General features: G+C 37.2%; 3 protein-coding genes across 6 annotated transcripts; all 3 read right to left on the bottom strand.

Moving 5' to 3' along the window:
• Positions 1–5,313: 5,313 nt before the first annotated feature.
• On the bottom strand, positions 5,314–75,312 carry LOC103033222 (SLAM family member 5-like). Of its 4 annotated transcripts, none has more exons than XM_049478061.1 (8): positions 75,099–75,312; positions 74,844–74,894; positions 57,580–57,879; positions 55,177–55,431; positions 54,699–54,815; positions 52,446–52,486; positions 52,162–52,266; positions 5,314–5,620 (listed from the first exon to the last, which is right to left on the bottom strand). In XM_049478061.1, exons 1-7 carry the CDS (start codon positions 75,157–75,159, stop codon positions 52,195–52,197), a joined length of 897 nt encoding a protein of 298 aa, XP_049334018.1. In that variant the 5' UTR covers positions 75,160–75,312; the 3' UTR covers positions 5,314–5,620; positions 52,162–52,194. The 4 variants fall into 4 exon arrangements, with proteins under 4 accessions (XP_049334018.1, XP_049334016.1, XP_049334019.1 ...); XM_049478059.1 differs by having other exon boundaries at positions 52,162–52,278; XM_049478060.1 differs by lacking the exon at positions 5,314–5,620 and adding an exon at positions 50,651–51,234 and having other exon boundaries at positions 52,162–52,278; positions 75,099–75,311.
• LOC103047872 (uncharacterized) lies at positions 6,384–31,158 on the bottom strand. Its single transcript, XM_049478418.1, has 5 exons — positions 31,113–31,158; positions 19,891–20,193; positions 14,949–15,200; positions 6,637–6,671; positions 6,384–6,470 (listed from the first exon to the last, which is right to left on the bottom strand). Exons 1-5 carry the CDS (start codon positions 31,156–31,158, stop codon positions 6,384–6,386), a joined length of 723 nt encoding a protein of 240 aa, XP_049334375.1.
• Positions 75,313–123,997: 48,685 nt separating the features above from the next.
• On the bottom strand, positions 123,998–131,118 carry LOC103031221 (SLAM family member 9-like). Its single transcript, XM_022687135.2, has 4 exons — positions 131,038–131,118; positions 127,187–127,486; positions 125,734–125,997; positions 123,998–125,053 (listed from the first exon to the last, which is right to left on the bottom strand). Exons 1-4 carry the CDS (start codon positions 131,090–131,092, stop codon positions 124,836–124,838), a joined length of 837 nt encoding a protein of 278 aa, XP_022542856.2. The 5' UTR covers positions 131,093–131,118; the 3' UTR covers positions 123,998–124,835.
• Between the last annotated feature and the right edge of the window lie 4,827 nt (positions 131,119–135,945).

Genomic DNA, 135,945 nt, shown 5'->3' on the forward strand with positions numbered 1-135,945 from the left:
TGGTTAGCTAAATAAACAAGCTGGTTAGATAACTAAACAAGCTGGTTAGCTAAATAAACAAGCTGGTTAGATAACTAAACAAGCTGGTTAGCTAAATAAACAAGCTGGTTAGCTAAATAAACAAGCTGGTTAGATAACTAAACAAGCTGGTTAGCTAAATAAACAAGCTGGTTAGCTAAATAAACAAGCTGGTTAGATAACTAAACAAGCTGGTTAGCTAAATAAACAAGCTGGTTAGATAACTAAACAAGCTGGTTAGCTACATAAACAAGCTGGTTAGATACATAAACAAGCTGGTTAGCTACATAAACAAGCTGGTTAGATACATAAACAAGCTGGTTAGCTACATAAACAAGCTGGTTAGCTAAATAAATAAGCTGGTTAGCTAACTAAACAAGCTGGTTAGATACATAAACAAGCTGGTTAGCTACATAAACAAGCTGGTTAGATAACTAAACAAGCTGGTTAGCTACATAAACAAGCTGGTTAGATACATAAACAAGCTGGTTAGCTACATAAACAAGCTGGTTAGATACATAAACAAGCTGGTTAGCTACATAAACAAGCTGGTTAGCTAAATAAATAAGCTGGTTAGCTAACTAAACAAGCTGGTTAGATACATAAACAAGCTGGTTAGCTACATAAACAAGCTGGTTAGATAACTAAACAAGCTGGTTAGCTACATAAACAAGCTGGTTAGATACATAAACAAGCTGGTTAGCTAAATAAATAAGCTGGTTAGCTAAATAAATAAGCTGGTTAGCTAAATAAATAAGCTGGTTAGCTAACTAAACAAGCTGGTTAGCTAACTAAACAAGCTGGTTAGCTACATAAACAAGCTGGTTAGATACATAAACAAGCTGGTTAGCTAACTAAACAAGCTGGTTAGCTAAATAAATAAGCTGGTTAGCTAACTAAACAAGCTGGTTAGCTACATAAACAAGCTGGTTAGATACATAAACAAGCTGGTTAGCTAACTAAACAAGCTGGTTAGCTAAATAAATAAGCTGGTTAGCTAAATAAATAAGCTGGTTAGCTAACTAAACAAGCTGGTTAGCTAACTAAACAAGCTGGTTAGCTACATAAATAAGCTGGATTGATAACTAAACAAGCTGGTTAGCTAAATAAACAAGCTGGTTAGTGTTAGTGTAGAAAAGAAAATGAAAGGTGGGCTACCCCCACCTCTCGTCCGGGGTACAACTCCCCTGCGTGTTCGTTTGATAGAGAGAGTCGCAGACAGGTGGAGTGAAGCTGAAAGCAAACCAAGTATTTATTACAAAGTACTGAATATTCAGGAGAACCCACACATGAAAGACCGTCTAACAGCCGTCCCAGCATAAGTTCTGACCCCCCTCTGATCTGACTCCATGTTTATACCCCAAATGACGTGAAACCTGCTGATGAGGCGTTGCTAAAATCATCTCATGTTAGCATGCGTAATTTCACGTGTTAGTAATCCGTTTCACGTGTCTGACCGGACCATCAGTGTTTGGCCTTGACTGTATTCTTCCAGAATGGAACATCGTGGCACTATCTGTGTGTGTGCGTCACCCCCCGCTTTGAAGCAGAGGTTTTTAGGCAGGCACTCACTCACCAAAAGGCCGCTTTGATCTAAGAGCCTTTTCTGTAGCAATTTAGCCCCGTACCAGTCGAGTTGATGACCGTTAGTTAGGGTCATGCAGTCAACAAAATACTTCAAGCCTGAGCTACATCTCATATGTTATATGTTAATGTGTTAGTAACGCGTGGTTAGTCCGCCATATAATAAATCCTATGTGTTAGTAAATGCCTTATGTATCGTGTGGGTTAATTTGTCATATAATAGAGTCTGTGTTAGTCACATGCCTGATCAAACAATGTTTTACTATATATGTAAAGAGTATATTGTGAGTATTGGTTAATCTTCTATATAAATGCGTGTAAAATACACTGTGAGTAAAAATGATCAAATACAATGTGAGTATTGGTTAATGCATATAGAATACAAGGTTTCACACAATGATTATGTAATTATAGATACTAAGATAAGTAATCATAACTGAAAGATATTTGTCAATCAACCCAAAGTATAATAAACAGTTACTCTTCATTAGATAACTAAACAAGCTGGTTAGATAACTAAACAAGCTGGTTAGCCAAAAGTTCGTAACTTACGGCCGAAGTTCTCTGGTGTTACGCCGAAAACAGTTCCCTGCTAATCTCTGCAGCGGTGCCGGGAGTTCAGTTCACCCCGCTGTAGCATTAGCTTAAAGTTAGCATTTTTCTTACGACCCTTAAACGATCTCGAAATTCAGAGGATACGGTGATGTTCAGGAGTAAAATGTACACAGAATAAAGCGTACAGGGGTCTGAACAGATTTATTTACCACAGAATTTGACAGAGGCAGATTTTTAAAAACCCCATCATTTTTCTCATAGGGAAAAAACGCTTAGACACAGAAGCCGTAGGAGCGCTACAGAATGACGAACGACTTCAGTGGTCCAGTACCAGAGGAACATATTTTCGTTTCTTATATTGGGTTTGTTCATCTCACTTCTGAAAATTCACCAAAATCTATAATTGAAAGGGATTTTTAAAATAAATTCTCCTAGGTGATCATACCCCTGGACCCCACTTGACATTAATGATATTGATTATACACAGGCTGTTTACAAGTTAAAAGTTTTTAAAAAAGTGTTGAAGTGCTTTATGTCTGTCTCTGTTTTATCTAAACAAAGTTATGATTTCTCAAATTTGGAATTGGGTTTATTGATTTCTCAAAGTGAACTGTTCTTATTAATATTTGCCTCTATTCAGCCTCTGTGATTGGCTGGGCAGTATTAGGCGTGGGCTGAAAGCGAGAGTTGTGATTCTATCCTTCTATTCATTTACTCCTCTTCTCTCCACTCCTCTTCTTCCAGGGAAGGAAAGAATGAATAACAAAAGTTTCTGGACTTTTTTACAACACGCCCATTTTTCCCTTAAGAAAAAAAAACATTTTAGTATTGTTAAAAAAAAACTGTAGTAGTAAAGCTGTAGTGGTGGAACAGATGGAGTTACTGCTGTTATTCTCTACTGCAGCTGCATTTACACATTTACAGCACATTCACACTTTTATCATCATAATAACTAGAAAAAAAACTAGATAAAACACAGAGAACTCTGTAACTATTAAAAGTAGAAGTTCTTTCTTTTCTTTAGAGAAATTACAGATGAAATCAGAGAGTGGTGAGTACTGTTTCTACACCTTCAAATAAAGACTCTTAGAAACTGGAGTTAAAAACTGCTACAGGAAGACGTCTGGCTGACCCACATGGAAACAGCAGCTTTAGCCTTTAGCTCAGATTAACATGATTAATAAGGACTGAGTCTCAGTTTCAGCAGAGAAGAGAATTAGAATTAGAGTTAATCTGACAGGAGAAGAAGAACTGCAGTAATAAAGTCATTTATAAGATAAAGATAATATTAAATCTGCCATACAGCACTGCAGCTACTGGACTCTGGTTTTACTTTGTAAAAGATGAGAGTAGCAGATTGCAAAATTTGAGAAGTTCAGATCCTTCCCACAGCAACAGTAACAAACAACAGTTGTTAAAACAAACTAAATAAAACACTCTAAAAATCATCAGAATGACGTTCATTTAGTGATCACTCTCACAAAAATACCTAAAAGTACCTAAAAATTGTAACTTTAATTAGTATTACAATTACAAATTATTTTATAAAGTAATTAATTATTTAGTCACAATATCAGGATTTCCATCAAAGATTTATATTCTGATACTGAAGACTGAATCAGATTCTGAGGGCTAAGAGTTCAGGGTCAGTATGATTTATCATTTTATTTAAGTACATTATTTAATAACAAGACAGACAACGAAATTCAATAAAAAAATGTATTTTGCTAGTATTGACCCACGCCCTTGACTGGGCAGAGAAGAATAAAAGAGGGGGAGTGAACTCAGAGTATTGGGGGTGGAGTTCTGGGCAGCTTCGCTGTAAAGTGTGAAGCCGAAGCCCCCCCTCTCATGAAGAGAAACAGGAGAGTAATAAAAGTAAAAAAAAAAAAAAAAAGTAAAGAAGGAGGAAGATGGGGAGGAGGTGGGTGAGAGGTTGTTCAACGAGCAGGTAGAGAGGAAGTGACGGTTTAAATAGGGAAGGAAGTGGGAGGAGTGAGGGCGTGGATCAACTCCCAAAACTTAGTTATGGATACATAACTCCACTAAACACACAGTAAAAAACTGATGAGACAGATCAGGATCAACCAGAGAATTAATACAAGCTTCACTCAGTGTAAACATGGTGTGTGTGTGTGTGTGTGTGTGTGTGTGTATTTGTTAGGTGTGCAAGGAGAGGAAACACATGACAGAAAGTTGTGTGTTCCTGTTTGTGTCTAAAGCTGTATGAATAATCCACATGGAAAAAAGTACCATAGCAATAACGGGATAATACTGACTTAAATGAGGTTATAAAAAATACCTTTTAATTATAATCCGACTACACCACCTGAGGAAATTCACATCAGGAAATTATGACTAGTAAATATTAACTGTAAATTAAAAACAACCCAACCCAAGGCCAAGACAAATAAGCCATGCTCTTTGAAATAAAACAAATTAACAAAAATAAATAACAGAAAAATAAACAACTAAACTAAACCCAAAATAATAACAAAAATACAATCTAACAAATAATAATAATAAAAAAAACGAATTATGAAACTGTAAATAAACTGCGTATAGAACAGGAATCCAAAGAAAGAATTAACCAAAAACAAAAACTATTTTAACAGGCAATAAAGTGCTAATCTCAGAATCTTAACGGCTGGAATATACAGCTTTACAATGTCATACTATACAGTTTCTTTCATGGTACAAAAAGAAGAACCGTGACTTCCAGAGCAAAATCATCTTCATGCAGGACAACGCACCATCTCATGCTGCAGAGAATAACTCTGCTCTCTGATTGGCTGCTTTGAGCATAAAAGAAGAGAATCTCATGGTGAGGCTTCATCTTCTCCTGACCTCCTGAACCCTATGGAGGAAAGCTTTGGAGCTTTGAGCTGCAGATCTGTGAGGGTGGAGGCAGCTCACATCTAAACAGCAGATCTGAGAGGAGATTCTGACATCAAGCAGAAACTCTTTAAAAACTCACAAGTTTAATAAATGCAGGAATTATGAAGGTAATATCAAAGAATAGCTCCTGTGTTAACATGTAACTTGGCCTGTGAGGATGTTTTAGAGTGAAATAACTTTTGATTTCAGTGACTGTGAAATCCTCCTAATGCTGCAAATTTAAAAATGAATATTTGATTTTTTTTTACAACCTTTAATTTGTTTTTTAACTCGGTTGCATAAAAATGTGGATCAGTGCATTTTGAGTTTTTTTTTAATACTGTTATAATTTGAAGGTTTGTCCATAAAATTGAATTTATACTTTAACGGCTCATGACTTGGAAATTATACTGACTGCCATTTGCCCTGACCATATAGAAAAATCTGAGAAAAATATCACTTCATTCATTCAGTCTTCATTCAGATCATTCAGTCTTTGTCCACAGCTTTTACTGGATTTTTTAGCAACGGAATAAATGGATTCTGGTTTTGAAGGTTCCACTGGAACAGAGGCTGGATCAGGTTTCTAGAGGAACATGAGAACACAGAATAAAAACATCATTAACTGAAAAGAGTTATATAGAGTTATATAGCAGAGTTTAGATTTACAGGAAACAAAGTAAACGTTCCTTCATCAGAATTATAAGAACTGTACATTAATATAATAAAGGTTTGTCTCCAAATTGTGGGTTTACTCCAGTAAAAAAGACCAAGCAGATACTGTATATAAAATAGATTTTTTTCTAAATCCTTAATGTTAGAGTATCCTGCTTTACAGCTAGGAGCTACCAATTAACATAAAAATGCAGAAATAAATAAATTAAGAATAAGTAAATAAAAAATACGAAAATATGATAAACACTGCAATATGACTTGCAGTAAATAAATTTGTCAGTGTTCAGCAGAAATATTTTTGGTGTTTTCACTTATTCAGCTGAACACCAGTTTGTATGTAAAATAAACAGAATAAACAGTGCGCCCTCCAAAATGCTGAGCACATATGCAAACTGGACTCTTTACAGTTTTAACACTAAAACTATTTTAACCCAAATCTTTTTCACACATATTCGATCAGAGAGATAACTAATCACATTTTTTAAAAAGCCGGATATTTGGATTGAGCAAACATCACAACATTACATCACAGGCTACTGAGACTCTCCAGATACACAACCTATTTTTAATCTAAAAAAACATCAACCTGTTTAGTATTAATAAATTACTGTTACTGTGACACGTCTATGAAATAATCTCTGAAAGGCTGAACATGTTTACCTTGATTTCAGTGTTCAGTTTCCTGATGCTCCATTACTCGCTGGATGCTGGGGGTTCTCAGTCTCCTCCCTCGTTTCGCGTGATGATGACTGATCATAGATCTGTAGACACGAGAGCTATATTTGATATATGTAATATATGTGTATGTTTAGATATGTTCATTAATTAAATTAAATAAAGGGGATTATATATGATCACTGTAAGCTTTAGATTAAATAATTGTAAACACATTAATTAATAATGTATAAATGTCTTAAGTGATCTTACCTCCTCTCTTGTGTAGACGCGGTTCAGATGCTGTTCTGCATATAGAAAATGAAAAATTAATTATTGAGTTTCCCTTCATTAGTTGCTTTCAGAAGAAATCCTCCAACAAGAATAAAATAATGTGTAGGTGTATCAGACTGTAATGGACTGACTGATTAGTCTCCATGATCTTCAGTCATATTAACAGTATTTTATCATATGTACAGTACAGCACAGACCGAAGTTACAGTAATCAGGTTCTGCATGAACGTTATTAGACCTGTTTTAGGGATCACAGCACCAACTATATGTTCATTAGCCCCCTAAATAAAGATGTTGAGGGGCAATACTCTTTTATTTCATATATTAAAATCCTCAGAAATGGGGCATGAAATGTTGAAATACTTTTGTGTGATGTAACCCAGTAGTTTTCGGTTCTAGTCCTGGAGTAGCACAGGTTATAGAGTTTATACTGATTTACATCACACCTGATTTAACTAATGAATTAAGTGATGTGCTCCTGCTGAAGTGATCTGAGCAGAAAAAACACTAAAACAAACAGGTCAGTGGTGCCACATTACCAGAACCTAGAACCGCTTATTTAACCCCTACCCACTAAAACTGCCTCAGGGCCCACAGCTAAAATGCACTGATATAGTGAACTTTAATTTGATAATATTTCTTTGTGTGAAAACAGGTAAAATTAATTATAGGAAATACGTAAAAAAAACAATATATTATTAACTTATTAACAGGGATGCAACTACACAACAAATGCATTTCAGTGCATCAATGTATATTCTCAAATATACTATTCAGCCATGTCCAGCTGCTGTATCTCCATATATATAATCCCGGATTATAGAAAATGTGTGGGATGTGTTTCTAACACTCCATGAACACCCCTTTACCCCTACCACACAATCTGCAGCTACTGGGTATAGAGAATACTGGAGTTATTAAGGGATGGATTATCACAGGAAGAACATTAGGAACCTCTACAACTCTTCTTCAGAGACTTCTGACATGTTGCAGCGTTACAAATGTGAAGATACATAAATATTACCCATACCAGTCTAAATTGTTTAATCCTGGTTGATGAATGTGTGTGTGTGTGTGTGTGTGTGTTTGTGTGTGTGCAGTGATGTGAAAAGTTGAAAATCTTATTCTTTTTCATGTGGACATTTGGGCTTTATTTTGTAACAATACATATATAAGTACACACAAAACTGTTACTTATAATACAATCTCTTTATCCAGCTACCAGTCTCTGTGATGTGGAGAGATATTTATATTTATATTGAGAATGTGTTTAAAAAAGGTTTTACCTGCTGCTCTTCTCTGATGAATCTTATAACATCCAACAACCAGGAGAACCAGGACACCCAGGAGAACCAGTGAGGATCCAATCAAGATCACTGTCCAGTTTGGTTCTGAGTGATCTCTCGGAGGTTCTGTACATAAAGATAAAAAGGTTTAGCAGTTATCTTCAACAGTAATACAAATGAACCAGGTTTTTGTACAAACATGTAATGTAGTGAATTAACTGTGAATTTAATCCGTCCTGCTCAGTAAACTGTATCTGACTCTATACTTAATAGATTAATAGATGAAAACTATTTCTCCAGTTTATTGTAAACTTGCTTTCATCAGCTTCATTCAGTCAATTGTTTTTAAGCAATAAACTGAAGATCATGTATGAGTCTGCTCTTCACAGAGACTGGTTGACCAACAAAGATTACTTCAAGATCAAGAACCATGGGATTTCTTAAGAAGAAAACTGATATACAATGGTGAACATGGCAGGGATGAAATGAAAAAGCCACTGCTCTTCAAAAAAAAAAAAACATTATTACAAAACATTGCAGCTTTTCTGCAGTTTACTAAAGATCACATGGACAGCTCAGAAGAATACAGGAACAGTGTTCAGGTACAGATTAGAACAAAATAATGAATAATAAACTAATTACTAATAAAATAAAAATTCAATAGGACAGTCTGCCTATTATTATTCCAGCACATTTGGAATGGAAATATTACACCTGTCTGTGAGCTGAACTTCAATAAGACATAGGTCATGCAGCACAGGAACGACCAAGAGTGCAGAGAGCTTCTTCCCAATGACAGTTAAAGCTGAATAAAGTTAAAGTTTTGGAATGGGTTCAAGTCAGAGTCCTGATCTTAATCCAGTATAAATGTTGTGGGCGGGGTTGAAGTAGCAGTTCACCGTGTTCACCATGTCAAGAAGCTCCGCCCACTTCTCTACTACAATACCCAGTTACTATATTCACTAATACCACTTTACTACAACTTTACTACTGTACACAACACAAGCCTTATGTTCACCATGACCAGAAGAAGCTCCGCCCACTTCTCTACTACAATACAGAGTTACTATATTCACTAATACCACTTTACTACAACTTTACTACTGTACACAACACAAGCCTTATGTTCTCCATGACCAGAAGAAGCTCCGCCCACTTCTCTACTACAATACAGAGTTACTGTATTCACTAATACCACTTTACTACAACTTTACTACTGTACACAACACAAGCCTTATGTTCACCATGACCAGAAGAAGCCCCGCCCACTTCTCTACTACAATACAGAGTTACTATATTCACTAATACCACTTTACTACAACTTTACTACTGTACACAACACAAGCCTTATGTTCACCATGACCAGAAGAAGCTCCGCCCACTTCTCTACTACAATACAGAGTTACTATATTCACTAATACCACTTTACTACAACTTTACTACTGTACACAACACAAGCCTTATGTTCTCCATGACCAGAAGAAGCTCCGCCCACTTCTCTACTACAATACAGAGTTACTGTATTCACTAATACCACTTTACTACAACTTTACTACTGTACACAACACAAGCCTTATGTTCACCATGACCAGAAGAAGCCCCGCCCACTTCTCTACTACAATACAGAGTTACTATATTCACTAATACCACTTTACTACAACTTTACTACTGTACACAACACAAGCCTTATGTTCACCATGACCAGAAGAAGCCCCGCCCACTTCTCTACTACAATACAGAGTTACTATATTCACTAATACCACTTTACTACAACTTTACTACTGTACACAACACAAGCCTTATGTTCACCATGACCAGAAGAAGCTCCGCCCACTTCTCTACTACAATACAGAGTTACTATATCCACTAACACCACTTACAACTTTACTACTGTACACAACACAAGCCTTATGTTCACCATGACCAGAAGAAGCTCCGCCCACTTCTCTACTACAATACAGAGTAACTATATTCACTAATACCACTTTACTACAACTTTACTACTGTACACAACACAAGCCTTATGTTCACCATGACCAGAAGAAGCTCCGCCCACTTCTCTACTACAATACAGAGTTACTATATTCACTAATACCACTTTACTACAACTTTACTACTGTACACAACACAAGCCTTATGTTCACCATGACCAGAAGAAGCTCCGCCCACTTCTTTACTACAATACAGAGTTACTATATTCACTAATACAACTTTACTACAACTTTACTACTGTACACAACACAAGCCTTATGATCACCATGACCAGAAGCTCCGCCCACTTCTCTACTACAATACAGAGTTACTATATTCACTAATACCACTTTACTACAACTTTACTACTGTACACAACACAAGCCTTATGTTCACCATGACCAGAAGAAGCTCCGCCCACTTCTCTTCTCTACAATAGAGTTACTATATTCACTAATACCACTTTACTACAACTTTACTACTGTACACAACACAAGCCTTATGTTCACCATGACCAGAAGAAGCTCCGCCCACTTCTCTACTACAATACAGAGTTACTATATTCACTAATACCACTTTACTACAACTTTACTACTGTACACAACACAAGCCTTATGTTCACCATGACCAGAAGAAGCTCCGCCCACTTCTCTACTACAATGCAGAGTTACTATATTCACTAATACCACTTTACTACAACTTTACTACTGTACACAACACAAGCCTTATGTTCACCATGACCAGAAGCTCCGCCCACTTCTCTACTACAATACAGAGTTACTATATTCACTAATACCACTTTACTACAACTTTACTACTGTACACAACACAAGCCTTATGTTCACCATGACCAGAAGAAGCTCCGCCCACTTCTCTGCTACAATGCAGAGTTACTATATTCACTAATACCACTTTACTACAACTTTACTACTGTACACAACACAAGCCTTATGTTCACCATGACCAGAAGAAGCTCCGCCCACTTCTCTACTACAATACAGAGTTACTATATTCACTAATACCACTTTACTACAACTTTACTACTGTACACAACACAAGCCTTATGTTCACCATGACCAGAAGCTCCGCCCACTTCTCTACTACAATACAGAGTTACTATATTCACTAATACCACTTTACTACAACTTTACTACTGTACACAACACAAGCCTTATGTTCACCATGACCAGAAGAAGCTCCGCCCACTTCTCTGCTACAATGCAGAGTTACTATATTCACTAATACCACTTTACTACAACTTTACTACTGTACACAACACAAGCCTTATGTTCACCATGACCAGAAGAAGCTCCGCCCACTTCTCTACTACAATACAGAGTTACTATATTCACTAATACCACTTTACTACAACTTTACTACTGTACACAACACAAGCCTTATGTTCACCATGACCAGAAAAATGGCGCCAGGTAGATGATAACTTTACAGAAATGTGGTGCAAAATATACAGTGAAAATCCCGATTTCGCAGATAAAAGCAGCGCCATCCAGCTTTTGAAAAGCATAAGAAAAGCAAGAGCACATGAACATAGTGCAAACTATTGCTAACAGGCGCAGATCTGGTCAGAAATCCAGTCGCCCCATAGACAGGTGGCAGAACTGAATGACGAACAGCGGCAAGCACTGTGTAATATTTTTCTGTTGGCCTTTCACAAAGCAAAGTGTAATGGGATGGGAGCAGTAGCTCTCCAGCCCAGAAGGTTTTAGAACCCAAGTGCAGAGCAGTGGATCTCAAAGCAGGTAAACCCAAGAAAAAAGGAAAATAATAATAATAATAATAATAATAATAATAATAATAATAATAATAATAATAATAATAAATAAATATATAATTGTTAATATATATATATATATATATATCAATAGGATATATAATAATATTATATAATTATTATATTATATTATATCATATAATTATATTATGTATATATAAAATTATTATTAAGCCCCGCTTCACGCGGGGATCGAACCCAGGCTGTCACAGCCGCAGCCCAATGCTCTAACCGCTGAACCAGCGAGCGGATTGGGACGCGGCCGCTTTATTCGCCCTTAGAGCCTCCGCCGAAAGGGGCGGAGCAACGAAAACGGGCGGAGAGGGAAAACAGGCGGAAAACAAAATTCACGCCGAGCGTGAGTGAGAGAAAGGGGGAGAATTGTAAACAAGACTCGCCGTGGAAGCTACGGCTACCTCTTATGAGATGAGGTGAAGGATTAACTAAACAAAAGGGCTTCCAAAGAAAACAAAACTGAACTGAGGTGTTTGTGGATTATATGCTGTTCCACCAGAGAGGGGAGGAACAGCGGGAGAGAGAAGGTGAGCAAAACCGCGTGCCTCGCGGCTGCTACACACACACACACACACACACACACACACACACACACACACAGGAGAGAGAACACAGCTTAATCTCCAGCAGACTCCAGAGAGCGAGGAAAGGGACAGAGGAAGATACTTTTGCGGGAGGAGTTTTGCCAGCGGTGCTGAACAAAACTCTCTCCAAAGGGACAGCGGGAAGAGAAAGAGAAAAGAGCCGAGGCTCACTCGAAAAAAAAACGGGCATAGATTCGCTCTCACGAGCTTCAAAGATCCAGCGCCGAGTGGCTGGTTGGCTCTGCTTTTAAGCTGTTCATAGCAGGTGTTGGTAATTAGCCAATTAACCCTCAGCGCTGGCCTGGCGCGCCCTCCGATGCCCCGGAGGACGCCTCGATCGGCCACCAGCCCTTACACAAAGCTTGCTGAAGGAAGTTGAGTTTTGGGAGTGCTCTTTGATTCAGAGGACATAAATGAAAGCTGAGCAAGACATTTTGTTCATTATGTCTGCAGGGCTCTAGACTAACTTTTTGCACTGGCTGCACCGGTGCACCTAACATTTTTTTTAGGTGCACCAGCACAAATATTAGGTGCACTCAATTTATCAACTGCATTGCCTTTAACATCTCAGTTTTACAGGTTAACATTTTTTAGCACTGTCGATCTAGGCAATATTGACTTGTAAAACAATCTGGTCAGCATAAAGTTCTTCACTTGAAGCACAATTCTAGAAGAAACGTAATATACAGGAAAATGTGTTGATGTTTAAAGTGCTTTACTGACCTTAAATGTAAGCCTAAACCTCTCACTATAAATGAAATAAAAATAAAATGTAAAAGTGCTTTAGTGTTTTAAGGGCTTCAAACCAAATATCTTATAGCTCAATTTCTTATGGATTATTCTCCATGACCCAAGACTGATTTTATATAGTTTAAAGCACCTTTATTCACTTAAATTAGAAAATATTTTTTAGGAAAAGGTCACATAGGCCAGCGGTTACTCAAATATATCTAAATGAGTAACTACATTATAAGACATTTTTACATTAACAGTTGAAATGTCTTGCACTTTAGTAATAATCTTTACCAGCCCTGCTTAAAACGCTTAAATTAGATGCAACTACCAAGATAATTTAGATATTTGACCATATTTTCAAAATAAAATAAAAATCTTTTTCTTGGTTGTTCTTGGTTTACAAGTGTAAGTCTACAAGCTGATCTGATGACTTTTATTATGACACGTAGCTGATCGTGGATTAGTTGCAATGGCTAATGGCTAACCGGAGATGCTAACTGTATTTCTGAGCTGAATTAATCACTGTTTTGTGTTTTTTAATAACAGATTGATTTCTTAGTGCTGGTTAGAGTGGGTAGGATCTGTGGTTTGATATTAGATGTGTATTATGACTTTAGTTCAATTGAGTTAGTTATTTATTACATTCACAATTCCAGAATGCTGCTGTAGGCTCAATGCTAGCTAGGCTAACAGACTGCTGATGTTAATGAAGATGGCTAACTGCTAACTGGCGATGCTAACTGTATTTCTGAGCTAAGTTAATCACTGTTTTTAACAGCAGATGGGTGTGTCAACATTGTGAAGACATTCTGTTGTCCCTTACACTGCCCTTGAGCAGTGCAGCATGTCAGAGGGGTTTTTCACATCTCAATAGGATAAAAAAAACAAGTACCGATTCCGCCTGTCAGACTTTCGCCTCTCGTCTCTCATGCACATTCACCTGTCTGAGACAACAACAGAGACTTTTGATCCAAAACCAGCTGTTGATCTCTGGATGCAAACAGCAAATCGGAGGCTCAACCAGGGAGATAAAAGTCACCCTGCATTATCATCATCATCATTATCATCATCCACAAAGAAAGGAAAGAAAGAAAGTGAGTAGAGCAGTCAGGAGCATAGTGATGTTAAGCACTTGTATAAGTTGTAAAAGGTGAGCACCTTTTACAGCAATGTCTTAAGGTGCTCCTTTGGGAAAAAGACCAAACATTTTATGTGCGCCCCTGATATTGAACCATCACACAGTGGAAACTCAGTTTACTGTGGTCAGACTAAGGGTCCTTTCTTACATCCCACCAACAGTCTATTTTCACACCTTCCGTCTGCCTGGTTTAAATAGCAATGGTGCTTGTGAATATATCTACACTGATGGGCGTAGTAGTCTCAAAATGAGATGTCTTTAGGTACATTTCTGGTGTATTGCTAGCTTGTCAATACAGGTACACAGCAGTTCACCTCAACAATAAACAGAATAGTAAATAAAATAACATTGCTGTTCCCGTAAATGAGCTGCTGGAGCTCCTTCACAGCGTCAACCAGCAGCTCAGTTTCCTCTGCTAAAGCACTGCCCTGTTAAAATAACAATCTGCCAAAGTCAGAGCACATCTGGCTCTTAAAGGGAATTAGAAGTGACACAAGTTGTACATTTATCACTTTTGAAAAAGTTTTAGGTCAAGTTTATGCAAAAAATAAAGGCAATTTAGAAACTTTTAGACATCACTGTAATTCATATGCGTGTTATTCTAATATTGAGGGAGCAACTGATCGGATTGATGTTTGTTTGTTTGTTAATTTTATTCATAGGCAGCTTAGCTAAATTAGGTTTGAGCTGACTATGCACATAACATCTAACATAATAGCTTTAATATACTGTGTGTGTGTGTGTGTGTGTGTGTGTGTGTGTGTGTGTACCTGTATGAGCACAGAGTTCTGTAAATGTTATATTCTTCTGCTTAGAGCTGACCGGGTTGCTACAGTTACAGATGATGGCACCGTCCCGCACTGACAGGGAAAGGGTGACGCCTCCAGATGTCACTTCCTTCTCCTCACAGGTCTCATTATAACAGCTGGAGTTGATTGAGAGGTCGTGACCTCTGCAGGTGAGGGTGATGTTACAGGGGTCAGCGCTGCGTGTGTAAGTCAGAACTGGAGGATCCACTGGATCTGAGATAAAAACACAGATTATATATATTAGTTCAGTTTCAGTCATCACACACTGAAACCCAGACACAACAATAAAACACACAAACAATAATCAAAATGCACAAAAGGCATGTACTACTTATCTTAATTAATCATAGATGTGCATGAAATACTGAAAACCAGTGCATAAAATAAACCCAATCAGTGTGGCACTGTGACTGGATGTCTGGAGTTAATTTGACTTCATAGAGTTTGACCTCTTTAAAAATATCATATACTATTTAAAATCGCTACACAAGTTTACATCACATGCTGTATTTGTTTGTTGACTACTTAAATAAAAGGCAATAAAAAGGATCAAAAAGAGGTAAAAGGAAGTTAACAATGTTATTTTATTTGCTTTTCTGTTCATTGTTGATGTTAAAGTTTGGTTGGGGTGTATGGGTATTGAGCGCACATGCGTCGCCAAGATAGCAATGAACATCGTACTGTTCACATCTGTCTAGGTTAATTTTCGTCAGTGGTGCTACTGTGTTTTACATTACCAAGATAGACCAACCCAATCTGTGTATATATATTCATAAGATCTGTTGCTATTAAAAAAACACAGGAGGAAGATGTAAAATTCGATCTTCATTGGTAGAAAGATAGCAATGAGCACTGCGACGCGTTTTGTGCAGGTAATAAGATAATCTGTGGGCCCTATTTTAATGATCTATAGCTTCAGTTTCAAATAATTGAAACAGCTCACCAAAACCTCAACCTATCCTTTATATTTAACAATATTTGATTAACTTTACTGGTCCTTACTTATCTTAATTACTTAACTAAACTGAGTTGTTATATTATTTGTAGCCTCACGCTGAATTCAGCTCCGCGCTGCAAGAGAGAGAGGCTCAGCGCATTTGCCTGATTTCTCTTGATTAATTATCAGTAAATATGTGGCTACAATAGTGAATTTAATACCATGCATTTTACTACACTTGATCTTACCTTATTTATTAAAACGCTTTTTAAAAGAAAGAGAAGAAAACGTAATGTTACAAAAGTGAGGGGATGGACGTAAGTGCAGAATAATTATCTTTATTAAATTAACAAACTAAAACAAATTAACAAACAAACAAAATAAACCAAAGTTACACTGAATACAAAACTACAAAACACTAAACTTGAAAACAGGAATCTAAGAAACAGCATGAAACAAACCTGAACACGGACAGCAAACAAACTAACAAAAGACTAGACAAAGAAGGCTTGAAGCAAAGGGGCTTATATACATGAGGAGGGAACAAGAAACTGGAAACACCTGAGGATCAATCAAGAGGGGGCGGGGTTACAAATCACTGATGACAGGGTGGGGCTAGGGTGGAGACAGGACCAAAACACAACAGAAGCACATGGCTGGGAAACATGACAGGTAAACAGAGGGGCAGGAGCACAAGAGACCAAATGAGAGAGAAACACAAGGCAGACATGGGCTAAGCTGTGACATAACTCCCCCTCAAGAGAGGGAACAGAGAACAAGACGACAGAACTAGGACGATGGAACTCAACAAAACAGGAGACTGGACTAGATCAGGGGAGACTTGACTGTGAATGAAAACAAAGACTGGACAGGGGGCTGCGGCTGGACAAACGACTGGACAGGGGGCTGAGACTGGACAGGGGACACAGACTGGACACTGGGCATAGACTGGACAGAGGGCTGAGACTGGACAGAGGGCTGAGACTGGACAGAGGGCTGAGACTGGACAGAGGACAAGGACTGGACAAAAGACTGGACACTGGGCATAGACTGGACAGAGGGTTGGACACTAGACAGGGATGGAGACTGGACAGTGGGTTGAAACACAGACTGGAAAGTGGGCGGGAACTGGGACTGGACATGGGGCTGAACACTAGACAGAAACGCAGATGGGGCAGCAGACTGAACAGAAGACGGGAACGGGGACTGGACAAGACTGGACAGGGGAACTGGGACAAATACATTTACTGGGACGGACACAAATACGGTAATGGGAACAGGAACCGAAACATGACTAGACACAGGTACAGGAACACAGACAGTAATGGGGACCAAGACAGGGAGAGACAAGGGTACAAATACACACATAGACTGGAGCCCAGGACTGGTGAAGTTCAAAGTCTGCGGAACCAGCCTGGGCAGAGCTCGAGGGGCTGAAGCAGGAGATCTTGGAGCAGGTCTGGAAGCACACGACCTGGGGGTGTGCTTAGTTCTGGGAGCAGGCACAGGGGCGGCCGGAGCCACGGGCACAGGGTCAGAGGCGGCCGGAGCCGCGGGCACAGGGTCAGAGGCGGCCGGAGCCGCGGGCACAGGGTCAGAGGCGGCCGGAGCCGCGGGCACAGGCTCAAAGGCAGTGGGTACCACATGAGCGGCAGGCACTGCAGTCACAGGAGCGGCAGGCACCGCTGGCACTGGAGCTGAAGCAGTGGGTACCACGTGGGCAGCAGGCACTGCAGACACAGGAGCAGGAGCGGCGGACACCGCTGGCACTGGAGCTGAAGCAGTGGGTACCACATGAGCAGCAGGCACTGCAGACACAGGAGCAGGAGCGCTGGGTGCAGCTCGAGCAGGCGCGGCGGGTGCAGCTTGAGCAGGCGCGGCGGGTGCCGCTGGCAGCGCTGGAGCAGAGGCGGCAGGTACCAGTACCCAAACCCTGCCCACCTCTGCGAAGATATTCTGCTACGTCCATATTTTAGGTCTAGTCTTATGTTACAAAAGTGAGAGGATGGACGTAAGTGCAGAATAATTATCTTTATTAAATTAACAAACTAAAACAAATTAACAAACAAACAGGAAAACAGGAATCTAAGAAACAGCATGAAACAAACCTGAACACGGACAGCAAACAAGTCAACAAAAGACTAGACAAAGAAGGCTTGAAACAAAGGGGCTTATATACATGAGGAGGGAACAGGAAACTGGAAACACCTGAGGATCAATCAAGAGGGGGCGGGGTTACAAATCACTGATGACAGGGTGGGGCTAGGGCGGAGACAGGACCAAAACACAACAGAAGCACATGGCTGGGAAACATGACAGGAAAACAGAGGGGCAGGAGCACAAGAGACCAAATGAGAGAGAAACACAAGGCAGACATGGGCTAAGCTGTGACAGGTAATCCCGCCGCGCACACTGCCAAACTCCACAATGCGTGCCTGCGACATTTTAGAACACTGAAAAGATTTTAATAAATGAATTAGTATATTTAATATTTTTATAAATTTGCCCTGGGGATAAGAAACGAATGCTAACATATAGCTTTAAGTTTTATATAATTGACGGGCAGCACCAGACACCAGAATGACAACATGCTTTATGTTTCAGATATGAAAAAAAAAGAATTAAAAGTGAATTTCAGTTACATAATATCGAAGTGAAATCAAATAAATTTATGTTCAGTCAAAGTGCTTTTCTATTTAAAATTTTCATTTCTAAAACTCCAGCATTTAAGTGAGAATAAGCATCTGTTGAAATTCTTAAACAGCAGAATGCCTGTGTCTGCTATATTAAGCCACAGTTATTTAGTCTGTGTACTGAACATAAATATAAATCCTTATAACTGACAGAAATAAATATAACTAATAATAATTTATAGTTACTGTGCAGATTTTTAAGTATATTTTCTTTTTATAGTTGATTGCTGAAGGCTGTGGGTGAGGTGTATTTTTTCTGTGGTAAAGAAGTGATGGTATGGGATATTTTGGAGCGCATGGTGATCTGATCTGAAATTTCTGCAATCGCTGTTTCATTTTGTCTTTAAAATACCTTGCAGGCCATTCCAAAAAAGGAAACGGCCACCAATGTCCCGCAAGTCATAGTTTGGACACCACTGATCTAGACTGAGATTTTACTGAAGTTCAGTGAGGTTGGATGGGATTTAAGACTGGATCATTCTAACACATGAATATTCTCTGATCTAAATCATTCCAATGTAGCTCTGGCTGTATGTTTAGGGTGTTTCCTTCTTGCCACTCTTACATAAAGATCAGATTTGTAGAGAGCAGGACTTATAGTTGTCCTGTGAACAGATTCTCCTGATCCACCTGAGCTGTGGATCTCTGCAGCTCCTCCAGAGTGATCATGGGTCTCTTGGCCGCTTCTCTGATCAGTGCTCTCCTATCTGGATCTGTCAGTTTGGGTGAATCATTGTCATTTCTTGGTAGGTTTGTAGAAACAGGTGTAGAATATTTTTTATATTTTTGGATGATGGATTAAACAGAGCTGCTTGGAATGATTAAAGCTTGAGATATGTTTTTATATTCTAACCCTGCTTTAAACTTCTTCTCCACAACATTATCTCTGACCTGTCTGCTGAGTTCCTTGGTGTTCATGATGCTGTTTGTTCTCTAGTGTTTACTAACAAACCACTGAGGTCTTCACAGAACAGCTGTATTTATACTGAGACTTAACTCTTTAAACTCATTTAGAAACTTCTGAAGGCAGTTAATTGCACTGGATTTTATTTAGAGGTTTTAGAGTAAAGGGGCTGAATAGTTTTGCATGTAACACATTTTTGAAAACCATGTAACATTTTCATTCCATGTTACAGTTATAAGCTATTTTATGTTGGTTTATCACTTAAAATCTCAATAAAATACATTTAATTTTGTGGTTCAAGGTGTGTTAATACTTTTGCAATTCACTGTAAATGTTTCCATTTGCTGACTTTCTTTCTGTAACACTTACCCATCACAGTGAGAGAGTACTCAGCAACAGATTTATCCGTGTCAGCAGACGCTATTGCTTCATACAGTCCACTGTCTGTCTTCTTCAGGTTGTTCAGGGTCAGCATGCAAGTTTCCTGACTAAACTCCATCCGGGCTTTAAAGTCACCATACTTCACAACATTCTCTTGGTTAAATATGATAATATTTTTTTTGTTAAACTTCCAGTATAACTCAACAAAGCTAGATGTGCTAAAAGTAGGTTCCTGTATTTGCATTTGGACAGAAGTGCCAGCCTCCTTCACCAAAGGTTCCGCCCCGGAACCTGTAGAGACAAAAACATTTTATCACCACTTATTACTTGTGATTATTTTTCACAATGTGTCTGTTGCTAAATTTAATTGACATTTTTCACACATGCATATAAAAACCTTAATTTAGTTTTTTAACCCATTCAGAGGTGAACTTTGTGAAGTTTGTGTGCTTTGGGTCATTGTCCTGCTGCAGAACTCAAGTACTCCTAAGCTTGAGGTCAGTAATGAACAGATGGACGGATTCTGATTCTCCTTCAGGATTTTCTGATAAACATCAAGTTCTGATCTGTTACATCAAGTTATCGCACCAGACCATCACACTACCACCACCAGTATGATGTTCTTATTTATGTTTGCTTTACGCCAGATATAATGGGACACACACCTTCCAATAATCCAAAGAATATTTAACCAAAGTCTTGGAGATCATTACCATGTTTGTCTTTCTATGTTAATTCATGTATGGCTGAGGGTGTATATATATATATTTTGCTTTTTTCTATGAAGTTTTACTATTATTATTATTATTATTAGTAGTAGTAGTAGTAGTAGTATTAGTATTAGTATTATTAGCACAATCAGTGAATAACAGTCAGATTCTTGGTAATTTACTGTTATTTACAAACTCCACAAAGGTTTAGTTTTTTTTTTCTACTGAATGTTTGAAACTGTTATCCAATAAAAAAATTTTAATGGGTTGGAGTGCTACAGAGAGTTGTTGAATCCAGTTGCTGAACAGTAGATCTCAAAGCAGGTAAACCCAAGAAAAAGGGGAAATAATAATAATAATAATAATAATAATAATAATTGTTATTACTATTGTAACAAAAATAAATATATAATTATTATTATATGTAGTACTATTATAATACTAATTAATAATAAACACAGAGAAAAACAAAACCCCGAAAACGGGTGGAGACTCGAGAAGGGGGAAAACGAAACTCACGCCCAGTGTGAGTGAGGCTATATGTAAACAAAGGCTTGATGGGAAGATGGATATATAAAGTAAAAGAGCAGAATGGAAAAAGAATGAGCCAAAGCTCGCTCAGAAAACCGGCATAGATTCACTCTGAGGAGCATCAAAGGTCCAGCGCCGAGTGGCTGGTTGGCGTTGCTTATAAGGTGTTGGTAGCAGGTGTTGGTGATTAGCCAAAGCAACCCTCGGCGCTGGCCTGGCGCGCCCTCCGATGCCCCGGAGGATGCCTCGGTCGGCCACCAACCCTTACAAAAATACTATTTACTTTTATTCTTCAAATTATTAAAATATTTCAGTTATTGTGACAGCCCTATTGCTGACTGTCTGCCTGTCCTGGGCTGCGTCTGTAACGCAGAGGAGGCAGGATGTAAACGCAAGTCAGATTTATTCTCTATTATTACAAAATAAACTAACAACAAAACACTAAGGAAGAACTATAAAGAAAAAAGGTTACTGAAACAAACACTAAAAAAACAAAGGATAAACTAAAAGACTTAAACAAGCAAAATAAGCAAACAAAGAAACAAATTCAAGAAAACCAACCAGACCACTGTAGACAAAAAACACGGCAGATCCAAACAGAGTAACAAGACGAGTTACAAAAAGTGAGCACATGGGGTATTTATACTCAGGCACACACTAGGGACACCTGTTACAAATGAGACAGGAGGGGTTACAGATAACAAGGCGGGGCTAAGGCGGGGACAGGACCAAAACACAGCAGCACATGGCTGGGAAACATGACAGGTAAACAAAACAAGAGAACAGAGGACAGGAGCAGGAAGGAACCAAAAAAGGAAAAACACTGGACAGACACAGGCTAAGGTGTGACAGCGTCCAGAAACCCCAAAAGTGTCTCCTTTTTCCTACCGATCCTCCTCCTCTCCTCCGTGACCCGGAAACTGATTTTGTGACGCCATCTTGCCGCCTGTCCGAAAACCGTAGGAGACGAAAGAAGGCGCTTAAAATCCTCCTGTGGGAGGCTTCTAACGGAGGGTACATAAAAGTATCCTACTCCGGAAGACTTTTAAGGATTTTTGAATGACATCACTGCATCCACGCCCACAGAGCACGTGGGAATGGAGAAGGGAACGCACAAATATACGTCATAAACGTATTAATTAACTAGGTTCCTTATCTAAATGTATATATATATATATAATTTTAATTTATCTATGTATTTTTATTTTTTTACTTAGGGACTGATGAGTAAACTGAATCCCTCATAAGGCTGAGGTCAGACAGGGCTGCCAGCTTCACTGGCCGGAGATGCGGCCTAAAATGCGTCTGGGAGTAAACAGGATTTTATTGGAATATCTGAATTTTTAGCTGTGTGTGATAGTAATGTTCTGAAACCTGTGCTGAAAGTGAGCGTTGTGATTGGTTCAGTTCATCAGTAGTCAACATCCTATATAAAGGGATCAGCTGTCCCATTTCCCCAAGCTCCTTCCCTCCACTCCTCCTCCTCCTCTCCTCTCCTCCATTCCTCCACCTTCTTCCGGGGTAGGAGAGGAAGAGTAGGAAAGGAAGAGTAGTGAAAGTTTCTTGACGCAGCCCTGATTATAGCTCTCGCTCTAAAGACTGCATTTCCCTGTATGCACCTGCACGCTACCCTCCGAATCACATGACTGGCGCGTGATGGCGTATGCTGACTCCAGAGCGTGTCCCTGCCTTGGAAGGTAATGATTTCCTAGGCAGCCTTTTTTTTTTGTAAAAAGTAGTGAGCACCACATACGAAGTGGTGAGCACCACATACTAACTATGTGGTGCTCACGCTTAGCATATTCACTTGCCTGTACCTGACTTTACAGACTGCTACGTTGTGCTGTGCACATGCTCTGCAATCCTCCATAAAGCAGTTAATATTAGCTAACCTAGCTAACGTCAGCTAAAACATTTCACACCGAAATAAAGTAGTTAAACATAAGTAGCTAATTACAATAGTTAGCTAAATACAGTAGATTTAGATAACTACAATAGAATATCACAGCTAATACCCTGGTGAAAAATATATATATACTTAATTGTTCTTAAACCATATGGAGAAATGTCTGTATGCTGTAAATATACTAACAGATTTATGTACTTAAATATATTACCTAAAATATATTAAAAGTACATTAATATTATGCTTTTATCAAATGTTTGAAAGTAAACTTTGATCATACTTTTCAAAAAGTACAATATAGTGTATTTAAAAAATATACTACTATGAAGTACAATTTTAGTGTAATGTAATTCGAAATACTTTTACAATACTTACTTCCAAATATACTTTTGTCCATTTTTAGCAAAGTGTGTTAAAAACCGCTGTTACAGTAGTTCCCCTTAAAGTACAATATATCATGAAACTTTTTAGTAAGTAAATTAAATTACTACATTGGTAAAATGTTAAATGGTAAAATATATTTAGGTATTACATTAATATAACAGTTAAAATGTATTTCAATGCTCTGTAATGATAAATAGGAAATATAAATATAAGTAAATTATAGGATACAGTGTTAAATAACACATTTAAATGTCAAACTAAAAATATAAGGAACAAGAAGCATATTTATACTCTATTGTAGATAGATCACATATATTTAACATCAATTCAACTTAATCAGTCAACTTAGTACATTTCTAATATACCTGGTGTATAATAATAATAGTGATACAGTTGTAATACTCATTATTAAATCTATTATATTTTACTGTAAGCATATTTAAAATATGGGGTTACATACATGAAGTAGTTTTATAAATGTTTAAATGTTACTTATTCAATATATTTAAAATATTTCCATTTTAGTACAGTTAAGTACACTTAGCACAATTTAAGTAAGACTTTTGTACTATTTTTATACAATTAAAGTTTAATAAGTACAAATAAAAGCTGTTCCATTTTAGCACTCTTTAAATATACTGATTAATAATAATGTGGCTACAAGAACACTTTAGTGCACTATAGCATAATAATAGTGCTTAGTATACTTTAATCTACTTTTTTCACTAGGGTAGATAATAATAATTACTATATATAGTATAACTTTCTGACAGTTAATTAACTCACTCTCAAGGTAACCAAATACTGATCAAATATTGTATGCCGTTATATTTCACTACTGGCATCAAATATTTATTAAGGTAATGTTAGTGTAAAACAGCACTGAGTTGTGAGACTGGAGCTGTGCTGAGCCGTGAAATGGTAAATGTGTGTGGTGTCTGACCCGTGTGTAAAACTGATGTACATATACAAAAGCTTCTTTAAAAGTAATTAAGTTTTGTGATAAAGAAACCCTCAACCATACCTGAATTAACATAGAAAATAAATGCAGGTCATTTTTGAGCCATGTGTGCATTAGTGGGGTAATGATACAGAGAGGGCATTTATTCAAAAAGTAAGAAATTATAAAATTAAATAAGGCTGTATGATGATCAAAAACAAGTTACTTAAGTAATACCTTGAATACTGAATGACTGTATTAATTTATTGCTAAATAATAGAAAATTAAAACTCAGCCGGGTCACATTTGACCCATGTTGCACGTTAAAGGGTTAATGAGTTAATGTTGATTTGTTCATTTTCTTAGATTACACTCGTTAATAAATATAACACCGGAGACTGATACAAAACTCAGCATAAAGTTATGTCACATAAATGATTATAGGTGTTTTCTGATTAGACACTGATTTTTCCACAAGAGGGCGTAAAAGTGCCTTCCTCACTGCTCCATCAAAAGTCTCTCAGGGTACTACTCTATTGGGCAGTGTACCTCTTGGTGAGAGATTGGGCATTGCCTGTCTATGTAAAGATCCAGTTAATTATAGGATTTATTTTAGCAGATTTTCTTATGTATCCTGCATAATATATTAATTGATACTTTTTATTTTAGTTTAATGTAATTTAATATACTTCTAAAATACTTATTTCCAACTAGAAAAGGCAAAGTTCGTGAACGAACTTTAAGTTGGCTTGTCAAATAGTTACTAAGTTGTGTAGTGTGGTGTGGAGTGTGTGGGGTGTGGAGTGGGTTGTGGAGTGTGTTTGGTGTGGTGTGTTTGGAATGTGGGGTGGAGTGTGGTGTATGTGTGGTGGAGTGTGGGGTGAGTTGTGTGTATTAGGTGTGGAGTGTGTGTGTTGTGGAGTGTGTGTGGTGTGGTGTGTAGAGAGTGTGGTGTGGTGTGGAGTGTGTGTGGTGTGGTGTGTAGAGTGTGGTGTGTGTGTGTGAAGTGTGTGTGGAGTGCATGGGGTGTGAAGTGTGTGTGGTATGTGTGTGGTGGAGTGTGTGTGGTGTGGGGTATGTGAGCTGTGGAGTGTGTGTGTGGTTTAAAGTGTGTGTGGTGTGGGGTTTGTTTGGTGTGGAGTGTGTGTGGTGTGGGGTATGTGTGGTTTGAAGTGTGTGTGGTGTGGGGTTTGTGTGGTTTGAAGTGTGTGTGGTGTGGGGTATGTGTGGTTTGAAGTGTGTGTGGTGTGGGGTATGTGTGGTTTGAAGTGTGTGTGGTGTGGGGTGTGTGTGGTGTGGGGTTTGTGTGGTGTGGAGTGTGTGTGGTGTGGGGTATGTGTGGTTTGAAGTGTGTGTGGTGTGGGGTATGTGTGCTGTGGAGTGTGTGTGGTGTGGTGTGTAGAGAGTGTGGTGTGGTGTGGAGTGTGTGTGGTGTGGTGTGTAGAGTGTGGTTTGTGTGTGTGAAGTGTGTGTGGAGTGCATGGGGTGTGAAGTGTGTGTGGTATGTGTGTGGTGGAGTGTGTGTGGTGTGGGGTATGTGAGCTGTGGAGTGTGTGTGTGGTTTAAAGTGTGTGTGGTGTGGGGTTTGTTTGGTGTGGAGTGTGTGTGGTGTGGGGTATGTGTGGTTTGAAGTGTGTGTGGTGTGGGGTTTGTTTGGTGTGGAGTGTGTGTGGTGTGGGGTATGTGTGGTTTGAAGTGTGTGTGGTGTGGGGTATGTGTGGTTTGAATTGTGTGTGGTGTGGGGTTTGTGTGGTTTGAAGTGTGTGTGGTGTGGGGTATGTGTGGTTTGAAGTGTGTGGTGTGGGGTATGTGTGGTTTGAAGTGTGTGTGGTGTGGGGTTTGTGTGGTGTGGAGTGTGTGTGGTGTGGGGTATGTGTGGTTTGAAGTGTGTGTGGTGTGGGGTATGTGTGCTGTGGAGTGTGTGTGGTGTGGGGTGTGAAGTGTGTGTGGTATGTGTGTGGTGTGGGGTATGTGAGCTGTGGAGTGTGTGTGTGGTTTAAAGTGTGTGTGGTGTGGGGTATGAAGTGTGTGTTGGGTGGAGTGTGTGTGGTGTGGGCTATGTGAGCTGTGGAGTTTGTGTGGTTTAAAGTGTGTGTGGTGTGGGGTTTGTGTGGTGTGGAGTGTGTGTGGTGTGGGGTATGTGTGGTTTGAAGTGTGTGTGGTGTGGGGTATGTGTGGTTTGAAGTGTGTGTGGTGTGGGGTTTGTGTGGTGTGGAGTGTGTGTGGTGTGGGGTATGTGTGGTTTGATGTGTGTGGTGTGGGGTATGTGTGGTGTGGAGTGTGTGTGGTATGTGTGGGGTGGAGTTTGTGTGTGGTTTAAAGTGTGTGTGGTGTGGGGTATGAAGTGTGTGTGGGGTGGAGTGTGTGTGGTGTGGGCTATGTGAGCTGTGGAGTGTGTGTGGTTTAAAGTGTGTGTGGTGTGAGGTTTGTGTGGTGTGTTCGTGTGTGTGTGTGGTGTGGGCTGTGGAGTTTGTGTGGTGTGGAGTGTGTGTGGTGTGGGGTATGTGTGGTGTGGAGTGTGTGTTGTGTAGAGTGTGGTGTGGTGTGTGGAGTGTGTGTGGTGGGGTGTATAGTGTGTGTGGGGTTTGGTGTGTGTGGTGTGGGGTATGTGTGGTGTGGGGTATGTGTGGTGTGGAGTGTGGTGTGGTGTGTAGAGTGTGTGTGGTGTGTGGAGTGTGTGTGGTGGGGTGTATAGTGTGGTGGGGTGTGTAGGGTGTGTGGTGTGTGTGTGGTGTGGGGTATGTGTGGTGTGGGGTATGTGTGGTGTGGGGTATGTGTGGGGTGTGTAGAGTGTGTGGTGTGTGGAGTTTGTGTGTGGTGTGGTGTGTGTGTAGTGTGGTATTGGTTCTGGTGTGGGTTGTGTTCAGCAGTCTCTTCTCCATACAGATACAGTACTGAGGAGCAGGGCAGAGAGGGGGGCCGTGCGCAGGATCGGCTGGTGTGTGTGAGATGGCCAACATTCCGCCCATTCATTCCTATGGGGAAAGTTCGTACGATAATTTTACGAAAACCGTAAATCGTATCGGTGAGATCAGCATATCGTCTGAAACGTCTCTGCAAGTTCTGTATGTCTTGTGAATTTCGTGGTTCTAACTTGAAAATTGTGACTTTTAGAGCAGTTTGAAAAAAGTGTGAATGGAAGTCTATGGGGAAAAAAGTGACTTTGACGGAACCGTGCTAGAACCCTGGTTCTCCGATCGCTTAGAAAAGCACAAGCAACTTAAGTGGCTATGGGTTCTACCAAACTGTGAAGTTTGGTGGTTCTAGCTCAAAAACTGTAGGAGGAGTAGCGTTGAGAAATTTTAGCGTAGAAGAATAATAATAATAAGAAGAATAAGAAGAACTATAAGTTGGCTTTGACAAGCCAACTTAATTATACCTCTGTACATTTTTAGCAAAGTGTGTTAAAACTACTGTTACAGTAGTTCACTTAAAGTACAATGTATCATGTAACTTAAAAAAAAAGTAAATTAAATTACTACTTCTAATTTAAAAAAATTTAAGTCAATTTGTAACACGGCAAAAAATTGAAGTACAGTATATTAAAATATATTTTTATAACCAACAAAGTATAGTAGAAGTGTGCTCCTTACAAAATACAGGAACACGAAGCATATTTATACTCTAATGTAAATAAATAAATATTTTTTATCATCAATTCTTAGTAAATATACTCTAATATACCCAGTGTATAATAAATAGTGATACAGTTGTAATACTCAATGTATTCTAATTTTACTGTAAGCATATTTAAAATATGGAGTTACACACATGAAGTAGTTTAAATATTTAAATGTAAGTTAAGTATATTTAAAATATACTGTAGCCTGCTGCTAACCCCGCTAGCACTGTTGAAGCAGCGTTAGCATTACCTGCTAACCGCACTAGCTCTTCCTTCATTCAGAGGTGAGAACATCAGATGGTAGTCTGTGTTTTTACAGTGTTAAAACAAGCAACGTGGGACGAACCGCTGGCTAATATCGCCCTGGATTACTGAGACATTCAGGGTTCCTCAGTGTAGTGCTGTCGGGCGACATTAGCCGTTAGCTGCTAACCCTAGCTTAGTCGCTAATGCTAATAATTTGATAATCTAAGCTTACTGTAAGTAAAGTGAAGTGCTTTACTCACCCAAATAAACAGTTTTCATGAGAGAAATCTGTGTATATTAATATCCAGCGCTCGTTAAACTTTAAAAGAAAGTATTTTTTTATTACAGTTTTGTTTACTTAGCTTAACTTTACTTAACTTTGCTGTGTCTGCTGCAGAGGGAGTTTCTGCATTCCACACCACAAAGCATCACAAAGCAAAAGGTGTTAATCTGAATATTAATATTTATTATTGTTTAGGGACTAATGTTGAAAGGAGCAAGACTGTGAAAAGGAGTAAGATTATGTGATCATAAAAGCCAATTTTGGTTGTTTTGTTAAATAATTATTCATATATTAAAGTTACAGTTACACAATTACATGGTTATGGCTGAATTTGTCAACTGTTTACATCCCTTCTGTATACACATTGACATAGTTCCACCAATTACTTGAAAAGATGCTCATGTGAAATCATTAGCTTAGCAAGTTGCCAACCAGGCTGCTTCTGGCTGTAGTTATAAAGACAATTATGAGCAGTCCAACCTTAGTTCGACGAAAGTGAAAATTGCGTGCTGAGACATAAATAAATGATCCACCTAGCAATATTTCTACTGCATATATCAACGTGTAAATAGCCTACTTTTGACATGCTAATTTATTTTAGAGAAATACTCTTTTTTTTTTTTTGCTCACATTCCTCGTGTACTGGCATTGATAGGGGCAAGGGCGTCACCTGGCCTGTGACAGTCAGTTAGCTTAACTTTAGAGTTAGCTAGCTTATATAGGTAGTCAAGGTTTGAGAAAATAAAACCATTTATGTTTAACTTGCCCTGATGTACCTGATCAACCAATAACTATTTCATTTTAAATAGTTTTTATTAATTTAGTATTGTAGGACTTACTGTAAGCTATAATTAACGAAAATTAATTTAGCTAAGCAGTTAGCTAGAAGCTGGATGTTGTGGATCGCCAGAATTTAGTACAGTACTTAGTTTAAATGATTTTATTAACCCTGGTCTCTGCCCCAAAATTGTATGTTTTCCACCGGATCCAACTGATCAGCTAATAAAGTACACATTATAGTGTTAAACATAATATATATATATAAACATATATATCAGGATACTTATTGTAATATATATATATATATTGCTGCTACGCCCATGCCCTAAACCACCCCTCCACCACCACCTTGTGCTAAGCAAAGGTGTAGGTCTGTCTTGTGCCATCCCCCTACCCCAAGTGTCCTCGTTTTTGAAAAAAAAAACGAAATATGGTCACCCTACTTGTAATCCAGTGTGCCATATAGTGTGAAAAATACGGTAAATGTTATCCTGCTTGGTTGTTGTATTAAACTTTTAATCTAGTTAGCGATGTTTAAATGAGTTGAGTTGAAGCACACAGAGGAAGGGTTTCCAGGAATGACTCCAGATTCCAGAACTTCCCTTCCCTGACTGGTCACAAGATTTATCTCCAATACAGCATTTATTAGAGCAGCAGAACCTCCATACCCAACCGTCTCAAACTCATCTTATATCCAGACTAGAGGATCCAACAGAGTCTAAACTAGAGTCTCTTTTCAGTTACATAAAACTTTTTACACTGTAAACTTATTAATAAACGTTAATACTGTTATCTCTCTAATATACCATCACTATGCACATTCACACAGATACATATTCATTACAGTACAACTATCAACTTCTTACTGCTTATTTTATCAATTAGTGTATTTTAAAGAAAATGCTGGAACATCACAAAAAGTATTATTATTATTATTCATTTCAATTATGTTTTCTATAAAACTGCAATACTGAACATATCACAGTATGTTAAGCAGACATAGTCCTATAGATGTCATAAATGTTTTTCATGCTAAATAATAAGTTTAATAAAGTTTGATGTGACAGACTGAACTTATTTTATCATATCTAAAATGTATTATTAAATCCAGTCCTTTTATCAGAAATCTATTTATTTATTTACATAAGAGAAAAATAGCTTAAGTTTCCTGTTTTTAAAGCATTTCCTTATTTTGTGCGCAGCGTACAACGTAAAAACTACAACTGTAAAATAAAAACAGGGTAACAGCTGGTATAAAATCAGGTCTTTAGCGCCATAATGTAAAATATAAATTAACCCTGTGAGGAATCCTGTTTTAAATACTTTATAATATCGACACATTCCTTAAATAAGCTCATTTAAAAAAAAAAAAAGTTTTTCAGGAAACACAAAACAACTAGCGAAATATTTATGCGGAGATATGGAGAGGAGATGATTTATGCAAAAAAAAAAAGTAAATTATTTTAGGAGGGTGACCATATTTGAAAGTTTCTTACTGCCTAAAGACTGAGCTAGTTCTAGGTGTGGTCAGGAAACGGTCAAAGTTCTTCAGAATAGTTTAAAAAACGTATTTTATTATATATAATCTTATCAAGCCCTCACTAAAATACAAATTTTCAGTCATTTTACGTGTTTAAAAAAACAAAATATAAAACAAAGCACTAAAAAAAAACACATCTTTGTTTCCAGCGTTGAGTAATCCTCTACTGGTCTAATCACGCTAAAAATTACTGAACACTGTTCAATAGAAGAGATTTTGATACAGTAAACATATATAATGATGTTTAATATTTCTTTTTTAACCATACCTGAGATGAAGATGAGGAGAAAAAAGAACAGCGGTGTCACGGCCATCGTGGTGAATGCGAATGTTAACTTCCTTTTTTCTCACGTTGAAACGAGCTCCACTACTTCCGCTGTTGTGTTATTACTCAGTGCAGTTACTGCAGTTACTGATATTAATATACAGACAGACTGTTATGAAAAAAAGATTTTGTCACATAAAGGACACATCTTGCAGTGAAAAGCTTTGATGATTTTACCCCAGTCACACACACAAAAAATAAAATAAAAATAATGAAATGCAGATTTAATATATAATATACATATACTAAAGATAAAGTCTCAGGCGATGTCCTGGTTAAAAGTACAGGCACCCTTAGGGAATAAAATATTTCTTGCAGTACTCCACCCTCTGATTGGCCCATCTGTCCTGACTGGTGGTGTTCCAAAACCAGACTGTGGTGTTTCTCACAGGAAGCCTTATATGATACAGGAGTAGAAGTTCTGCAGCATCCAGGGATTGGTGGATTTCCAGCTCTTCCAGCTTGATGGTGAGTTGGGAGGGAGTAAACAGGTAGATATTTACATAATTATCCCTCCCAGTGTCCTGTCAGTGAGTCTGTTTTGTGTGTAATATTATGTATATAGTGGATGTGAGGGAATATAAACTGCAGTGGGAGTTTATATAAAATCTGATTTCTCCCCAGTTTCCATGGCCAATTACCCAACCCACTCATTAGGACTTCCCCCCCATCACTAGTGATGCCCCAACACACCAGGAGGGGTAAAAAGACAAGAACACGCTTCCTCCGACACATGTAAAGTCAGACTCCGCCTCTTTTTGAACCTCTTTTTGCCGCGTAGCATCATCACAGCGCTAAAGTTCGGAGGAAAGGGCAGTGACTCTGTGGTTCTGATACATCAGCTCACAGATGCAGTCTTGTGCTGATCATCTACTGTACCCACCCAGAGAGAGCAAAGCTAACTGTGCTCCCTCAGGGCTCCGGCTGCTGATGGCAAGCTGCATGAACAGGATTTAAACCGGCGATCTCCTGATCATAGTGGGAGCGCTTTAGACGGCTGGCCCACTCGGAGCCCTGAGGCCGGCTGAGGAATCTTTAGGACAGGAAGGATGACGGGTTGTTTAACGCACATTAGAACAATGCCCAACATCAGGGTGAGGTTGAACATCTGCAAAACTCAGCATGCAGTTCTGTTTCAGGCAGATATGTAAATGATTACAGATGTGGTCTGATTAGACACATGAGGGCTCAAAAATGATTATAATTGTGCCTTTCACAGCTCAAAACGCACAAAAGGACATGTACTGATTCTCTTAATCAATCATGGGTGTGGTTAGATTTGGGCATGACGTGAAATAAACCAATCAGTGTGTCAGTTGTAATGTCCTTTAAGAGTCAGGTGAGCTCTGACTTTGGCACGTTCCTATCTTAACAGCGAGGATACCGTTTCGCTCGTTCACACTGTGAAGATACACCAGCAGCTCATTTAAGGGAACAGTAATGTTATTTAATTCTATATCCTGTTTATTGTTGAGTTAAAAATCTGATTTGCACTCTGCAAGTGTAAGATATGATTGGGTGGATGACTGTTTACTGTTGTCAGGGTTTTAATCAGTCAGTGGAGCTTCTGTTTTTCACGCTGCCAAGATAAAAACACGGCAAAAATTTACCGACACCCCCATCAGTGTAGATTTATTCATTAACTCTGACGCTATTTTAACAGCGCAGGCTCAAGGCATGGAAATAGACTGTTGACGGGGTGTAAGATAGCCATAAAATAAGACAGTCGGTCACCCCTACATTTGAGCAGGAGGGTAAAAATGAAAACTGCTCAAGGTGAGATCATGCACGTAGTGCAGAATCAGCAGTGGAGGTAATTTTGCTTTGCTATATCAGCTGCTCAAGTAAGATGCATAATCTGTGATAAATATCAGAATAATGATTATTATTATTTAGTCCATGCAGACCTGGTTTAAGAGCCAGATTAACCAGATTAAGCTCCTCTGATGTAATGCATTCAGTACCACGCCCTAGAAGCAAAAAAAAAAGCAAAGAGTATAAGTTTCCTTCTGTTGCTCAGTTTCAAATAACTGACATGTATTTCCCCTCCCTCGACTCACTTCCTCTGCTAACCCCACTGGAACTTATGACTGTGGTGAAACTAGCTCAGAAACCTGTTATTCAACATAAAACACAAACCAAAAAAGCTAATTGAACATTTTGTTAGCATTCTTGTTCTCTTTCTACTTTATCAGCTAATAAATGATCTGGGCCTTAAAATGAAAGGTTCTCATTCTCATTCGCCTCTGCATGCTCACCATCACCAGCTAACACTATTATACATTTTATATTATACATCTCCAGAGTAAAGGCAGAAATTAATTCTATATCAGTACTGTCATATTAAATATTTAATTGTTACATATATATACATTTACATATATATATATTTAAACTTCATCTAAAAAAAAAAAACAAATAATTTTATTGATGAACCAAGCAAGGTTACAATAGTTCTGATTTTTTAATGTTTTTCTCCTCCAATTCAGTTAGTTTTAATTAATTTTAAGAGTGGGTTTGCTAGTTTTTATTAGTTTTTTTTTTAGTGTTCAGTTTTAGTTTTTAAAAATGTACAAAAGTATATTTGTAAATAAGTATTTTAGAAGTATATTGAATTACATTAATCTAAAAGTGTACTTCATAGTAGTCTATTCATTTAAAATACACTATATTATACTTTTTAAAAAGCATGAAATGAATGATGAAAGCATACTATTAATGTACTTTTAATACATTTAAAGTAAATACAGAAATCTGTTTCTGTGTATATTTACAGCATACTTACACAATTCTCAACATGTTTTATGTACATAAAAATATATATTTTTTTTTCACCAGGGAGTGTGGGGTCTTTTCTATGCAAACTATGAGGTAACATTTCATTAATAATTTACATACAGCTGTCCCAAGACTTTTGGCATGTCAGTGTGTTAGTGGACCTGCAATTTTATTTTGACCAGACCAAAAACATGTTGCAGATATTTCAAAGGTTGCACTGGATTTGTTTTTTTAGTGGCACAAATTTGGAATTACATTCTAAGTCTATAAAACATTTTCTGATATTTGAATTACAGGGAGTTGGACTCATTAATGAAGTATCTCAGAGTAAAACTACTGATCCAAGATCACCTCTTACCAGCTGTTTAATAGAATTTAGTAAAGTATAACTGATCCTGGATCAGCATCTTTACTCTGAGAGGTTTGAATGGGCAACTTATACCGGTGAGGGCGTTCCTAAGGCAATTAGCCCCTGAGGGAACTCATGATTAATTTACATACTGCTGCAACATGACTTTTAACTTTTTTGAGCATTTTCTATAATGGTTCACAAATGCATTTTTTATTTTTATTTTTTTGCCTAATTAAAGGGACAAAGTTCTATTTAAATCCAGCCTGTTAATAATTATATAATATTGATAAAAGAAAAAATTAGGTCGTTTATCCTGAACTCCCAGCCTTATATATTTTATATCTTAATAATGAGAGACGAACACACTCTTGAGTTCTGAGCACTGCTTCCTCCTGCCAGTTCACTGTCCTCTCATTAAAGCGCTCCCCCTGCTGGTCTAGTGCCGTTAACCTTAATAATAAAGCAAAGCACAAACTATAAAATATCCCAATGTATATTTTATAAAAAAAAAACTATTAAGAATAATCCAAACGTATAGGGGGTGTAAATTCATTTTTCATCAAACATTTAAATATTTAAAAATAATAAATATCCACTATTAAATGTTTAAGTTTCAAAAAGTAGTGTGTTCATTTGGAACTGCTTACAAGAACACGTTAATATAAATAAAGAAATGAATACTTCTGCTTCCATCCCATTCCCTGAAACAAATCCCCAACATTCACATTTATAGAAATCCTACTGTCGCAAAATCTCCTACTTCCCATAATCAACAGCTACTTCCCCTAAATCTAACTTCTCTGTTTCACTTTTTCTTTTTTAGAGACAGAGTAAATAAAAGATTAGATTCAATAAGAAATACACTTAAATACAAAACATACAAATAAAACATAATGTCTAAAAGTGTAACAAACACACAGTGAGGACATTGTCACATTGTGTTTGTAATTATTTTATTTCTATGTGTATTAGAGCTTTATGTACCTAATATTCAAATTGGTAAATATTTATTCAGAAACACATTCAGCAACCTTTCAACATTAAGTCGTCACAGGACTATCAGCCAATCAGGATGAAGCATCCAGAATAAACAAGAAGCTAGAAGGCATGAGCAGAGTAAATCCGGTATAGTTTGAGAGTTTGGAAACAAATCAGACTCTTTCTTCCTCCCTCTCTCACTCTCTCGCTCTTTCTCTCTCTCCCTCCCCCTCTCTCTCTCTTTCACTTTCCCTCTCTCTCTTTCACTCTCTCTCTCTAACGTTTTGTTATTTTAAGTAAATGGAACTTGTCTAAGCCTTAAAATATGCGTGAATAAATGATCACAGTATATCCAAATGAATGTAATAAAGGATATAAATATTTTACTGGTGCAGGATGATGTATGTGTGCTATACAAACCATTATTAAGTTAAAGTTAGCCTCCAAGGAAATGCACCCTTTAATAAAGTATTTGTTTTAATCTGTTTCCTTTCAGAGCTTCTGGTTCCTTTCAGCATCTATCTGAATCCAAATTCCTCTCAAATTGACTCTAAGCTTACTACTCATATTATGTTCTGCAGGTTAAATGTCGCATTTGTTTGAACCGTCATATTTAAACAAATCCACCTCCTCAATGCTTTATAGAGGCATTATAGCGTCAAACATTAGAATGAAGTCCCAGATAGACCCAGAATGAACTCAGGTATACAACCATAAAAATCAGTCCACAAGCATCCTCATTCCAAACACATTTATTTAGATTTTTACCTTATGTTACATGTTCACATTATTTACTGACTGTATCTAAGAATATCAAAGATATTTTAAATGGAACTGAATATATGAAATAATATAATATACAATAAAATACAACAACTTAAAACATTTGGTATAGGCTAGGTCATAAAATCAGTCCGTTGACTAGGTTGCCTGTAGGGGTTTTTAAGGTCCAGTAGGTGTCAGTATTCAGTGACACAGTATCAATACAGTTTCCCTATGGGTCATAACGCTTCATGGCGCCTCATCTACCCATCACTATTAATTATCTTTGGTTTAACACAGAACCAGTAAGTTGCTAGCCAGTCAGGTAGGTAAATTGTATAATAATAATAATAATAATAATAATAATAATAATAATAATACTATTATTATTATTATTATTATATAAAATTATTAATTTATTATTATAATAGTTATTAGTTTTATTATTAGTTATTAGTTTTAGGATTATTATTATTAGTACTAGTAGTAGTTGTATTAATGCTATTATTATTATTATTATTATCATTATTATTATTATTATTATTATTATTATTATGTTGTTGTGTTGATTTGTGTATTGCACTACTAGAGAAAATGCAGGCAAACACTGCTCTGTTTATGCCTAGAGGAATCCCCTCCTATGCTTATATACACAATTAATAATATCTTTATAATTATTTGTGAATAATTATAGTGATATTGAAAGCAGCTAATTTGGGCTTTAGCTTTAAATAATGTGAGAAACACCAGTGTTTTATCATTAAAATAGAGAAAAGTCAGAACTACATATTTAGTCAGAAAAGCAGCACCTCAAATATCAGAAAAAAAATATGTTTCAGAAGGTTCAGTCATTAGTGTGAACTTATTTGGAAGCAGTTAGCTAACTAAACAAGCTAATTAGCTAACAAAACAAGCTAGTTAGCTAAGTAAACAATCTGGTTAGCTAACTAAACAAGCTAATTAGCGAACAAAACAAGCTAGTTAGCTAACAAAACAAGCTAATTAGCTAACTAAACAAGCTGGTTAGCTAACGTTAAGTAACCAGACTAGCTAGCTAGCAGAATGCTAAAGCTACACACTGCAGGGCAGATTTGATTTGAGCTGGTCGTTTCTGCTCTGCATGTTTACAGGAAAAACCTTCACATGATGGAGGGATTGTGCTGTAAAACGAGTGCAGGTAGCCTGCTAGCAGCTAGCCCTTCACCACCACCTGCTCTGTTTCTACTCTGCTGGGTAATGTTAGAGCTAGATGCTAGCGCTAGCAGAGACGGCTCACTTTACAATGTAGTACACAGTAAAGTTTCTCCTGCCACAGGTTTAGAGGATTAGAAAACTCTAATCTGATCAACAGACATCAGGTATCTGCTGTTGGAGAGGCAGCAGGGCTGAATTTACCCAGTTTTGTGAAATATATATTTTAGCTAGAAGCGTGTTAGCTAAGCTAACGGTTTAATGCTGGCACAGCTCCTGTGTGCTGCTGTTAGTTAGCGCATTTGGCTAAGTAGCTATTCAATGGTTAAACCTTTATTAAGTGATTGTCTGAAAAACTAGAAGTTTCTGTTTAGTAATTTTACAAGTTATTTGTATTTAATTTTCTTATTTAATAATTTATATAAAATTATTATTATTATTTAATATTATTATAATTGTTTAACAAGTTTAAATTTGACAACTAATCTGCTTGGAGCAAACAAGGAAGTACCTCAGCTTGAACCTTACGTGTAGGCTAACAGTAGCATTGTAACATTTAAAAAATCCAACCTGTTGTAATTACACATATTTAGCTGCATTATGCTGAGGTAATGCTAACACATTAGCAGTATTAACAGGCAGCTAGTAAAAATTTATTTTCTTGACTTTAACTATGTTTGGTTTAATACAGAACCAGTAAGTAGCTAGCCAGTCAGGTAGGAATAGTAATAATATTAATAATAATATTATTAGTATTTTTAAATTAGTATTATTATTAAAATTATTATGTTTGTTGTGTATTGCACTAGTAAAGAAAATGCAGGAAAACATGCCTAGAGGAATCCCCTCCTTGTATGCTTTATACAGAATAAATAATATCTTTATAATTATTTGTGAATTGTTGTTGCTGCTAACTAAACAAGCTAGTTAGCTAACAAAACAAGCTGGTTAGTGTTGTAGAAATGAAAATTGAAAGGTGGGTTCGCACCCACCTCTCGCCTTGGGCTACAACTCCCATACGTGTTCGTTGAATAGAGGAGTCTAGACAGATGGAGTGAAGTTAGAAGCAAAACAAGTATTTATTACAAAAGACTGGATCCAGGAGAACACAGAAAGGAGCGGTCGTTGACCGTTCCACATATGCTCTGAACCTCTAATGATCTGACTCCATGTTTTAAACCCAAAATGACGTGAAGACCTGGTGATAGGGCGTTGCTAAAAATCATCTTATGTCAGCATGCATGGTGTTATGTGTTAGCGCTGAAGATTTCGCTGATGGCTCAAGATTTGCTGGTGTTTTTGGCCTTGGAGAAACAGCACGGCTTTGTTCAGTAATTAGACAGTGTTGCACTCCCCGTGCGCATGTCCTCCCTCAATTTGACAGGTGGAGGTCTTCACGCGCACAGAGAGAAAGACTGTATTGTTTGTCCAAAAGTCTCTGTATTAAGCGAGGTCATGCAAAATGCACTATCTGCTGATTTTGTAGCTGTTAGTGAGAAAAACATGCAATCACACAATGGGTTTCAGTGAGGTGTCAGTGGCTCGTGATTGTCAGCCATATAATAGGTTCCCATACGTTAGCAAACTCCCTTATGTTATGTATCCTGTCTGTCAGACTCAATGTCACATGCTGGTTAGAAACAATGTTTTACTATATGTGTGGTTAGAGGTTAGTTCTCTATATAAATGTGTAAAAAATATACTGTGAGTGATAAAATGATCAAATATAGCGTTAATATTGGTTAATGCATATAAAATAGTTATGAAATGATCAAATGTAGTGTGAGTATTGGTTAGTGCATATAAAATACAAGGTTTCACACGATGATTATGTAATTTTAGATACTAAGATAAGTAATCATGATTGTGAGATACTTGTCAATATATTCAAGGTAAAACAAGGTTTCTTCGTAAGATTTCCCACAATTCCCCCTTTCGACGTATCAAACAGATACGTCGACAAACCGTAATTCCTCCAAATCATGTATTTACATATGTTCAACACTTGAAAACATGTGTATGAACATTTTACTAAAATGTGAGAGCGAAAACCTGTCGCGGCAGCCTTCCAACCTATTTTGACAGGAAAAATTCTCTCACAGCCCCTCTGCCACCCAGGCGGCTAATGAGATGAACTCTATCAAAGGAGGAAGTGACATCATAACCTTAAAGTCATCCCCAAGACTAGTTGGTTTACAGCAGTTCCTCTTGCTTTTCCTTACATTCCAGTATAGGCCGATCCCAATTGACATGTGTCGACCTAATTACGTATAAGCTGCTTAATCGGTGTTATGGGTGATTCTCATGAAGCTGCATGCAACATGTCCATGACAATTTTTAAAATCAGTACTTAATTCACAAAAACTCTGATATTGTGTGTAAAGCAAATAGGTAGTACTGTATGGATCAATTGTTCATATAAAATTATTTTTATATAAATTAAATAAAAAATATATGGAAATTCTCATTACTGTTATGTGTCCGTACCCCTTCCTTCTAATTTTAAGTTAAACCATATTAAAAGTACTAAGCATATCGAATCAATAAAATAGATTAAAGTCATTTAAAATATCAACATTTATACATAATATAAATATTTTTGAACAAAAAATGTACTTGATTTTAAACAAAATAACTGTGTCCGAAGAATTTTTTCTCATTACCGTTTCATGATTTTACCCCCCTAAAAATTACACTGTGCCTCTAAATTGATCAGCTATCCCATGATGCATCACTTCAGATACAAGCTTCAAAATGGATATAAGGTCAGTTGGTCACTATTCTCTCCCTTTGAGAAATCTGTGTTAATATTGCTAAAACTGTCCTCAGTTACACTGTGTATTATCATTACCGTTATGGTTTAATACTCATTACTTTTAAAAATATAAAAATAAATTATTTCATTAATATTATCACAATATAAGGCTTCGACAGCTGGCAAAGTTATAGGTTGTTATCATATTAGCATTTTAAGTTATTTGTGAAATTAGCTAAGAGCATCTCATTACCGTTATGGATCTAAAATGTTAATTGTTTTAAATGTTTCACATCTTATCATCATTTTACTATAGTATACCCCTCACCTGTTGTCCACATGAGTTTTTTTGATCAAACATATTCTAAAATAATTCCCATTAATTAAAAAATTAAAAGATATTTTACAAATGTTGTATCGGTAATGAGAGTTGCTTAACTATAAATAAATAAATAAAAAAGATCAAAGTAATTGTCAAGGACTGTGCTGTTAAGTTGATGGGATTTTGTTGTGGAAATATGAAATTAGTCATCAAAAAATGTTTTGAACCGTTGATCTAGCTTCGTCATTTACTGTAACGGTAATGAGAATTATTCTGGATCATATAAGATTCAAATGATAATAAAATTCTATTTTTAAAAAAAAATATATGAAAAAATAAACAATATAGTAAAATACACATTCTATTTTAGCATCTCAACTTGAAAAAATGCTGCAATGAGGTGAAAACTTTTTTATGTTAATGTGAAAGTCTTCGTCAGAATCCCCCTTATGGTTACACTTAAGATTATCATCACGGGACCAACACAAGTACACCGCTTCCCCCTTGGACCCCTGCTTACCACAAGTAACCACGTCGCATAAGTTCACTGTCCATATTGTCATCTCACCCCAATAATAGTCTAATTCTATACCTCCCCAGCGCCTGATGCATTTTGAGTTAGACTGGTTGATGGTTGATCGTTTGGTTCTATTAAGCTGTGTTGTCTGGTCTGTAGTTGTTGCGTTTGTCGGGTGTACGGTTGCTGATGTGTTTACAATTGTTCCCTCTACCGTTGTTAGTTGTTCTTGCTTTGATACGATGGCCAATGTTATTATCATGATACCCATGAGGGCAACGGTTATTATTATCTGGAGCCATATTGGAATAGCCAGAGGAAATGCTTGTCCGTTATAGTTTCCGTACTTTGACCTGTCCCACCCCCTTTTTCCGTACCAAGCAAGCCATTATTAAACCATAAATGTGTTTTCCCTCTAAGTTTCCCAGTATTTAGTAAACTTGTTATCTATAGCTCTATATGTGTAAGTGTTAAGGTTACAGAGTGTATATATATATTTTTTTTTTTTTACAATTTCGTTTTTTCAAGAGTCTTTCGGCCACCTGTAAAGGAAAGCAATGTTCAGTACAACCTGTAAAGAAAAAATAATGTGTTCCCCCCCCTACTTTAGCAAATCACAGTTTATAACCCTATATGTGTAAATGTTAAAGTTGCAATTCGTGTTGTTCGTTTCTTCTTTCTTCTTGTTTCAGGGTTCTTGAAGGTATACTACCTTGATGTCTGCAATATCAGTGAATGAAAAGTATGAGTTGGTGTGTGATAAGACTATGTGTGTTTTTAATGAGATGTGTTTTAGAGTTTCTGTATGTAGTGTACTTTGACGCAATCGAAACGTTGCTGAATGAGTCACTCCCTCACTTCTGCTCCTCAGTCACAGCCATGCTGTGTGCTGTCTGCTGCTGTGCTCTGAGAAATCTTTTCTCTGCTGTGGCCAGGCCAGGCCCGTGCTGCGGGGGCTCTGCTGCCCCTCCTTCCTGCTGCTGCTGCTGCGGGGTGAGTGTGCTACCCCTCCTTCCTGCTGCGGGCCTCCATCTGGGTCAGACGATTCAGCTGCTGTGCTCACCTCTCCCTCTGGCTCTCTAAGCGATCTCTGTTGTTGCACAGCTGTAGAACCCTCGCCTGTCAGTTGATCTGCATACGTTGTTCTCTCAGTCACCTGGAAAGGCTCAATCCAGCCAGGCTCGTTCCCCTTTCGTGCGTAGTGGCGGAGGAGCCCTCACTCCGTGTCTGTATTGGTCCACCTTTGCACCACGTTCTCCTTCTCCCCCTGTGTAAACAGATCTGAAACGAAACTTTTGTATTCGTTATAATCATGTTTAAGGTTCTCTATTCATTTTGGAAGTTTTTAAGGCGTCCTCCGTGTCTCCTTTCTGCAAGTTAAAATACATGGTTAAAATACATTTATCACACTTGACTTGAGCTCTAATTTCCCATTGGAAGTTAATTATTTCATATTTAAATTTTGTCTGTGCACAGATTTAAGCCCAATTTTTGTTTTCTTACCTTCCTCAGTTGTCCTGATTTTCAGTTATACTCAATCATGATCTTTAATGTCAAAAGTGCTTTAAATCCCTAACTTTTAGGAATTTTCAATTTTAAATTGCAACCTTTAATTATCATCACCATTAATTACTTGCTTTTACCTTCCTTTTGTTCACATCCCTTTCCCTTTTAGTGTAACTGCTTCCCTGTGGCTCTGTTATATCCAAATTAGATCTTACAAACACTACTAATGTTCACCACCCAGTTTACCACTAGACACACACTATTTCTCGTGCATGCACACACTCACAAACTCAAACACGTCCACTCTCACAAACACTAACCAAGCTAAAGATCACACACCTCAACTCTGCAGCATCATTGTACAGACCATATTTTACTACTTCACAGCACAAAACTGCTGCTTTAAACGCACCTGCTGTTAAGCCTCCCACTTAGAGCTTCCTTTAGATCTTCTCATATTGTATTGGTAATACCTTATAGATAATAAATAAGAAACAAACATTTGGAAATACATCTGAATCATGTTTTTTATATAGATCGTAATGATCAGCTGCTCTATTTTCCCCTCCATATCCACACTGATTAATAGAATATCAGGGCCCAAAGTTTTAAACTCAAACAAACTACACATAATGTGGCTTCTGTCTCAGGAATGGTTCCATATTGATGTACTGGGCTTTCTTGGGTTACTTTTGCTTGGACTTCAGAATTACTGTTTGTGGCTATATTATTTTACCTGCCACTTTAATGTTCTGCAGTGTGTTATTTTACTAAGAAATTATGTTTCTGACTTTTTCAATTCCCAAGATTTTATAAAGACTTGATTTCTATATTTAGTTGATTTTATTTAGTGCTTTAAAAATTGGGAGAAGTGGAACGTGATTATTTTTCTCTGTATCAATCGTTCCATTACAGACAATAATATTAGCAATATCAATAAACAATTTTATGCTTTGCTTTGTTCTTGTTATTATAGCCAATAAAATCCGAACAATGCTTTTCATTTACTGATCAATATGTTCAATATGTATTTATGCATATACAATGCCAAGCAGATTGCTTTCCACAATTATCAACAATACATCTATTTCCTTAAACAATTTATCAAATCTCACTTACTGTTTTTTCTGTTCAAAAAATGGCTTACATGTTGAATAGTGAAAGTTTAATTTTGTGTCTACATTTCATATTTTCAAGTTAGGATTGAGTGTGTCTTAAAAGCTAAAACTTTTACAATATTGCTGAAAGTAATTGCTCATCTGCATAGAGGTTGTTTTAAAACCATACTTTAAAAAGATAAACAAGCTAAAAGTTTAAAAAAAAAAAAAAATGCTCTACGTCTATAAAATAATGATTGGTCAAAAAATTTTTAGTAATAGTGGTGAGGGATGAAAAAGGTTAATAGGTTTAAAAAAGATAAAAAGTATAAAATAATTATTGGGCAAATAATGGTGGTAATAATGATCATCTATTTACATCTCCCCCTTTTTCTGAAACAGAGTTTCAGTTTCAGAAAGCTTAACACAAAATTGCTCCACCCTCTGTTGTCTTTCCCCTGTCCACTGGGCTGGTCTACCCTGCACAAGCCTCCACTGACACACACCCCATCACTCCATTCATCCACTCACTCTCCCCCTGGGCTGCGCCTCCCCTCCACGATGTTGTCTCCGTTTTCTGTTAAAATGCATGTGGTGGTCAGATCGAAACTGTGCCTGCCTTAGGTTGTCCCGTTGTAGTACGTTGGGATCTTACCCGTCTTTGGCTAACCAGCCTAGCCCACTGAACCACACACAGCGTAGCAGCACTGTTTAATCAACATTCCGTGCCGTAGTGCCCCCGCAGGGTACAGTTAGGGAACGCAAACCCAGGTATGTCACACTGTCATAAACACACACTCTGGTGTTTACTGTGAAAGCCTGTGCAAGGCACCAAGGACCCATGGTTTATTATTTGTTATTATTATATACATATTTTATTTATTACCATCATTATCACCACTTCTCTTCCACTTAATTTAGCTTAAATTATTTGCTTTGATGCCACTGTTCTGGAATGGACCCAAAATAGTGCATGTCAATGAATAATTATTCAGATTTGGCATCTGTACCCTAAAGGTGTACCACAAGGTTAAATTTCGGTCCAGTTTTATTTAATATATATATACATAAATTATAGTGCTGGCTCTGCTTCTCAGATTGCAAACTTTACCATTATGCAGATGAAACAATTTTATATTGCTTAGCCGATATTGTTCATGCTACAGCCAGAAAATTATGCATTTGTTTTATAGGTGGCATTGTATAAGCATGAAAACTAAATTTATGCTGTTTTCCAGATCTCGTTTTAGTCTAATTTAATACTATACAGAAAGAAAGTAAAGCATATTGAAAGCAAAATAGAAAGCTCATTTTTTCAATACATGTGATTATGTCTCCTTATCAGAAAAATACCAAATTCCCTGTAGCTTGAAATAGATGCAACACTGCGTTTCCTTAAAAAATAATAATAATAATAATAAAAATAAGGTCTTTCCTCACTGGTTTCTGAAATCTACTATCGCTCTTAAGATAATCAAAATATTAGCATAGACGGATATACATGAGATCATAGAGAAATTAGATATTACATCTGTCTGATAGGTGATGCTAGGACTGAACTGAGATCAGTCTGAATAAGAAACGAATATTAAGAGAATTAACTAAATCACCTGATAGAAAAAGCTGTGTTTGGAATGGCTCGCTCATTAATTCATTCACTATTAACTATGTAGCATTTTTCTATTTATTGAACTGGTTATTTAAGAATCAAACAAGAAACCATATTTATTCGTCCTGCTCTGAGTACAGCTTATACAACAGTGCTGCATGGCATAGTATATTTTGGAATTTCTAGCATACATCTTCTGTACAATATTATTATAATATAATTTAATTAATAGTGAACTATATGGGGGAAAAAATGTACTGCTAAGTTTCGACAGAGCATTGTAAAAATGGCCAATCCAAATTGCTTAGTATTTCTGCAATAGGAAACGATTCCGAAACAGCCACACACCTTCATTATGTTCATTATTAGATTTGCTTATATAATATAGAGTTAGACATATGTCCCTGTTAGGTTAGGGCCTCAAGATATAGTCCAATACCCAAAATTAAGCTAATTATTTTCCTCAATTCTGACTCCCCTTTTTCTTTTTCTTTTTATTTTGTATTTGTGTTGCTAACCAACCCCAAACTCCCTTTATTAAATTCTCTAAATTCTCTAATTATCTATCCAGTCACACACCATTATTAAACAACTTAATTATTTATATTAACACTTCCCCAACCTTGCTTACATTAAAGTACACTGTACTCATGATTGGGTATTCACAGTTTCATATTTTCATTTTAGAACTGTCTTATAACCTATGCATATATTATATTATATTACAGTTATATGTAGCATCAGTCACTTTCGTAATCGATGTCATCACACTTTACTCTTTTATTTATTGAATTATTTATGATTATTAGTAATATCTACTGCACTGCTCCGTTTACAGATAGATCTTTACCTTGTATAGTTAGGTTTTGTATATCCTTATATTTATATATCTATCTATCTACCCATACAAAAGCCTTTTCCCCCTGTTCACCTCTGTCCTCTATTTCCCTACTGAACTGATGTTCGATTTTCTATATCTCACAAGTGTTAATTCACAAATAGCCAACCTCTCAGTCTAAAGCCAATAGGCTGGACCAACTCCACCTACTTCACCTTGGACTCCTCCCCTGCAGTGGGACTCATCCATTCCTATTTCGTTGACACACAAGAGTTCGTACACTCAACCAATCACATCGCTCGCAGGAACCCTGCGCACACACATTTCAGTAGCACTCACTCTGTTTCACACACACTCTAACGCATACGCACACACTTATGTTGCATTCAGTCTGTCTCGCACACACTTTTTTCAGTCTCACAGTTCCACACACGAGTCTAACACATACGCACACACATTTCAGCCTCACAGTTCCACACACAAGTCTAACACATACGCACACACATTTCAGCCTCACAGTTCCACACACAAGTCTAACACATGCGCACACACATTTCAGCAGCGCTCACTCTCTCGCACACAGTCTAACACATACGCACACACATTTCAGCAGCGCTCACTCTCTCGCACACAGTCTTTGATTCGCTGCCACACACTTTCACGCTCACAGGTGCACCTCCACAGTATCATGCAATAACTATTAATTCAATAACTTTTAAAAGTTCGTAGTAGGTACAGCGTATACTAATTTTTTACGAAATGTTTTGAACAGGAACAACATCTGTTTATTTTTAATACAAACATAAGAGATTTACAGTAGGAACAGCGTCTACTCTTCCGAATTAAAAAATAGAGAGGTCGGAACAGCTTCGACCCGAGCAGGGACAGCTTCTGCTCTTTTTAACCAAATAAAATAGATAAGAACAGGTACAGCGTCTGCTCTTTTGAATTAAAAATAGAGAGGTCGGCACAGCTTCGACCCGAGCAGGGACAGCTTCTGCTCTTTTTAACCAAATAAAATAGATAAGAACAGGTACAGCGTCTGCTCTTTTGAATTAAAAATAGAGAGGTCGGCACAGCTTCGACCCAAGCAGGTACAGCTTCTGCTTTTTTAAACCGAATAAAAATAGAGGTGAGTAGGAACAGCGTCTACTCTGGCTTTTTGCGAGCGGATCAAGATCGAGGTGAGCCTACACCTGGCCGTTATCCGAACTTCTCGTCAGAAGCCGGGGGGATACGCCAGCATCCAATCCGTAACCCTTGATTAGGAACAACATCTAATCTTTTTATAAACCTTTAAGTAGGAACAGCTTCTACTCTTTAATATCCTGGAATAGGCACAACTTCTATTCTCATTTAAATAGCTTGTTATGCTGTCTGCTTCCCTCCGGACAGCAGCCAGGCCGCCGATCCACTCAAATTTAGAAATAACCAATATGCAGAATTTGATAAAACCGGCTCTGCTTACCTTTTTAGTAGAAGTTCGGCCGTGAGTGGGTTGGCGTCGGATGCTGCCCTTCTGTTAGACTCTTTGGGGTTCAAAATGTCGGGGTCACCATCTGTTGTAGAAATGAAAATTGAAAGGTGGGTTCGCACCCACCTCTCGCCTTGGGCTACAACTCCCATACGTGTTCGTTGAATAGAGGAGTCTAGACAGATGGAGTGAAGTTAGAAGCAAAACAAGTATTTATTACAAAAGACTGGATCCAGGAGAACACAGAAAGGAGCGGTCGTTGACCGTTCCACATATGCTCTGAACCTCTAATGATCTGACTCCATGTTTTAAACCCAAAATGACGTGAAGACCTGGTGATAGGGCGTTGCTAAAAATCATCTTATGTCAGCATGCATGGTGTTATGTGTTAGCGCTGAAGATTTCGCTGATGGCTCAAGATTTGCTGGTGTTTTTGGCCTTGGAGAAACAGCACGGCTTTGTTCAGTAATTAGACAGTGTTGCACTCCCCGTGCACATGCCCTCCTCAATTTGACAGGTGGAGGTCTTCACGCGCACAGAGAGAAAGACTGTATTGTTTGTCCAAAAGTCTCTGTATTAAGCGAGGTCATGCAAAATGCACTATCTGCTGATTTTGTAGCTGTTAGTGAGAAAAACATGCAATCACACAATGGGTTTCAGTGAGGTGTCAGTGGCTCGTGATTGTCAGCCATATAATAGGTTCCCATACGTTAGCAAACTCCCTTATGTTATGTATCCTGTCTGTCAGACTCAATGTCACATGCTGGTTAGAAACAATGTTTTACTATATGTGTGGTTAGAGGTTAGTTCTCTATATAAATGTGTAAAAAATATACTGTGAGTGATAAAATGATCAAATATAGCGTTAATATTGGTTAATGCATATAAAATAGTTATGAAATGATCAAATGTAGTGTGAGTATTGGTTAGTGCATATAAAATACAAGGTTTCACACGATGATTATGTAATTTTAGATACTAAGATAAGTAATCATGATTGTGAGATACTTGTCAATATATTCAAGGTAAAACAAGGTTTCTTCGTAAGATTTCCCACATTAGCTAACAAAATAAGCTAGTTAGCTAAGTAAACAAGCTGGTTTGATTTGAGCTGGTCGTTTCTGTTCTGCATGTTTACAAGGAAAAACCTTCACATGATGGAGGGATTGTGCTGTAAAACGAGTTGTGGCATATTTTAGCTGGAAGCATGTTAGCTAGGCTAGCAGTTTCATACTAGTGCCAAAATCAGCTCCAGTGTACTGCTTTTAGTTAGTGCGGTTTGCTAATTAGCTGTTCAGTGGCTAAACCTTTATTAAGTGACTGTCTGAAAAATTAGAACGTCTGTATAATAAACCGTCAGTGTGTTGATATAAAAGTTTAGTTTTAGGTTGTAGTAGTTTGTTTTTGGAATTTTCTGTACTTGACATTTTAAAGGCCAACAACTATTTGTCCTCACAGTGTGGAACTGCAGAACTTCTTCAGAGCTCAAATATGAAACAGAATGCTATATGGAAAAGCAACGTAAAAATATCAAAGATAGACACATTGGTAAGTTATATAATTGTATGTATTATTTGTTATTTATATTGTTAATTTAGAACATGTTGTGGTGAAGTGTGCTTTCATACATTAATGTATATATTTGATACGATTTAAACTATTTCAATTTCATGTCTTTTTTTTAAGTTGGATTTAAAATCTCCTGGAGCTCACGGCCCTGAGAGCCACTCCTTACTTCAGGGATGGGCAACTTCCATGATGGAGAGGGCCACATTTTTTTCAGCATGACCATTGGAGGGCCACATGACCTCGCACTTCAAATAATTGAATATGAAAAACGCTACAAATGATTTTCAATAAGAACAAATTTTATATGAATTTATATCTGTATGTTTACAGCACCAACATTTATCAACAACTATTTTCTGCATATTAATGCATTTTAATACGGCAAAAGACAAACCGTTTGCTTAAAAAAAGTGCAAAAAGGAAGTCCTTCATATCAAAGAACAAAAAGTTTGCTTAAAAAACTGATTGCAAATACAGTAGTTCCTCTGTGTAAAATAAGTTCATTATAACAAGTCCTTCATAAGCAACAAGGACAAAACATTTGCTTATAAAAGTGCAAAAGGCATTTGAACTCATTTATAACAAAGAACAAAAAAGATTTAAAAACTGATTACAAATAGCTCATTCAATAATAGCAGAAAACTAGACCACAGAGGCCCAACATTTATTGAAGCTAATGAGAGAGCTGTGGTTTGGCCTGCTGGCTCACAATGGACTGGATGTCAATGTCAATTTTCATGGTTGTTTGGCAGCGCCCTCTAGCGGTCAAAAGTAGAATTACGTTGTTGTTTTTTTTTTTTTTTTTTTTTTTTTTTTAAATTATGAAATTATGAAATTATTTTTGATCTATTCGCGGGCCGCACTGAGTGACGACGAGGGCCGTGTGCGGCCCCCGGGCCGCCAGTTGCCCATCCCTGCCTTACTTGGTACTGAAGACTTAGAGGTATGGATATTATTTAAATGTTCTTGTAATGTTTACTGTAGGACTTTTATTTTTAAATGTTTTTGTATTTATTATTATTATTTTTTATCGCACGCACATCCTAGGTGAGGGACCCGAATTCTAAAACTTAAAAATTTCTAAAAATTCTAAAACCCAAAGTGAATAAACTGCGTCTAGACGAGGAATCCAAACAAAGAATGAACCAAAAACATAGAAATGAACAAAAACATCATTTTAACAGGCAATCAAGTGCTAATCTCAGAATCTTAACAGCTGGAAAATACAGTTTCACCAAGATATAAAGAAAAACAGCAGCAGCAGCAGCACAGAAGGAGCATCAGCTACAGAGACGTTTACTTCCTTTAAACAGAACTTGGTCTGTCCACGATATATATAAACACAATATATTTACACCACTATACTTTACAAGAATCATCTAATAATAAAAACCTTTTAAAGACACAGCAGCTCTATGAGGCTGAGCTGTTGGTTAAGGCGATTATCACGCTGTTAACACGTACCATTACTATAAAAATTAAAATACCATCAGCCACAGTAGCATGTGGGTTCTTCTCGTCCAATCAGAAGCAGCAAACAGGTATTTAAAGCTGCTGAAAAAGAAGAACTGTGCCATCCAGAGCAAAATCATCTCATGCTGCAGAGAATAACTCTGTTCTGTGATTGGCTGCTATGGGTATAAAAGGAGAGAAACTCATGGGGAGGCTCCATCTTCCCCTGACCTCCTGAAGCCTATAGAGCCTTTAGAGTCGAGCATCATCAAGAGTCATCAAGCTGCAGATCTGTGAGGCTGGAGGCAGTTCACATCTAAACAGCAGCTCTGGGATTCTGCTATTTTGACATCATGCAAAAAAATTCAAGCAGAAACTCTTTAAAAACTCACAAGTTCAATGAATGCAGGAATTATGAAGGTGATATCAAAGAATGGTTCCTGTGTTAACATGTAACTTGGCCTGTGAGGATGTTTTAGATTGAAATAGCTTTTGATTTCAGTAAATGTGACCTCCAATTGCTGCAAATTTTAAAAATAATTTAAACTCTGTTGCATAATAACGTGGATCAGTGCATTTAGAATTTTCATAAAAAAATATCATTGGGACGTTTGTTCAGTAAAACGGAATTTGACTGTCATTTGCAAAAATAACACGTCCATAATTATTTGGAACACTTGAGGGAGCAAGGTCATATGTTTACAGACCATTATTCATCAACATTAACAGCCTACATATTAAATCTCACAGATGATGTAGGTTCATCCATCCGGTCTTCAATCGCAGCTTTACTGGGTTTTGTAATCTCGGAATAAGTGGATTCTGGTTTTGAAGGTTCCACTGGAACAGAGGCTGGATCTGGTTCCTAGAGGAGCATGAGAACACAGAATAAAAACATCATTAACTGAAAAGAGTTATATAGCAGAGTTTTAGATCTACAGCAAACGATTCCTCATCAGATGTATAATAAACGAAAAATATATATTGTTTAAATATATTTTAACTATAAGAAAAAAATATTGTTAAGAAAGCAAAATAAATAAATAAATAAATGTTGAAATTAATAAATATAAAGAATATTTCCAATATTGTATAGTGCATAGACTGTATACAGCTGAACAGAGCATCGTCTCTCAAAAGTGAAGCCACCACAGGTCGGGCGCCCCCTGCTGTTCGGCTGCAGAAAGCTGTGTAACCCCACCCATCCCCATAGGTTTCAATGGCAAAACAGAACAACTTTCAATCACGTTTTTTTCTAATATACTGTAATTCTACCTCCATTATTTATTTAAATGAGTAGTCGGTCTCTCCACAGTCTTTCTCCCTCCTCTGGTCTCTACTGCGCTCTACATACTCGGGTTTCAGGATCGCCAACATGGAGGAAGATTTTGGCTTCATTTTCATTGAATGAATGGGAACGGCGACACGGCGTCCATCTTTTTTACAGTCTCTGGTGTAGTGCACCTCTACGGTAAATTTTATGTAAAAAAAAAAAAAAAAAGAAACCAAAAATGTACGCCAAATAAACAGTGTGGCCTGCAAAATGCTAAGCACATATGAAGCGCATGTGAAAATTGGACGCTTAAACTATTAATCACAATTAAAAAAAAAAAAGGCCAGATATTTGGCTTGAGCATCATAGCAAACATCAGAACATCACAGGCTACTGAGGCTCTCCAGATACACAACCTATTTTTAATCTAAAAAAAAACATCAACCTGTTTAGTATTAATAAATTACTGTTACTGTGACACGTCTATGAAATAATCTCTGAAAGGCTGAACATGTTTACCTTGATTTCAGTGTTCAGTGTCCTGATGCTCCATTACACGCTGGATGCTGGGGGTTTAACAGTGCTGTACACAGTAGAATACGTCTCCGCTTCAGGTGATGATGGCTGATCATTTCTCTGTAGACACGAGAGCTATATTTAATATATGTACTCTATGTGTGTGTTTAGATATATTCATTAATGAAATTAAATAAAGGGGGATTATATATGATCACTGTAAGCTTTAGAGTAAATAATTGTAAACACATTAATTAATAATGTTTAAATGTCTTAAGTGATCTTACCTCCACTTCTGCGTAGAGGGCGTCCTCCATCTGTTCTGCATCTAGAAGATTTTTAATGGAAAATGAAAATATAATTATTTAGGTCGTAGATAAACAGTACCTGTTTTACGGATGTTGATTCCTGGCATTCAGAAGAAATCCTCCAAGAAGAAATAAAATAATGTGTAGGATCGCCAGACTGTAATATACTGGCTGAAATGTCTCCAGGATCTTCAGTAATATTAACAGTATATTATCATATGTACAGAAGGTGTGTGTTCTGAAATGTGGTGCAATTTTATACGATTCCAGATCATCATTACCGTCACTCAGACAGACTGAAGTTACAGTAATTAGGTCCTGGGAAGAACGGATGCTGTGTTGCATGCACCGTGTTGGATTAAAATAGACTATTCTGAACGAGCCTCCTGGACTGCTGACTGCTGAGGAACGAGCCAAGGCGTTGGCGCCAAGCGTTGGCGCCATTGCTGGACAACGTGAGTTTGGGACAGATATTCAGGGACACTAAAAACAAGGGGAGTCTGCAAGTGCAGAGAGAGAGCACTACATTGGCAAACGTAGGCCACGGATTGTTTCCTTGTACATCCCATTGACCTCGCTGAAGAAAACTGACTGTAACTGAGTACATTATCCGGGCAGAGCTGATCCTCACGGTGCTCTGAGGTGCAGGCGAGGCACCGAGTGAGGGACTGATGATGGCAATGATTATGAGGGGACTTCCTGAAAGTTACAAGCCGTTACACTGATGGTAACCCATAGGTCAGCGGAGATGAAACTGGGTTCAAGGCTAAACTGCGAAACGTAGAGGCATCGGAGGATGTAGAGCCAGTAGCCGAGGTGGCGGGAGGAAGGGTTGTGAAAGCCCGCATAGCACTGACGAAAAGGAGCGGCGGATCTTCGACGGACATGGCGTGTTGGCGATGCGGAGAAAAGAGACATTGAAAAGATGAATGCACACGGAAAGTGCATTCATCGCTCGCGCTGAAGGTGGCGGCGGTGGCGAGAAACAGAAATGCAACTGACAAGGTGAAGACACCACTTGAGCTGGTGAATACTGATCTAGCTGGTCCAGTGACCAATGGTTCAATTGATGGTTACGGGTATATGCAATCATCTGTTTATTTCCTTAAAACTAAATGTACCCTAGAGCGGGGTGTTCAAACTTTTTTTGTTGGGGGCCAGAAGGAGAAATATATTTGAAGTCACGGTCCACAGACTCTGTAATAAAACAAATAATGAAATATACCACTTTAAATAATACATTTTCCTGATTATTTCATTTACACACCATTTTACTTTGCTTACTATCTTTATCTATCTTTGACAGTGTTGTGTACACTAAGATTTTTCAGATTGATGTTTAATTTCATGATGTCTCTTAATATTAAACTCCTTAATTACGTCAACTTTTAGACTCTTTGGCCCGTTTTTCTGTGCTAGAAATGCGCAGCCTCTCTGCTTTTAGACTCTTTGGCTCGTTTTTCTGCACTAGAAATGCACACCCTTTCCGCCTTTAGACTCTTTGGCCCGTTTTTCTGCGCTAAAACTGCGCACCCTCTTTGCTTTTAGACTCTTTGGCCCGTTTTTCTGTGCAAAAACTGTGCACCCTCTCCGCTTTTAGACACTTTGGCCCGTTTTTCTGCGCTAGAAATGTGCACTCTCTCCGCTTTTAGACTCTTTGGCCCGTTGTTCTGCGCTAGAAATGCGCACTCTCTCCGCTTTTACACTCTTTGGCCCGTTTTTTGCACTAGAAATGCGCACCCTCTCCGCTTTTAGACTCTTTGGCCCGTTTTTTGCGCTAGAAATGCGCACTCTCTCCGCTTTTGGACTCTTTGGCCCGTTTTTTGCGCTAGAAATGCGCACCCTCTCTGCTTTTAGACTCTTTGGCCCGTTTTTTGCGCTAGAAATGCGCACTCTCTCCGCTTTTGGACTCTTTGGCCCGTTTTTTGCGCTAGAAATGCGCACCCTCTCCGCTTTTAGACTCTTTGGCCCATTTTTCTGCTCTAAAACTGCGCACCCTCTCCGCTTTTAGACTCTTTGGCCTGTTTCTGACACCTAGCGTTCAAACTTTGAATCTCACATTATAAAAAACAGCTTAACAGCGGGCCAACTTTCATTCTATTTCTAAAATACCTCGCGGGCCGCTCCAAAAAAATGAAATGGGCCGCAAATGGCCTGCAGGTGCAAATGGACTCCTGCTGTGTGTTAGTGGTGGCCCTGCTAACAAAGAATGTGTTTAAAAAAAGGTTTTACCTGCTGATCTTCTCTGTTTAATCCAACGATATCCAACAACCAGGACACCCAGGAGAACCAGGATAACTGCAATCAGGATCCCTGTCCAGTGTGATCCTGAGTGAACTTCCGGAGGTTCTGTACATAAAGACAAAAACATTGAGCAGTTATCTTACAACAGAAATACAAATAAACCAGGTTTTTGGCAGAAATTTGGACCAACATGTAGTGTAATCAACTAACTGTGAATTTAATCAGATTGTACATTCTCATCAGCTTCTTGTGAGTAAACAAATTTACACAGAAATATAGACAATTCACTAATATTAAACTAATATTGAGGGAGGAAGTGGTTGGATTTATGTTTCAGTTTTTGATACTTTGTTTATTTTATTCATTAGAGGGAACTTAACTAAATCAGGTTTGAGCTGAGTGTACACATAATCTCTAACATATTAACCTTAATATACTGTGTGTGTACAAGTGAGTGTGTGTGTACCTGTATCAGGACAGAGGTGTGTAAATGTTATTTTCTCCTGCTTCCAGCTGACTAGGTTGCTATGGTTACAGATGATGGCGCCGTCCCGCACTGACAGGGAAATGGCGACGCCTCCAGGTGATGTCACTTCCTTCTCCTCACAGGTCTCATTATAACAGGTGGAGGTGATTGAGAGGTCGTGACCTCTGCAGGTGACTGTGATGTTACAGGGGTCAGTGCTGTTATAGAGAGTCAGAACTGGAGGCTCCACTGGATCTGAGATAAAAACATACATTATATACACTGCTCAAAAAAATAAAGGGAACACTCAAATAACACAATATAACTCCAAGTAAATCAAACTTCTGTGAAATTAAATTGTCCACTTAGGAAGCAACACCGATTGACAATCAATTTCACCTGCTGTTGTGCAAATGGAATAGACAACAGGTGGAAATTATTGGCAATTAGCAAGACACACTCAATAAAGTAGTGGTTCTGCAGGTGGGGACCACAGACCACGTCTCAGAACCTATGCTGTCTGGCTGATGTTTTGGTCAGTTTTGAATGTTGGTGGTTCTTTCACACTCGTGGTAGCATGAGACGGACTCTACACCCACACAAGTGGCTCAGGTAGTGCAGCTCATCCAGGATGGCACATCAATGCGAGCTGTGGCAAGAAGGTTTGCTGTGTCTGTCAGCGTAGTGTCCAGAGGCTGGAGGCGCTACCAGGGGACAGGCCAGTACACCAGGAGACGTGGAGGAGGCCGTAGGAGGGCAACAACCCAGCAGCAGGACCGCTACCTCCGCCTTTGTGCAAGAAGGAACAGGAGGAGCACTGCCAGAGCCCTGCAAAATGACCTCCAGCAGGCCACAAATGTGCATGTGTCTGCACAAACGGTTAGAAACCGACTCCATGAGGATGGTATGAGGGCCCGACGTCCACAGATGGGGGTTGTGCTCACAGCCCAACACCGTGCAGGACGCTTGGCATTTGCCAGAGAACACCAGGATTGGCAAATTCGCCACTGGCGCCTTGTGCTCTTCACAGATGAAAGCAGGTTCATACTGAGCACATGACAGACGTGACAGAGTCTGGAGACGCCGTGGAGAGCGGTCTGCTGCCTGCAACATCCTTCAGCATGACCGGTTTGGCAGTGGGTCAGTAATGGTGTGGGGTGGCATTTCTTTGGAGGGCGGCACAGCCCTCCATGTGCTCACCAGAGGTAGCCTGACTGCCATTAGGTACCGAGATGAGATCCTCAGACCCCTTGTGAGACCATATGCTGGTGCGGTTGGCCCTGGGTTCCTCCTAATGCAGGACAATGCTAGACCTCATGTGGCTGGAGTGTGTCAGCAGTTCCTGCAAGATGAAGGCATTGAAGCTATGGACTGGCCCGCCCGTTCCCCAGACCTGAATCCGATTGAGCACATCTGGGACATGTCTCGCTCCATCCACCAACGTCACGTTGCACCACAGACTGTCCAGGAGTTGGCGGATGCTTTAGTCCAGGTCTGGGAGGAGATCCCTCAGGAGACCATCCGCCACCTCATCAGGAGCATGCCCAGGCGTTGTAGGGAGGTCATACAGGCACGTGGAGGCCACACACAATACTGAGCCTCATTTTGACTTGTTTTAAGGACATTACATTAAAGTTGGATCAGCCTGTAGTGTGTTTTTTCACTTTAATTTTGTGTGTGGCTCCAAATCCAGGCCTCCATTGGTTAATAAATTTGATTTCCATTGATGATTTTTGTGTGATTTTGTTGTCAGCACATTCAACTTTGTACAGAACAAAGTATTCAATGAGAATATTTCATTCATTCAGATCTAGGATGTGTTATTTGAGTGTTCCCTTTATTTTTTTGAGCAGTGTATATTAGTTTAGTATCAAATCATTACACACTGAAACCCAGAGGAAAGTGTAGCATAAATAGTAGCAATATTGCACACAGTGACATTATACAGATTGTACTATGTGTGGTGAATTTAGATATTAATCTTTGCACAGTTCTAGTGTTTTTATAGAGATTTTAACAGAAATGACAGAAATTAACCTGTATATTACCTTTTTAATACTGTAAAATGTTGTTTTTAGTTCTAATAATTGTGCTCTTCTATTCCCTCTGAGCAAAGCTATACTTATGAGTATCTTCCTAAACCCAAATAAATAAATCCTCTAGATAGAGAATGGGAGGGGCTAACGTCTGAAGTCAGCAGAACCCTGACCAATCTCAAGGCTAATATAGCCCCACCCCCTCTCTTCCAGTCTGAGCAACCAGAACATACGAGCTGGTGACCCGCAAATAACACAAATCCTTAAACCTCATCAGAAATATTAACTGTTTATGGGTGGTTATTTTTAATCATTGTATTAACTGACTGTATTTCCCTCCATTTAATTATTACTCTACAATACTTACCTAAAACAGAGAGTCTGTACGTGCATAATGTAGTTGTCTGCAGTTCATTGGATGCTTTTACTTTATACAGTCCACTATCAGTCTTCTGTAGATTCTTCAGGGTCAGACTGCAGGTTTCCTCATTAAACTCCACTCTGTCTTTATAACGGGGGGAGTGTGTAACATCTTTATATTTTTTATAATACTTTAGAATATTAACAGTTCCACTAAACATCCAGGTAAACTCATCAAACTCTGATACAGATCCATTTATCTCCAGCTGAACAGAACCACCAACCACTCTGATCACATCACTGGATCCTGCAGAGAGAAAAGAGATAAAATACTTTATTTTATAATTACTCTGATTATTATTTATCTGCATTTATATGTTGTGCTTATTTATGTTTATCTGTAGTATAAAACAAATGTCCTAAAGCACGCACAAGGTTTTCTGATACATATCACACACACATATATGTCCCATATATATAACTCAGATCTGAATTTTCATGTGACTTTTTCTCACAGAGAGTCATCTGTAGAATCACAACTGCTTAGTGTTTCTAAACACAACCACAGGAGGGCGCTGCTGCAGCACTTATAGCTTATAGGAAAGTTTTCATACCCCTTAAACTTTTTAACACTTTTGTCACCTTACAACCACAAACTTAAATGTATTTTATTGAGATTTTAAGTGATTCATCAAATAAGGTGCAAAAATATTCAATACTTAGTAGAGCTACCAGCTTTGATCATCTAGGGACTGAGATTTTTCCTCCATTCTTCTTTATAAAACAGATCAGATCAACATATAAAACAGCTGAAGATCAGTCAGGTTGGATGGAGAGCAGCAGTTTTTATGTCTCTCCACAGAAGATCTTTGAGATTTAAGACTGGATCATTCTAATCATTCTATGAATATTCCCTGATCTAAATCATTAAATTACTCCACTGTAGCTCTGGCTGTATGTTTAGGGTCATCGTCTAGCTGGAAGGCCTCAAGTCTTTTCTCTCAGCTTTTCTCTACAGCATGATGCAGCCACCACCATGTTTCACAGTGGGGACGGTATGTTAGCCTACCATTGTAGGCCAACATACACTATTGGAAGGGATCTATCAAATCTACCAATCTATCAAAACGGGCTGACACCTTTCCCGAACAACCAAGCCAAGAACTCATTAGGGATGGACAGTAAAAATCCTCATTTAAAAAGATGAGACCTTTTAAGGCATAGCCAAACCGTCAACATGGTCTTGGCGCTACAGAGCCATATAAGGTCTCCAAAAATCAATTATCATCGCTTGAATGACGCGATTAGGCCCAAAAATGGAAAAGATTATGTGAAAAATATAGGTGGAGCCTTGATGTCCTACCTACATGCCATCCCACCAAAAATGCCAAAGTATACAAGTATAAAAATTGCATGTACAGAATGTGTTTCTCGAAAGACGTCTTGTTTATGATCTGCTTGTAAGATTGAAACTACCTGCTAAAACTACCTGCTAAATAAAGCTGTCTTCCCCTTTCTTTAAACAAATTGATTCTCGTCTTGTCTTTCAGACTTTGTTTTATTTTTTACAAGTTGAATGCTTAGAGAACTTAGACAGTTTTAGTAATAGCGGTGAGCCCCGGTTTCTTCTCGGGGAACCATCCTAAGAGACGTATTTAGACAAGTCAGTGATTAATAGCAGCTAGCGAAGAAAAATGTTGTCCGTAGTTTATTGAATAAGACAACAACATACATATAAATAGCAAAATCAGAGAAACTAACTCAGAAACTGAAGTGGTCTGTGTGTAAATACACACAAACACAGACATACCGTATGTCTGTCTTTGTTAAAGAACATAATATTATAAGACCTCCCTCATACCTTTTCTCCCCTGCTTGCAGACGCTGACCTACGTTTTACGCTTTTTGTTTCGTTTGCCGCGTGGCTGCACGGTTGTTTCTTCCCTTTGAAGTTACCTTGCTCTCAGTTCTGCCGTTCTCGCCCGTCTGTGTAGCTGCTCGTTCCTAGTTTGCTCTTTTCCTGCTAGTAGGATCCACGTTGGTTCGTATTGCTCTCTGTTCTGTTGCCGGCGTATTGTCGCTGTTTTTTGCTGTTTGCGGTCTGGGTTCCTGTTTTTCTCAAAGACTGTGACACGCTTGTCTTTAAAGCTTACTGCTCCGATGCTTTGTCTCGGCTCGCGCTGATTGTTTCGGCTCATTGCGTCGATTCTGTGGCGTTTCTAGCCTAGTGCCTAGGCTATTTCACAGCGATGTTCAGCGAGTTGTTTGGTGTTTCTGAGTGTTTCCACGGCTCTGGCAGGTGCCTGTGGTTGAGTTTTGTCAGCTTCGCTCTAGAGTTCTGGGCTGGACTGATGTTTTAAACCCGCTCCTGTTCGCTCCCGCTTGCTTTAGTCTATTTTTAGTAGTATATTTAGCCCCCTCTCTCTCTTTCCAAAAAAAAAAAAAAAACGCCTTCCCTCCACTTTTGCTTTTCTGCCGATCCGCCCGCAGTCCTGCTAACTTATGTGTTACTTACTTTAATTTCAAGCACTAATTGTATGTATTTATCGAAACAGCAGAGTAGCGCTGGTTAGCCTGTTTCTTTCTTACTGTCCTCAGATCTGACTCTGCATAGCACTTCGTTAGTACATCGTTCGTGCAGCACCAAAGCACCTAATTTAATCAATGTTACTAATACTTCTACTAATACTACTATCAATACTACCACTAATACTACTTCTACTAATAATAATATTGATACTAATAATCATAATCTTAATAATAATAATAATAATAATAATAATAATAATAATAATAATAAATAAAAAAATGCAATTGATTAATTCTCGTTCGTTTGTGATTTCACTCTCATGCTGCATCTGTGGTTCGTAATCCGCTCTCGGGCTTTACTATTGATAAATGTATTATATGCATTTCATCGCAGTACTGCCAGTCCTGGTACCTGTGAGGTTCGTTGCGATTTGCGTCTTCATTTACGCACGCCGGTAGCTCATAACTGCTGGCTGTTATTGGGTTAATTTTGTTACCCGCGCTAGATTTTGTGTGTTTTTCCGGCGGCTGTCTGGCGCAACCTCGGATTTGTTGTTGCTCTCGGTGGTTATCGTTTGTGCGGATGTTTGTTACTTTCCCTGGTCCTTTTCGTTTTGGGGGTGTTATCCAAGGACAAATCTGCTCTTGGTTCTGCATTTGGTCCTTCCTGAATTCGTTTCGAAATTAATTTCGTTTCCCCTGTCATTTTTTGTCATTTTGTCAGTTTCTTTGCAGCATGGATTTTAAGGTGTCTAATTATCATTAAAAATGTCATAGCAGTCAATGATAATGGAAGTCTCTTAAATCTCGGACTGTTCCCGCTCTAATGCTTTATTGTACTCGTAGTCTGGCGCTGCTTGTAATCACGGGCCGTGCCCGGTCTAATATCCACTGGACTCGTCCGCGCTGCTGCGATCGCGGGCCGTGCCGGAAGGTGAATCTCCTCTCCAGTCTTTTACAGCCTCCAACAGGTTTTCTTCTTCCAGGTGTGACCAATAGTAATTAGTGCCCGGTGCAGTATTACACACACACCAGAAGTGTACCCATATAGAGACCCAGCTATCACAACTACGCCACCCTTAATGATATGAACGGGGACCCCCGCTAGGTCACTCAACTAAATGAGTACGAGAGCCAGCCAATAATACACATGCACAATCAGGATGTCAAATTGCAGGTTTTTTTTTTTTTTTCAAATTTTATGACAAAAATATATTTAATAATTACAAATATACAAATATATTTAATAAACACTTTAATAATTACTATATCCAGACAGGAGGATCCAACAAAGAACTAAACTAGAGTCTCTTTTCAGTTACATAAGAATTTTACACTGTAAACTTATTAATAAACTTTAATAATACTATCACTACATTCACACATAGAAACACTCACTACATTACAACTATTTTATAAGTGTATTATCTCAATTAGTGTATTATTATTATTATTGTTATTATTATTATTATTCATTTCAATTATGTTTTCTATAAAACTGCAACACTGAACATATCACTTCACAGTATGTTAAGCAGACATAGTCCTATAGGTGTCATAAATGTTATTCATGCTAATTTATAAAAGTTACATGTGACGGACTGAACACCTATTATCATATCTAAAATCCATTTTTAAATCCAGGACTCTTTTTTTTGCATTCAAAAAGATGACCGTCCCTCAAAACCTAAATCTAGCAAGTTAAAATACTCTAATCTCTAAACTGTCCTTTTATCCGAAATCTATTTACTTATTTACACAAGAGAAAAATAGCTTAAGTTTCCTGTTTTTAAAGCTTTTTCTTATTTTGTGCGGAGCGTACAACGTAAAACAACACACCAAAAACTACAACTGTAAACTAAAAAAAGAGTAATAACTGGTATGAAATCACGTCTTTAGCGTCATGATGTGAAATATAACTTAACCCTAGACAGAGAAGTGTGAAGTGTGAATCCTGTTTTAAATACTTTATAATATCGACACATTCCTAAAATATATATATATATTTTTTACAATTTGAAAACACAATAAAATTAAGGAATAATTTATGAGAAGATGATTTGGGTAAAAAAGTAAAAAAAAAATTAGGAAGGTGACAATATTTGAAAGTTTCTTACTGCCTACTGACTGAAATAGTTCTAGGTGTGGTCAGGAAACAGTCTTCAGGATTTTTCAGGATTGTTTAAAAAAATGTATATAATCTTAACAAGCCCTCACTAAAATTCGAAATTTTAGTCGTTTTACATGTTTAAATAAACAAAATATACAACAAACAAGACATCTTTGTTTCCAGCGTTGAGTAATCCTCTACTGGTCTAATCACTCTAAAAATTACTGAACACTGTTTAGTAGAAGATATTTTGATACAGTAAACATATATAATGATGTTTTTTACCATACCTGAGATGAAGATAAGGAAAAATAGCAGTAAAAAGAACAGCAATGTCTCTGCCATCGTGGTGAGTTTGACTGCTAGCCTACTTTTCCTTTCACTGTGAAGCGATGAATACTTCCTTTTTTTATTCATCACTATAGCTGTGTCAGTGTTAGTGCAGATGTTTGATATACATTCTGATATAAATATAAAGACAGACAGCAGACACCACAGTAAAGAAAAGTTATGAAAACTATTTTTTTGTCACATAAAAGACACATATTGCAGTGGAAATCATCTAAGCTTCTCACTGCAAAATGTATCTTTTATGTATCTTATACCCCAATCACACACACAAAAAAATAAAATAAAATAAAAATAATTAAACGCAGATTTAATATATAATATACATATACCAAATATAAAGTCTCAGGCGATGTCCTGGTTAAAAGTACAGGCACCCTGAGGGAATAAAATCTTTCTTGCAGTACTCCACCCTCTGATTGGCCCATCTGTCCTGACTGGTGGTGTTCCAAAACCAGACTGTGATGTTTCTCACAGGAAGCCTTATATGATACAGGAGTAGAAGTTCTGCAACATCCAGGGATTGGTGGATTTCGAGCTCTACCAACTTGATGGTGAGTTGGGAGGGAGTAAAAAGGTAGATATTTACATAATTATCCCTCCCAGTGTCCTGTCAGTGAGTCTGTTTTGTGTGTAATATTATGCATATAGTGGATGTGAGGGAATATAAACTGCAGTGGGAGTTTGTATAAAATCAGATTTCTCCCCAGTTTCCATGGCCAATTACCCAACCCACTCATTAGGACTCCTCCCCTAGTACTAGTGATGCTCCAAAACCAGGAGGGTTAAGAACTTCTGCTGATGCAGCATTGGCAAGTAGAATCACAGCGCTAACATTTGGAGGAAAGCGCAGCGACTCTGTGGTTCTGATACATCAGCTCACAGACGCAGCCTTGTGCTGATCCACATCACCCTAGGAGTGATAAGGGTAAAGAGAGAGCGCCATCTACTGTACTGTACCCACCCAGAGAGAGCAAGACCAACTGTGCTCTCTCAGGGCTCCGGCAGCTGATGGCAAGCTGCATGAACAGGATTTGAACCGGCGATCTCCTGATCATAGTGGCAGCGCTTTAGACGGCTGGCCCACTCGGAGCCATTAGTATAATTAATAATAATTAATTAATAATAATAGTATAATTGTGCCTTTCGCAGCTCAAAACGCACAAAAGACATGTACTGATTCTTTTAATCAATCATTGGTGTGGTTAGATTTGGGCATGACGTGAAATAAACCAATCAGTGTGTCAGTTGTAATGGCCTTTAAGAGTCAGGTGAGCTCTGACTTTGGCGCGTTCCTATCTTAACAGCGAGGATACCGTTTCGCTCGTTCATGCTGTGGAGATACACCAGCAGCTCATTAAAGGAAACAGTAATGTTATTTAATTTATTAATTCTATATCCTGTTTATTGTTGAGTTAAAAAGCAGATTTGCACTCTGAGTGTGTAAGATATTATTGGGCGGATGTTTGGTAACGCTTTATAATACAGACAGTGTTTTAGAGGGTAAGTTCCCTTTACTGTAACAGTGTAACTTTTCTGAATAAACCAATACATGTAAAATACTTACCGGGTCCTACAGGTACTTTAACTGTATGTATAAATAAATTACAACCAGGAACAAGAGTGTAACAACTGAGGAACTTTCTGAAACTTACCTTGTACTTTTCCAACACGTATGATGTGTAACTGTTCTCTATTAATCAGTAAATGCTAAATACTTATGGGTCCTACTTGTACTCAAGTGTTAAACATTGTATAAATCTCCATTATTAATTGTTTAGGTTTTAAGAAGAAGTGTGTTTGTTTGGAACTGCTTACAAGAACACATTAATATAAATAAAGAAATGAATACTTCTGCTTCCATCCCATTCCCTGAAACAAATCCTCCTAACATTCACATTTGTAGAAATCTGTACTGTTGCAACATCTCCTTCCCAACAGCTACTTCCCCTAAATCTAACGCCCCTGTTTCGCTTTCACATGACATTTTCAGACACATACAGGGGAGAAACACAGTTAATAAGTTACAGATTAGATTCAATAAGAAAACACTTAAATACAAAACATACAAATAAAACATAAAGACAAAAAGTGTAATAAACACACAGTGAGGATTCATCTTATTTCTATGTATATTAGAGCTATATTTACCCAATATTTAAATGGGTAAACATTAAGTCGTCACAGGACTATCAGCCAATCAGGATGAAGCATCCAGAATAAACAAGAAGCTAGAAGGCATGAGCAGAGTAAAGCCGGTATGGTTTGAGAGTTTGGGAACAAATCAGACCTCCCTCCTTCCCTCTCTCTCTCTCTTCCTCCCTCTCTCTTTCTCTCTTAGTTAGCTGGTTATCTAACTAAACTTTTAAGGACACTGAAGTCCATACTGATACATACACTGCTAACCAGATAGCGCTCTGCAGAGTCCCCGCGTGGATCAGAGTCCCTCTGAGGGTAAACGCTCTGCTAAATTAAATCTAGTCTAATTATCATCTATCCTAACCCTAAAACATAATCCTGAGCTATAATAATAATTAAAATAATTATATTTTAATAACTGGTTATTTAAATAATTCATAGTAATTTAAATAATTTGGGTACTGTTAAAAACCTAGCTGTCTGATCAGACATTGAAATGTTGTGGACACATTCCTACATATGTAATTCTTATAATACAGCCTAAATGAAAACACTTTTCTAGATATTAAGTCTTCACTTTTCTGTCAGGGATGCACTCTTTATGTTATTTTTTATTATTTAATTATTATTATTCAATGGATTTAGAATTGAACAAAGGGTGCAGAAATTCTGCAAAAATGAGCTTTTACTCATTAGGACATGGACCAGATATATTCCAACAGTGAATCCGTTCCTCAATAAAGTCCACAAAACAGTACATCAACAATGGATTTTATAGCATTGTAGTACTGTAATCAATACACTGCTGGATTAACATAATGATTGAGTTAATGGTCCACAGTGGGTTACGGGATTTTAACAGGTAAACTCAGTAAATGACTGTTTATTAGCTGATCAGTTGGATCTGGTGGAAAAAAACACACAGTTTAGAGCAGGGGTGTCCAAACTACGGCCCGTTTCCTTTTTTGGAGCGGCCCGCAAGGTATTTTAGAAATAGAATGGAAGTTGGCCCGCTGTTAAGCAGGTTTTTATAATGTGAGATTCAAAGTTTGAACGCTAGGTGTGAGAAACGGGCCAAAGAGTCTAAAAGCGGAGAGAGTGCACATTTCTAGTGCAGAAAAACGGGACAAAGAGTCTAAAAGCGCAGAGGGTGCGCATTTCTAGCGCAGAAAAACGGGCCAAAGAGTCTAAAAGCAGAGAGGGTGCGCATTTCTAGCGCAGAAAAACGGGCCAAAGAGTCTAAAAGCGGAGAGAGTGCACATTTCTAGCGCAAAAAAAACGGGGCCAAAGAGTCTAAAAGCGGAGAGAGTGTGCATTTCTAGCACAGAAAAACGGGGCAAAGAGTCTAAAAGCGGAGAGGGTGGGCAGTTTAAGCGCAGAGAAAAGGACCAAAGAGTCTAAAAGCGGAGAGGGTGCGCATTTCTAGCGCAGAAAAACGGGCCAAAGAGTCTAAAAGCGGAGAGGGTGCGCATTTCTAGCGCAGAAAAAACGGGCCAAAGAGTCTAAAAGCGGAGAGAGTGCGCAGTTTTAGCACAGAAAAAACAGGCAAAAGAGTGTAAAAGCGGAGAGGGTGCTCATTTCTAGCGCAGAAAAACTGGGCCAAAGAGTCTAAAAGCAGAGAGGGTGCGCCTTTCTAGCTCAGAAAAACGGGCCAAAGAGTCTAAAAGCGGAGAGAGTGCGCATTTCTAGCGCAGAAAAACGGGCCAAAGAGTCTAAAAGCGGAGAGGGTGCGCATTTCTAGCGCAGAAAAACGGGCCAAAGAGTCTAAAAGCGGAGAGGGTGCGCAGTTTTAGCGCAGAGAAACGGGCCAAAGAGTCTTAAAGCGGAGAGGGTGCGCATTTCTAGCGCAGAAAAACGGGCCAAAGAGTCTAAAAGTTGCTGTAATTAAGATGTTTATATTAAGAGACATCATAAAATGAAAAATCAATTTGAAAAATCTTAATTTACACAACACTGTCAAAAACAAAGATAGAAAGTCAAGTAAAATGGTGTGTAAATGAAAGATAATCAGGAAAAAAAAGTATTATTTAAAGTGGTATATTTCATTATTTGTTTTATTACAGAGTCTGTGGACACCCCTGGTTTAGAGGCAGTGAGCAGAGTTCAGAAACTGCTTTAAACTACCAACATAAAATACTGTACTAAATTCTGGCTATCCTCTACATCCAGCTTCTAGCAAATAGTTAGCTAACTGAATTATCATTTATTATAGCTTACAGTAAGTCCTGCAATCCTAAATTACTAGTATTTTACTAGTAATGTTTTTTTAGTAAAAACAAATAATTAGTTACTGGTTGATCAGGTACCTCAGGGCAGGTTGAACATTATATATATATATGGGTTTGATCTGTCTGTTTTGAGTGGGAGAAACAGATCCAGAAACAGTGTAATCACAGTTCACACACTCTAAGAAATGAAACGCTATAATTACTTAATGTAGTTATGTCAACCGGTTATATTTAATTATAATAAGGTTAAATAAATACAACTTAAGTCCCATTTATTCACCTGACTTTATTAAACAGTCAGGTTCAGAAACAGTGAGGAATTAGTCAAACATGACATTTTGTGACATGACAATATGTAAAAAAACAAAAAACAAAACAAAACCTGCTCTTTAATACTGAACAGATGCAAATTAAGCACACATTTACCAAAACAAATAGTCCAAAATATGCATAAATTAAATAAATAAAAAAACATATTCAAAACATATATTTAAGAGGGTTGTGAATCTCTTTATACTAAAGTTGAATATCTTTTAACGGTTTTATTTCCAAACATGAAAAAAAAATGCAAAGTACCTCCAAGCTAGCCTTATGTCTCCAATAAAAACTTGAACAAATGAGCATTGAGGCAATTACCTAAAGCACAGGTCTTCAAATCTGGGCCTTGAATCCAGTTTTCCCGTTTCCAATCTGGGATTTTGTGATCACTTGTAGGTGTGATACTAGGTGGCCAATCAGGTACATCTGCAGTTCAGTAAAATGCCAGGGGGGAGGGGGAAAAAGGGGAAAGGTGACTTAATGTCCAAATTACAAGACCTGAGACCTAAAGCGTATTGCAACAGTTATCAATACAAGTATAAAAAAAACACAAAAAAAAGTCTTTAAATCAATTGTTTTGTCCACCATTAGTCCAAAATCCAAAGACAATATCTCTGCCTAATTAACCTAAATCCTCTTTATCTATCTGCTCATCATGCTTTAAATAAATAAGGTTTTGTCTGGTAAAGCCAGCGGCGGTATTTGTGTATTTAACTAAATCAGCAGAGGTGGAACCCCAGCACGTTAAGAGTATTCAGAAACCTGTAGCTTCTGTCTGATTCACCAGTTGACCAATCCTGCTTTAGAGCTAGGATATGAATGAAGTTCAACTTATATAGCGCCTTTCTAGAAACCCAAGGACGCTTTACAATTTACACGTTTTACACACAAGCACATTACACATCAACACTCATCCACACACCAGTGAGAGGTGGCAGCCAATAGCGCACAGCGTACTCTCAACCGGAAACAACCCCGTCCACCTGGAGGACTGCATCGGGCACTACAGCATTTACCCAGGACAGAGTGCCAATCCATATCTGGGCACAGTCATGCATACATTTACACCCCCCAACTTACATAATTAATTAATTTAGAGTATTAAATTTTTCTGGGCAATTTAGAGTATTTAATTTACCTGATCTCCATGTTTTTTAGACTGTGGGAGGAAACCCACGCAGCCACGGGGAGAACATGGAAACTCCACCCAGATAGGGACTTGAACCCAAGACCTCAGAGGCAAACGTGCTAACCACTAAGCCACCGTGCCGCCATGAATGGATAGTACCGCCTACCTAATTAACTTTATAAAATTTTAAGTGTGTACTTTGTCATGACAAAGTGTATTTATTAATTTATTTATATATCTATAGAATTATGTATGTGTGTATTTATTTGTATGTTTTATTTATTCATTTATATGTGCATATATTTAATTATACTTTTACTGTCATTTTTCGTCCTCCATAACAAATATGCTAATCAAAAAACTGGCGAGAGATCAGCACTGTTTTAAAAGTGGTAATGGAAATCTCAATTAGAAACAGGTCCATTAGGCAGAACCAAGACTCAGCAGGTTGGTATTAAATGGTGGAAAGTTACTTCGGGACTGTAAGTGTGTGGTTATGAAAGTATTGTGAGATGAGGCAGTGGGGACGGTGTGAAAAGCAATAGAGTGTGATAAGTGATGCTGAATGATCATTTTCTCAGCTCTTCCTAGTGATCCCTGATTGGCAGTGCAGTGTGGGGGTGTGTCGTTAGAGTAAACACTGCAACTGCAAATAAATTTGTCAGCGTTCGGTATGAATTATCTGGTATGTTTTCAGTTTCCAAACATTTGGTGCATCCCTACAGTTAATATTATATATAAAAAAGAACCAAATAAACAGTGCCTTCTGTAATTCTGTAAAATTAGAAAATTGGACAATTAAACAATCTTCTCCACACACATTTTTAAATCATTGCAAATATCACAACATCACAGACATCAAACAGGAGATTCTCCAGATACACAACCTATTTTTAATATGCAAAACCATCTATTAATTTAGTATTAATAAATCTTCTGCTCAGAATTACTGTAACTGTGAAAAGTTATGAAATAATCTCTGAAAGGCTGAAACATGTTTAACTTGATTACAGTGTTCAGTGTCCTGATGCTCCATTACTCGCTGGATGCTGGGGGTTTACAGTGCTGTACTCATTAGAATCCGTCTCCGCTTCAGGTGATAGTGGCTGATCATTTCTCTGTAGACACAAGAGCTATATTTAATATATGTAATATATGTGTATGTTTAGATATATTCATTAATTAAATTAAATAAAGGGGGATTATATATGATCACAGTAAGCTTTAGATTAAATAATTGTAAACACATTAATTAATAATGTATGAATGTCTTAACTGATCTTACCTCCCCTCCTGCGTAGCTGTTTTTCCCACGCTATCCTGCATTTAGAAAACGAAAAATAAATAATCTCTGTTGTAGAAAAACAGTAACTGTTTTAAGGATGTGGTTTCCCTTCATTAGTTGCATTCAGAAGAAATCCTCCAACAGGAAATAAAGAATGTGTGTTAACAGTATTTTATCATATGTACAGAAGGTGTGTGTTCTGGAATGTGGTGCAGTTTAATACGATTCCAGATCATCATTACCGTCACTGAGACAGACTGAAGTTACAGTAATCAGGTGCAGGACCTGAACGTTATTACACCTGTTTTAGGGGCTACAGAACCATCTAAAAGTACATTAGCCCCTAAATAAACATGTTGAGGGGAAATACTCTCATATTTCATATATTAAACATCTTTCTGTTTTAAAATCCTCAGCAATGAGGCTTTAAATGTTGAGATACTGATTATAATAATTAATATATGATCAATTTATTAACAGGGATGCAACTACACAACAAATGCATTTCGGTGTGTGTGTGTGTGTATATATTGTGGCGCCGGGGGGCACTAGACCCTTATAAAAAATGGAGGAGAGACCACAGTTTCACGAAACCCACCTGCAGGGGTACTTTATTTGTAACAAAGAGGGGATTAACAGAGGATAGGGAGATACTCGATGTACCCTGCAATGTATGTTAACTCAAAAGAAAGCCTGGAGAGGTGAGAAACGAGCAGAAAAAAGGGGCAATAATAACCCTAATAAATAAAAAACAAAAAAAGGACAACAATGAAACGAGTCTAAGGACTTAGAGCAAAGAAAAGACAGGACCGCTAAGAAGCTATGATCTAAGGGCTAGCGAGAGGGCCAGTAGCTGCAGCCAGGAATACGTCTAGGCGGATAATCCTCCAGCGTTTCCTACGCTCTGGGGTGGGTTTCCCGAAAGCTTCGTAACGCTAAGAACTTCGTTAACTCGTACTTAAGATTGATCGTTAATTAAAGAGTGTTTCCCAAACCCGTGCGTAACTAAAGTACTACGTAAACTCGCTCGCAGATTAACGAGTGCTCTCACCCAGTCGTTATTCTTAAAGAGCTTCTTAAGGGGATCTCTACTTGCAGTTCAGCACCTTAAACACCAGGGACCGCCATTTTTTTAAGGAGAAAAATTACAATTTCTGTGTTTGAAGCAATTTTATTATATTACTATTAATTATAATCAATTATATTATTATATAATTATTAATATTATCATATTATATTATATTATATTATATTATATTATATTATTCCCCGTGTCTGCGGGTGCTCCGGTTTCCTCCCACAGTCCAAAGACTGTTTGTTCAGTGAGTGATATTATATTATACTATATAATATAATATAGTATAATATAATATAATATAATGTGGCTTGTAGTCTAACTGGGCATATTGGAATTGACCAATCAAACCCACTAATAAATTATTAAAATCCAGATTAAGTGTAAAGAAAGTTAAGAAATAATTTCTATACCTAACAGAAATCTGCTGGGGTAAAAACGTTTCTCTAAATAAATCTGTGTTTTATCTAAATAATAAATTCATAACGTGGACGTAGACCCCCCTAGTCAGTGCTTAGCCTCCCTGTACTGAATAAACCTACATTTCTTGTGATAAAAAATAAGTGTCCTAATCTTTCTCTCAAATAATCTCTAAAATTAGACAATCTCTATATCCAGCTACCAGTCTCTGTGATGTGGAGAGATATTTATATTTATATTGAGAATGTGTTTAAAAAAGGTTTTACCTGCTGATCCTCTCTGTTGATTCTTACAATATCCAACAACCAGGGGAACCAGGATACCCAGGACACCCAGGAAAACCAGGATACCCACTGTCCAGTGTGATCCTGAGTGAACTTCCGGAGGTTCTGTACCTAAAGATAAAAATGTTTAGCAGTTATCTTCAACAGAAATACAAATAAACCAGGTTTTTGAACAAACATGTAATGAAGTGACTGAATTTAATCAGATTGTAAATCGTTCAGTAAACTCTCAGATTGATTAGCTGTAACTGACTGAACGCTTAACAGATTAATTGATGCGTATCACCAAGGATTTCTCCAGTTTCATAACAACTTATTCTCGTCAGCTTCTTGTGAGTAAACAAATGTACACAGAAATATAGACGATATCACTGATATTAAACTAATATTGAGGGAGGAAGTGATTGGATTTATGTTTCAGTTTTTGATACTTGGTTTATTTTATTCATTAGAGGGAACTTAACTAAATCAGGTTTGAGCTGAGTATACCCATAATCTCTAACATATTAACCTTAATATACTGTGTGTGTACAAGTGTGTGTGTGTGTGTGTGTGAGAGTGTGTGTACCTGTATCAGGACAGAGGTGTGTAAATGTTATTTTCTCCTGCTTCCAGCTAGCTGGGTTGCTATAGTTACAGATGATGACGCTGTCCCGCACTGACAGGGAAAGGGTGACGCCTCCAGATGATGTCACTTCCTTCTCCTCACAGGTCTCTTTATAACAGCTGGAGGTGATTGAGAGGTCGTGACCTCTGCAGGTGAGGGTGATGTTACAGGGGTCAGTGCTGGAATAGACATTCAGAACTGGAGGCTCCACTGGATCTGAGATAAAAACACAGATTATATATATTAGTTTAGTATCAAATCATCACACACTGAAACCCAGAGGAAAGTGTAGCATAAATAGTAGCAATATTGCACACAGTCCTGTCTGTGTCCATAGCATATTTGTTTAAAGCCCCTGAGAAACTAACTGTGAGTTTTATTTTTAATAGTTCTAATAATTGTGCTCTTCTGTTCCCTCTGAGCAAAGCTATACTTATGAGTATCTTCCTAAACCCTAATAAATAAATCCTCTAAAAACAGAATGGGAGGGGCTAAAAATGGGTCAGGCTGAAGTCAGCAGAACCCTGACCAATCACAAGGCTAATATAGCCCCAACCCCTCTCTTCCAGTCTGAGCAACCAAAACGGTCCAAAACCAAAGCGATCGCTGTGCCTGCACAAATAACACTAATCCTTAAACCTCATCAGAAATATAAACTGTTTATGGGTAATTATTATGGGTAATTATTTTAACTGACTGTATTTTCCTCCATTTAATTATTACTCTAGAATACTTACCTAAAACAGAGAGTATGTACACGAGTAGCGTAGTTGTCTGCAGTGCATTGGATGCTTCTATTTTATACAGTCCACTATCATTCTTCTGTAGATTCTTCAGGGTCAGGCTGCAGGTTTCCTCATTAAACTCCACTCTGTCTTTATAACGGGGGGAGTGTGTAATCTCTTTATATCTTTTAGAATATTTTAGAATATTAACAGATCCACTAAATATCCAGGTAAAGTCATCAAACTCTGATACAGATCCATTTATCTCCAGCTGAACAGAATCTCCAACCACTCTGATCACATCACTGGATCCTGCAGAGAGAAAACACTTTATTTTATAAATACTCTGTTTATTTTTTATCTGCATTTATATGTTATGCTTATTTATATTTATCTGTAGTATAAAACATAGCCCCACCCCCTTTCTTTCCTTCTGAGCAACCAAAACATACGAGCTGGTGAGCCATCATCGTATCTGCACAAATAACACAAATCCTTAAACCTCAGCAGAAATATAAACTGTTTATGGGTGGTTATTTTCAATCATTGTATTAACTGACTGTATTTCTCTCCATTTAATTATTACTCTAGAATACTTACCTGACACAGAGAGTCTGTACGTGTGTAGCGTAGTTGTCTGCAGTGCATTGGATGCTTTTACTTTATACGGTCCGTTGTCAGTAATCTGTAGTTTCTTCAGGGTCAGACTGCAGGTTTCCTCATTAAACTCCAATCTGTCTTTATAACGGGGGGAGTGTGTAACATCTTTATATTTTTTATAATATTTTAGAATATTATCAGATCCACTAAATATCCAGGTAAACTCATCAAACTCTGATACAGATCCATTTATCTCCAGCTGAACAGAATCTCCAACCACTCTGATCACATCACTGGATCCTGTAGAGAGAAAAGAGATAAAACTCTTTATTTTGTAATTACTCTGTTTATTTTTTATCTGCATTTATATGTTGTGCTTATTTATGTTTATCTGTAGTATAAAACAAATGTCCTAAAGCACACACAAGTTTTTCTTTTTTGTCAAAGATGGAATTAATATACATTCTCACAGCACTGTAATAAGTGGTAATAAAATCTGATAAACATCACACATGTATGTCCCATATATACAACTCCAGATCTGAATTCATGTGACTTTTTCTAAACACAACCACAGGAGGGCGCTGCCGCAGCACGGTCGAACGTAATGCCGACCCCCTGGTATTCAGTGTTCTGCTGTTTCTGCTCGGCTTGAAAGCAGTGAACTGAGGACAGCTTAGCTTCGGCCGAAATCGCTGCCTCTTGTGAGGCAATAGTTTTGGCCACATACAAGTGAGATAAACCCTGCTAAATATTAACCACATGAAGAGTACTAATGAACAGGTGTGAAAAAACAGCGCTGGTGTGAGAACACCATAAATAGTCATGTTCTGTTTCTGTTCAGCCCAGAACGTTTGAGATTGATTTCACTACAGATTACAGCGGACTAAGGTGCTGCCACTATGATGGGGAAATTGCTGGTTTGAATCCCCGTCATGCAGCTTGCCATCAGCTACCGCAGCCCAGAGAGAGCACATTTAGTGGGTACAGTAGATGGCGCTCTTCTTTCCCCTCATTGGGGGTCACCAACAGTCATTTTTGCAGAATTTTTGCACCATTTGTTTAATTTCAAATCCATTGAATAAAAAAAATTTAACTATACATTATACTGTTAGGATACTTATTGTAAAAAATATCGACAAAATATAAGAGATCACTTAAAAATTAAGTTTCTTTGATTTTACCAAATTAAAAACCTCTGGAATATAATCAAGAGGAAGATGGCTGAACTGCATGCATTTTTGCACCAGGAGTAAAGCAGCATAAAGTTATCCAATAAGTCCAGTAAGTCTTGCAAAATTAAATTATTAAATACACGTAAAACATACATAAGAGCAGCTTGAACATATATAATATATATATTTGTTTATCTAGTTTCAGTTATTTAGTTTATTCCCTAGTTCCTTGTATAAATATCCCTGATTTATGTTTACCTGTTTATTTGTTATTTATTTATCAAATATTTCTCTCTTACCTGTATTTCCTGATTCCTGCATCTGACTCATGATTCCTGAAGGCCAACGTTCTATCAGGGGAAAGAAGCTTATTGGATGAGTTGAAGACATAATGTATTCTATTAAATAAAATATTAAGACCAGTGACAGTGTGACAGAAAAAAATAATAACTCAGTAATGATTAAGTATTGGATTTATTAATGATGTAAATATTAAACTAAGATAATAACTGAAAGAGAAAAACAGAAATACTGAAGATTAAAATCATCTGTACCTTCGATTGTGGGGAGGACGGACAGAACAATGATCAGCTGTGCGAAAACAGCACCAGCCATCTTCCTGTGTCTTCAAGTGTCGACTGAGTGAGAGACAACCTGAACATGATGTATAACAAAACCTCAACTTCCTTTGTTCTGTGAGGGAAAGGAGGGTTTAATAGAAGAGTAAGAAGAGGTTCTAAAGTGATTTAGTTTCAGATTTATAACAATCTTTACCTTGAAACACGTTTATCATGAGAACTAGTGATGCCAAACCAGTGAATCTCTATAGAGGAGAATACGCACTTAAAGTGAGTCCAACATGAATATGAGTTCATATTAAGCACCTGAGTAAAATCAGAGTTTATAAATAAATGTCTTAAATCAGTTTTAAACTGAAGTGAAGGTTCAATTATCAGGGTAAGAGCACAGTTCTGCTCTAAATCTTGCAATGCACACTATAACATTATGGGGGACATACCAGAGTTCAAAAGAGGAGAAATTGTTGGTGCACGTCTTGCTGGAGCATCTGTGACCAAGACAGCAAGTCTTTGTGATGCATCAAGAGCCACGGTATCCAGGGTAACGTCAGCATACCACCAAGAGGGACCAACCACATCCAACAGGATTAACTGTGGACGCTGTAAGAGGAAGCTGTCTGAAAGGGATGTTCGGGTGCTAACCCGGATTGTATCCAATAAAAAACATAAAACCACGGCTGATCAAATCACGCAGAATTCAATGTGCACCTCAACTCTCCTGTTTCCACCAGAACTGCCCGTCACCACAATAAATTATTGTGCTCTAAAACCAGGTTTCAATCTGTAATTTTACTTCTTTAAAAACTTCAATAATACTACCTAGTGTGCCTTTAAAAGTGATTAAGGGCGCTACTGAGGGGAGAAGTGTACAGGTGAAGGGTGGAGTAGAGGATTGGGAAGGGGCCCAGCGCCGGAACGAGGGAGGAGTAGCAGCGCGGGAGAGGCGAGGAGGATAAAGTTCCTCACAGGCTGAACTAAATTCACTAATAATCAGTATTAACTAAACTAACCGGTAACTTTAAGGACACTGAAGTCCATACTGAGAGTGTACCGGTGGATAAAGCTGGGATAATCTCTCTAAGTGAAGTTCTGTTAGCTCTGTTAGCTTAGCCAGCGCGGCTAGCTGTGTTTAGCCTCGTGTATTAGCCGCTCTGCGCTAGCCGTGAACTCTCCGCTGCAGCGCCGCTCCGACAGACTGTTCCCCGGACTGAGTGCTGCTCTCTCCGCCCTCACTGAACACCAGGACCCGCTAACACTGCTAACCAGCTAGCGCTAACCAGAGAGTTCCTCTGAGGGGAAGCGCTCCTCCGTGCTGCAGGACCCCGCCGCGCTCTGCTCCCGCTCATATTCACTGAATCTGAGGTAAATCTGAAACTCTTATTTCTGCTCGGTAGAGTGAAGCGGACATTAAGCTCCGAACCAGACCTGCACCCTTCAGTTCTGTTCATTTCAGCTACAATTCTGTTCTTTATGAGTCTACTCTTTACAGTGGGCCCACATATCTAATTTAAGGTGGAGTTTTATTTTACAAACACACTATAAAAGGTACATTTCTGATTAAGGGTTTAAAAATATAGCAGACAGTGTAGTTCTAAAAGTAAGAAAAAAAGGGTATATTAATCTAAAATCAATCCTACAGCTAAAATCTAAGATACCAATTCTAGAATAAGATCTAATTCTGAACTATAGTTATGATAATTAAATTAATTGTAATAGTTTAAACAAAGATAGTAATTTAAATAATTGGGATACTGTTAAAATATAACTTTATAATGTGTGTCTTAAATTTACATTTTGTGTATTTATACACTGTATGTGCTAAACTGCTTTGACTTGAAAATATATATCTCTGTTTTTGATTGAAGCCTGTTATTTTATTTTTTATTTTTTTGAAAGTGTTAAAAAGGACCCTCAATTCTAAGCCCTGTAGTTTGATACACTCAGAAAACTACTGGCTAGTTTTTATGTTCCTGTGTGATATTCATTTTATTGTGTTTTATATTTTCTATTATTTTATTTAATTCCTACAAATGTAGAGAAGGGAAAGAATAGATAGAACTCAGGCCTTTCTTTCTTCCAATTAACTGGGGATGGGGGTTACATAGACAGAAGGTGCTGAAACTTCTGAACTGTGTATCAGATCCAAATATAAATAGATGATGATAAAAGCTAAAATGTTGATCTTTTGTCTAATATTTATATTTTAATATCAAACCCAAATGTTGTTTTAGTCTGCAGTAGAAATTAAGGGATCAGCATCACTGTTCTTATACTTTTTACTCATGTTTAGGCCTTCACTTCTGCTGTGGTTAGATTTACCACAAAGCACATCCTGTCTACACATCGCCCACTGTTCAGAAACATACACTCTTACAGTCTAAAGGGGGTGGTGGATGTCGATGGTGTCAGCAGAGTGGTTCTTCAGCCACTGGCTGTTTTTCAATCCAGAGTGTGTTCAAAATACCAACAAAATAAGGATATTCTCTGTTCGTATCGTTTTGTTATATGTTGGTAGAGTCACATGTCGCTCGTATTTTATTGTTTATATACCTACAGCCCTTTTACTCATCCAAATATTACAGATAAAAAACGTTATTAAATTCAAAGAAAGAAACTCTTCATAAAGGGAGCTAACGCTGCCTCCAGCCGGTCTGACCAGAGTTCACCTTCCCCGGCCCGCGTTCATACCTGTGGACAAAATAATCTGAATTAGTAACAGCGGTTAAAGGTTTTTACTAAAGCAGGTAAATAAAAAAAACAAAGCAAAAATCAAAGCAATGATCTCATGTTTTTTCTTGATGTGTAAAGATAGAAGTGATAGAAGAGTCAAATGTTGTTTTTGTTCTCAGATTGTGTCTCTGTGGTGCTGCACTGACAAATCTTCACCCAACAATCTTTAACAGCGTATGTGGTTTTCCTGGTGCACTCAGCAAAAGCAGCCAATTTCCTTCTGTGTGAATCATAACAGCAGCACACACACACACACACTCTCACTCTCACGCACAGTGGAGGGGAAGGGGATGTTTATTACTGTAAGATGTAGGGCCAGGGGTGCATACTATCGGCGCTATTACTGTATAAATAACAGCGTATAAAAAACATGCCTGATTCAGACATCCCAAGTTGCAAAAAATATCACAGTAAGTATCACAAAAAATTGCACAACATCAAAAACATTTCATATCATATTACAATAATTATGAATATTGCCTCTGCCATGATCTGCTTTCTCTCACTCACTGAACAAATCCCGTCCGGGAGGGGGGAAAAACACTGCCCGCCCACACTAAAAACAGATTGGCTGTCTCACAGACACTTTGCAGAGAACAGACCAATCAGAACCCTCTCTGTTCTCTCTCTCTCCTTCCCACACGCGATTAGAGAATAAAAGTCTGTGGCCTGTGTGGTGTTTGGGGCACTCGTTCTGAATTGCGGGAGATTATATGTGACTCGCGGGCATCAGGGAGCCGCTACCCAAATGCAGGAGACTCCCGCAGCTTCAGGGAGACTTTGTCTGCTAATGATTAGTGCTGTGCTTCTGTTTTTTTTTTTTTATGTGTGTATTATCGGGAATAAAAAAAAAAAATCCAGGGCTCAGCACAGCTAATTATATTAGTTTATTAGCTGATCAGTCGGATCCGGTGGAAAACATACAGTTTTAGGGCAGAGACCAGGGTTAATAAACTCCTTTAAACTCAGTATAGAACTCATTCTGGCTATCCACAACATCCATCTTCTAGCTAACTGTTTAGATAAATACATTTAGGATTCCCTAATAGCCCGCCGCGCTCCGCAAAACCAGCAAGCTGATTGGCTGCTGTTTCTCCAGAAAGGTGGAACTTTATCCGTGAACTGGCTCCGCGATTCGCATTAAGAGATGTTCCATTCACAGCGGACAGCGGCCTGTCTCCTCATTAATAATACAGCTGAGCCGAGCCAAACGATTCGGGGCTACTGGAAACTTATTCGGGGCTAAAGCCCCGGAAGCCCAGGCCACGCCATTGTGTATTATCATATATGAACAAACAGCTCTTACAGAAAATACAGACTAGAAATAATTTTCCGGCATCGATTTGGCGCCCCTATGCGCCACGTACTCTGCATACCCTCTTTTTGCGCCACTGTTTAGTGCCCTATCGTACACCCCTGCGCAAGGCGTGTAGCGTAGCGAGTTGCCATCGTACACCCCGTCAACGGTCTATTTTTAGGCCGCGCGGCAGTGGACAAAGAAAAACACACTAAGACACTAATCCCTTCCAGATAGGGTCTAACTGAGATTATAGTAAATACAGTGATTAGATTACAGTTATTCTGACTGTTAATCACATGTTCAATAACATTTTAAAATGTTATACACCTCAAGATTCTGGAAACATCAGCTGGAAACATCTTTCTCAGATACTCATTACTGATGCTAAAGTTGGGATTATGCTGCAGGATTTTGCCAGCTTCTTTTTAGGCAGTTTCTGATTTTAATCCATTTTTCTCATTTCTTTAGTGTTGGGTCAGCGCTACAGGTGGTGCTAATGGTGAAAGCAGATAGCTGTTGTGCTTCATTTCTAATCCAAAGTATATTTTTTTATAGTGTAGATATTAGTCTGGATTTTGGCCTGTTGTTCACACAAAAACAGCTTTTTGGAAAAGGACATTTCATAGTTAATCTGCACATTAACTCATTAATTTATGGCATTTATCTGACTAATTTAACTTGTCTTTAAGTACTCTTATTGGTCTAGCAGAGCAGAAAAGTCTCCCAGACCGAGAACTAAACCACAGTCTGCACCACATTATGTTTTAGATCACTGGCAGGAAGTGGTGTCTGTATAGATTATATGCTGAAACAGCTTTTATATGGGTATTAAGCAGTGGTGTGCAGTGAGGCCCTTCTAACCCTTCAGAAAAGGGGTGACAATAAGTGCATGTAAATATTTACATAGTTTTTAATCAGGAAATATATATTATAGCTATTGTAAACTACAAGCATATATTTTAACTAATTTAAAGCATCAGTCTGCGTTTTTCAGTTGATACAGGACTCTTATCTGACTGACAGCTGTTTAATCCAATCAAAACTGCTGTTTAAAACGGCTCCTCCCCCCTTTTGTGTCTGCGTGACCCCTCAGTAATGAGTCTGTTAGCAAAGTCGCAGGACAATCCAACCAATAAGATTCATGATTTCCACTATGGGGGCGAGGCCATGGCTGTCTCACCCCTTCTCAGCAGCGCTGTGCTGAAGGGGTACGCGCTGATTAGTCAAAAGTCTGCCCTTCAACGTGAAACTAATTCACAATAATGACTGGTGAGTTTTTGAGTGTACTTAATGTTTTGGCTGCTCTGGAATACTGTTTGTAGCTGCTGTATTTTTGTCGAGAGTCGAGACCGAGAGTATCTAGTTCTAAAATCTATGTGTCGGTTGTTTCTGATCACATATACTGCTGTTTTTATTTATTTTTTTTTTATATCAGATTCTGTTAAGTTGATATGAATAAAAACTACGACCTTAATATGAATAAGAATAACAGTGCAGTGCAGAGGCAGAACACTGTCAGTATATATATAAAATGCAAAATCACCATTACAAACTGTACAGCGGGCATTACTTTTACCAGACATGGATATACTTTAGAGTAGTCTGAGGTAAAATGAGTTTTGATGGGAGGCAGGATGCTCCGGAACGAGGAGAAAAAGAGTGCCCGCCCACACTAAACACTGATTGGTTGACTCACCGACTCTTTGCAGAAAACAGGCCAATCAGAACCAACTTTTTTCCTCTCCCTCTCTTAGTAAATTATTCTTTTTATATACCTTTTTTTATATACCTTTTTTTAGGAGTCAGCAAATGATAATAAATATTTAACCTAATTTTTCTCTATTTTTTTAGATAATATAATATAATTTTTTTCACATACTCCATAGCTGGGATAAAGCTTTAACTGTTCACACTGACACAATAATATATCACGGTTTATAAAATTGTGAAAACTCACGATGTGTCTTTAAACAGAACAAGATTAAACAGACAACCCAAACAATTCAACACGTCTGCAGCACTAAACTCTTCACTAAAATTATATCCACCCTGTTGTGCAGCTCACAGAAACAGGGTGAACACATGCATACAATAGAAATATGAATGATGCGTATTCTGGATAAAAATAATAACAAAAAGTGTTAAAACTATTAAGCTCTTAATTCAGTTTTGAGGACTGAAAAGAACATTTGTGATAATGATTAATACTGAACACTGGCGGTTTGTTTCTCTGTGTCTCCCTCTGCTGGTGAGTCTCTGTATCTCCTTAAGATTGAGCTGTATTTATTTGCAGTTTCACTATTTAATCTTTAATATTTTTCTAAAATTGTTCCATAATTAATTAAATTTGTCCTTCTTTGTTTCTCTAAAATTGGAGTTTTATAATTCGTGTGTAAATTGCTGTTCTTGCAGCTGTTTTTATTAGTGCCGCTTATTTTTCCTTTACTCTATCTTTTCTTAACCCCTTTTCTTAAACTCTTTTAAATATTAAAATGTGTTTTCTGTTCTAATAAGAATAAAAAAAGGTCTATAGTATTTATAAATCATTACTTTTACCTTTTCATTACTTTTTAAAAATTATCACACTTTTATTGGAACTGGAGTTTATTATATTTTACTGGAGCAGATTATAATGAGTGCACAATATTGCATTCTAATATATAATATAATCAATTATTTAACACCGTATGTAATTGTTTTTATTACACAGTTTTCTCCACTGGGGGCAATCACAGGCTTAAATGATAAATGTGCTTTCCCTATAAATATTTTCTAAGAGAAATTACGTTAAAATGACTAGAAAAACAATGAATCACAATTTTTTTAACAATTTCTGTATGAGTGAAATGCATAGATTATATATTTTTATAGCTACCAGTATGTAAAAATAAACTGTGAAATAAGAATTAATCTTCAGTTTTAAAAAGTAACATGATTATCTGTCATTTGTACACATAATTACTGTCATTGTGTGGGTATATCACTATAAAGTACAGTTTATAGCTTATAACAAAATATGCCAAAAAAAAAAAAAAAAAAACAGTGAGCAGCACAGATTCAAGAAAAAGTCTGTAAATTAGGGGTGATTTTCTATCAACCCTAACTGTAACACTACATCATTAATAATCAGCAGGTTATAAATGTAGATAACTGATGATAATCACAGCAGCCCTGTAACAGATGAGCGGAAAATGCTCCTTACCCTTCTTAAACTGGCAGCCCAAATAATTAATCTAATTGTCCCTTAAAATACTATGACTTTACTCTTAAAGTTAACTGCTTAAGCTTTTTTATGCACGTTAAAATAGTTCACTCAAAATAAAAAAATAATTCGCTAGAATAAAAAAAATCAAAAACAATTTTTCGCTCAAATAAAAAATACGCTTAAAATAAAGAAATTCACTTAAATTAAAGAAATTGTTACCACAATTTACAAATCATTCGTTCAAATTTGAATCTTTAAAACCGCTGCTATCATGTGATAAATTAAATAGAGGAGTGTTTAAACAGATTTTACTCCAGACCATAATAACAGAACTATGATCAGTATAATCATCACTGAATATTAATGAGTTTAGGATGGTTTATTGCGTCTCTCTCGGATGTGAACGGTGATGACTGCAGACAGCAGGATGATCAGAGTGATGGAATACAGTCCAGTCTTCACTAAACACACAGATACACCAGCTGCACCTGAAACACACAGCATAAACCCAGTGTTTATCTTCACTTCCTGCAGATGAACTCAGAAGGGCTATAAGGGCAAAGCTGCACATGCTCAGAAAATCCAGGGAGACTTTTCCTCCCAGGATCCACAGAGCATGTGGAACGGCATCAAGTGCACCACGGACTACAAATCCAACAATGCACAACTCCAAAAACCCTCCCTGCCTGAGGCTCTCAACAAGTTTTATAATCGCTTTGAGAACCCTATTTAAGCAAGACTTCAGAATTAATAATTGGTAGAATAACCATGATTTTTAATCACAGCTTTAACCTGTCTCTGAATGCTCTCCACCAGTCTTTCACACTGCTTTTGGGTGGACGAGGCTACACCCTAACGTCTCTCTGATCAACTCGTATTTCTGAGGATTTTCTTTCACTACTGCAGACAGTGGAGGTTTAGAAACAGTTTCATGTGCAGCATCACAAGCAGCTCAGAGAGACCTACTGAATTTCACAAACAACAAGAACAAATGGAGATCTTTTAGTTTATTAATGATCTGAAATATTTTAGGAGTAACAAACACTTTTTCACACCACTGTATGTGTGTGTGTGTGTGTGTGTGTGTGTGTGTGTGTGTGTGTGTACCTGTATGAGCAAAAAGGTGTGTAAATGTTATATTCTCCTGCTTCCAGCTGACTGGGTTGCTATGGTTACAGATGATGGTGCTGTCCCAGACTGACAGGGAGAGGGCGACGCCTCCAGATGATGTCACTTCCTTCTCCTCACAGCTTCTATAAGAACACATGGAGCTGACCGAGAGGTCGTGACCTCTGCAGGTGAGGGTGGAGGGGTCAGCGCTGCGTCTGTAAGTCAGAACTGGAGCCTCCACTGGATCTGAGGAACCAAACCAGACCACAGTAACTGATCACAGATCAGCAGGAGAGAGGAAAGTGCAGTAGGGTGTACTAGTGAGTTAGTAATTGTGTTGTATGAATAGTGAATTAATAGAAATGCTCAGATGTGGTTTTATAAGCATTATTTCACACCCTGATACTTTACATAATTTATAATTAACACACCATTTATAATTATTGCCTGGTTTATTTCACTGCAGTGGATCACACTAGATACATAGCGTAGCCTAGCTTAGCATTGTGACAGCAGATAGTGTTGATGTTTACTCAGTATCCTCATGCTAAAGCTAAAGTAGCTGTAGCTGCTTTTAGTCTGAATCACTTTCTATTACAGAAATACAGCTTTTTACAAGTGTTGTTTAAAACCTGAACAGTACATTTAATTTTATTTATACAGTGGCTTTCAAAAGTATTCATATCCCTTGAACGTTTCCATATTTTGACGAATTACAACCACAAACGTAAATATATTTCATTGGAATTTAAAAAGTTCTTAAAGTTCACAGTTTTTTGGGAATTAAAGCAGTAGTGCAGGTATTGGGTGTGTAGTGCAAGTCCGTTTGGAAGGGACCAGTACTTTGTGCATTGTAGTGCAGAGTTTCAGTACTGTATAAGTGGGGGGTCAGGATGCTGAGTGAGTGTGTGCTGGGGGCAGGAATGGGATGGGGGGTAGAGCAGGAAGAGAGTTCAGCATCCTCACAGCCTGATGGATGGGGCTGTCTCGCAGTCTGCTGGTCCTCGCCCCGAGACTCCGCAGTCTCCTCCCTGATGGCAGCAGGCTGAAGAAGCTGTGTAGTGGGTGAGAGGGATCTCCTGCCAGACGGAGGGCTTTCCGTGTGAGGCGGGAGCTGTACAAGTCCTGAAGGGAGGGGAGAGAGGTGCCAACAATCTTCTCAGCTGCTCTCACGATGCGCTGGAGGGTCCTGCGGCAGGATGCTGTGCAGGCCCCGTACCACACGGTGAAACAGCTGGTCAGTATGCTCTCGATGGCCCCTCTGTAGAAGGTGGTCATGATGGGGGTGGGGGCTCCAGCTCTTCTCAGCTTGCGGAGAAAGTAGAGACGCTGATTTGCCTTCCTGGCCAGTGACGCTGAGTTGGTGCTCCAGGAGAGGTCCTCTGTGACGTGCACACCCAGGAAAACTTGGTGCTGCTCACCCTCTCCACAGCAGTTCCGTTGATGAACAGAGGAGTGTGCAGTGTGTGAGTTCTCCTGAAGTCCACAACAATCTCCTTGGTCTTCTCTGTGTTCAGAGAGAGATTGTTGTGTTTGCACCTCACTCCTGTACTGTGACTCATCGTTGTTGCTGATGAGACCCACCACCGTCGTGTCATCTGCAAACTTGACGAAGAGGTTGGAGGTGTGTGCTGGTGTGCAGTCGTGGGTCAGCAGAGTGAACAGAAGGGGGCTCAGCACACATCCTTGGGGAGCCCCTGTGTTCAGTGTGGTGATGCTGGATGTGCTGCTGCCAACCCGCACTGCCTGTGGTATGATTAGAGGACTGCTGTATGATTAGAGGACTGCTGTATGATTAGAGGGTTGCTGTATGATTAGAGGACTGCTGTATGATTAGAGGACTGCTGTATGATTAGAGGGTTGCTGTATGATTAGAGGACTGCTGTATGATTAGAGGACTGCTGTATGATTAGAGGACTGCTGTATGATTAGAGGACTGCTGTATGATTAGAGGACTGCTGTATGATTAGAGGACTGCTGTATGATTAGAGGGTTGCTGTATGATTAGAGGACTGCTGTATGATTAGAGGGTTGCTGTATGATTAGAGGGTTGCTGTATGATTAGAGGACTGCTGTATGATTAGAGGGTTGCTGTATGGTTAGAGGACTGCTGTATGATTAGAGGGTTGCTTTATGATTGGATGACTGCTGTATGATTAGAGGTCTGCTGTATGATTAGAGGTCTGCTGTATGATTAGAGGGTTGCTGTATGATTAGAGGACTGCTGTATGATTAGAGGACTGCTGTATGATTAGAGGGTTGCTGTATGATTAGAGGACTGCTGTATGATTAGAGGACTGCTGTATGATTAGAGGACTGCTGTATGATTAGAGGACTGCTGTATGATTAGAGGACTGCTGTATGATTAGAGGACTGCTGTATGATTAGAGGACTGCTGTATGATTAGAGGGTTGCTGTATGATTAGAGGGTTGCTGTATGATTAGAGGACTGCTGTATGATTAGAGGGTTGCTGTATGGTTAGAGGACTGCTGTATGATTAGAGGGTTGCTTTATGATTGGATGACTGCTGTATGATTAGAGGTCTGCTGTATGATTAGAGGTCTGCTGTATGGTTAGAGGTCTGCTGTATGATTCTGAGGTCTGTGGATGTGGTTTATTGCCTGTGATACACTGGATACCCTGTATGTAGTGTACAGATGATGTACGCTAGAATTTCCAATATATATATCATAAAGCAGTGTGGTGGTGTTTATTAGACAAGACAGAAACAGAGATGGTTTGTTTAGTCGTTTCCTCGTCAGTTTATATCTGTAGTAAATTGTGAACAGTGAATAGTGAACAAGTTCATTAGTGAACCAATAACTATTAACGTTTATCTGTTTTAGTATATTAAAATATGTTAAAATAAAACATGTCTGATGTGCTGGAATGACTTACCTAAAACAGAGAGTCGATGCACACATAATGTAGTTGTCTGCAGTGCATTGGATGCTTTTACTTTATACAGTCCATTATCAGTCTTCTGTAGGTTCTTCAGGATCAGACTGCAGATTTCCATATTAAACTCCACTCTATCTTTATAACGGGGGGAGAGTGTAACATCTTTATATTTTTTATAATACTTTAGAACAGAAACAGATTCATTAAATATCCAGGTAAACTCATCAAACTCTGATACAGATCCATTTATCTCCAGCTGAACAGAATCTCCAACCTCTCTGAACACTGGATCACTGGATCCTGCAGAGAGAAAAGAGAGAGGAGAATACGTTATTGGTTACTTTACAATAAATATCTGTACATTCATTATAATTTTATTATGTATTTCTGTATTGGAGCTGTAATAATGTGTAAATATTAAATTATATATATATATGTATATATATAGTTTACCAAATTAAAAAATCTAATTTGTTTTATGCCAGAATCTTAATACTGTTTATATTTAATTGAGTGGAAATTCAGAATTAGAATTGTTGACCAGTATGATGATTACACTTAAATTAGATTTTTTTGATTAAGGCCTCAGCACATCTCTCGTGGAGACGAAGTGAGAGAACAGCGTGACGTAATTATTAGTTTGGTCCATTTAAAAAGTTTAACTTGAACAAAGCAGTATTGTTTTTCAAAGTTAGATTAAAATATATATTAAATAAAACATTCTAGGTACAGATTGAATGTGTGCAGGTGCATCAGGTCACCTGTTCCTTGTGCACATTATAGTGTATCCAGGTTTAGATCATATCAGAATACCTATAACTGCAATACATAATTAGAATACAATAAAGAGTAAAAGTGTAATCTGTATTAATAACAGGCTATAGAATGATTACAGGACTGCTATATGATTAGAGAACTGCTGCATGATTAACTAGGACTACTGTGATTAGCTGGGCCGTCTGCATAATTAACCAGGTCTGCTGTCTGCTGCAACCTGATATAAATTAATATAAGCACATGGGGAAAAAAAAAAAAACATCCAGAACCGGATAGAGGTGGGCGATACTGGGAATTTAGGTATCGATCCGATACCAAGTAAGTAAACGCAGGGTCAGTATTGCCGATATCGACACGGATACTTTTTAATATTTCAGCTTCGTATATCCAAAGGACCCAAAAGACCTAGGATAGAATTTTAGCAAACTTTGTGCGTCACATCAAAATACTTTATTATCACAATCAACAATTTGATTTAGAAACAAAGGAACAGTAACAAAACAAAGCTTGTCTTTACATTAGCAAAATTAATATTTTTTGAGGTAGAAAAGGAGCCGCCACTATACAAAAATAAAATCAAAATTCTCCTTTCACTAGTCATCTTTTGTAGTTCTTTCTTTCTTTTTTCAAATAGAATTGTTCGTAGGAAAAAAAATAAGGAATTTAAAAAAGTGTAAAAATATATATATTTTTATTCAAATTTGCATATTGATGATGCATTCACATAATAAATGATGACACATTGCTCTCCCCTACACAAAAGTAGAATTTATTAGTAAAAAGTATTGGTATTTTTATCGGCGTCTGCAGTACTGACCCTGTATTTACTTGGTATTGGATCGAGACCAAATTTTGCTGTATCGCACAGCCCTACCCTATCCTTCTGGATTTATACACCAACCGCTGCCTGAGAAAATGCAGAACTATATAATGAAGGACCCCTCCTACCCAAACCACTGCCTGTTCTCACAGCTGCAGGATAAAAGGAGGCTCAGAAGCTTAAAGACCAGGGGCCTAAAATACAGGCCTCTCACGCAAGAACTGTGATTTATAAAGAAATATTTGGAGTGAAAACGAGCCTATATTTAATCAAGTTTGAGGTGTTTGTATCGCTTTTAAAAGATTGCGAAAAAAGAGGTGAAATTAGTGGCATCATGTAGTAAAGCACTGAATTGCAAGCAAATGCGCAAACCATCCTCAAACATATTCATACCACATAAACGAAGATTAAAAACGGAGGATTAAGGAAGATTAACCCTTAGTTGTTTAAATATGTTTTTTGTCTGCATGTATAAGTAAAGTAAAGTTTAATGCTTGTTGTATCATATTCTGCTTTATATGTAGTATTATTTTTACGCTAACTGGTGTTTTTCACTCTGTAGTTTATTCTGATTTTATTTGCATTCTCTGTTTTGTTTTATATCACAAATCTGAAATCTAAAGGTGATATATAAATAGATTTTTTGGCAAATGAGGATTAATAAGTCGATTCAGTTATATTTTACCTAACACCTACAGTGCAATATCATATGTATATAGTGTAAGTTATTGTGTATATTGTTTAAATTAATTGTATATTTCTATTGTGTTTAAATATTTTTATCTGAATACTAGTGGGAAACTGCTCTCACGTTTTTCTCTCACCTGTTCACCTGTACCCTGTGATGTGACAGTAAATCTGATGTGATATTTGATGCGATCATGTGATCAGTAGTGCTGTTGCGTTATTCTGCCTCAAGGTAGCACCAGTGCATCAGTTCAGGTATTTTAATGTACGTGTGCATTGCGTGGATTGCTGATTATGATGTCTTAGCAAAGTTTAGCAATCTGTCAAAATTAAAGTGCATTAAAATCTCATGATTATTGGTTTAAAAGCAGATCTTTGCATCATTTTAGATAAATATTTCATGATAAATGGACCAAAATAATCTTATATATGAATTATTTTACTTTTTACACACTTAAAAGTTTTGCATTTCCCCTGTTAAGTTCCTGTAGTGGAGATAAAGTTGAGTCCAGCAGTGAGGGTATATATAATGTAGTAGACAGTAGACTCGTTAGATGTGAAGATGAGATAGTTTGGTATATTGTTATGGTTTAGAAATATAGGTGGTTTAATATAAATGTATGCAGAAAATATTTCTCTTTTGTATTTATTATATTAGCATAATTTAAGGTTATCCAAAGTTATTTTAACACAGTAATTCATCCATAATAATCCCAAACCCTTTATGTATCTGATCACTGACATTACCATCAGCAGATGCAGTCTAAAATATATATACCCTCTATAATGATGAAGTTTAGAGAAGGTTTTACCTGTGATGGAGATCAGAGTGCAGAGAGTGAAGATCAGCTGCAGCTTCGTCCCCATCGCAGAGAGTTTGAACACTTCCTATTCAACAGAGAGTTTTCAAAGCTCGTTCTGAAACTCCTCCCTTCCTCAAACCGCGTTTATGATTTTAAAGGGTTATATTTATTTTCTATAAAGCTTCAGATAGTGTTTTCTTATTAGAACTGGTACAGAATGGAAATCTAAGTGTGTGTTTTTAATCTCTGAATCTGCTCACCTCCAATCCATCAGTACCATTTCCACACTCAGGTTGCCAGGTATAGAACAGTGTGCTGTTTCATGGAAGTGAGCAGGTTAACTGTTTCAGAAAACTTTTTTTTTTTTTTTTTTTTTTTTTTTTTTTTTTTTAAAGCTCTGTGATCAGAGACAGTTTAGAGCCCAGAGGAACATGGGAAGACAGTTGAAGCCAAGCCGGATAATTTTCTCCTTAAGCTAGTAAACACTGATTTAACTAATTACCATAGCAGCAGAATTTATCACAACCGCTAGTGTAGTGGAGTCAAGTATTTTAATTCATTTCAACACTAAAATGCTGGTATTTATACTCGGTGATCCACATGCTGCTGGGTTATTATTATAGCAGTGAGTGTTTGAGATAAGTATTTAAATAGCTAAAGTGCAGCCCCTCAAACTGTGACACTCCCATCACCATGCTTAACTGTAGGCAAGACATTACCTGTTCCTCTAATGCATGTTCTTAGTCTGCTCGTCTTCAGCAAACGGTTTGCAGGGTTTCTTGTTCATCAGCTTCAGAAGAGGCTACCTTCTGGATCGACAGTCTGTCAGCCCGCCAACTCCACCTTCTCATGTCCAACAGCGCTCGGCGTCACCGGACTTTTAATCACTGGCCCCGCCCTGAGCACCTGAACTCTATTATCAGCTCTATAAAGGAGCTCCAGTTAAGAGACTCTCTGCGAAAGTCTTAGCATTTCATTTGAACTCTAAGCTCTGAGCCTTATATTTGTATTGGTTTTCCGGCAGCCTGACCTCTAGCCTTGTTTATTTACTACGTCTCAGCTTTTTCCTCTGAATACCCTGTTTGCCTGTGATTCTACCCTTGCCTGTCTTTTGGATTGTTTATTTGAATAAACCCAGTCTACACCTGCATCCAGTCTCCTTACCTGTTTATGATGACAGAAGACTTCGCCAACTATGGATGCAGCAGACGCCACCAGCGGAGGAGCGGGAACTGTACACCCGGAACAAATTGTTACAGCCATCACGGAGCAGGGAAGGATGTTGGGTGAACACCACCAGAGATTGGAGGATCTAGGGAACTCCATGGTGGATATCATGCGGTCGCTTCAGCGCCGCTCTCGCTATGTTGGACCTTTTAAGATAATTAAGGGGATTAATGATGTAACCTGTCTCTTGCAATTGCCTGCCTCGTATAGAATCTTACCCTCGTTTCATGTCTCTCTTCTTAGGCCGGTGATTCCTGGTCCACTGGCTGAGGCGGTCCCTGTCGGTGATCAACCTGCACCTCGTGAGGTGGACGGGTCCCCTGCGTACACAGTTTGTACCCGGTTGGACTCCCGGCGTCGTGGGGGCCGTCTTCAGTATCTAGTGGACTGGGAGGGGTACGGCCCTGAGGACCGGTGCTGGGTACCGGCTGAGGACATTCTAGACCCTGACCTGGTTGCCTTGTTCCATGCTAAGTGGCCGGATCGCCCTGCGCCGCGTCCTAGAGGGCGTCCCCCAGCCCGCCGACTATACTGATACTGAGTTATTGAGGTACTGTTATTATATTGAGATTCTGAGATAACTGCTATTATATTGAGATACTGTTATTATTGTGAGATACCGAGTTATTGAGATACTGTTAATATTGTCAGATACTGAGTTATTGAGGTACTGGTATTATTCTGAGATACCGAGTTATTGAGATACTGTTATTATTCTGAGATACCGAGTTATTTTTTATTTTTTATTATTGTGAGATACTGAGTTATTTTTTTTTATTATTATGAGATACTGAGTTATTTTTTTTATTATTATGAGATACTGAGTTCACTGGTTTAGTGCAGTGCTGTGTTTTATAATGAGCTTAAGTGAGTTTCCTTTGTGGTTTGTGTAGCGCACTACTTCACACTTACAAACACACACAGACACACACACACACACACACACACCACCATCACAGCACTTTTTTTTTTATAAAGGAAGGAAAGGGCTGTAACTGGACTTAGAGATAAAACATGTATTTTAAGTGTTATGGGGAAGGTGGACTGTAATGCTGAGTATTTTTTTATTGTTTATGAATATATAATATAATATATACATATTTGTGTGTGTGTGTAGATAGTGTGCTGTACGTGAAATGGAGTGATTGAATTGGGATTTGAACTCCCAACCTTTGGGACTCCAGAGCAGTGAGCTACCACTGCGCTACCTACAATGTGTGCAGTGGTTTTGGAAGAAACCTTCATTTAGTTTTTTAATCCATTCAGAGACAGTGAGCTTGTTGTTTGTGAGCTTTGGGTCATTGTCCTGCTGCAGAACTCAAGTTCTCTTGAGCTTGAGGTCAGTAAGGGACAGACGGACGGATTCTGATTCTCCTTGTGGATTTTCTGTTAGAAAACAGCAGAATTCTTCATTTCAGTGTTTTTTTTTTTTTTTTGGAATTCTCCCATACTGGCCATTTTCACCCAGTCTCTTATTGTTATTATTATTGAATCATTAACACTGATCTAAATTGAGGCTTTAGTGAGATCCTGCAGTTCTTTAAATTCTTTAGCTGCTGTTCTGGGTTCTTTTTTATGAATCTCCTGGATGAGTTCTTCATGCCCTTTTGGAGTAATTTTGTTCGGTCGGCCGGTCACTCCTGGGAAGGTTCACCAGTGTTCCATGTTTTTTTCTCCATTAGTGAATAATAGTGAATCACTGTGGTTCTCTGGAGTCTCAAAGCTTTAGAAATAAATGACTTTATAACCTTTTATAACCAGACTGATAGATAATCAATAACTTTGTTTTTTCTCATCTGTTGAGTTTCTTCAGATAGGGGTTTAATAATAATAATAATAATAATAATAATGTGCTGCTTTTTTGTTGAGATCTTTTATCTGCTTCATTTGTTGTCAGACAGCTTCTATTATATAAGTGATGTATTGATGCTTCTACAGGTCTGGAGTCAGTAATCAGGCCTGGTTGTGGTTAGTAGTGAAATTAAACTCAGCTTTACACAAAGTGACTAATCACAGTTAATTTATGCGGGGTAAACACTTTTTCACACAGGGATAGATTGGTTTGAATAGTTCTTTCACTTAAAAATGAAATGATCAAATAATTGTCTGATATTAAAGTTTGTTTAATAATCTGAAAAATGTAAGTACGTCAAAAAAGCAGAAGCAGAAGAAATCTGTAATGGGGAAAATACTTTTTCACATCACTGTAATTGTGTTTTTACTGTTTTGATGGACTATAAACCTAATTTGATCCTAATTTAATCATTTTAAGATACTATTTTAATGATGTGTTACAGTTTCAGTTTGGATTGTGTTTTTTTGTGTCTATATTCTGCTCAGTTTCAGTTTAGCTGAAACTCATCTTTTACCACATTCACACAGGAAGAGACGGGCAGTGGACCAGAGGTTAAAGCAGGTTTTTTAACGTTAGAGTTTTACATTTTATCACCTTTTAACTGGTCTCTTCAGTGCTGTTGGACACTATCAAAAAAGAACAATAAGAGCTGCATTTTTAAGAATATAATAAGTGTATTTCAGTTAAATAATAGCAAAGTGAAATAAAATAAATTTATGTTCATTCAAAGTGCTTTTCTGTTTTAATTTTCCATTTCAAAAACTCCAGCATTTGTTCAAAATTCCAGCATAAGCATCTGTTGAAATTCTTAAACAGCAGAATGCCTGTCTGCTATATTTTAAGTTAGTTATTTAGTCTGTGTACTAAACATAAATATAAATCCTTTTAACTGACAAATAAATATAACTAATAATAATTTATAGTTACTGTACAGATTTTTAAGTATATTTTATTTGTATAGTTGATTGCTGAAGGCTCTGGGTGAGGTGTATTGTTCTGTGGTGAGGAAGTGCTCTGGGTGCGCCAGTGACGGCTGAATTTAGACGTCCTTTCACAGGATCAATCGAGCAATCCGTTTTTCAGCCGCCAAGATAGAAAGAAACACGGCAGAAATGTACCTGAACGTCCATCAGCGTTAATATATTCCAAAAGTCCATCGCTATTTAAAGGACGCATGCGCAAGCTGTAAAAATAGACTGTTGACGGGGTGTACGATGGCAATGAGCCACGCTACACGCCTTGCGCGGGGTGTACTATAGGGCCCTGACTGCGCGTCACGCTGTGAAAATAAACCAGCAGCTAATATAAGGTTTGCAACATTGAATATTAATCAAGCAATCAAATATTTCAAAGAAAAAGAAACAAAATAAGAAGAAATACAAATTTTAAACCGACCTTTTCTATAGATGAATAAATATATATACGTAAAGAAACAGGACAATTCAAAAAAGACCATAAAAATTGATGCATAAAAAGTAAAGAATTTGTATCTTATGAGGAAAATAATAATAGTGAAGTGATAAATAACTTAATAAAAAAAGGATGATAATTTACAAAAAATAATGAAAAAAACTAATTTAAAACAATCACAGGCTTTCTGATTTCATCCATGAGGATATGCCAGAGAGACACTGCGATATCCGTGCAGAGATTGAGTGATCTTCAGGTGAGAATGACCGGTATAGCTGGGTGTCATCAGCGAAGCAATGGTAGGAAAAGCCATGTGAGTGGATAACCTGACCAAGAGAGGCGGTGTATATTGAGAAGAGAAGGGGATCCAGTACCGAACCCTGGGGAACCCCAGTGGATAGGGAGCGGGCTGAGGACAGCTGTCCTTGCCACGACACCTTGAACGAGCGCCCAATGAGGTATGATCTAAACCATGACAGAACATTGTCTGAGATCCCCATGTTTGAGAGTATAGTTAGGAGGAAGTCATGGTTGACTGTGTCAAATGCGGCCGAGAGGTCCAGCAGAACGAGCACTGAGGACTGACCTGCAGCTCTGGCAGTTTTCAACGCTTCAGTCACAGACAACAGAGCCGTCTCGGTAGAGTGTCCTTTTTTGAATCAAGATTGGTTCTGGTCCAGGAGGTCATTCTGGGAGAGGAAGCCAGAGACCAGTTTCCTAAGCACTCGTAAATTAGGAATGAACAGAACTGACACTGACACACTGATCGGTTTATTTCACGTTACGCCCAAAACACACCTGTTGGAGCTGCGCAAGGCATATTTTTCGCGCCCTCACAATACAAATGACACAGGACACGCCCCTAAATCCAGCTAGCGCAAAGCGCAATTAACTAGTTAATTGCGCTATAGATTGTTAAAATAGGGCCCTATATCTGCCATATAAAGCTACAGTTATTAAATCTGTGTACTCAACATAAGCATAAAACCTGATACTAATAACTTAAAATTAATTATAGTTACTGTGCACATTTGTGAGTATATGTTATTTTTATAGTTGATAAAGGCTGAAGGCTCTGGGTGAGGTGTATTTTCTGCAGTAAAGAAGTGATACTATGGGATATTTTGGGGCGCAGTGCTCATTGTGATCGTTATTCAGTTCTGGGTGCGCCTGAAATTTACCTGAACACACCTCACTTCCAGACCACCACGCCCATCTGCGTAAATATATTCTTAAAGTCCAATGCTATTGTCAGGACGTGTGCACAAGGTATGAAAATAGATTTTTGATGGGGTGTAAGATAGCAACAAGCCTCGCTATGCGCCTTGCACACGATGCACGGGAGGGCCCTTTGTATTGGTCCATCACTTAAAATCAAAGTTTGTTGTTATAGGGTGAAAAAATGTGAACATTTCAAAAGGTATGAATAATTTTGCAAAGCACTCTTCACACACACACATAAATATCAACATTATTTACAGCTGTACAGACTTTCATGTCTTTAAATGGTAAGTATTAATACCCAAGTTGGTACCACTATAAAATAAAACTACCTTTATAAAGGGTTTATAAATGGTTTATAATTAGTTTATTAATGGGTACTAATTTGCTGTGGGTTCACTATTTGGCAAACAACAGGTCATTGTTGCCCTCTCTATGTATGTGTTATAACTGATCATTAATGATTTTTACGGCATTTACAAGCTAATTAGTTAACATTATAAAACCTATATAAAGGTAGTCTTATTTTAAAGTGGTACCCATAACTTTAACTGAATAAATAAATAAATATATAATTTTCTTAAAAGTATTTTAAACTGTATGGCCTTTATTGTTCTGCTGGTTCTGCTCGGCTTGAATGCAGTGAGCTGAGGGCAGCTCATATCCGGCTGAGATCATCTCCTCTTCTGAAAGATCAGTTTTCACACCTGCTGAACATAAACTGCACCAAGACAATGAACTGGTGTGAAGAAACAGCGCTGGTGTGAAAACACCTCAATAGTCACGTTCTGTTTCTGTTTAGCCCAGAACATTGGAGATTATCTCACTACAGATTATTTGAAGTGGTCGAATGGAGAATAAAAAATGACACAAAGAAACAGATGCACACCTTCAGTCTGTAATTGTCCCACCTGTGAGGTGGTGAGGGTTTTAAGTTATTCTTTCATTAATTTCATTAATTAGTAGAGGTGAGGCGATGTGGGGGTAGTGAGGGCTGATAATAATAGTGGGTGCAGGTGAATTATGGGAGTTGTAGTGAGGGTCTGATAATAATAGTGGATGCAGGTGAATTATGGGAGTTGTAGTGAGGGTCTGATAATAATAGTGGATGCAGGTGAATTATGGGAGTTGTAGTGAGGGTCTGATAATAATAGTGGGTGCAGGTGAATTATGGGAGTTGTAGTGAGGTCTGATAATAGTGGGTGCAGGTGAATTATGGGAGTTGTAGTGAGGACTGATAATAGTGGGTGCAGGTGAATTATGGGAGTTGTAGTGAGGGCTGATAATAGTAGGTGCAGGTGAATTATGGGAGTTGTAGTGAGGGGATGATAATAGTGGGTGCAGGTGAATTATGGGAGTTGTAGTGAGGGCTGAGAATAGTTTGTTTCACACTGCAGTTTACTGACTAAGAGCATTAAATAAAAAAACAATAGTTATTTTTCTTCTTCTTCTATTGTTGTGAATGGGTGATGATAGCCTGACTCTACTTCCTGCAATGAATCTGAAAGTTTGAGGCAACTACAAAAATAAGGGCTGTCAAGGTTAAAGCGTTAACGCACGTATTTATTTAGAACCAATGCTGTGTTATGTTTTTTTTGGCACAAATTAATTAGGCCACCATGTTTGACCCCAACTTTCACTCTGATCTCCCAATGGACATATATATATATATATATATATATATATATATATATATATATATATATATATATATATATATATGTCCATTGGGAGATCAGAGTGAAATGAGCTTTGGGGCAGGTGAAACATAAAGCACATGGAGCAGAAAGGACACCTGGTCTCATCTTAAGAAGAACAAGGGTGATTAATCACAGTTAATTACAGAATATGGTCTTTTTTTCATCAATTGACACCATTAAAAAAGGCTTTTACACTACAAATGAACTGAACCATGGTTCTGAACCATGAACTGATCATCACCTCTGAGTGTTTTTTTTTGGTACTTTAGTCTGAGTAGGAAATCCAAACTGTAGGAGCGTTCCAATTAAAATGTTTTACTGGGAACGAGGAAATTCTGACTTCACAATTCAATTGGAACACAGTATTTTTTTTTCTTTAGTAAGTTTGTTGATCCCTGTTAGAGCAAACATAACTATAGGGGTGTATTTTATACACACATCTGTACAGATTTTACACAGTTCAGAAAATTACTGTAAAATATGAACGTGTGAATCCTAATAAAACACCATAAGCCTATGTGTAAAAGGGGAATACAGAAACCCCTATAACCCATATTTTGGTGGATGTTCTGTTCCTGTATTATAAAATAAAAGCTTTTAAAAAAAATACATTTAAATAACAATAATAATAATAAAAATAATAATAATAATAATGTGTCTGACAAAGACCAATAGTAAATTGTGTTTATATATTGATGCAAAACAGCGAATTTACTGGAGTTAAATTAATAATCAGTATTAAGTTAAATGAAAACTGATAGACAGTAAAGCTATGAAATTCCTGAAAAGAAACTGAAACAGACGATTAATGGATTAAAGGATAAAACCTCCTGCCTGTGAAAAGTCCTGAGAGTTTTGGTTCTCCAGCTTTTATTAAGAACTACAGGACTTCAGGGTCTGCATAAATGGTGTGTTGCTGCTCTCTACAGGACACAGTGAGTAATGCACGCGAGTTCTCCATAATGTATTTTGAATAGAAACTTTGTATCTCTATTTTTACATTCAGGCTTTCATTTTTTGACAACATGTTTTATACAGTGGTAGGAAAAGGCTGAGTTGGGCACCCCTGATCATTTTTATATTTTTCATAATAGTTTTTTCAGATTAGCAATTTCAGTCAAATATATCATATATCAGATGAACACAGTGATTTAAATTTGGGAAGTGAAATAAAGTTTATAGGATTTACAAAAGGTGTGCAATAATTCTTTAAACATCATCATCAACATCTTACTGCTGCAGATAATAGTGTCACTGTGCATCGTTCACTATTCACTATCTACTATTCACGAAAAAGGGGAAACATATATATAAACATGTAACTATATAAGTGATGTATCCTTCACGGCGAAGGCAATCCCATGATGCATTTCACCAGCTCAGATTTCCAGCGCTCAGATTTAAATACATGGCGGACGGAGCCTGGAGTTTCTGTACGAATGTAAGTAATTTCCTCCTGTATTTCCACTCACCGCTGCGTGGGTTTATCAGACTAGTTTATTTTAGACTGTTTTAAGTTGTTTTCCATCGTTGTTTTCGCCTGTACTTTATTTAATGTAAGACCTGACCGGCGGAAGCGACCGTTAGCTTATCGCGCTAATTTACCGGGTAAGCTAACACGTATCTAGCCGAGTTACAGAGTACCAAACGCGGCTGGAGCGCTGAGGAAACCCCCGCTAGGAAACAAAGATACCCTGGCCGTCCAGTATAAAACCTTTAACTGTTTTATGTCACTGTTACGTATAACTGAGTGATTTAATGTGTAAATAATGTAATTAATTGTTAGAGGGAATAACTAGATTTACCTGTAACTCAGTGATATAATGTGTAAATAGTTAAATTGTTAGAGGGAATAACTAGATTTACCTGTAATTCAGTGATTTAATGTGTAAATAATGTAATTGTTAGAGGGAATAACTAGATTTACCTGTAACTCCGTGATTTCATGTGTAAATAGTGGAATTATGAACGTGTTCTCCATAAACCGCTGTTACTAATTCAGATTATTTTGTTCACAGGGATGAACGCGGGCCGGGGAAGGAGAACTCTGGTCAGACCGGCTGGAGGCAGCGTTAGCTCCCTTTATGAAGAGTTTTTTTTTCTTTGAATTTAATAAAGTCTTCTCTCTTAACATTATTATTTTTGCTTGTTGTGTTTTTATTGTCACTATGCTTATTGTAGTATCACATATCAACTAGTGGGTATGGGTATTATTAATTATATTAAAGTAGACGGGGAGGCCAGTTCTTAATAAACATTTTATTATATAATAGCTCTACACTTCTTCAGTGTTGCAATGTTAATTAACATCGTTCTGAACGGATTTCGCTCATTTAAACAGCTTGAAAATGTTTTAAAAGCTCAGTTTTAATGCTCTACTTACGCTGCGTTTGACGTGCAGTATGAGCAGCTATGTCGCAGCGTGTCAGTCGGGCCGTACTGTGTGAGCTTATGAATCGCGGGTGTTGTTTATACAGGAAAAACAATTCAAACGTGCACTGTAAGCTCCTGACAACGCACCCTATTAAAAAATCACACAGTGTCTACCTGTATTAAGATGCTGCTATAATAAAGTTATTAATGAAATAAAGATAATATTAAATTTACCTTACAGCACTGCTATTGGACTACTTAAAAATAGGGGTGTTCTAAAACAATCTGACCCAAATAGCAATAACTAATCAAATCTGGACACTGATTCAGTGGGAGAAATGCGTAAAACAGGAGAGTAACAGGTTGCTAAAGTTCAGAAATAAATAATAAAGTTCAGATCTTTTCTACAGCAACAGTAACAAACAACAGTAAACAAACAGCGTTCATTAAGTACTCAGACTCAAAAAATTTATTGTAGTTCTGATTATTATTACAATTACAAATGATTTCATAAAGTTATTCATTATTTAGACACTATCAGGATTTGAATCAATGATTAAAATACTCTGACACTGAAGACTGAATCAGATTCTGAGGGCTAAGAGTTCAGGGTCAGTATGTTTCATAATTTTATTTAAGTACATTATTTAATAACAAGACAGACAACAATATTTAATAAAAAATTACATTTATTTAACATACAGTAACAACATTAATAAGATAGATCAGGATCAACCAGAGAATTAGTACAAGCTTAATATATTAATATTAATATAGCAATATTCAACAAAAAAACAATAAAAAAGACAAGGAATTACAACACAAAATGAACTAAAAAAAAATTCAGACCATAAAAAACCAAAATAACAAAATAAACAAACGAGAACAAATAAGGCTCAATATACACACTTAAAGAAACCAACCTCAAACAAATAAACACCACAAATAAATCAAATAAGGCCTATAGGCCTATAAGACAAATGAGGCCTGCTCTTTGAAATAAAAAAAATTAACAAACATTAATAACAAAATAAAACAAAAAAAGCCTATTCATTTTTCTCACAGGGAAAAAAACGCTTAGACCTGGAAGCCGTACAAGCACTACAGAATGACGCAGGACTTCAGTGTTCTGTTTAATTGGTCAAATCCTGTTGCCACGTCTGATTGGCTGGAGACTTTTGGCAGCTTTGTCGCAGTGAAAAGCTCCCGAACACTCTCAAAACATTAAGAACAGCCAGATAGCACAGGAGGATGATATATCCGAGAGCACGAGCAGATTCCTACAAGAGGAGAGTTAATCTGAGAGAGAGCATGGTAAATTTGTGAGAGCTGCATGAAATAGACTCCTGCATTCAAAAACTTCACTCTTCACTCTTCACTCTCCCCTACAAATCCCCCTGTTATATCAGTAAATATATCACTGTTAAACAGTGTTGGGCAGGTTACTTTGAAAAAGTAATTAGTTATAGTTACTGGTTACTTCTCCAAAAAAGAAGTTACTAACGGAGTTACTCCACTATAAAAGTAACTAGTTACCAGTAAAAGTAACTATTGCGTTACTTTTATTATTCGCCCGTCAAAAAAAAAAAGGAAATCAATTATGTATTTACTATTATTATTAGAAAAATAACAAACGAAAATAAACCCAAAATGTTGACAAAAATATAATCTAACGAATTACAAAAAATAAAAACGAAATTCTTCACAGAACCAAAGAAAATTACTAAAACATATAATACTGAAAAAAACGAAAAAAAAAAACGGAAAAAACGCCTCTGGGGATGGAGTTAAACAAACCAAGCCACACTCAAAGGAAATATGTATATATAAACAAAACAAAATAATGGACGAAAACAACAATCTAATGACTGTTAAAATAGTATTAATATAACAGTTTCACCAAAAGAGAATAGAGCTTAGATCAGGCCCAAAAAATCCGACCCAGCCCGAGCCTGTGCACGTTCTGCCCAAGCCTGAACCATAAACTGTCATTATGAGACCCAAACCATAAACTGTCTGTTTTCGGGCTGATTGAATGAGCGAAATATAATCAGAATTATGTTAATTAACACTGTAACATAGAAGCATAAAACTATTATTTAATTAAAATGATTTTAAGAACAGCTACACACAGTGCTGCAAGTCAAACGCGGAGGTGTTCACGTGCGTCCAGAGCTACGTGATTACATTACAGACCACGAGGTGATGCGCGCTCGGCAACACCGCCCGCTGTACAACTCCGCTGTACAACAGCGCTTATAAATAAATTATACACGAAAATTCAGTAATTTTAGTTCGTTTTAGTTAGTTTTATAAACACAAAATACAGTTCGAGATAGTTATGTTTTTTCCTTTTAATTACCGTTTTTATTAGATTCAGTTAACACAAATGTTTTATCACTTTCAGTTTTCGCTATTTCGTTCGCTTTAGTGAACAATGATAATTGGTTACTTAGCAACATTGTGATTATCACACCAGAGTTTTATATAAAATAAAAATAGGAGCCCGATTTCGGGTCGGTCCTCGGGTCAGGTCGGGTTCGGGCAGAGAATCTAAGCTCTAAAATAGAAAGCAGCAGCACCACAAAAACCGGAGCAGCTAAAAAGAGCTTAACGTCCTTAATTCGGAACTTGGCCTGTCCACGGCAATCACTGAATTAATTAGAGCACGCAAATCGTCACAATTGTGTCTCACTTCACCACGCCAAACCACAGGCACAGCGGCCAGGAGCTCAAGTTCACCGGAAAGAGGAGGGGTTAACCAGGGCAAAGCAAAGTTACAACAACAAAAAAAGTTCATAGAGCTGCTAAAGTAACGTGCAGTAACGGGGTGTCGGAAATGGTAATGGCGTTATAGTTACAGTCAGAGTAATTAGTTAGATTACTCGTTACTGAAAAAAGTAACGGCGTTACTCCCAACACTGCTGTTAAACTCTAGAGGGAGCTGAGAGTGTGTCCTCTATGAATGGAGTGAATGGACATAAAAGCTAAAAACTTTTAGCAAAAGCACAGGTTTAAAAGGCGTATAACTGGAGTTTAAAATGAAAAAAAAAAAAGATGTTTGCAGAGCTGAAACATTTGATGTCACAGATCGGTCATGTACTGTGAAAGTCTCAACAACTGAAGGACTCACGATTACAGCACAATCTGTCGTGTAGTTGGAACAGCACAACGACTGAAGACTCAAGCAGTGGTGTAGTGTGAACGTGGCATTAGGGTCAGCAAAGTATATAGAGTTTCTGACTGATCACTTTCTTTCATGGTGAAAAAACAAGAACCTTGTCGTCACAAAATCATCTCATGCTGAGAGAATACCTCTGTGTGATTGGCTGCTATGGGCATAAAAGGAGAGAAACTCAAGGTGTGGTCACCATCTTCCCATGACAGCAGCAGCGCGAGAGCAGCAGCGAGTGTAGAATGGCGACGGCTAAGATAAACTGTCCTCCATCGTTCTCGACTTGTGTACAAAAAAACAAAAATACTATTATCCTCTTGAGGTTTGTTCATTTGCACTGACCATTTAGGAAAATCTGAGAAAAATATCACTTCCACAATAATTTGAAACACGGTGTATAAACACAGTGAATAGATTGTGCAAGGTCATAGGTTTCCTGAGTATTATTCATCAACATTAACAGCTTATGTAATAAATCTCACAACTGATGTAGGTTCATCCATCCAGTCTTCATTCAGATCATTCAGTCTTCATTCAGATCATTCAGTCTTCATTCAGATCATTCAGTCTTCATTAAGATCATCCAGTCTTCATTCAGATCATTCAGTCTTCATTCAGATCATTCAGTCTTCATTCAGATCATTCAGTCTACATTCAGATCATTCAGTCTTCATTCAGATCATTCAGTCTACATTCAGATCATTCAGTCTTCATTCAGATCATCCAGTCTTCATTAAGATCATCCAGTCTTCATTCAGATCATCCAGTCTTCATTCAGATCATCCAGTCTTCATTAAGATCATCCAGTCTTCATTCAGATCATTCAGTCTTCATTCAGATCATTCAGTCTTCATTCAGATCATTCAGTCTTCATTCAGTTCATTCAGTCTACATTCAGATCATTCAGTCTACATTCAGATCATTTAGTCTTCATTCAGATCATCCAGTCTTCATTCAGATCATTCAGTCTTCATTCAGATCATTCAGTCTTCATTCAGATCATTCAGTCTTCATTCAGATCATTCAGTCTTCATTCAGTTTATTCAGTCTACATTCAGATCATTTAGTCTTCATTCAGATCATCCAGTCTTCATTCAGATCATTCAGTCTTCATTCAGTCTTCATTCAGATCATTCAGTCTACATTCAGATCATTCAGTCTTCATTCAGATCATTCAGTCTACATTCAGATCATCCAGTCTTCATTCAGATCATTCAGTCTTCATTCAGTCTTCATTCAGATCATTCAGTCTTCATTCAGATCATTCAGTCTTCATTCAGATCATTCAGTCTACATTCAGATCATTCAGTCTTCATTCAGATCATCCAGTCTTCATTAAGATCATCCAGTCTTCATTCAGATCATCCAGTCTTCATTCAGATCATCCAGTCTTCATTAAGATCATCCAGTCTTCATTCAGATCATTCAGTCTTCATTCAGATCATTCAGTCTTCATTCAGTTCATTCAGTCTTCATTCAGTTTATTCAGTCTACATTCAGATCATTTAGTCTTCATTCAGATCATCCAGTCTTCATTCAGATCATTCAGTCTTCATTCAGATCATTCAGTCTTCATTCAGATCATTCAGTCTTCATTCAGATCATTCAGTCTTCATTCAGATCATTCAGTCTTCATTCAGTTTATTCAGTCTACATTCAGATCATTTAGTCTTCATTCAGATCATCCAGTCTTCATTCAGATCATTCAGTCTTCATTCAGTCTTCATTCAGATCATTCAGTCTACATTCAGATCATTCAGTCTTCAATCACAGGTTTACTGGATTTTGTAACAACGGAATAAGTGGATTCTGGTTTGGAATGTTCCACAGGAGCAGATGCTGAAACTGGGTCCTAAAGGAACATGAGAACACAGAATAAAAACATCATTAACTGAAAAGAGTTATAGAGTTATGTAGCAGAGTTTAGGGTTTACAGGAAACAAAGCAAACATTTCCTCATCAGAATTATAAGAACTGAACATTAATTTACTAAAGATGTATCTCCCAATTGCTGGTTTACTCCCCCAAAACAGCCAAGCAGATACTGTATATAAAATCTAATGAACCTGTTTGTCTGGTAAAGCCAGGAGTAATTGTGTATTTAACCAAATACTTTACTGGGTTACTGATGACAGGGTTTAATACCCAGGTTCCACATGTTTGATAATAAACCATCTATATTGTATCTGTGTGTGTCTGAATTCTGCCTCGCCATGACAGAATACTCAGCCCCTAATTATGCTCTGTTTATATATGATTTTATACTAACTAAATAGAGGAGTGGAGAGGAGAAAAGTAGTGCCCACCTATCCAGAGCTACAGGCTGTTTATTTCTGTTTATCAGATTAAAACCCAGTAAAAACTCAACGCAGAGTCTGTCATCTGAGTTGTGATAAGCGATGCTGAATGCTTTATTTTTTTTTTTTTTGTTAGAACCATTTTAGTATTAATAAATCACTGTAATTGTGAAAAGTTATGAAATAATCTCTGAAAGGCTGAACATGTTTACCTTGATGTCAGTGCTGTGTCCTGATGCTCCATTACTCACTGGATGCTGGGCGTTTACAGTGCTGTACACAGTATAATCCAACTCCAATCTCGCTTTGCGTGATGATGGCTGATCCCTGGGCTGTAAACACGAGAGCTATATTTAATATATGTATTCTGTGTATGTTTAGATACATTCATTAATGAAATAAATGGGGATTATACTTGGCCTCTGTAAGCTTTAGTTAATGTATGAATATTTTAAGTAATCTTACCTTCACTTCTGCGTAGACAGTGTTCACACCCTGATCTGAATCTAGAAAATGTTGAATGGAAAATGAAAAACGAATTATTTAAGTTTAGGTTTAGGAGCGATGTGTTTATTTTTTTATTTATTCTTGGGTTTACCAGCTTTAAGATCAACTGTTCTGCAATTGTGTTCAATTAATTTATTTTCGACCCCTGATCTACCTTTACTGAACACACACTCTGCTTACTTTACATATATACTATCCATATATATATACTGTCCATATATATATACTATTCATATACACTATCCATATATATACTATCCATATATATATACTATTCATATACACTATCCATATATATACTATCCATATATATATACTATTCATATATACTATCCATATATGCTATCCATATATATATACTATCCATATATATACTATCCATATATATATACTATTCATATATACTATCCATATATATACTATTCATATATACTATCCATATATATACTATCCATATATATACTATCCATATATATATACTATTCATATATACTATCCATATAGGCTATCCATATATATACTATCCATATATATACTATCCATATATATATACTATTCATATATACTATCCATATATATACTATTCATATATACTATCCATATATATACTATCCATATATATACTATCCATATATATATACTATTCATATATACTATCCATATAGGCTATCCATATATATACTATCCATATATATACTATCCATATATATATATATATATATATATATATATATATATATATATATATATATATATATATATATATATATATACTATCCATATATATACTATCCATACACTTTCCATATATACTATCTATATATATATATACTACCCATATATGTACTATCCATATGTACTATCCATATATGCTATCCATATATATATACTTTCCATATATACTATATATATATATATATATATATATATATATATATATATATATACTACCCATATATGTACTATCCATATATATACTATCCATATATACTATCCATATGGCGTGGGGTGTAGATGCGTCGTCAGCGTCCTGTCATTGAATTGCGGGAGATTATATGTGACTCGCGGGCATTAGGGAGCCACTACCGAAATGCGGGAGACTCTTACAGCTTCAGGGAGACTTGGTTTGTCTGCAATCTCTATATCCCTCTACCAGTCTCTGTGATGTGGAGAGATATTTATATTTATATTGAGAATGTGTTTAAAAAAGGTTTTACCTGCTGCTCTTCTCCGTTGAATCTTACGATATCCAAAAAACAGGATAACCAGGATACCCAGGATACTCAGTATAACTGCAGTCAGGACCCCTGTCCAGTGTGATCTTGAATTATCTGTCCGATGATCTGTACATAATGACATAATGATAAAAGAAATTGCAGTTATCTGGCAACAGAAATACAAATAAACCAGGTTTTTGGACAGACGTATGGAATGTAATGAACTGACTGTGAATTTTCTCAGTCCTGTTCAGTAAACTGTATCTGACTCTGTGCTTAATAGATTAATTAATAAAAATTTCTCCAGTTTGTTGTAAACTTGCTCTCATCAGCTTCATTCAGTATTCAATCAATAAGATTTTAATCAGATGTGAGTGGGCGGAGCCTGTTTTATTTAAAGAACAGGGATCTATCAGAGTCTGCTCTTCACAACACGTTTGAGAAAGTGAATCACGAGATGAACAAAGGAGATTTCTGAGGAGATCAGAAGAATCAGGGTGGAAACTTGTTACAAAACCATCTGTAAAGAGTTCAGACTCCACCAATCCACAATCAGACAGATTACAGTGTACCAAAAAAAAAATCAAGTCCATTATTTCCCTCCCCAGGAGAAATTTACCAACAAATATCACTCCAAGATAATAGTAATAGTAATAGTCTGTTACTTCTAACCAACTGAAGGAATTTCTCTCATTGGCTAATTAATGCTAATGTTTATGAGTTCAGCTAAAGAAGAAAACTGCTGAACAGGGCAGGGTTGCAGAAAACAGCTGCTCTCTAAAAATAACATTAATTACAGAACATTGCTGCAAATCTGCAGTTTACTACTGTTATTATTTTTATTATTATGAAGGTCCAAGCACGTAATTGTCGGATTTTTCCTTATCATTATTTTTCTTGGCTAAAACGCGATCTGGAGCAAAAACTAAGGGCTAGAAAGACCAAATGTGGACACAAGCATACCTTCATTGGCCTGATGGTGGTGCTATAGCATATCATTTTACATTTTAAACTCCTAAACTATGGGGTCTATTCTAAAAAACGCATAACTTTGCAATTTGGACTATAAAGCTCCGCCCACATTTTTTTGCATAATATACAAAACCTACTTTTAGTCTGTGTCTCGACATGTTTGATGTCAAACAACTCAGGAGATTGTGAACCTTAATAATTATCCAAAAAAATTTAGAAATGTATACACAATATGGCCGCCATATGCAAATTAATCATCCTGAAGCGAAGCTAAATTTACTGTAACAGCCAAAACTTTTGAATGCTTAAATGTCTCTGAATGCTACTTAAAATCTATATTCATATCTTGATTTTGAGGTACTCTTTTAATTTTTGTAGCAATTAGAGATGCTAACCACTAGGTAATGCTAACTGCAAGGCAATGCTAACCATTAGCCAATGCTAATCGCTAGCCAATGCTAAGTGTGTGTGTGTGTGTGTGTGTATGTGTGGTTGTGTGTAAGTGTGTGTGTGTGGTTGTGTGTGTGTGTGTATATGCGTGTGTGTGTATATGTGTGTGTGTGTGTGTACCTGTATGAGCACAGAGGTGTGTTAATGCTATAATGATATTCTCCTGCTTCCAGCTGACCGGGTTGCTATGGTTACAGATGATGACGCCGTCTCGTACTGACAGGGAAAGGGTGACGCCTCCAGATGATGTCACTTCCTTCTCCTCACAGGTCTCTTTATAACAGGTGGAGGTGATTGAGAGGTCGTGACCTCTGCAGGTGAGGGTGGAGTTACAGGGGTCAGTGCTGTTATAGACAGTCAGAACTGGAGCCTCCACTGGATCTGAGATAAAAATATAGATTTTATATATATATATATATTATATATATATATTATATATTATATATATATTAGTTTAGTTCCAGTCATCACACACTGAAACCCAGACACAACAAAAAAACCCACAAACCATTATCAGCTGCTTATCATCAGTTACGATGCTAAAAAATATTCTGATGATTCCCTTTAAGAACCAGGTGCGCTCTGATTTTGTTGGATTGCTATTTGACCCTTCCTGTTACCTTTAAATTTACTAACACATTTAATCCTTGTCTGGAGTCAATTTAAACCCAAAGATCACAAAGCAGTGCTAATCTGTGTCTCAGCAGAGGAAACTGACCTGCATGTTCATTGGGGTCATTTGTAATAACAGGAATTTTAATTTAATTTTTATTCTGTCTATGGTTGATGTAAAAGTTGGGTTTGTGCACTGCTGCTTGTTCTCGTGTGTAATAATCAGGGGTGTGTCAGTATTGTGCGCACCTTCATCACTGTGTTTTACATTGTCAAGATCACACCCTCATTGGCGTAGATATATTCATAAGCTCTGCTGCTATTAACATGAAATAGGCAGAATATGTGAAAATTGATCTTATTTGGGTGTATGATAGCAATGAGCATTGGGTTACGCTTTGTGCGGGTTACAAGGAAGGGCACTCTGTATGTTTTGGAGATTTGGGGATTCAGAAGAGAACTTTTAATGCCGGTTAATGTAATAAATTGCTGTGTGAAATTCTGTTTTTTTTTTTTTTTTTTAAGAGTTTTGTCAAATTCCAGAGAGTAAATACATCTAACAAAGCTATCAGACCAGTCAGTTTTTAGAATTTATATATAATATTAATATAAAATACTCAGTAAATAAGTGTTATGGTAATCAGTAACCAGTGATGCTACACATATAACAAGTTAACAGTAAATAAATAGTAATAAATAGTAGCAACATTGTGTAACTAGTTCTTTATATTTCATGTGCTAGCATTTGGCTATATTGCATTAACAAGAGATTGGTTAAAACTATATTTATTTTCCATGACTTTTATTATTTTATTATTATGTATTTTTTTTCTTCGTTCCTCATGGGGGCGCTGTGTCTTTTGGTGTTTAGCTAGTCTCTCCTCAGCTGGCTGAGAGCGCTGCTGGAGAGAGGTTGGTAAGGTGGCTGTAAAAAAGTTTAATATGTGTTAAAAGTAGTTTAGTATGAAGCGTAAGGACTTTAAATGTAATATTCTGGATGTTTTAAGGATGGATGGTGTGTATTTTTGACTGAATCTGTATGTGTGAGAAGTGTTAGTTAGCTACAGCTGCCACTGCTTAGTTCAGTACTAACCCTCCCAACATTTAGTGTGGTTTTGGGCATCATGCAGAGATTGTTAAGAGAAGGCTAAGTTAAAAGATAAATACGTAATATTGCAGATATCCCAGTGTATTTTCATATTTTTATATCAGAATCTTGTTTTAGTGTGTCTATGAAGGAAATTTGTCAAATATGTATTATAAGTAGTCATTTTCATACTAAAATATTGTATATATACTGTGAATTAAATTATTTCATATATTTTTCTGTCGGCTATGTCTGTCATTTTTTGTACATTTTTACATAACATTTTTTTTAGTACTGCAACGTATTATTTTTTTTAAAAATTACATTAGACACTGATTTTTCGTATGTCCTATTCATATATATATGGGTCATTTTCAAGACATCCTGTCTTTGGTGTCCATAACATATTTGTTTAAAGCCCATGGGAAGCTAAATGTAAGTTTTTTTTCTTATAGTTGAAGTAAATGTATACTTCAGTATCTTCCTAAACGCTTATAAATCCTTTGCATACAGAATGGGAGGGGCTAAACTGGGTCAGTATGATGTCAGCAGAACCCTGACCAATCACATGGCCAACATAGCTCCACCCCTTCTCTTCCAGTCTGAGCAACCAAAACATACGAGCTGGTGAGCCGCGCAAATAACACAAATCCTTAAACCTCATCAGAAATATTAACTGTTTAAAGGGTAGTTATTTTTAATCATTTAATCTTAATTTACTATATTTCCCTTTTAATTATTAATTATTAAACTATATACTTACCTAACACAGAGAGTCTGTACGTAGCAGTAGTTATACGTGCTGCACTGGATGCTTCTATTTTATACAGTCCACTATCAGTCTTCTGTAGATTATTCAGGATCAGACTGCAGGTTTCCTCATTAAACTCCACTCTGTCTTTATAAAGGGGGGAGTGTGTAACATCTTTATATTTTTTATAATATTTTAGAACAGGAACAGATTCACTAAACATCCACAAAAAGTCATCAAACTCTGATACAGATCCATTTATCTCCAGCTGAACAGAATCTCCAACCACTCTGAACACATCACTGGATCCTGCAGAGACAAAAGAGATAAAACTCTTTATTTTATAGTTATTATTCAGTTTGTGTTTGATCTGCATTTATATTTTATGTGTATTTATATTTATCTGTAGTATAACACAAAAGCTCTAAATCATACACAAGGTTTTCTTGTGTCAAAGATGGAATTAATATATTTTATCTACATTTGTATGAAATTAGAGCTACATTCTCACAGCACTTATAGTAATAAGTGGTAATAAAATCTGATACATTAATCACACATACATGCCCAATATATACAACTCAGATCTGAATTCATGTGACTTTTTTCACAGAAGAGAGTCATCTGTAGAATCACGACCGCTTAGTGTTTTTAATAGAATGTTCAAACATGTCTTCCTAAATCTGTCCCTGCTGAAGAAAAGCCCCCCCACAGCATGATGCTGCCACCACCATGTTTCACAGTGGGGATCAGGGTGTGAGCAGTCATGGTGATGAGCAGTGTTACTTTTTTGCCACACATAGCGCTTTGCATTTAATCCGAAAAGTTTAACTTTTTTATCATCTGACTACAGAACCAACATATTAGCTGTGTTCCTACGTGGCTCTTACGTCTTTCTTTCAGCTATGATTTTTTTCCTCCACTCTTACATAAAGATCAGATTTGTAGAGAGCAGTATTATAGTGGTCCTGTGGACAGATTCTCCTGATCCACCTGAGCTGTGGATCTCTGCAGCTTCTCCAGAGTGATCATGGGCCTTTTGGCTGCTTCTCTGGGCAGTGCTCTCCATGCAGTTTGGGTGGACCATGGTCATGTCTTGGTAGGTTTGTAGAAACAGTTTTAGAATACTTGTTAAACTTCTCCAAAACTTTATATCTGACCTGAAACCTTCACAGAACAGCTGTTTTTACACTAAATTAGACTAAATTACACACAGCTGGATTAACTCTATTAAATAATTAAGTGATTTCTGGAGGCAGTTAAGCACCCTAAATTTCATTTGGTGGTTTCAGAGTAAAGGGGGCTGAATACTTTTGCATGTCACAGTGTTCAGATGTTTATTTGAAAATACTGAAAATGTTAAAATCATATTGCATTTCTGCACCACTTCACAATTATTTGTTACTTTGTGTTGGTCCGTCACTTCAGATCTCTATAAAGCACGTTTAAGTTTGTGGTCATAGGATGAAAAATGTTCAAGCGGTATGAATACTTTTCCAAAGCACTGCACACACACACACGCACACACACACACACACACACACACACACACACACACATTAAGATACATATTTTATCTAACTTTAACTGAATAACTTAATTATTCAATTTTTTTTTTTTACTTTTTGCTTAAAAGTATTTTGAACTGCATGGGCTTTAGTGTTCTCCTGTTTTTGCTCGGCTTGAAAGCAAAAAACTGAGGTCAGCTCATATGCGGCTGAGACCACTTCCTCTTTTCACACCTTCTGTAAATGAACAGTATCAAGACAAATGAGCTCTCAGTGTAAACTGACACACTGAAATAAATATTCAGTTCAGTTCATCACTGCAGTACTGAGAATAACCAACCCATTACCCTAATAATAATAAACCCAATTCATAATAATAATAATAATAAATAATAATAATTCTCCGGCAGCTGATGAAAAGCTGCATGACCGGGATTCAAACCAGCAATCTCTCAATCATAAGGCCAGCACTGCTGGACCACAGGACACTTTTAAAAAGCGATTTTGATGTATTAAGCTTAAATTGTTATAAGAATTAAAAAAATATATTAACATTTGGGCAAAACAAAATATGGTTCTTTATATCACCATAAAGTGTTCTATGTGGAACCCTTTTTATAGGGTTATATTTTACACCAAAAAAGGTGCTACTCTTACAAGCTAAAGACCCAAATGAGAGAGCGAGAGAGAGAGTGGAAGAGACAGAGTGAAAGACAGAGAGAGAGCGAGAGTAAAAGCGGAGTGAATACGGCGCCGGAGAGAGAGAGAGAGAGAGAGAGAGAGAGAGGAGTACCAGCTGAAACTCCTGCAAATACTGCGGATAGAACTAGGCCGCTAAAACTAGCCGCTAGCAGCTCATTCCAACCGCTAAGCTCCAGACGCAGCCGTTAGAAACTGCTACATTGTTGAGTTGCCATGGAGACCGGGCTCGCGCCGTGCGGAGAGGTCACGTACCCGGAGAAGTGCAGGAAAAAGAAAAAGCACAAGGAGCAGATCCTGCAGCAGAACCCTGACACCCTGTACGCAGACTACATCCACCTACACAGCAAGAGAATCTTCCACACCACCGCCCTGTCCGCCTGGAGATCTGCTATCTGCAGCCACTACCAGTTCATCTTTAAAGAGGGGATCGGCAGAGGGGGCAGGATAACCGTCTGTACTAACGAACACCTGGATACTGATAACCCCGTCCTGACCATCACCTACTACACTAAAGGTACAGTTTTAGTGCAGGGCAACGAGCTCAGCCTCAACTCCTTCCAGCAGAGTTTCCCCCAGCTGAAGACCCAGGTAGAGAGAGAGAGGTCCAGCACTGCTGAGGACTGTACTGATTCTGAGGAGAAGAAGGGGTCCAGAAGCCCCGCCCCCACAGTCCAGCACAGCCCCGCCCACATCCCCCTCTGACAAGCAGCTGAGAGAGAGTCTGGCTATGCTGGAGCTGGACTTTACTGAGTTTAAAGAACACACACAGGCCAGGCTCTCACACAACGACACCAGCAGCTCCTCCAGCCCCATCCAGCAGCTCAGAGAGGAGGTTCAATAACTACAGAGAGAGAGCCAGTACAGCATTGCTGAGCTCAGAGACAACCTCAGAGAGCTACAGCAGGAAAACTACAGCCTGCGAGCCCAGATAGCAAAACTAAAAGAAGAAGAAATAACAAAAGAAAGAGCTCTAACAACCCAGCTACAGGACATGATGGATCAGATCCAGAACATCAGACCCTGTGCCTCAGCCTCCACACAAACACCCCCAGACACGAGTCTCCCAGCTCAGACCTGCTCAGCCCCCCTCATCAGCCAGACGCACCTGAAAAGAAGGATGACCCACCTCCAGACACCCAGAAACCTTCTGCTAAGCCCACACCTACTGGTCCTGAAGCTTATTAACCCTCTAACAGATACTAATAGACAGCAGCCTCAGCCCAGCACTGCTTTACCACCCAAACTCAACATCAGGCAAATCACCAAACACAGTCTGAATGATTATCTGGAACATTGGCAAAAAGAAATCCAAACTCAAAACAAACTGGAATGCTATCAGGCCCTAAAAACAGAGTATAAATTAGAGGAATATCTCCTGACTGTCAGAGATAGAAAGCAGAGACAGATCCTGACCAAGTACAGACTCAGTGACCACAGCCTGGCCGTAGAGACCGGCAGGTATAAACAGTCCTGCAGCCCAGAGAGGAGAGACTGTGCTCACTGTTCGAAATTTGAATTGATTCCAAATTTTGAACATTTTTCACAAATAGAAAAATTATGGTGGGGAAGAAGGGGGGGAGGTGAAGTGGTAGGGAAGAGGGAGGTGAAGTGGTAGGGAAGAGGGAGGTGAAGTGGTAGGGAAGAGGGAGGTGAAGCGGTAGGGTAGCACTTTAAAGTCATTATATTCAAATTTATTTTACTTTGCACATTAACTTATTTGTGCAGTTATTTTTGATCCAAACAAGTTTAATAAATACACATTTTGCAAGAATAATGTTATTTATTGCATTAATTCTAAATAAAACAAATCTAAATGTACAGCAGTGAAACTTTGATGTTTTTCTATACAAGGTTTTAGCAAAAAAGGGGATAGTGAAACTTATAGGATGAGTTGAATACAAACTGTATTTTATAAAAAATATCAAGAACTAACAGTGTGGCAGAAAAAATAAACTGTTGATGAGTCTCTGATAAATCACAGTGTTGATATATAACAGCTTTACAGAGGAAGGCAACGCCCTTAATATATTCTGTTAATGTAAAAGATTTCACTCCCAGTAATTCTGGAGCATTTCTTTTGGTCCATCCATCATGATAAATATGTTTTAAAAACTTGTGTATAAAAGTCCCCAAGACCTTTATATGATAAAAATGACACTGTAAAAAATGTTACATGAGACAGACACTACTAACTCAGTAATGATTTAGTATTGATGGATTTATTAATGATGTAAATATAACTAAGATAATTACTGAAACAGAAAAACAGCAATACTGAAGATTAAAATCATCTTTACCTGAGATTTTGAAGACGGACAGAGCAACGATCAACTGAGCAAAAACAGTAGCAGCAGCCATCTTCCTGTGTGTTCAAGCGTCGACTGAGCGAGACACGGCCGGAACATGACATATAACGAAACCTCAACGTCACTTCCTTTATTCTGTGAGAGGAAGGACGGTTTAACATTTAGTCATTTAGTTTTAGAATAAAAACAATATTTACCTTTAATATACAGACATTTCTCTGCATATTAAAATCAAACTAAATCTATTTTTCAGTCAAAATGTTTAAAATCAAATATATACATTTTATTATAGCTACCAGCTACAGTAAATTTAGACTCAGTATTTATTGATCTACTCATACAGATCTAGTGTGTAACACGTGTAATGCTACAACATGTCAGACGTCTCAGTATGTAGAGAGTTGTAGAGGTTCCTAATGCTCCTCCTGTGATAATCCATCCCATAATAACTCCAATATTCTCTATATACAGTTCCTGCAGATTGGGCGGTAGGGATATAAAAGTGTTGATAGAGCGCTCCAATAGAAACACATCCCACACATCGTCCTGCTGGAATAAAGCACTGGAGTCTGATTGGTTGTTGATTGTCTTCACCAAAAGACAAAATGCCACAAAATGGCATGTGCAACTGAAAAACTTTTTTCTTTTTTTGAGATCTTTTCTATCTTTTTTTTTTTTTTTTTTTTTTACAGTTTTTACAGTGCAAGGAAAACCACAGTCCCATCTTTCAAACCCATTTGGAGAAGATCAGATATGCATTTTCAATTCCATTCAAATTTGTTAATATAGAGCTTTTAACGACAAATATTGTCACAAAGCAGCTTTACAACAAATACAGGTCTAAGCATCTTATGAGTAACATCACTGTGATCATGCCGACAGTGACGAGAAAAACTTCCTCATACTCAAAAGAAGGAAACGTTATGAGTAAACAAGACCCAGTAATAGAGTTTAAATCCTGATCTGAATCACAGGAATTCACTAGGTATAAAGAAAACCTACCAAATATCAGATATCAGAGATAATTCACTGGTGTTTTGGTGAAACCCAAACCTGAATATTCAGACACATTCAGCGCTGTTTATCGTTTAAAAAATAATTAATGTATCAGGACACACCTGGGCAACAGAACACACCTGAGACACACATGATCCAATACTTTTACTGATAAGAAAAATAGATCAGACAGAAGGTGCTCAATCTTCAGATCCAGATATAAAAACCTGATAATAAAAGCTGAAATGTGACCTGGATTTAGTCTCATATTTATATTTTAATTTCAAACACAATTTTTTTTTAGTCTAAAGCAGAAATAAAGAGATCAGCATCACTGTTCTTATAGTTTTAGAGGGGACTGTATATTTTATCTCTATGCTTTAAAGCTCATATTTAGGCCTTTTCTTCACTTCACTTTGCTACTGTGGTTACCTTTACCGCAAACCACATCCTGTCTACATGTCACACACTGCATGGAAATAAAATACTTAACAGTCTAAAGGGGGTTGTGGATGTTGATGGTGTGAGCAGAGTGGTTCTTCAGCCACTGGTTGTTTTTCCATCCAGAGAAGGCTCCACAGGAGAGGAGAACAATGTTCTAAACTTTAAATGGAAGTCAATCTAAAGTAAAGGTTTTTATTATTACCTAACAATTTCACAGCATTTCAATTGGTTCATTCACCCAGAATAAATTACACAGCATACAAACCAATTAGTGTTAAGTATAAGAAGACTCAGTACACGTACAATAACTGGCCACTTTATTAGGTACACCTTGCTAGTACCGGGTTGGACCCACTTTTGCCTTCAGAACTGCATTAATCATTTGTGGCACAGATTCAACAAGGTACTGGGAACATTCCTCGGAGATTCTGGTCCATATTAACATGATCAGCATCAAGCAGTTACTGCAGATTTATCAGCTGAACATCCACGATGATCCACGAATCTCCCGAAACTCCACCACATCCCAAAACTGCTCTACTGGATCTATGAGATCTGGAGAGTGTGGAGGAGATTCCAGTACAGTGAATTAACTCATCATCGTGTTGAAGAAGCCAGTCTGAGATGATTCAGGCTTTATAACATGGAGCATTATCCTGCTGGAAGTAGCATCAGAAGATACAGGTACACTGTGGTCATAAAGGGATGGACATGATCAGTAACAGTACTCAGTTAGAGCTGTGGTGTCGATGCGACACAATGCTCAATTGGTACTAATGAACCCAAAGTGTGTCAGGAAAATCTCCTCCACAGCATTAAACACCACCACCAGCCTGAACCAGTTGTTGATACAAGGCAGGATGGATCCATGCCTTCATGTTGTTGATGCCAAATTCTGACCCCACCGACTGAATGTAGCAGCAGAAATCATCAGAGACTCATCAGATCAGGTAACCAGGTTTTCCTTCTATTTAATCTTCTATTGTTCAATTTTAGGTGATTCTGTTAGAATTGTAGCCTCTGTTTCCTGTTCTCATCTGCACCGTGTGTGGTCTTGGTCTTCTGCTGCTGTAACTTATCATCCGCCTCAAGGTTGGACGTGTTGTGGTTCAAAAATGCTCTTCTGCAGAAGTTGTTGGTTATTTAAGTTCCTGTTCTATCAGCTGGAATCAGTCTGATCTTTCTCCTCTGAACTCAGACCTCTGGCATCAACATAGCTAAATTTGCTCCCGCATAACTGAACTGAACTGCAGCTCACTGGATATTTTCTCTTTCTCTTTTTCAGATCGTTCTCTGTAAACTCTAGAGATGGTTGAAAATCCCAGTAGATCAGCAGTTTCTGAAATACTCAGATCAGCCCGTCTGACACCAACAACCAACAACCAGGCCACGTTCGAAATCACTTAAATCACCTTTCTTCGCCATTTTTAAGCTCGGTTTGATGGTTTTATCTTCAGCAGATCGTCTTGGCCGTGTCTACATGCCAACATGCATTGAGTTGCTGCCATGTGATTGGTTGATTTCACATTTGCGTTAATTAGCAGTTGGACAGGTGTATCTAAATAAAGTGAGTGTAGGTGATGACAGAATGTAGTAAAGTTCTTTAGTCCTCTCAGTTCCTGAACTGCAAAGTAAAACACAAAAAACAACCTAAACTAAATGTACAGATTACAATGTAACACACACAAACACACACACACACACACACACACACACACACACACCATTCTTGGTTTTGGGTTATATTTCCAGTGTGAAAACTGTTTATCCGTAACTGTATATAAACAGTTTCTGTTATCTGAGGATCTTTTAGCTTTGAAACAATGCTAACAGAAATTTCTGAAAAATCGACACTGAGAAAATAACTCATTTATGTATAATGTTTTGGGTCATGTGACAGATTTCTCTCAGCTCTTGGAATATGTGAATAATAATAAAAAGTAACTGTATGTTTAACACTTAAACAATAATCTTAGTAAAATAAGTGCCCATTCACACTAAGAGCATGTCAGTGTGACCTTGCTACCGTAACAATGAGAAAAGTACACCCTAACACGTCTCGAAACGAGCAAAAGTCATGTACTGATTCTCTTAATTAATCATGGGTGTTATTAGGTTTTGGGCACAATGTAAAATAAACCAATCAGAGCGTCTCTTGCTCATCATTCCCTTTAAGAACACTGTTCGCTCTGACTTTGGCGTATTGCTATTTTAAAGGTGCAGCACTTCTGCACTTCTCATCAACGCATATTTACGAGAACAGCAATATTATTTTATTCTGTATTTTGTTGTTGTTGATGTAAAAGATGTAACTAGAGGTAGAGAGGAGTAATATGAGGTGTGTGGTGGTGGATAGGAGAGAAGGCTCAGGACATCAGTAATCACATCTTTAAACAATGTTATTTTAACATTTTTACATCACCAGAGAGAAAAGGGAGGAAAAACAAACAACTTAAACCGAACAGGAACTTTTACATCATTTACTCTTTCTCTTTTTAATTTACTTCTCTTTTCTCTTTTATTACTTTTCTTTCATTCTCTCTCTTTTTACACACAAACTACAGAGGAATAAAATAAAACATGTAATATTAATGAACACATTTATAAACTTCAGTTTTACAGGGTGGAGGTAGAGAAAGTTAAAGGCTGAGAAAACAGTGAATTAAATATGTTTCTGCTTTATGAGAGTCAAAGTGCTTTAAGGATGTTTACTAAAGCAGTTTAATGAAAAATATCAGAGTAATAATCTGTTTATCTCTTTTTCTCGATGAGTAAAGATGTGATAGAAGAGTGACATGTTGTTTATGATCACAGAATGTGTCTCTGTGCTGCTGCACTAACAAACCGTCACCCACTTAACTTACTGAATGTGGTTTCCTGGTGCTGAGTGCTGTTTCACACCTGCACTAACAGCACATTTACTTCTGTGTTGAACCATGACAACAGCCCACACACACACCCACAAACTGTTAGATTTATTGTGTGAGTGTGTGTGACAGACCTGTGTTTTAAACATTTATGGAAATACAGAACAAATCGCGTTCTGAATTGGTTTAATGCACAATTAAAAATGCATTTAATTACCAAATAAACAAATTACAAATTTTTGTATATGTTTGTATTGATTCATGCCAGTGTATATCATGATGCACAAAACATAAAAAAATAGATTATTAAATGTTTTTGGGTCCCAATAACAAAATCTTTAAAAAAAAGTAAGACACTTTTCAGATAAACTATGGTCTCTATCGTACACCTTGCACATGTTGCGTTGTGATGCTCTTTGCTATCTCACACCTCCTCAACAGTCTTTTTTCACACCTTCTTCTTACGCTGTTATAATATCGTCAGAGTTTGGTAATAAGTCTACACTGATGATATGAGGCGTGTTTTATCTTGGTGGTGGGAAATACAAGTGCGCCACGGAGTGATTAAAACCCTGACAACAGTCAACAGTCAGCCGCCCAATCCTATCTTAGCCATGCAGGAGCGCAAACCTGACTTTTAACTCAACAATACACAAAATAAAGAATAAAATAACATTGCTATTCTCTTAAATGAGCTGCTGGTGAATCTTCAGATTGTGAATGAACAGATCAGTATCTGTCTCTGCTGAGATGAACAAAAGCTCCACACTGTTAAGATACGAACACGCCAAAGTCAGAGCTCACCCGGCTCTTAAAGAGAATGACAACTGGCACACTGTTTGGTTTATTTCATGTTACACCCAAAATTAAACACACCCATGATTAATTAAGAGAATTAGTACATGTCGTTTGCATGTTTTGAGCCGCGTAATGCATATTTTTTTGCATCCTCACGATACTAAAAATACACAGATATTTCAAATAAACTAATATTTGATCTTCCTACATTTGTTTCTTGCTCTTGGCTTGTGATAAATCATTTCCCAAAGCACTTCCTGAGGGTTTGAGGTTCAGATCTGTGGGTTGGGTTGATGCCAGGTGTGAACAGGATCTCAGGATCTCTGAGAATATAGTAATTACAGTGATAAGCTTACAGTTATTCTGACTGTTATTCTAGGTTTGCCCTAGAGAGTAACAAAAGTAATGCAATAGTTACTTTTACTGGTAACTAGTTACTTTTATAGTGGAGTAACTCAGTTACTTTTTTGGAGAAGTAACTATTAACTATAACTAATTACTTTTTCAAAGTAACGTGCCCAACACTGATCATTACTGATGATGAAGTTGGGATTATGCTGCAGGATTTTACCACCTTTTTTTTAGGCAGTTTCTGATTTTAAACATGCTGATGTCATTGTTCTCATTTCTTTAGTGTTGGGTCAGCGCTACAGGTGGTGCTAAAGGTGGTGCTAAAGGTGAAAGCAGCTAGCTCATTTTAATCTAAAATCTATATTTTTTAATAGTGATGGTTATAGTCTATAGAGTTTTTGCCTGCTGTCCTAAAAAAAAAACAGCATTTTTAATGAATGAAAACAGAGCTTTTCCAAAACGCTGGCGTCACACAGTCAATCTGCACATTCACTCATTCATTTGCTACATTTAACTTGTCTAAGAACTCTTAATGGTGTAGCAGAGCGAAAAGTCACTCAGACCAAGAACTAAACTGCAGTCTGTTTCTGAGTGTCAGGTTTTTAGTATCTACATGTATCCTAGAGGTGTGATTATTGATTATCAAGAAAAATAAATAAATCCACCTGCTGCTGTTTCTCCATGTATTTTATCAAAGTAATAATTAATAAACCATGTAAATCATCAATATCCTTATGCTTTTAACTCATAAACACTCTAATCTAACCATTTTTGAAAAGATATCTTAGGTGTGAATATATTTAAAGTCTTTATATTCAAAAATATGTAAAAATAAAAAAACAAACAAACAAAAAAACAGGCCCTTGGTAAAATAAAATTTTGAGCAAATCATGATCAGTTCCAGTAAAATATAACAATTCTGCTTCCTTTTACATTTTAAATGATGATATTTTTGAGCAGCCGTATGTCTTCTGGAGTAAAAGAGATCAGGGCATGTGTCTGTCTGATATAATTACTGTGTTATAACACCTGAAAGAGAGAGAACTGAAAACAAAAACAGAGAAAAAACACAACAAATGGTGTTCAAAGGGTTAATATTCTTATATACATAAGAATGTGTGTGTGTGTGTGTGTGTGTGTGTGTGTTTTTATATATATGGTGTTTTTTTTTTTGACCACCATTCTTTTCCTATTGAAGTGATGAGTAAAGGGGCTTTTTGTGGTTTTTATTTTCTGGCCTTACAGAAAGTGTGACTAAACTATTGATTTTATTGTGTAATAATGTAGATTGTGGAAAGAAAAAACATGTTGCTGATCCATTTCAGAAATTCAGTTATTCTTTCATAACTATTATAAATTATTATTTTAAATGCCTTCATAATATACATAAATAAAGCACACTTTAGTTGCTCCATGTAAAAAAAATAAAATAAAAATATTTAAAGGGTCTGAAGAGACTTGCTGCATGTTCATTAATCAATAATATATATTTACCCTAATATTTCTCATATTTTCTTCATACTCCATAGCTGGTGTAAAGCTTAAACTGTCTACACTCCCACGGTAAAATATCACAGTTTATAAAAGTTTATAAAAAGAAAAAGATTAAATAATCACCACAAACATTTTTACACATCTGCAGCACTAAACTTTACTAAAACTGTCCTCCCTGATGTGCAGCTCACAGAAACAGGGTAGAAAAATAAATGCAATATAAAATATGAATTATATGTATTCTGAATAAAAATATGATAAAATTAATAGAAATCTGTAGTTGTTTAACTCAGTTTTGAGGAAGAAAAGGAACATTATTGTGATCATGATTAATACTGAACACTGAGGGCGTTTTGTTTCTGTGTGTCGCCCTCTGCTGGTGAGTCTCTGTATTTCCTTAATATTGTGCTGTATTTATTTTTTACAGTCGCCACATTATCTCAGGATTATATTAGATAGTGTTACACAGTTTTTAAATTACATAATAATAAATAAAACAATATAATAATAATACAATTATGTTCATTAGCTTGCAAAAGTTTGGATTTCTTTATTTAAAGTTTTTTTTTTATCAGAGTTATTGGCAATACTTCGCAATTACAAACAGAAACACGCCTAAATACACAACATTAATCATAAACAGATAAAACAGAACAGTATCTGATGTTTACTTTATACCACATATCAAAAATCTTCATGTCTTTATGAAACCAATCAAAATGTTGAGCGATCTGTCTCAGAGAAACAGCTCAGATTTGCTGGTTTATGCTGTATTCTTCCAGTAGGATGATGTAAAAAAGCAGCGGTTTGAGAAGGTTTTCTTATGTCGGTAAGAATACAGAGGATTTAACTAAATCTACTTGTGATAAATAATAACATTACAGAAAAACATCTGTAGAACTGATTAGCTTCAGAAAAAAAAACTTAAATAACAAAGTATGCACACGGTATATTTAATCACAGTACCTATAATATACTGTAATTTTTACAGTAATAATAACTGTAATTATTACCCCTGTTGAAAAAATATATCTAATTGTAGTTAAAACATATTGAGAAATGTGTACATTTGCTGTAAATATACTAACAGATTTATGTATTTACTTAAAATATATTAAAAATACATTAATATTATGCTTTCATCAAATTTTTGAAAGTAAACTTTGATCATACTTTTTAAAAAATACAATATACTGGAGTGTATTTAAAATAAATAAATTACTATGAAGTACACTTTTAGTTTAACGCAATTCAATATATTTCTAAAAAACTAATTAAAAAAAAATGTTTCAGTAGTTCACTTAAAGTACAATATAATCATGTAACTTTTTAGAAAGTATATTAAATTACTACATTTATACAATTTAAAGTAAATTTGTAACACGAAAATTGTAGTACAGTATATTAAAATATATATTTACATCCAACAAAATATACCGGAAGTTTGCTACTTACAAAAGACAGGAACAAGAAGCATATAAGGTATATTTATACTCTAATGTAAATATAGATCACATATATTTAACATCAATTCTTAATACATATCTACTCTAATACACCTGGTGTATAATAATAATAATGATAATAGTGATACAGTTGTAATACTCATTAAATATATTATAATTTTACTGTAAGCATATTTAAAATATAGGGTTACATACATAAGTAAAAGTAGTTTAAAATGTTTAAATGTTACTTAAGTATATTTAAAATAGTTCCATTTTAGTACAGTTAAGTACACTTAGCACAATTTAAGTAAAACTTAAATATACTGATTAATAATAATGTGGCTACAAGAACACTTTAGTGCAGAAAAGCTTAATGATTAGTATATTTTAATCTACTGTAAAATGTACAAATAGTTAATTACGGTAATTATTAGCTAACTAGTTTAGGAAGAAGTTTCTCTCTTCTGCGTTTTTTTTCTCCCAGAATCCCCAAAACCCCTCTTCTGAAAATACACACTGGTTGTGTGTAGGACTGCACGATATTGGAAATAAATGTTGTAGTTCGGCAATATATATATATATATATATATATATATATATATATATATATATGGCAATATTAAAATTCTCACCCTTACCAAATTTTACCAGACATCCATGTTAACATGTCACATATTAAAAATGCACTTTGTGTAAAGTAAGTAAAATTTATTTAAAAAGCACATTTAAAACCAAAATGCTTTACAATTACAATCCAAGAGAGAAAAACACACACCAAATACATAATAACAACACAAAATGTTAATTAGATTTAAAAAAAAAAGCTTAGTGCTAAAAATTGTTTTTTTTTTAGCCTTGTTTTAAAAACAGAAACTGAGGGGTTGGACCTGATGCCCAGTGGTAAACTGCAAAGGCTCTAGCTGAGACCGAGGAAGAGCCAGGAGCAACAGGTCTCAAGAGAGATTCTAGTAACTCAGTAATGTATAATAGTACAAGTCTGCATAGACTGTGTACAGCTGGACAGAGCATTGTCTCTCTAAAGTGAAGCCACCACAGGTCGGGCGCCCCCTGCTGTTCGGTTGCAGAAAGCTGTATAACCCCTCCCATCCCCATAGGTTTCAAAAACAGGCAAAACAACTTTCAATCACGTTTTGTTTTTCTAATATACTGTAATTCTACCTCCTTTATTTAAATGCAGCAGCTAGTGTAACCTCTGCTTATATTGTTCAATTTTTATATCCCCACAGAATTCATTTTTAAAACGTTATTCAGCTCTATTCAAAAAGGTGTGGTTATTGTAAAAGGGCTGGTTATGGGCGGGACCAATAACAGACCGTCAGCTCTGCTCCGCTTCGCTCTGCAGCCTGTGACCTCGAGGCAGCCCTCAGGGGCGGGGTTATTAAAATGAGTGGGCGGGTCTCTCCACAGTCTTTCTCCTCCTCTGGTCTCTACTGCGCTCTACAGACTCGGGTTTCAGGATCGCCAACATGGAGGAAGATTTTTCATTGAATTAATGGGAATAACGACACGGCGTCCATCTTTTTTACAGTCTCTGTGATAAATTAAAGGAAGAACTGTTTAAGCAGATTTTATACAGAATAATCAAAATCACTAATCATTACTGAGTTTAGATGATTTGTTGCGTCTCTCTCGGATGTGAACGGTGATGACTGCAGACAGCAGGATGATCAGAATGACGGAATAAATTCCAGCAGTCAGTAAACACACAGATACACCAGCAGATTCACCAGCAGATTCACCAGCAGATTCACCAGTAGAATTACCAGCAGGTTCACCAGCAGAATTTCCAGCAGGGGGCGACACTGCATCTAAAACACATAGAATAAACCCAGTGTTTATCTTCACTGAAAACAGTAGATAATTCAGCCAGTAATTTTCTCAGAGGACGTCTGAGAAAAACACCTACATGATCGTTCCGGACGGGAATAAAATCACAGAGGATAAAAAAAAAAAAAAAAAAAAAACATAAAAAGAGAAAATTACCCAAGAACCTAATCCCGTCTGGATGAGGCTTAAAGCCCCACTAGGTAGGCTTTCCTTGATTATTGAACTTTTTAAAGAAGTGAAATTACAGCTTGAAACTCACTGCAGCGCTGCATTGAGGTGTAATAGGAGGAATATCGGTGCTCTCGCGTCTGTGCCGAAGCTCCTCTGACCTCAAACCAGACTCCGTAAGTTTAACTAGGCGGCCGCGACCAACGCTCGCGAGAACTGCGACCTGCTTTCCAGCACTGCGACCTGCTTTCAGACCTGTATGTAGTTCTAACAGTTCTACAAATGACTACAAAAACCCGCTATTTGGAGTTGGTTAATTCTTTACAGAATGTAACTAGTAGTGATGCAGCACAGCAGCTCTTTTAGATCAACTGAATCATTAGAATCAGTTCACTAAAAATATTCGTTCATAAGATTATTTTGTGCTGTTCGTCTGTGCTGTATCGGAGAAGCTACGGTTAAAGACAGATTATAAGTAAATCAGTGTGCGTACCTGTATCAGCACAGAAGTGTCTACATGCTTTCATCTCCACAGATTTCTGCTTCCAGCTGGCTGGGTTGCTATGGTTACAGATGATGACGCTGTCCCGTACATACAGGGAGAGGGCGACGCCTCCAGGTGATGTCACTTCCTTCTCCTCACAGGTTCTATAAGAACACCTGAGGCTGACCGAGAGGTCGTGACCTCTGCAGGTGAGGGTGATGTTACAGGTGTCTGTGCTTTCAGTGAGAGAGAGAACTGGAGCCTCCACTGGATCTGAGGAACCAAACCAGACCACAGTAACTGATCACAGATCAGCAGGAGAGAGGAAAGTGCAGTAGGATGTACTAGTGAGTTAGTAATTGTGTTGTATGAATAGTGAATTAATAGAAATGCTCAGATGTGGTTTTATAAGCATTATTTTACACCCTGTTATTTTACCTCATTTATAATTAACACACCATTTATAATTACTGGCTGGTTTATTTCACAGTAGATATATAGGGTAGCTTAGCCTAGCCTATCTTAGCATTGTGACAGCAGCAGATTATTTGGTAACACTTTATGATGACTTTCATTAATATATCAATAACTAACGACTAATAACTTATTTTTCACATTTTAATACTAATAAACACACTGGCAACATTAACTGTAACTTATGTACATTTGTCAGGTTTAAAAATCTTATAACTTCTTATAACTTAATAATTTATTATTAGCTAATAATTTGTTAAAATTACTAAATATTACTATAAATGCTGGTAACAAATGGTCATGTGTAAACATTTGTTGATAGTCAAATTCTGATTAACTAATAATTTGTTCACATTTGCTTATCATTAGTTAAAAGTATATTTTTGGGGGCACGAGTGGTCCAGTGGTCTAAAGCGCTGCCACTATGAGCAGGAGGTCGCCGGTTTGAACCCCTGTTAATGCAGCTTTACCATCAAGCTGCCGGGGCTCAAAGGGAGCACAATTGGCCCTGCTCCCCCCGGGCGGGTAGATGGCTCTCTCCCCACATCACTCCTAGGGTGATGTCTGCAGCACAGGGCGTCTGTGAGCTGATGTATCAGAACCGAGCCGCTGCGCTTTCCTCCGAGTGTTAGCGCTGTGATGCTACTCTGAAAGGCTACAGCAGCAGCAGCTCGAAAAGAAGCAGAGTCTAACTTCACATGTATCGGAGGAGGCTTCATTTAATACATTTAATACTCTATATAGTTCACTATTAACGCAGTGTTGTGGTGTTTTTAAACAGGCACAAACAGGTTAACTATTTTAATTATAATTAAATATATAGCAAATGGTGTATAGCGAAAAGTGCATAAGTTAATAAGTGAACCATTCCGAATATAACTCAAATAGCACAGCAGCTATCTCTATGGGAAATTATGAAAATTGAGCAAATATGCTGTACATGAATTTCTTCCATGTCTGATAGACTGTAATGTTTTGTAAGACTTACCGAACACAGAGAGTCGATACTTAGCAACTGCTGTCTTTTCTGTACTGGATGCTTTTACTTCATACAGTCCACTATCATCCTTCTGCACGTTCTTCAGGGTCAGACTGCAGGTTTCCTCATTAAACTCCACTCTGTCTTTATAACGGGGGGTCTGTGTATTATGTTTCAATATTTTATAATATTTTTGTACATTAACAGTAGAGTTAAACACCCAGAAAAAGTCATCAAACTCTGATGCAGATCCATTTATCTCCAGCCGAAAAGAATCTCCGACCACTCTGAACACTGGATCACTGGATCCTGCAGAGAGAAAAGAGAGAATATGTTAAACATGTTGCTGTAGAACAGATTTCATAATGCTTCTAAACTTTAGGACATGTTATATATACTTTACAATAAGTATCTGTAGCTTCAGTACTGTATTTTTATATTGGAGCTGTAAGAATGTGTAAATATTAAATTATAAATATGTAAAGCTGTGTTAAATACAGCTAAACATTTACTGTTAAAATACAATTAATCAATAGTTTACCAAATGAAAAAAAAAATCTTTAATTGGGTGAAAATGATCAGAACTGTTAATCAGTCTGTGAATTAACGTGAGTTGACGTAATTGTGGAGAAAGCAGATGCAGCGCAGGGTCTTTAGACACTCTGGACTGTGGCTGACGGCACTACCCGTCAACTCTTGTGATTGTGTTTGAGAGCGTAGGCGACAGGAAGTATATGAGGGTCTTTACTGTGACCTCAACCAACTGTGACTAAAACCTGCCTTCCTTTAACAGGCTAGAAGAAAAATCTGTCCTATATGTTAACTGTCCTAAATAATTCAGACACTCCTCCAAAAACTCATTTCAGGAAAATAGCTCCTTTAAACCAAACCCCACCCCCATTTTTTGCCGGTTTGTTTGGCTAAAGTAATAAAAAATACATTTTTATTCAAATTTGTACTTACTATTTATGGAGGGAATATTAGTGAGCAATTTTTAAGTTAGTCCAAAAATGTTTGGCTAATAAACTCTGGTTAATAAAGTCACAAACGTTAATTAACTGAACATATTTACTATATCTGGAACTTAAGTACAGAGAAAATAAAGATAAACGCACCGCTTGGCGCACGAGGGGTTAAATTCCTGCGGCACGCGCCTGTGCTGCGCGCGTGTATGTGGCGCGCGCTTTTCGCGGGTCACCCGCGGCCCAACCTGTGGATTCACAGGCTACAAAACGACGCAAATAACACTAATAAAACTAATAAAATAATAAAACTACACATTTTCAGCCTCTATAGAGCCCACTCTAAATCTGTGACCCAGTCTCGCGGGTCAGAATTCATTTTTAGAGGTTATATTGACTCGTTTAAGCACAGGCATCACATTAATCCCATTGAAATACATGGTTAGCTTAGCATAGTCGCCTATCGCCGTGAATATTATTAAATTACCTCACAGATGTAAAACTCCGTGTTTCTCAGCTAATAAAGCTCCTCGTTCGACACAGATTGTTCCACAGCTCCACCCAGCTTCAGTGTTTACATAGCTAAAGGCTTTACTCGCAAAACTGCAGTTTTTATCACATAAATCCAGCTTTTTATCTTAATTTTTCCGCACTCTTCCAGGGACGCCTTCTGCTCACGACGACTGCTTGACCCTATAGGAAGTACTGGGTCAAAGGTCAGCAGTGTTTCCCGCGCAAATCAACGCGATCGATCATCTTATTGGCTGTAACGTGTGAAGTACTACTGAAAAAAAGTGAAAAATTCTCAAAAATAAATAAAATACTTATTTCTCAACTGAATAAAGTTATATTTTCTTACATACAAATCACATACTTTTTTTGCAGCTGTACTTAATTAATTAATTCTGTTCTTTATTAAAGTTAAAGCAATGCTGATCTTTGAAAAACGAAAAAAAAAACGTGCTGTTTTATGTCAGGTTGTGGTGCTATATAATCCACTGCATTTTATTGTATTATTGTAATTTTACATTTACTGTTTTTTTTTATAGTAAAATGGTTATTATAAATGCTGCATAGGCCTACAGTGTATTTGTGTTGAGCAAAACCAAACTAAGTATATTAGTCTGGCCCTCTAAAACCTTTACAATTTCTCATGTAAATTCCTACACCCATATAGAGATAACAGGAGGGAGACCAGAATCAGAACTTTTAAACGCCGCTCACAGACGAGCATGTTTTAGAAAAAAACACCCTATTATCAGAAGGTGATGCTCGGCATCAGCAGCAGCAGCAGCAGCACAACTCAACCACAACTGGGCAGCGGAAAGCAGAGCGGAAAGCACCGAGGCACGCCACTGACAATGTGAAAGTATAAAAATTAGTTTCTGAACGGATTTGAGCACTTCATAATAAATGGACCAATATAATCTTCTATATAAATCATGTTACTTCTTACACACTTTTTACATTTTTCTTCCCCTGTAAAGTCCCTGTAGTAGTGGAGATAAGATTGAGTTCAGCAGAATATATAATGTAGTTTTGTTTTAGTGTGACTTAAACAAAAATCCATCCAAAGTTACTAGGAGTAATCAGATTATGTTATTTTGACATACATTGTAAAAAATATTTGTTCACTTTTGTTCTGTGAATATAAAAACAAAGGCCTGAAATATAAAAATTGTTATTTAAAAAAAAAAATAGATTGTGCCATCAGCTGCAGCATTTTTTTTACATGCAACATACAATTTATATTCAGTGAATAAACATTATGGTTTTCAGTCAATGTGGTATATATATTTACAGCTCTGTGGAAAAAATTAAGAGACCACTTTAAAATGATGAGTTTCTTTGATTTTACCAAATTTACAACCTCTGGAATATAATCAAGAGGAAGATGGATGATCACAAACCATCAAACCACCAAACTGAACTGCTTGAATTTTTGCACCAGGAGTAAAGCAGCATAAATTTATCCAAAAGCAGTGTGTAAGACTGGTGGAGGAGAACATGATGCCAAGATGCATGAAAACCCAGGTTTATTCCACCAAATCTGTGATGGGGAACAACGTTTTGATTTAAAAAAAAAAACAGTCATTTGTTTTTTTTTTTTTGAGGAAGGAAATAAAAATGGGAATTCTTGAAGTGGTGAAGGAGATGCCGATTCGTTGCAATTGTTGCAGTTGTGCTTGAAGAGGAGAAAGTAATGGATAACTTGCCTAACTACAGTAACGCCTTCATTCTGCTCTTTGGACTTCTGTATGCACTAAATATAAAATATATCTAAAAAGAATTAAAATACATATTTTAAGTGGTCCAAAAAAAGTGTTCCTCCACCTTGGAAACGAGTACACAACCAGAGTGCAGTCTCTGAAGAGGTTAGTACACTATATATATGCAATAATGCTGCTATAAAGAAACCATTTCATATTAAAGTAATTTGTTGCGTTTAATGTAGCTTCCATATGCCTAGTAGATGTTTTATTAAAATCTGGTAGATTTACATCAAAATAACAATTTTTTGTAATATGTTTGCAAATAAAAATGCATTTGTTAAATAGTATGTTTAATTTTCAGTGTTTCCTTTCATTACATTTAATATATTTTATATTTACTTGATGCAGCAAAAAAATTGGTAGTTTGGTCGACTTTTGTGCTAATTAATATGTAACTGAACTAAACACATGTATCTGGCACAATGCAAAATATAACAACTTAGGTGTATTTGGTTCACGGGTCATTTTTATCGACTCAACTTATTTTCTACTTATTTCTACATTTTTAAGTTTGTGAGCTTTTTTTTTTTTTTACAAACCCTGTATGTATCTGACGTTACCATCAGCAGATACAGTCTAAAATATATTTACTCTCTATAATGATGAAGTTTAGAGAAGGTTTTACCTGTGATGGAGATCAGAGTGGAGAGAGTGAAGATCAGCTGCAGCTTCATCTCCATCGCAGAGAGTTTTAGAAACTTCCTATTTTACTCAAACAGGAAGTTTTTAAAGCTCGTTCTGAAACTCCTCCCTGCTTTAAACTGCGTTTATGATTTTAAAGGCTTATATTTCTTTTCTACAGAGCTTCAGCCAGTGTTTTCTTATTAGAACTGGTACAGAATGGAAATCTGAGTGTGTGTTTTTAATCTCTGAATCAGCTCATCTCCAATCCCTCAGTGCCATTTCCACACTCAGGTTGCCAGGTATAGAACAGTGTGCTGCTGTTGTAATAGAAGTGAGCAGATAAACTGTTTTAGAAAACTTTTTTTAAAGCTCTGTGATCAGAGACAGTTTAGAGCCCAGAAGAACATGGGAAAACAGACGAAGCCAAGCTGGAAAATTTTCTCCTTAAGCTAGTAAACACTGATTTAACTAATTACCATAGCAACGGAATTTATCACAACCACTAGTGTAGTAATTTTAATTCATTTCAATACTTAAATGCTGGTATTTATACTCAGTGCTCCACATGCCGCTGGGTAATTATTATAGCAGCGAGTATTTGAGATAAGTATCTAAACAGCTAAACTGCAGCCCCAAACTGTGACACTCCATCCACCATGCTTAACTGTAGGCAAGACACACTGTTCTCTGTACTTCTCGTCTGACTGGCACAACACACACTTTACACTATCTGAACCAGAATAGTTTCCAGTATTCCATGTCCTCAATCTGCTTGTCTTCTGGAAAAGGTTTGCAGGGTTTTGTGTGCATCAGCTTCAGAAGAGGCTTCCTTCTGGATCAAAAGTCATGCTTACAGAGTTGATGCAGTGCACACCGTATGTTCTAACCAATCACAGACTGACCTCCTGCTTCTTCAAGCTCTGCAGCAATACTGGCAGCACCCAGGCGTCTGTTTTTTTCTAAAGCCAGTCTCTGGATTTTACTCTGAACACATGGACTCAGCTTCTTTGGTGAACTCTGGGGTGGTCTGTTCTGAGAGGAAAATTCTTTTTTTCAGATTCTCAGAGAGTTCTTTACTATGAGGTGCCATGTTAAACTTGTGACCAGTATGAGAGAGTGTGAGAACAATAACACCAAATTTAACACACCTGCTCCTCGTTCACACCTGAGACCTTTTAGCAAGAACATGTCACATGAAAATGGTAAATCATTTTGATATACTACGTTATTGAGATACTGGCATTTTTTTTTTTTAGATTCTGGGTTTTTGAGATACTGTTATTATTTTGTGATTCTGAGTTATTGAGATACTGTAATTATTTTGAGATACTGAGTTATTTAGATAATGTTATTTTTATTTTTTTTTAGATATTGAGGTCACTGGTTCAGTGCAGTGCTGTGTTTTATGATGAGTTTGAGTGAGTTTCCTTTGTGGTTTGTGTAGCTTCTGTCCTCTAGCATTCTACTTCACACATACAAATGCACACACTCACACCAAACACACACACACACACACACACACACACCTGCATCATCACAGCACTTTTACAAAGGAAGGAAATGGCTGTAACTGGACTAAGAGATCAAACATGTATTTTAAGTTACACAACAAGTTTTATTTACACTGAACAAAAATATAATCCAACACTTTTGGTTTTGGTCCCATTTTTCATGAGCTGTACTTAAAGATCTAAGAACGTTCCTACAAACACAAAAGGTCTTTTTCTTTTAAATTTGGTTCACAAGTAGGTTTGAATCTGTGTTAGTGAGCACTTAAACCATCCACCAGTTCCAGGTATGAAATATCAAGATGCAGATTAGACACAGTGATTATTACACAGGTTTACTTTGGGCTGGCTTCAGTAAAAGGCCACTCTAAAATGTGCAGTTTTGTCAAAAAAGTGGGAGTGTCCTCCAGAGCTGTGGCCTATGAATAGAATGTTTGTTTCTCCACCATAAGCCGTCTCCAAAGGCGTTTTAGAGAATTTGGCAGTACAACCAACCGGCCTCATAACCGTGTAACCACACCATCCCACACTGAAAAAAAATCATGTGTTGGATTTACTTTAAAAATTAAGGCAACATTTTGCACAATTTTTTAAAGTATATTCAACTTATTCAAAAATGGAGAGATGTTCTCTTTACGGATGAATCCAGTTTTTCACTGTACAGGGAAGATAGCAGACTGCGTGTATGGCGTCGTGTGGGTGAGCGGTTTGCTGATATCAATGTTGTGAATCGAGTGGCCCATGCTTTTTTTTTTTTTTTTGACCCACCACCACCCCCCTCTTTGGAGGACTATTTAAGATATTTTTGTTGTTGGTTATTCACTGAGGAAGGATACATGAGCAAACATGAGCGAGACTCACAAAAGAAAAAGGAAGAGATCAAATCAAAAAGTAAGGAGGAAGAATAAATAATAAAGAGGAAGATAATTGGAATGGGAAAAAATAATAAGTAGGAATAGAAAAGAAGATTAAATGTTGGTAGAGAGAGATTAATTAATTAATGGGAAAGGAAAGGAAAAAAGTAAATATAAATCATGAAGTAATACCAAGTGTTGCCAAGTCTGTGTGTGTTAGTGTGTGTGCACACATAAAGGGAGATTATTTGTTTTTATTTGTTTGTAGACAGTACTGTTCCAGATTGCATTGTATTCAGGGATTTTATTTTTGGCAGAAGCAGATATTTTTTTTCCATGGAAATATGGTCTATTAATACATTTTTCCATTGCTGTTTTTGACTTCCAGTTCAAAAGCTCAACTGCTATATTTTTTTACTGTTTTATAAAGCGTCCTAAACTGCTCTTATTAATTGTCTTTAAATGCACTTCATAACTATTACACTAATTTTCTTAGAGATGTAATTTTTTTTCCCTCCTATTATTTTCTGTTGTAAAATGTGCTAAACAATTAAAGCTGTGCAAATGAGCATGATGTTGTATTTATTTTCAAGAACAAAGAACCAAAATGCTGGTCTGCAATAATAAAACGATGTTCTAAAGCTGATTGTGTGTTATTTGTGATTCATCTTCTGTGCTTGAAGAACAGACTTTTGAATAATTCACAATTTAATCCCATTATTGTTATTCTGTGTTGAGAAAATAGTACAATTTTCAGTCTATTGCGTATCAAAAATATATAAACTATTATTTTGCTCAGTTGTTCCATATATACAACATGGGTTACATATGGAACAATTCAGCTAAATAATAGCTTATATATGCATTATACTTTTTAGAGTGAAAATTGTACATTAAAAAATATTTATACATTTTGAACTTAGTCGAGAGCGCTCTCTAGTGGCCTGAGAAACTCGGAGCAGATTCTGAAATGGGTGAACCATAAATCAATGAAGCATGTTTACAACAGTAAGAAACACTGTAAAATGGTTGATTAATGCTTCAACTAGTTATTAAATGCCTAAAGTTTATTTGCCGTTATTTAACATTAAAATTCCTTAAACTAATGGCTCAAACCATAATTAATTAACAGGGTATACTACATTTTAAACATTAGTAATTTAGTAATATGTGAAAATGTCTTGTTTAGAGTCATTCAAAATATATATTTAAGACACATTTTTAGGAATCCATTTATTCTGATGCATTTTACTTTATAATGACAAATTTGTTAAGTCAAATTCAAGCCTTTTCTTCTATTCTGTTTCTTCTCAGTTTTTTTCCATTCTGAAAATATATGGTGCTGGCTGTTAAATTGCGTTTTTTTTTTTAACAATGTCAAGTTGCTCCAAATGTGAAGTATATTTTTTTTCTTCTATATTTTTCTGTATTTGTATTACTTGTCTTTACTGCAGTGTATTATTATTATTACTATTACTATTATTATTATTATTATTATAACTGAAAGTATCAGTTAAGGCCCAGTTGGAAACTATTTTACAATAATGGTTTTAGGTGGGACTTTCATTTGCTAACATTTTTATTGTTTGTTACTACAGTAAAATAGTGAGTTTTTAAGCTAATTAACATTATTTTAAAAACACTAGTGAAATTCCGCTTCTTACCTGACCTTCTCTTCGCTATAATCACTTCGAATTTTTTTTTTTTTTTTCAAGCGGACTTTTATTTTGACGGGAACGTCACATGGCTTTCCAGCTATTGTTGCTCATTTCACATTCCCGTATAGAGATGGGAATTCCGGCTCTTTGTAGTGAGTCGTTTTTTTCGGTTCCCAAGTGACTCCTTAGATTCTTTTGGGTTGCTTAAATCAGTTTATTACCAAATAATGTGTAAAATGAATTAGTAGTGTAAAAACATACATTAAATTAAATATGTATTATTTATATGGCTTTATTTATACATAAATAAATTATGAAATACAAAAACAAAGAAGAGATGGGACTGATGTTGTTGCTACAAAACGTAGTTTATGTGAGATCACATGTGTATTAAATCAGAATGTGAATCAGTATCACATCTTTCTTTTCAATGTTTCATTGCATCTTAATTCTGGCAAGACTTTTCTTCTTTCTTTTTGAACAAAACTAACCTTGATTATATATATATATATATATATATATATATATATATATATATATATATATATATATATATATTTTTTTTTTTTTTTTACACACTGATCTTGATATAGAGTATATTATTATCTTTATTGTTGTAAATACTTGACATCAGTACCAACATTTGAAATCGTCTTACCTGATTTACTATATTCACTTTTGACATCCTTTAGAATTTCAAAGAATAATAAATTTATGAATTTAATATTTCTCTATTTTTTTTCTAATGTATATTTTTTTGTGCTGTCTTCTATTGTGGTTTATATGTGTCATCTTCCCATTCCGCTCTCGCTCAGTGTGAACGCACCGATCACGTGCGGCAAAAACAAACAAACAAACAAACAAACAAAAAAAAGAATCGGCTCTCTCT

This window comes from Astyanax mexicanus, chromosome 4 (genome assembly GCF_023375975.1).
Source record: "Astyanax mexicanus isolate ESR-SI-001 chromosome 4, AstMex3_surface, whole genome shotgun sequence".
Taxonomy (NCBI): Eukaryota; Metazoa; Chordata; class Actinopteri; order Characiformes; family Acestrorhamphidae; genus Astyanax; species Astyanax mexicanus.

Coding starts and splice junctions, on each gene's coding strand:
- LOC103031221 (XM_022687135.2), bottom strand. CDS start 131,092: ATGGAGATGAAGCTGCAGCTGATCTTCACTCTCTCCACTCTGATCTCC. Junction 127,487..131,037: donor CACTCTGATCTCCATCACAG/GTAAAACCTTCT, acceptor TTCTCTCTGCAG/GATCCAGTGATCCAGTGTTC. Junction 125,054..125,733: donor ACACTTCTGTGCTGATACAG/GTACGCACACTG, acceptor TATGTGTTTTAG/ATGCAGTGTCGCCCCCTGCT.
- LOC103047872 (XM_049478418.1), bottom strand. CDS start 31,158: ATGGCCGTGACACCGCTGTTCTTTTTTCTCCTCATCTTCATCTCAG. Junction 6,672..14,948: donor AGAACTCTGTGCTCATACAG/GTACACACACAC, acceptor TTCTATATGCAG/AACAGCATCTGAACCGCGTC. Junction 6,471..6,636: donor GCGTCTACACAAGAGAGGAG/GTAAGATCACTT, acceptor TCGTGTCTACAG/ATCTATGATCAGTCATCATC.
- LOC103033222 (XM_049478059.1), bottom strand. CDS start 75,159: ATGGCTGGTGCTGTTTTCGCACAGCTGATCATTGTTCTGTCCGTCCTC. Junction 74,895..75,098: donor CGTCCTCCCCACAATCGAAG/GTACAGATGATT, acceptor TTCCCCTGATAG/AACGTTGGCCTTCAGGAATC. Junction 52,279..52,445: donor CCCTCTACGCAGAAGTGGAG/GTAAGATCACTT, acceptor TCGTGTCTACAG/AGAAATGATCAGCCATCATC.